The sequence below is a fragment of the Salvelinus fontinalis genome, chromosome 23, assembly GCF_029448725.1.
Source record: "Salvelinus fontinalis isolate EN_2023a chromosome 23, ASM2944872v1, whole genome shotgun sequence".
Taxonomy (NCBI): Eukaryota; Metazoa; Chordata; class Actinopteri; order Salmoniformes; family Salmonidae; genus Salvelinus; species Salvelinus fontinalis.
Window position 1 is genome coordinate 17,308,834 of NC_074687.1, and position 144,179 is coordinate 17,453,012.

A 144,179-nucleotide genomic window follows, 5' to 3' on the forward strand; every position below is an offset into this window, starting at 1 on the left:
GACATGGTCGCCAGGTGTACAGTGTTTCCTCCAACACATTGGTGTGGCTGACTTCCGGGTTAAGCGGGCATTGTGTCAAGAAGCAGTGCGGCTTGGTAGGGTCGTGTTTCGGAGGGCGCATGGCTCTCGACCGTCACCTCTCCCGAGTCCGTACGGGAGTTGCAGCGATGAGACAAGACTGTAACTACCAATTGGATACCACGAAATTGGGGAGAAAAAGTATAATAATAAAACACCTTATTATACTTCAAGACCATCTGATAGGACTAGTCTTCATAAACTCTGTTTTAGTGCAAAGCTATGAGACGATACCCAACTTAATTACTGGCTCCAAATCCTGATACACCTCATCTGTCAGCCCCAAAACTCATAGAGCATATACCTGCATTTAGATGCATCCTTTCCCTGAACTTCGAATAAGGTCCCATTTGGTGATTCTTTGATCTTGTAAATGTCTGAACATTTCATCCCCTGCAATAAAAACAGAAATAATTGAAACCACATTAATAGTTCAAAGTTACATTTGGTTTGCCTCAGACCTTGTACAAACTTTCCCCGGGCTAGGGCCAAGTCCTGCTGCCGCTGGCTAACATAGCTGAGCTTGCTCACTATTTGTTAGATTGCTGACAGACAGGCTACAGATGCTGCTGTGGTACTAGCAAGAGCTGCTAGATTTACAAAGCTAACATAACTGGATTAGAAGCATACCATTAAACTAATAGTATGTGTGCAAATGACCTGTGGGTGGAAAGTTGACTGTACAGTGATTGAGTGTTTGGGTGTTAGTTGACAGTGCCTTTTGACAGCGTGCACATGGAAAGCAGCTGCAGACTGGCTACTGAACAAGCTAATATCCACATACCGGTATGCCTTGTACCGTTAGCTGCACCTGTTTAGTTTATTATAGGACGTGCACAACCTAGCTCATAGCCTTCACAATAAGTAAATATTCACCTGTTGTTACATTACCAAACCAAATGGGTCCCTTTATTAAAAGTGTAGACCTTACAGTGAAATGCTTACTTACAAACCCTTAACCAACAATGCAGTTAAGAAAAAATAAGTGTTAATGTATTTACTAAATAAACTGATGTAAACAAATAAATCAACTTGTAGAAAGAGGAGGAAGGGAAGCGCTGCTAAGGTACACAATAGTAGATTTTGGGAGACAGAAGGTGCTCTTTGATAAAAGTGTAAATTAGTCATCTTTTTGATGAATGAATAAATAAATAAAAATGAAAAAAATAAAATAGAAAACGTAAAATAACTAAAGAGCAACAATAAAATAACAGTAACGAGGCTATATACATGGTGTACCGGTACAGAGTCAATGTACGGGGGCAAAGGTTAGTCGAGGTAATTGAGGTAATATGTTAGTGGTGGAAAAAGTACCAAATTGTCATACTTGAGTAAAAGTATAGATACCTTAATAGAAAGTTACTCACAAAAGTGATTCACCCATTAAAATTCTACTTGAGGAAAAGTATTTCGTTTTAAATATACTTAAGTATCAAAACTAAATGTGATTGCTAAAATATACTTAAGTATCAAAAGTAAAAGTATTAATCGTTTAAAATTCCTTATATTAAGCAAAGCAGACGGGCCCATTTTCTTGTTTAAAAAATGTATGGCTAGCCAGGGGCACACTCCAACACTGACAATATTTACAAAAGATGCATTTGTGTATAGTGAATCAGGTAGCCCAGAGGCAGTGGGGATGACTGAGTGTTATCTTGATTAGTGCGTCAATTGGACAATTTTCCTGTTCTGCTAAACATTCAAAATGTAACGAGTACTTTTGGTGTCAAGAAAAATATATGGAGTAAAGTACAATATTTTCTTTAGGAATATAGTGAAGTATAAGTTGTCAAATATAAATAGTAAAGTACAGACACCCGAAAAAACTAAAGTAGTACTTTACACCACTGAATATGTACATGTAGGTAGAGGTAAAGTGACTATGCATATATAATAAACAGAGAGTAGCAGCAGTGTAAAAATGGGGGGTGGGGTGGAGACAATGCAAATAGTACGGGTAGCCATTTGGTTAGTTGTTCAGGAGCCTTATGGCTTGGGGGTAAAGCTGTTAAGAAGCCTTTTGGACTTAGACTTGGCGCTCCGGTACCGCTTGCCGTGCAGTAGCAGAGAGAACAGTCTATGACTAGGGTGTCTTTGCCAATTTTTAGGGCCTTCCTCTGACACCGCCTAGTATAGAGGTCCTGGATGGTAGGAAGCTTGGCCCCAGGGATGTACTGGGCCGTACGCACTAAGTAGTGCCTTGCGGTCGGAGGCCGAGCAGTTGCCATACCAGGCGGTGATGCAACCAGTCAGGATGCTCTCTGGTGCAGCTGTATAACTTTTTGAGGATCTGAGGACCAATGGCAAATCTTTTCAGTCTCCTGAGGGAGAATAGGCGTTGTCGTGCTCTCTCTAGTGTGTTTGGACCACGACATTTCGCTGATGGAACTTGAAGCTCTCAACCTGCTCCCCTACAGCCCTGTCGATGAGAATGGGGGCGTACTCGGCACTCCTTTTCCTGTAGTCAGCTTGTGTATTAGTGTAAAATAGGTTATGGTAAAATCATACACAACTGAGGTTACGTGTGGGACTGTGCAAGGCCTTTTTTTTCTTCTTTTTTTAGGGGTGGATCAGCTTAATATTGCGGAAAGAATGTTGCTTCCAATGTAATTGTCTGCATAATTTCCAACTGTGCAAGGCCTTTGCCTTTGGTTTCACAGCACTGGGGACCATGAAAGACCCCGTCAGTTAATTCTGAATACAGATACCATGATACAGCATCATTTCAAGGAAAGACATTCATTGGCATTCGATATATTCGTTCATACCAGTGATGATGTCCTTGTAGATGATAATTTTGTCTGTTTGAAGTTTGGAATCCAACACACACGGAGTCCCCCCTACGAAACTGATTCAATTTTATCAGAAAATAGCCTCACGTGTCCTGTGCGGTCTTCTGTGCTGTTTGGTGATGATCTCATTTATATTTGTGCCCTCTGGCGGAGAGAAATATATCTACAGAACAATAAATGCATTTCAATGATTCAAATTGTAGATGCTATGATGTTATAAAATTCCAACTAGTTCATTTTCAAACATTTTGTAACCTTTTGTCTTAATACAACTGAGACTGGAGTCATGTTTGCTTTTCAATTTATTGGTTAAAAAGGAACATTGTACGAGTTTAGCCCAGGTACTGCTTACATCAGAAAGCTGAGTTCATCATTACAGCATTGAAATTGTTGTTCTCTTCACATAGGGAAGAGCAGGAAGCCACTGAATATGTTATGGTTAAGAGAATCATTACAAAGTCCATGGCCTAAGGGAAGATGCATGTAGACCCCATCTCCCTCCTCCAGCTCTAGAGACAATACATTAGACATAAACTCATTATAGCCATTATGTTTAATGGGTTCCACATTACAAATAAGTTGCTGGTCATTATGGTAAAGTTATACACCCACAGGCGCGCAACGTTGGTTTTGGAAGTGGAGGGGACATAATAAAAAAATCTAATAAAAATGCATTTAAAACAAATTGGGGGGTAGATCAGCTTTAATATTGCAGATTGTGGCTTCCATCGATGTAATTGTCTGCATAATTTCCAATCACCCATATATTTTTGTAAATATATATATATATATGCTGGAGGAAACAGGTACAAAAGTATCTATATCCACAGTAAAACGAGTCCTATATCGACATAACCTGAAAGGCCGCTCAGCAAGGAAGAAGCCACTGCTCCAAAACCGCCATAAAAAAGCCAGACTACGGTTTGCAACTGCACATGGGGACAAAGATTACTTTTTGGAGAAATGTCCTCTGGTCTGATGAAACAAAAATAGAACTGTTTGGCCATAATGACCATCGTTATGTTTGGAGGAAAACGGGGGATGCTTGCAAGCCGAAGAACACCATCCCAAACGTGAAGCATGGGGTGGCAGCATCATGTTGTGGGGGTGCTTTGCTGCAGGAGGGACTGGTGCACGTCACAAAATAGATGTCATGAGGATGGAAAATTATGTGGATAAATTGAAGCAACATCTCAAGACATCAGTCAGGAAGTTAAAGCATGGTCGCAAATGGGTCTTCCAAGTGGACAATAACCCCAAGCATACTTCCAAAGTTGTGGCAAAATGGCTTAAGGACAACAAAGTCAAGGTATTGGAGTGGCCATCACAAAGCACTGACATCAATCACATAGAAAATTTGTTGGCAGAACTGAAAAAACGTGTGCAAGCAAGGAGGCCTCCAAACCTGACTCAGTTACACCAGCTCTGTCGGGAGGAATGAGTAAAAATTCACCCAACTTATTGTGGGAAGCTTGTGGAAGGCTACCCGAAACGTTTGACCCAAGTAAAACAATTTAAAGGCAATGCCACCAAATACAATCAATTAGTATGTAAACTTCTGACCCACTGGAAATGTGATAAAAGAAATAAAATCTGAAATAAATCATTCTCTCTACTATTATTCTGACATTTCACATTCTTAAAATAAAGTGGTGATCCTAACTGACCTAATACAGGGAATTTTTACTTAGATTAAATGTCAGGAATTGTGAAAAACTGAGTTTAAATGTATTTTGCTAAGGTGTATGTAAACTTCCGACTTCAACTGTAAGTACTTTACACCACTATTCAACTCTCTCCCCAACACAACTTCATTCCCATCTTTTTTTTTTTTATGTCTCAAGGGAAAGGTTAGGAAAACAAAAGTTAAATTAAAACACACACACACTTACACATTAACACACAGAAACAATACACCCTCCATATAATTCATATCATAGGCCTAAGTGCTGTATAGCTCTTTTTACTTGCACACAATATAGCTGTGTCATCCCGTCCTGCCCCTAGGGGCCCACGGCCCTGAAGCGCCTTAACACTCCCCACTCAGCTTTAGGATCTTATTGAAACATTCATTATTGGGTTCAGGTGTGTTTGGCCAAGGCCAGAGTGACAACAGCACAGTAGATCCTCAGGGCCTAGACTGAGCAGCCCAGCAGCTAGGGATTGCCTGAATCTCCCCTGCCGTGGGCATGTTTTCAATACAGACTCCTTTTGTCGTACAGTATTTCATATAAGGCATCCAGACCTTATGAAAGTTGCACAGTATACCCTTAATCTTAAAACAAAATCTAATGATACTGAACATAACTTGACATTTCTTCCATACATTGTGGGAGGACAATCAACCTTCCAATTAATGGCAATGCATTTATTAGCCACTATAAATGCTAGGTTACACAGTTTCTCCTGATAAGTCTCCAGTATCAACATTTCCAAGCAAACAAAGACAGCAAGAAGGGAGAATCTGTAGACATGCTGAGATAAAATAACATACTCTTTGCCAGAATTCAGCCAGCCTTCACAAGACAACATATGCAAATATGTCCCCTTTTGTGCTTTACACCTCCAGCAGAATACAATTTCTGAGTGCATGATATTCAGTTTCACTGGCATATAGTACATTCTATGGATGGTCTTAAACTGCAGTCATTTATGTCTGAGATTATATGAACATGACGGAGCATTCTAACATATCTGTATCCATTCATCATCATCATCATCATCATCAATAGCGTCTCCCAGGTCTTCCTCACATTTTTGTTCTTACATGTTTTATGTAATCGGGAAAACCTCTATCAACCCTTGATACAGGTTGGAAATCAACTTTGGGGGGTTGTCAGACAGCCTTAAAATAGCATCTGGCTTGTTCAGTGTTTGCTGGACCGAGATAAACTGTTGTATCTGCAAAAATTCACCTCACCTCTGTCACAGACTAGTATTCCCTGGCTGCCTGACCCTGCTGAGACCCCTGTCACAATCTGATCCTCCTAAAATGAGGCATGACAAAGAATGACCTTGGTGTTAATTTATACATGTTATTATCCAACAATAGAATCAATGGTTCAATAATTGAACTGACCTTCATTCCCAGATCCCAGACTGTAGCTTTAAGCTGGTGTTATGTAGCTACTGTAGGTCTACCCATCAATTCAAGATGGAACTTTGATAATTCACTGAATATACTGCAAAATTCACGTGAGCTCCGTAGACTTGTCTTCCCTGGCTGTCTGACCCTGCGCTGTCACCATCTGATCCTGCTAAGACATGAACACTATTTATTTTGAAACGGTCCTCTTTCTGCTTTCTATGCGTTAGCCTACCTATTGTATTACAATCACATATTTTTCGCATTATTCATACACACAGAATTCGCTGCTTCAACTTCAGTAGCCCACCTGTCTTTGTTGGGTGTGAGAGTTCAAGTGCGGTTAGTATGTGTGGTCTCATTGAAATATAGTAGGCTGTCTACATGGGCGAAGAATCACGTGGCAGTTAACTTGAATTTTAAATTAATTTAAATATGATTAGACTGTAGTTTACTACAGTGTCTGTAAATAAATATTGATAATGAAAAGAAGTGTAGGGCGCTCAATTAATGTGAATCGAAGTGCAATCAAAACATGTAATCATAATTGAAAAGGAAAAGGCACAACGCCCACATAGGCTACTATGGTGAGCGAGCGTTGCGCCTTTTCATTTTCAAAGAGTATAGATTACACATTAATTTGTCTCTGTCTGCAAATCATCCTCCTGAAAGGTAGGCTACATCTTATAGGACTATGCAAAACGTAGCAAGGGTCGCTGTCATCATTCTCGCTGCCTCCAGTTCAGTAGCCATACCCGCGATATCAGGTGCGCATGTGGTCTCAATTAAATAGAGTAGGCTATAGCCCATGTGTACATGGGCGGAGAATCACGGGCCAGTTATCTTTCCTAGGAAATGCACTTCCTAAATATGCCTATGTTTAGGCTATAGTTTAGTACATTGCCTAGAAATAGGCCCAAATATTGATCACCCATTTTTCACTCCTAAAAGGTAGACTATAAAAAATAGCTCAAGAGAAAGTGCAAGTCTCTCCAATTCTGCTCTCTTCAAACTACATATAGAATATTGTCTGATACAACCCAGAAATACTATGTAAGGGACATTTGTGAATCTGGTAATACAACGAATTTCTTACATTATGTTTGCGGATTTGATATTGCTTATAGGGCGCAAAATTGCTTGGACTAACGGCTGCAATTGAGCTGCGTTTACATACGCCAAAAAAAAATGCCGTAGGGTTAGGGACCAGTTCTTGCGGTAGCGGGTGGGAGTCGGCGAGTGCGGGTCAGAGCTGCATGAAGAAATCGGTCCCGCGCAGACTTCTACTTGCACCATGACAGTGAAGCCTGTAAAATTTGAGCTGTTTATTACTGTGTCAGTGTGAAAAGTAGGGAATTAGCTAGGGAAATTGACAGATGAATAACGTTATATTGACATACTGACTAATACAACGCACATTGCACTGAAAAAACGTCATATCCATCTTCAATTTTTTGGCCGATGGTTGTATTGAGGTCTAGTTTGATTGAGGCAAAAATAATTGCTTATGTAAGCCAACTTTTGGCCAGCTCTGTCACTAACAGTACATCAACTGGCAAAAGCTTGCCAAGTTCTTTTAGTTATCAAAAGTCGAGAGGTGATAAAACATTAACGTTACATGTAAATAATAGCTCAAACTGCTAATAAACACTCGTTTCGTTTTTTTCTGTTAACTGCTGTTTAACTTAATTTAACTAAAGAGTAGACAGTTTCTATTCCTTTTACAACTTGGTGAAAGAGCACAACTCGTACACTGAACAATGCTCAACTCTCTTGTCAGGTACTGGTGCAGCCAGCCTCCCAGAAGCTTTGGCTTCACACAGCCTGTCAGCCCGCTCTGTGGCGTCCAAATCGTCCTAAATCCAGTCCCATTAACAGTCCAGCCTACCCGACCACTCGGAGGCGTCCACATGGTCCTAAAGCATACCCACACATTTTGTATCACATTCCAATTATAAAACTGGGGGGAACAAAAATGCAATTTCAGAATGTGGAGGGGTCATGTCCACAGTGAAAGTTGCGCCCCTGGCTAGAGGTACTGCAATACCAGGTCGATGAGTGGACGGAGCAAACCCCTATTCCAAAAATCTATGTAATATATGGTTCCCAGATAGGGTGTGGAATCGCAACCGCCCCTTGCGGTTGAAGGCTCTATTTCGAGACGGACTCCGCATACTTTGAAATCTTCCCAAACTTTGCATCGTCTTCAGTCCAGCCCGTCGAAGAACAGGAAATTACCAAACCATAGAAGATGAAAATACACTGCTCAAAAAAATAAAGGGAACACTTAAAGAACACAATGTAACTCCAAGTCAATCACACTTCTGTGAAATCAAACTGTCCACTTAGGAAGCAACACTGATTGACAATAAATTTCACATGCTGTTGTGCAAATGGAATAGACAAAAGGTGGAAATTATAGGCAATTAGCAAGACACCCCCAAAAAAGGAGTGATTCTGCAGGTGGTGACCACAGACCACTTCTCAGTTCCTATGCTTCCTGGCTGATGTCTTGGTCACTTTTGAATGCTGGCGGTGCTCTCACTCTAGTGGTCGCATGAGACGGAGTCTACAACCCACACAAGTGGCTCAAGTAGTGCAGTTCATCCAGGATGGCACATCAATGCGAGCTGTGGCAAAAAGGTTTGCTGTGTCTGTCAGCGTAGTGTCCAGAGCATGGAGGCGCTACCAGGAGACAGGCCAGTACATCAGGAGACGTGGAGGAGGCCGTAGGAGGGCAACAACCCAGCAGCAGGACCGCTACCTCCGCCTTTGTGCAAGGAGGTGCACTGCCAGAGCCCTGCAAAATGACCTCCAGCAGGCCACAAATGTGCATCATTGTCAGTCACTGACAGTCACTCAATTCTCCATGTCAGCTAACAATTTTCTGATTTGTAAATTAGTCAATTGATTTTGTTAGCCGCTCTCACTCAGATATCATTAGCATGGCATAAGTCTTGGGAAAATTTGTAGACTTGCAGGAAATTAGCTTTAGAACTGCATATTTTCTCTCTACCCCATGGCAAAATGAATAGAATTGCATGAAATGTATTATAAAATTGCTAAGCTTCTCTTTGCCCCATGGCAAAATGTGTAGAATTGCAGGGGGGAAAAAATGTATCCGCCGTCAAGAGGGGGGCCACTAAAATGTTTTGACTGCAAGGTGGGAGAGCCGCACAACAAAAAGAAGTCTGCATGCTTCCCAGCTGAATCAGTTCGGAAGAGTTCTTGCATACATTATGATTACATTTTGTGATATTTTTGTTAGTTTTGGACTTCGGTGAGGGATTTTTGGGCCACATGTTTTCTGGAGGCAAGTCCTTGGTTGCGGAAGTCTTGTTGTGGTTAATTTCTTTACTATCAAATGAGGAGAGACAAACTTATCACACAAGTCAGAGTTATACTTAAACTAAATCATTATTCACTTATTAATAAAGGAGCAGGTCAATACAACACACACATCCCCCCCCCCCCCCCCCCATTTTATTTCACCTTTATTTAACCAGGTAGGATAGTTGAAAACAAGTTCTCATTTACAACTGCGACCTGGCCAAGATAAAGCAAAGCAGTGCGACACAAACAACAACACAGAGTTACACATTAAATAAACAAACATACAGTCAATAATACAATATAGAAAGTCTATATACAGTGTGTGCAAATGAGGTAGGATAAGGGGGGTGAGGCAATAAATAGACCGTAGTGGCGAAATTATTACAGTATGGCAAATTAAACACCGGGATGATAGATGTGCAGAAGATGAGTGTGCAAGTAGCGATACTGGGGTGCAAAGGAGCAAAATAAATAACAATATGGTGATGAGGCTTGGGCTGTTTACAGATGTTTACAGATTGGATATGTAGAGGTGCAGTGATCTGTGAACTGCTCTGACAATTGGAGCTTAAAGCTAGTAAGGGAGATATGAGTCTCCAGCTTTAGTGATTTTTGCAGTTCGTTCCAGCCATTGGCAGCAGAGAACTGGAAGGAAAGGTGGCAGAAGGAGGAATTGGCTTTGGGGGTGACCAGTGAAATATACCTGCTGGAGAGCGTGCTGCGGGTGGGTGCTGCTATGGTGACCAGTGAGCTGAGCTGAGATAAGGCGGGGCTTTACCTAGCAACGGCTTATCGATGACCTGGAGCCAGTGGGTTTGGCGACGGATATGAAGCGAGGGCCAGCCAACGAGAGCATACAGGTTGCAGTGGTGGGTAGTATATGGGGCTTTGGTGACAAAACGGATGGCACTGTGATAGACTGCATCCAATTTGCTGAGTAGAGTGTTGGAGGCTATTTTGTAAATGACATCGCCGTAGTCAAGGATCGGTAGGATAGTCATTTTTACAAGGGTATGTTTGTCAGCATGAGTGAAGGATTCTTTGTTGCGAAATAGGAAGCCGATTCTATATTTAATTTTGGATTGGAGATGCTTAATGTGAGTCTGGAAGGAGAGTTTACTGTCTAACCAGACACCTATGTATTTGTAGATGTCCACATATTCTAAGTCAGAACCGTCCAGAGTGGTGATGCTGGACGGGTGGGTAGGTGTGGGCAGCGATCGGTTGAAGAGCATGCATTTAGTGTTGTTTGCATTTAAGAGCAGTTGGAGGCCACGGAAGGAGAGTTGTATGGCATTGAAGCTTGTCTGGAGGTTAGTTAACAGTGTCCAAAGAAGGGCCAGAAGTATACAGAATGGTGTCGTCTGCATAGAGGTGTATCAGATAATCACCAGCAGCAAGAGCGACATCATTGATGTATACAGAGAAAAGAGTCGGCCCGAGGATTGAACCGTGGCACCCCCATAGAGACTGCCAGAGGTCCGGACAACAGGTCCTCCGATTTGACACACTGAACTCTGTCTGAGAAGTAGTTGGTGAACCAGACGAGGCAGTCATTTGAGAAACCAAGGCTGTTGAGTCTGCCGATAAGAATGTGTGATTGACAGAGTCGAAAGCTTTGGCCAGGTCGATGAATACAGCTGCACAGTATTGTATCTTATCGATGGCGGTTATGATATCGTTTTGGACCTTGAGCATGGCTGAGGTGCACCCATGACCAGCTCAGAAACCAGATTGCATAGCGGAGAAGGGACGATGGGATTCGAAATGGTTGGTGATCTGCTTGTTAACTTGGCTTTCGAAGACCTTAGAAAGGCAGGGTATGATAGATATAGGTCTGTAGCAGTTTGGGTCTAGAGTGTCTCCCCCTTTGAAGAGGTGGATGACCGCGGCAGCTTTCCAATCTTTGGGGATCTCAGACGATACGAAAGAGAGGTTGAACAAGCTAGTAATAGGGGTTGCAACAATTTCGGTGGATAATTTTAGGAAGAGAGGGTCCAGACTGTCTAGCCCTGCTGATTTGCAGGTCATCATTCCCAGGTACCTAAAAGAACAGAAGCAATAACTCATGCTCTGGAATGTGGTCTCTTTAAGTTTTATCACCCAAAAGACATCGTAAATCTTCTGTCAGTGTTTAATCTCCCAGAGGCCCACTTTCAGTTCACACAGACACAATAGAGTTATAATAACCCTCTATTATGTTGTATAAAACAACCATTTTATGCAATAAAAGTATTATAACAGTCTACACCCATTCGTTGATGATTGGTCAACAGTAGGGATTCTTCAATAAAGTTTTTGTCATTCAAGGAGAGACGACTCACTTTCATGCACATTTTTTAATTGAGAAATACTGCATCAAACACTTCCTCAAAATGGTCAGAATTAATCTAAGAAAACTCAAGAAATGTGTCATTCATTTGGACATTTTTGCTGTGGAGTTCTTAGTCGCGCAATTGTACATCTAACTAAGATATCAGACAGACAGACATAAGATGTAAAATTACGCGACTAAGAACTGCAAAAATGTCAACATGAATGACTCATTTCTTGAGTTATCTTCGATTAATTGAATATTTTGAGGAAGCTACAGCGACTCAAAATGGACAAATAGTACTATTGCTGCTTCTTTCTCGTTTTTCAAGCAACGGTCTTTTAAAGGGAGTATGCGAGCACTCTTTTGGATCGCTTCGCGCCAGCCGAACTGAAGCATGAGGGCCCCCAAAAGGCTATGACCGGCCCTGCATTCACAAGCAGAAGTTGTCCCATATATTATCAGCACATTATAGGCATTTAAACCAGTGCTACAATAACAAATCACAGACATTCGGCCTATTCCGAAGAGAAAATGAATATACAGTGGTAGTAGTAGGACTAGTTTGCTTTGAAATCCGTAATTCTGAAAGCATTCATCCGATGAAGAAAGACTTTAACCTCCCCATGTCTACCTTTGACTCATTCCTCTCTGCCTCCTTCTTTCCACTCCTCTCCTCTTTTGACCTCACCCTCTCACCTTCCCCCCCTACTCACAAGGCAGGCAATACGCTTGACCTCATCTTTACTAGATGCTGTTCTTCCACTAATCTCATTGCAACTCCCCTCCAAGTCTCCGACCACTACCTTGTATCCTTTTCCCTCTCGCTCTCATCCAACACTTCCCACACTGCCCCTACTCGGATGGTATCGCGCCGTCCCAACCTTCGCTCTCTCTCCCCCGCTACTCTCTCCTCTTCCATCCTATCATCTCTTCCCTCTGCTCAAACCTTCTCCAACCTATCTCCTGATTCTGCCTCCTCAACCCTCCTCTCCTCCCTTTCTGCATCCTTTGACTCTCTATGTCCCCTATCCTCCAGGCCGGCTCGGTCCTCCCCTCCTGCTCCGTGGCTCGACGACTCATTGCGAGCTCACAGAACAGGGCTCCGGGCAGCTGAGCGGAAATGGAGGAAAACTCGCCTCCCTGCGGACCTGGCATCCTTTCACTCCCTCCTCTCTACATTCTCCTCTTCTGTCTCTGCTGCTAAAGCCAATTTCTACCACTCTAAATTCCAAGCATCTGCCTCTAACCCTAGGAAGCTCTTTGCCACCTTCTCCTCCCTCCTGAATCCTCCTCCCCCTCCTCCCCCCTCCTCCCTCTCTGCTGATGACTTCGTCAACCATTTTGAAAAGAAGGTTGACGACATCCGATCCTCGTTTGCTAAGTCAAACGACACCGCTGGTTCTGCTCACACTGCCCTACCCTGTGCTTTGACCTCTTTCTCCCCTCTCTCTCCAGATGAAATCTCGCGTCTTGTGACGGCCGGCCGCCCATCAACTCATCCTTGACCGCTGGCTACGTCCCTTCCGTCTTCAAGAGAGCGAGAGTTGCACCCCTTCTGAAAAAACCTACACTCGATCCCTCCGATGTCAACAACTACAGACCAGTATCCCTTCTTTCTTTTCTCTCCAAAACTCTTGAACGTGCCGTCCTTGGCCAGCTCTCCTGCTATCTCTCTCAGAATGACCTTCTTGATCCAAATCAGTCAGGTTTCAAGACTAGTCATTCAACTGAGACTGCTCTTCTCTGTGTCACGGAGGCGCTCCGCACTGCTAAAGCTAACTCTCTCTCCTCTGCTCTCATCCTTCTAGACCTATCGGCTGCCTTTGATACTGTGAACCATCAGATCCTCCTCTCCACCCTCTCCGAGCTGGGCATCTCCGGCGCGGCCCACGCTTGGATTGCGTCCTACCTGACAGGTCGCTCCTACCAGGTGGCGTGGCGAGAATCTGTCTCCGCACCACGTGCTCTCACCACTGGTGTCCCCCAGGGCTCTGTTCTAGGCCCTCTCCTATTCTCGCTATACACCAAGTCACTTGGCTCTGTCATATCCTCACATGGTCTCTCCTATCATTGCTATGCAGACGACACACAATTAATCTTCTCCTTTCCCCCCTCTGATAACCAGGTAGTGAATCGCATCTCTGCATGGCTGGCAGACATATCAGTGTGGATGACGGATCACCACCTCAAGCTGAACCTCGGCAAGACGGAGCTGCTCTTCCTCCCGGGGAAGGACTGCCCGTTCCATGATCTCGCCATCACGGTTGACAACTCCATTGTGTCCTCCTCCCAGAGTGCTAAGAACCTTGGCGTGATCCTGGACAACACCCTGTCGTTCTCAACTAACATCAAGGCGGTGACCCGTTCCTGTAGGTTCATGCTCTACAACATTCGCAGAGTACGACCCTGCCTCACGCAGGAAGCGGCGCAGGTCCTAATCCAGGCACTTGTCATCTCCCGTCTGGATTACTGCAACTCGCTGTTGGCTGGGCTCCCTGCCTGTGCCATTAAACCCCTACAACTCATCCAGAACGCCGCAGCCCGTCTGGTGTTCAACTTTCCCAAGTTCTCTCACGTCACCCCGCTCCTCCGCTCTCTCCACTGGCTTCCAGTTGAAGCTCGCATCCGCTACAAGACCATGGTGCTTGCCTACGGAGCTGTGAGGGGAACGGCACCTCCGTACCTTCAGGCTCTGATCAGGCCCTACACCCAAACAAGGGCACTGCGTTCATCCACCTCTGGCCTGCTCGCCTCCCTACCTCTGAGGAAGTACAGTTCCCACTCAGCCCAGTCAAAACTGTTCGCTGCTCTGGCACCCCAATGGTGGAACAAACTCCCTCACGACGCCAGGTCAGCGGAGTCAATCACCACCTTCCGGAGACACCTGAAACCCCACCTCTTTAAGGAATACCTAGGATAGGATAAAGTAATCCTTCTAACCCCCCCCCCCCCTTAAAAGAGTTAGATGCACTATTGTAAAGTGGTTGTTCCACTGGATATCATAAGGTGAATGCACCAATTTGTAAGTCGCTCTGGATAAGAGCGTCTGCTAAATGACTTAAATGTAAATGTAAGAAGGAAAGGCAAATGGAGACATTAGATAGCTCATCTCATCTTCGATCATCATGCAGTGACAAACTTCAATAGCATTGTTATTAGACAGCAAAATCAGGGGAGAGCGCGAACGCAGTCCCCAACTACCAGAAATTATGCAATCGAGATTTCCACATTTGAGAAATTCGCAGGGGTCAGCACAGCCCGAGTGCAATGGCTGAGCCTCACCCTGGGTGAACCGCCTTCTTGATCACAGTATCTCCCTTGCCAGGTAAGTATGAGTTGTACACATCGGTGGAGGAGTACTGATTCAAGTGCAAATGTTTTTGGATAATGGTTATCACTTTGGCCCCTGATAATAAGGCATCATATCGACCAAGTTTTAATCACGTTTATGAATACAGTTGTGGAGAGAGCGGTGGAGAAGCGATGCATTTTGTTTTACTTGGTTGTATCACTGTCCGCCTCTTTTCCCATCATGCAACACGGTAGAAATTATCTTTACGTTGACGTTTTAATATCTACACATCTGTCTGATATCACAAAAGTATGCGATGTACTAAAATGCTGAAATCACGTTCGTGCACATATAGCCAAACGAATGACACCATTTCTGGTGTTTCGTAGCATTCCAGGAATTGTAGGTATTTCGTCGTTTTCTGAAGCTTGTGTTCTGCGCTCAGTAAAACATGCTGCAATTACACCATTGACCACTGGGTGGTTTACGAACCCCAGAATATTTTTCATAATTTGAATACTGAGTAATTTAGCTGGCCCAATCTTCTGTTTCGTTGTTGCAATAAAATGTTCACTAGGCCGATATTTTTGTGCAATGTCATTGCAAAGAGCCAACAATTTGATTGCGAGTAGATCAAATATTTTCAAACAAGGGACAATGTCTGATTGTTTTTACTTTCAACACTGTTATATCCCCGGGTAGGGAGTGCACTGCTCCTGGAGGTACTGGATTTGTGAAAATAACAGACAAAACCAATGACTTCTGACAATACATTTCAACAGTTCACCATCTAGCTATCATACAGCACTTTTGTTTTAGCATTAACTGAAACAATAAGAATAAACTCAAAAGGGACACTGCAAACAAAGGATGCCTATTCCCATAATCAGTTTAATATCGAAGTATTACTGTGCATGTAAACATATTTGTAAATAACCTCACAATGTTAAACAAATGCGACCGAGGTAAAGACAGATTCAGGTTGGATATTCAATGGATATTTGTGCTTTCAAACCTCAATAGCTTTCAAACCACTTGAGCCACAGACTCCAAATAAGTGTCATGATTTTGGAAAAATTGCCTTATTAAAAAGTCTTATTTCCACATTTTGGATATTTCCAAAGCTAATAAACATGTGGAAATGTGAGCAGCATTTTGTATTCCTAGTTGAATTAGTTAGGGAGCGTAAAACAAAGTACAAACTTTTTTTACATATGAATTTCAATAGCTCCTTGGTCATGTGACCTACTGACTTCAAACAAGGTTCAGAATGTCCACTCAGTGGGCCTACACGTTGCACACCCTTTAGTTTGTCCATTTTAATCTCACAAGATTTTAAATAATTTTTTCAAACTTTCTAATTTGTGACCTACTGACCTCAAACTACTTTCAGAATGTCCACTGACTGGTGGAGACGGCGCCGTGAGGCGTCCAGTGCGGTGAAACAACCGATCCCGGAGAAGTTGGCGGAAGCCCCGGGGAGAGTTCTCTTTTCTTTGTGAAGGGATAGGCGCCCTGGAATGGGTTTGCCCCAAGAGAGGGGCCCAAGCCCTGGAAAGCGTTGCGGTTCTGGTGGCGTCCGGTGAGCTTTCGCTGGCCCTTGAAAATCTGGGGGAGAGGGTGTAAATCTCGCACCGGGCCATACCCATATACGCAGCAGGTCTCCAAGGTGAACATCCTCTGGCATGTTAGAACAATGTAGGTAAGGGAAGTCGGCAAGTCAGATCGTAACAAGGACTGGGTCGGTCGGGCTGAGGTGTGAAGCGGGGCTTGAGCCGCGGCTGGGGGAGCAGTTGCTCTGTCGGCCTCCTCTTGCCACCGTTGGAAGTTTGTTGAGCAGCCCATCTCGCGGTATATCGTGCATGGTCTCGCAAGGGGCTACGTGCGGGGGTTCGTCGGGGTGGTGTCCGTCAGTGTGCCGAAAGAGGACCGGGGGAGGTTCTCGCTACGGCGCTTGCCGGCCCCGTTCGCGCTGGGTCACCAGTGGGTTGCATCGGCCAGCGCCTAGCAGCTTACTTAGAACTGGTGCGGACCAGGGGAATCCGACTGTTTAATTAAAACAAAGCATTGCGAAGGACCGAGCTGGGTGTTGACGCGATGTGATTTCTGCCCAGTGCTCTGAATGTCAAAGTTAATAAATTCAATGATGCGCTGGTAAACAGAGGGAGTAACTATAACTCTCTTAAGGAGTCCTTAGCCTTAGTAAGGGAGATAATGAGGTAGCCCTATAGCAGGGCTCTTCCAATCCCTCTCTGTATGTCACCTGTTTACAGGTGTCGCTAACGATGCAATCCAAACAGGAGTTACCTCGGTACTAGTCCGCACTCAGAGAGTCCTGCAGATGGTGACAGCTGTTGATCATTAAACGGAAGGCGGCAGTCGGTCCTGGAATATGGGGCTTTCGGTCAAGCATGAAAATGTGAGGGCGGTTCCACCAGACTCAATTATTTGCCGTGGGGCTCTTGTAAATTAATCCTGACCTTGACAGGAAGCCAATCAGAGAATGATGGCTCGAACGCATCCCTGGCTTTGGCTGTGAAGGGGGAGTTGTCCTGGGAGACGGCTGATGAAAGTGTCCTACTGGCATCAGTCTGATCACAGAGCGGCTGTGGTGAAACGTTTAATCACTCGTCCCCCGTATATTTAGCTAACTCTAAACCGCGAAGGTTTGAATCGAATGCTGGCTTCGGCTGGACCCGCTAACAGTGGAGCACTAAATAGAGATGGAATGTGCTTAGCGGTTATGGAGACTGCCAGGTCTCAGGTCCGCCTGGGTGCGGGACTCTACACATTCTATGTGGGAGCTCTTCTTGCCGCCCCTCTCCTGATTGCCACTGCATGTTTGTGGGGAACCTGGTGCTAAAATCACTCGTAGACGACCTGATTCTGGGTCAGGGTTTCGTACGTAGCAGAGCAGCACACTCGCTGCGATCTATTGAAAGTCAGCACTCGGTCCAAGCTTTTGACGGGGACGGAAAGCATCTTCCTCCACCATCCTTCTTTACTTATGGGTTACCAGGTGCACGCAGAAGGGCCAGGGTCCAGAAGCCAGACACAGAATGTGAGAGAGCCCAGGCAGGCGGGTAGAAGGCATAAGACATTGACATGGGGCTCTGGATAGGTAGGGGACTAGGTGGTGGTCGCCCATCTGCCGGGGCCCGTCCTCTGGTGGCACTGTGAGTCAGGTTGGGACTCGCTGTAGAAGTTAAAGGGTCACCAGGTGCACAAGGAGGCCTCCATCAAGGCGAGGGGAACTCAGAGTCTGAGCAGGGGCAGCCGGACTAGGGGTTGGAGTGGGGACTTAGTCTCTGAGTGGAATAAAGCGGGCGGGTCACGAGGTGCACAGAGCCCTTTTCAGGTTACCAGGCGCACAGAGTCTGTTTTGGGTTACCAGGTGCATGTGGTTCCTGACAGCAGGAATATAGACGTCTTAGTGTCCGGGGAGGGGTGCGGGTGCCCCGGTTCACCTGGTGGGCAAGGTTATGGAGATGGCTGAGCCCCGGCCGGGATGCGGTGATGAGTGATGCCCAGTGAGAGGGGTGTTGACTGGGAAGGGAGAGTAGGTGTGGAGGCCTGGAGGTCTGTAGTTCCAGGGAGTAAGCTATACACTCTCAGGCCCAGGGAGAGGGCAGGCAGGTGGGCAGGGAGTGTAGGCCTAGAGGCCTGGAGTCAGAGGTCACCAGGTCAATGGGGGCCTGCCTGGAGGTCAGGAAGGCCTTAGGGAGAAGGCCCAAGTGAATAGGTGTGTGAGTAACACTGTCCGTCAGGGTAACAGAGCAGGCATTTCATGTAAAGTCATGTGAGATGAAAATGGACAAACAAAAGGGTGTGCCATGTATAAGGCTAGTCAGTGGATATTCTGAAAGTAGTTTAAGGGTTGTAGGTCACATGACCAGGGAACTAATTAAATTTAAAAAGTAAAAGAATTCATGTAAAACCACATGAGATGAAAATGAACAAACTAAAGGGTGTGCAATGTGTAGGCCAACTATGTGTACATTCTGAACCTTGGTTGAGTTCAGAATGACCAAGGAGCTATTGAAATTAGAAAGTTTGAAAAAGTCATGTAAAATCTTATGAGATGAAAATGGACAAACTAAAGAGTGTGCTGTATAGAAGGGTAGTCAGTGGACATTCTGAACCTTGGTTGGGGACAGGTCACATGACCAAGAAGCTATTGAAATTCAAAAGTTTGAAAAATGAATGTAAAAACGTGTGAGATGAAAATTGACAAACTAAAGGGTGTGCAATGTGTAGGCCCACTGAGTGTACATTCTGAACCTTGATTGAGATCATTAGGTTACATGACCAAGGAGTTATTGAAATTCAAATGTAAAAAAGTTTGTACTTTGTTTATGCTCCCTAACTAATTAAACTAGGAATACAAAATGCTGCTCACATTTCCACGTTTATTATCTTGGGAAAGCGAATTAATGTCCAAATCGTGAAAATAAGGCCTGTGCAATGTTGTGTGCAATTTTTCCAACATCATGATACTTATTTGCAGTCTGTGGCTCAAGTGGTTTGAAAGCTATTGAGGTTTAAAAGCGCAAATATCCATTGAATATCCCATTTTAAACTGTCTTTACCTTGGTACAACTGCAGGGGTTCAGCCACAAGTTTGGTTTGTTTACAAATCGAATGCATATAGCATGTTCAATCTGTAAACTTTGACAAACAGGCAATACTCACATTTCTGTAGCTATGTTATAACTAAATGCATCGATTTAGTGCATGATTATCAGCTTAATGCCCCCGTTCACATGCTAGTCCAAACTAAGGTCCGCGGTGAGTCTGTGTAAATTATGCGATTTGTGATTTCATGGGGAGCAACAGGCAGGTAGAGTGGGGCAAGGTGAGATTGGGCCAGGCACATCCAGGTGTAAGTAAAAAATACCCGGAAAGCCAACAAATAAAACACAGTAGAAAATATACTGATGAAAATCCTGGTTCTTTCAATCACATTCATGTCTCTACTCAGCCTGTCTTCCTCCCTTTCTATCTGTCTTGATTTGACTTATCACTAGTGAAGTGCCACATTGTATCAAATCAATCAACTGGATCTGTTCCGAAGCTGTCTTTTGCGAACAGGAAACATTTGATCAACTAGCCTATTCCAGGTCCAGAGTTCCCTGCGCCAGTGAGCTCGGTACAGACAGCTGTTTTTGCACAAGGGGGAAAAAAAGGTATTTTATGATGTTTACACTTTGTAAAGGGAAAAAAAAATGACTGAGAAGCTCAGCCTATTAGTGGTGACTAGTGTCCACTGTACGTATACTTCGTATTTTGGAGAATTTAGTTCGTCAAACGGGAACTTTTGACATACTAACTATATCCATACTATGACCAATAAGCATACTATATACTAAATTAACGTCACTAATAGTACGGTTAGTATAAGTATTCGAACACAGCTGAAGACAATCAGAAATAATTTAAAAAATGTTTTATATATATATTGTAATGAAACAGCAGGGAGCAGGGAGCAGGTCTCGAACCCTCGACCTTCTAGCCCGAGGTCCGGCGCGCTATCGACTGTGCCGCAAAAGCATGCTCCAGTGGCAGAGCTACTCGAGGAGGGTTGCCATGTTCCCGGTTTCACTGACATATTGGACTACCTTAAACGATGAGGGTTGGGGCCAATGCTGTTGGTGGCTAACGTAAACTCACGTAAACTCGTACATCGCCTTGGTCCGTACAATTGACCTTATTTTAGGGCCCCAAAAACGTAATACTTCCAGATCAACTGTAATTTCAATACCATTGTAAAGCACAATTTCTCCCCTTTTCAACAGAATTCATGCCGAGACCTTCACGCTGCCCGTTTCTACATAATTCAAGAAGGCAATGAGCTCCTTCTGGTCTTTTTAAACATAGAGGGTGGGGAAGCGAAACTAATGCGTTATAGTGAGAAGGACAGATGTCGTGTGGGAAAATTGCTTTTTTCACTCGATCTGTCCAACTTATCACCTTATCGCCTCTAAAATGTACATAAAACACGATAAAGAGTTTATATAATGTGTCATTACATACCTATTTGAAGGTTTGTGTCGAATTTGAATCGGGTTTTTAGGGCATTGTGAGGGTTGAAAATATGCTTGGCCTATCATGGGGGTGTCTGTGTGTGCTGGAAGTAACATTTTGCAACATATGGTGTTACTAGCGGGAAGGCTGTGGTTAACCTTGAGCGGGAACAGTATGTTAAATGAGGACACATACATAGAAAACAATGTTGCAAGGCGGGAACAGTATGTTGAGCTATTGACACGTGCATAGAAAACAATGAGGTAATCTGCAACGCCGGACAGCTGGAGAGCCTGGGGGCTGGGACCAGCCTGTGCGCCAACGATAGGCTGAGTAAGTCTAAACCACACTCAGCCTCTACTCTGACAGACCAGCTCAGAAGCGGGAACTATTTCTGTCAGAATATATAAGAAGAACTTTGTAAGAATAAGTTAGTTCTCTGTTCTGCCCTGCGAGGTGTTACAGTGAACCTGTATATATGAAAATTGCATTTACCATTTATCGCTTGACTAATAATAAAAAACATAGAAGATTCTCAGTGACTCTGCATCAAGCATCACATTTATCCTGATACCAGATTTGATTGACACAACCCTAACAGGCGGTGATAAAGTGATCTTAAACAGCGGCTTTGAGAATGATGATCGCATGCAATGACGAAAAAAATAACTAGGTATCCCCCCTTACCCCGTCACTGTCCATTTCTTGTTTTTAAACGATGAGAGAAGTGCTACACCTGGTGGAGAGAGATTGTAAGACAGAAATAGTTGCTTTATGCGTGCTGTACGTTACGACATGACACGTCAAGATGTAATGGGGGGTCAGTTTTTTCAACTTTTCTCCAATACTATAGACCCATTACCATGTCGATCAACGCTTGAATAGAAACCTAGTTCACACCCCCGATTTTGAAGTCAACACAGTCGATACAGTCCCATTAGTTTTCTTTGTAGCCCCGTTTGAATGTCGCGGTTACGCACATTTGTACGGAATGGGGTGAGTTTACGTTAGCTGACCATCTTGCTCAATATCCTAGTGGCATGTTAGCTAAAACTCTTAAAATATTAGCCTAGCTAGCTAGCTAAACAATGTAAGTTATCTATATTCAGATTTCATACCAGTATTCACCTAGCCCTAGTAGCTATTTCCAAATCATTGTTTGATATTCATGTTGCTCATTAAAACGCAAGCACAATAGCTTTTTAAATGTTTTCTTTTACAAGTAGCAATCACTTGTACCCCCTCTGCTTACCTCATCAGACCGGCAGTGGGAGGCTCCAGGTGAGCTGTTATGAAAAGGTTATAACCACTCCCTACTGAATAAACTTAATTCCAGATTCTCAGGATTTTAACAAATTTATAAAACATAGACAAACAGTATTTAAATTGTACAGATATACTTTTTTCTGCCAGACAGTCACCCTTTTATGTGCATCCAATCTTCAACTTGGCCCATTTGTAATGTTCAGTAAAAAAGTGAATAAGCTTAATTCCGAAACACCTCTTTAGCTGTTCACTTGTAATACAAATACATTAAATATACAGTACCAGTCAAAAGTAGGTTGGGTGATTGTGGAGGCCAAGGTCATCTGATGCAGCACTGCCATTTCTCTTTGCTTAATTGAGCTGTTCTTGTGGACTTGGTCTTTTACCAAATATGGACTTGGTCTTTTACCAAATAGGGCCATCTTCTGTATAACAACCCTACCTTGTCACACCAAACTGATTGGCTCAAATGCATTACGAAGGAAAGAAATTCCACAAATTAACAAGCCACACCTGTTAATTGAAATGCATTCCAGGTGACTTACCTCAAAGCTGTTTGAGAGAATGCCAGGAGTGGGCAAAGCTGTCAAGGCAACGGGTGGCTACATCAAATAATCTCAAATATTTAGATTTGTTTAACACTTTTGGTTACTACATGATTCCATGTGTTATTTCATAGTTTATCTTCACTATTATTCTAGAATGTAGAAAATAGTAAAAATAAAGAAAAACCCTGGAATGAGTGTCCAAACTTTTGACTGGTAGTGTATATTTGAAATCGGACAGGGTTCAGTTATAAAGCAACTTTATTTTTTAAAGACTGTCTCCAGCATCTTGTATTTATTTATTGACAATAAGAATTGTTAACCCCAATTGTGACCCGACCATAAAATATTATATTTAGTATGTCGCCTCTCCCAAATTGTCAGACTTCATATTCCTACCTTTTAGTTTAAGACAGGTGTAGAGTCTCAATTTGCACATTATGAAATCAATGTATAGCCTACACAGGCAGCAAAAGGAACACAGTACCAAACAAACATTGGTTGGTTTTAAAAATAAAAGGTAGCGATAATCTCAATTAAGACTTAATTACACAAAACAAATTGGGTGAGGGAGCTTATGAAGGAACCAGCGCTGTCAACTCTTATTGGAACACATGCACACAAAAAAGTAGTCCATGTACATTACACACACACACACACACACACACACACACACAGAGTCTGGGGATTCACACAGGGACATGCAGCCCTCAGGATGCAGCAGGGAGAAAGTGCAACTCAGAAGGAGACACTGGCCCGGTCTCAAATTAAAGCCTATTCCCCCCATTGTGCACTACCAGAGCACTTAGTGCACTTTTTTTGAGCTGAGCCCCAAGTGGAGTGCACTATATGGGGAATAGGGTTTCATTTGATATCTGCCTACTATAATTGTGCTCAGTTTGAAATGCTATAACTCCCCAGTCCATGACCAGAGTGAAGGCCCATAGCCATCCAGTCAGTGACTACATGTTCAGCACTACAGTGGAGTTGTCCAGTCAGTGACCAGAGCTCAAGCTCTACAGTTGTCCACATTTGGTGATGACAATCTTCTTGCTGGGTTTGCCAGTCTTGGTGCCCAGCTCTCCCATGCTGCGGACCACATCCATGCCCTCTCTGACGAAGCCAAAGGCCACGTGTTTGAAGTCCAGGTGCTCAGCCTTCTTCAGTGTGATGAAGAACTGGGAGTTGTTGGTGTCTCGGCCTTGGTTGGCCATGGACAGCAGCCCCGGACCCGTGTGGCGCACATCAAAGTTCTCGTCCTCGAACTTGTTCCCGTAGATGGACTTCCCTCCTGTCCCGTCCTGGTTGGTGAGGTCACCACCCTGAGTAGACAGAAATATGTTAGGAAAGACTTATCTGATGTGTCCCTATGAAGATACAGATAAAAGCAAAATTAGATAGAGCTGTGGTTTGCAAACTGTTTTTGTGTTCCAAGAGGCACTGACTGACCTAGTTGGGAAACATGGTATTGAAGGTTATGAAAGCACGTTGGTGGTTCTGAGTATTGTCTGGTTTCAGTTTAACCTGGCCATCACTAGTTAACAGTCATAAACCACACACTCCTATAATTTATCTTCTTAAAATCTGATTTTAAACCCAACAACAACCTTATATTAAGACCAAAAAGCAAATGTGTTTTTTCACGATAGACAATTTAGACTTTGTGGCTGTGTTATTTAATGGAAACTGTCCAACCCCCCACCGGCACTCCCCCCTCACCTGACACATGAAGTCCGGTATGATCCTGTGGAAGACAGAGTTGCGCAGCCCGAAGCCATTCTGTCCTGTACACAGCGCTCTGAAGTTCTCAGCCGTCTTGGGGACAATGTGAGAGAACAGTTCTATGGTGACCATTCCCAGGGGCTCGTCGTCAGCGGAGATGGAGAGGTACACCTGGGGGCAGAGTTTCATATACATTATTTTACAGGCCATAATTTTAGTACAACACCCAACAAATGATTTTAGGTAGAGGGGACAAAAGTCGTAGGCTAGGCGCTCCACCTATACAATAGCAGGCACGGGAAAAACACTGACCTGGGGGTTGGTGTCTCTGGAATGTTCCTGGACCCTGGACATCTGGGGGGAGAGGGCCGAGGCCTCTGATTGGCTCATACGGCTCTGACACTCACAGAAGGTCTTCCTGAAACACTCAGCCAGCTCTGCTGTCTTGAACTTGGCTGCCAACTGCTCCACCTTACCCTCGCCCTCTGGAAAGAACACAGGATCAATACATTTATCAATTCATCAACTATATACAGTGGGCAAAAAAAGTATTTAGTCAGCCACCAATTGTGAAAGTTCTCCCACTTAAAAAGATGAGAGGCCTGTAATTTTCATCATAGGTACACTTCAACTATGACAGACAAAATGAGAAAAAAAATCCAGAAAATCACATTGTAGGATTTTTAATTAATTTATTTGCAAATTATGGTGGAAAATAAGTATTTGGTCAATAACAAAAGTTTCTCAATACTTTGTTATATACCCTTTGTTTGCAATGACAGAGGTCAAACGTTTTCTGTAAGTCTTCACAAGGTTTTCACACACTGTTGCTGGTATTTTGGCCCATTCCTCCATGCAGATCTCCTCTATAGCAGTGATGTTTTGGGGCTGTATATTTACATAGCACTGTGTTTGGCGGAGCTGTGTGTAGACCTACCTGCAAAGTCGGTAGCGGTCCAGACGAGGGCTTGGTTGGAGGTGTTCATGGGTTTGAGCTCCATGCTCTGGCAGATGGTGTGATTGGCACACACCTTTAGCACCTGCTCCCTCCTCATCAGCACCCGGTAGAACCTCTTATCGGGGTGGAAGAGGATCTTGATGTCTCCCACACCTCTCTCCTTCCACTGGCCCAGGTCTCTCTCCCAGCGGTACAGCTTGGTACGCTCCTTAAACAGGATCTCCTCATCCTCCTCCCCTGACTTAGTCTCCACCTGGACAACACAGTTAGGCGCAGGTTAATCAGGAGGGTGTAAGTTTACAGAACTTGTATAGAAATGTATCAAATAGAACAGGCAAGATTCTCTGTCACAGATAGAATGTGGAGTCATGACAGCTCTAGACCAAGCCTCCACCTAAAACACATTTACAGTGAATTATAATGACAATGTGGAGTCTCTGCTTGGCATTCAGCATTAAGGAGATAGATTGGGGGCAAGGCCCTGTAATAGCCTAGCGTCCTGTTGAGGGGGTGTACTTGTACATCAAGCTGCATCACGCTTCAGCAAACAGGTGATAGGCTCCTGTACCTATGAGCTGTTCCAGCTCGCACAAGCCAAGGCTACTTTACTTTATAATGATCACATTCCCAGTAAGGTTAAGTGGAATTAGATTAGTAGCAGTGTATTGATAAGTACCTCTGGTAGGGTGACTATGGGATCAAAGTGAATTTCCACATTATTAGCGTCCTCTTCATGACTCCTCTCCTCCCCTCCTTCAGTTTTGGGTGGGGCTGCAGCTCCAAACAACGTAGCCCCGGCATTCGCCCACGAGAAGTTAGAATCTAACAAGGAAACATTTTAAAAGTTAACTGAAATGCTTGTTTTCACTTAAAACACAGCTCACAGTTGTGTCATGGAAACTTGTAAAACCTTAAAATTAAGCACATATTGAATTTGCTTCATTTAACTGTAGAAGTGCCAACCTTGTTTTCCGAAGGCGAATTCACCCCCGGTGTTCTGTGCCAGATCAGCGAAGGAGATCCCTTCCCCTCCCAGATCACTGAAGCCCAAGGAGCCAAATGAGTTTGGAGCATCTGTAAAGGAGAAATAAAGGATGAGAAGACAGGTTGCTGTACTGGTGTCAGAAGTGAGACTGTGCTGCTGTGAGTACATTGAATGTATTCACAAGAGGGACATGCTCTTCCTGATCAGTGTAGAATGCAAAGGGCTCTGCAATGATAAATATCTCATACCCTGAGTAACGGTTGTAGTAAATGTCGACATGGAGTCCGGCTCCGAGGTCTTCTTGGTAGACAGGTCTATGGGGCTGCTGCTGGTAGATGCAGGAGTAGAGTCTGACTGATCTGGAGCCTGCTTACCACTGCTGGCTGCAGGGTTTGGAGTTTGACAAGAAACACAACTGCTTGCAGACTCCTCATTTCTAACAAGACATGCGTCACACTCCCACTGCCCTGGCTTTTTGACAAACTGTGCACCAAATCCAAATGAGGCAGTCACCAAAGCTGGGGCACTAGCAGCAGGTTTTGCTGAAGGGTTTGAAGTTTGAGCCTGCTCCCCGCTGCTGGAGACCGCAGTCTGAGACTGTGTTGGAGTGGAGTCTGACTGATCTGGAGTCTGCTGGACCTCTGCCTCCTGGATGGTTACCGACTGAGCTAGGAACTCAGCCTCTGCTGCAGAGGACTGAACCTCTGCCTCAGACAGATCTGGAACCTGTACCTGGCTGCTGGGGGACTGGTCTCGGAACTGTTGTTCTGGCACTGTATCGCCGGTGCTGGAGGACACAGCCTCAGATGAAACAGGGTGTGCGCTTCTCTCTGCGTCCTGAAACACAACCAAAACATCAATATTTGCTTGAGAGAACTATAGTAGTTTAAATTTCTTATATCCTAATGCCACATAAGATGTTCATCTACGTGTGCAAACAAATGAATATATTATGGAAGTCTCTTGTGCTTTGCATACCTCTGTCTTGACGTCCTCTGGCTCGTCTTTCTCTGCCTTGCCGCCTACACCACAAAAAGTTGGAGGCAGCTGCAGCGGCTTGGCTTTCTGCTCCTCATCTGGAGTAGACCTCTTCTCCAACACCACCTCAACCTCCGGGTACAGACCCTCAGCACCTATCTCAGCCTGAGCTGCTGAGAGGAGGTTATTGGAGAGGCAACATTTGAGGAGAAATTTCACCAACCTATCAATGGCTATTCATACTGCTCTCTATAGCCACTTTGGCTATGAAACTTACCAGAACTTGCAGCCTTTCTCTCAGGAGGATCCTGGTACAGTTTTCCATTCAGCGCTTTAACTGCAGTCTCAAAGTCCTCATCTGCAACACAAACTAACGTTAGCAACACGGTCAACTACAACGCGTAAACCTTTGCTCATACAAGTAGAAAAGTTTTGCAAGAGAGCGTTGGTGTCATTTCTCACCGTCCGTCTGGTCGTCACTAGTGTTTCCTGGTTCGTTCTGGTAGCAGAAGAAGGTGAGAGGCAGCAGGAGTTCCCTGGCCAAAGCAGCCTGCTCCACAGTCGGCTGCCTCTCGTACACCACCTCCACCTCACTGTCATCATCAGGCTTTGCCTGGGGGGGTGCTATAACACAACACAAAGAGTGAGGCAACTCAGGAGACCCCCTTCCTACAGAACAGATGTTGAAGGCAGTAACAGAAGGATACAACTTTATTTACCTCCAAGGTGAATTTGCATAATATAATCCCAAATTACTGTACAATAAATGGATCTACAGAACATTTTAAGACTTGACTCAACTATGCTGCAAGGTTGTTTGGCTGTAAGGCAGACAGGCTAACATTTAATATCCTAAAAATTGTTCACCTGCAAAAAAGTCACAAAACCATTTCACTAAGGAGGTAGTTGCATGTCTAGGGTTAGTTCCAAACCGAAACACATGCATCTCAAAAATATTGACATCGTGCATTTCACCACACCAAGCAAGCAGTCTCATATCTCTGAGAATGCGTTAACTATTGCAGAAATGAATCTCGAAGGCATCAAACATTAGAACCATGGATCTACAGTATACTGTACACGAGGCCAACAATAGAGGATTCCAGTTACCATTTCCTACTGGTTCTCTAAAACCAATTAGCTTAATATAAACATCCCCATAAAAATCTGTCCGTTTAAGCTAGAGACACTAAAAGTATGTGGACACCCCTTCAAGTTAGTGGATATTGCTATTTCAGCCACACCCATTTGACAGGTGTATAAAAATTGAGCACAAAGCCATGCAATCTTCATAAACAAATATTGGCAGTAGAATGGTCTGTACTGATGAGCTCAGTGACTTTCAACGTGGCACCCGGTCAACTTTAAGTGCTGTTATTGTGAAGTGGAAACATCTAGGATTAACAACGGCTCAGCTGCGAAGTGGTTGGCCACACAAGCATAGTGCCAACAGTAAAGTTTGTGGGAGGAGGAATAATGGTCTAGGGCTATTTTCCATGGTTCCAGTGAAGGATACTCTAATGCTACTGCTTAACATTACATTCTAGACAATTCTGTGCTTCCAACTTTGTGGCAACAGTTTGGGGAAGGCCTTTTCCTGTTTCAGCATGACAATGCCCCCGTGCAAAAAGAGAGGTACATACAGAAATGGTTTGCCGAGATCGGTGTGGAAGAGCTTGACTGGCCTGCACAGAGCCCTGACCTCAACTCATCGAACACCTTTGGGATGAATTGGAACGCCAACTGCGAGCCAGGCCTAATCGTCCAACATCAGTGCCCGACCTCACTAACGCTCGTGGCTGAATGGAAGCAAGTCCCCGCAGCAACATTCCAACATCTAGTGGAAAGCCTTCCCAGAAGAATGGAGGCTGTTGTAGCAGCAAAGTGGGGACCAACTCCATATTAATGCCCATGATTTTGGAAGGAGATGTTCGACGAGCAGATGTCCACATACACTACATGACCAAAAGTATGTTTTCTTTCATTGATGCGTCTCAATCTGCAACCCACTGCATCCACTTATGTTGCAGTTCCGCATCTGCGGTGAAAGGTGACAGAGAGTGGTGTTTGGCCTACAAACTATTGTAGACCAAAGCTGACTCTTATGAATACGATGGTGTTCTCCGTTTTGCTCTACGACCCCCACAAGCATCTTGGGACTCGTCTGAAGTCGGTACAGCCGATCTAACAACTTCTGTCTGTAGCGTCCGGACAGTTTGGGCTACATACTAATATAACCACTCTGTGGAAAGGTGAGACACGAACATGTCGGGTTTTTTTGCTCTAGGATGGCCACAGCCCTTACAAGACTTCTCCGAAGGTCCCCCGGTACCAGTTGAAAAAAATTAATATTAGTATATAGACACTGTTTAGTGACAAAAATAAGGGGTTAAATAGATTTACATTTTTTTACATTTAAAAAAAAAAAGTTTCCTGATCTTTCTTATTTCTCTCAGATATAGGACAGACACATTGTACCATGTAGTAAAGCTGTTATTCTGTGTGTTTGTATGGGGCTAATAGCAGGCCAAATCAAATTTGATAAATTGTTTCATATTTTGATACTTCAAGCGTGCATAAAATTCAAAATAAAATAAAATAATCTTTGGTATGACCTTAATAGATGACCATCCAGTGGTAGAAAAATAAACGCTTGTAACATACAGCAGCACATTCTACCTGGGTTTGAAATCTTGGACATACTGGAAATCTCTGGAACGAACCGGACCAGACAAGGTGTTGCCTTTCACACTGTTGCTACCCATCCTGGACTAAAAATGTGTGTGACGTTGAAGTGTGTGTGTGTGTGTGACAGTACATTCCTGTCAGGAAGCATGGCTGGAATCTCCCCGTGTCTCCTTTCAACAGAGGGAGAAGAACTCTATCATGTCCAATACTCCACTGGCCGCTACCAGGAACTTAGTCCTTTCACCTTTCTATTAGCTAAACAGCTTGTCTAACTTTTATTCGCAGTAAGCCTAACAAGCAAAGTTTGAAATGTGTTCCACCCTCTTGTAGCTTTAGTGACACTTGTCAAGGAGTGCCCTCAAACTCAACTCTGGACCTCAAAGCCAGTTCCACTGCATTTTTTTATTGTCCCCCTCTATAATCAGGGACTGATTTAGACCTGGGACACCAGGTGTATGCAATGAATTACCAGGTAGAAGAAAAAAAAACAGCAGTCTCTGGATCTTGTAAGGTAAGCGTTGAATACCCCTGCTTTAGAGTAACAGTAACTCTTGAGTATCAGATGGCATGCAGCTCGTTAGGTTATTGTACTAAAGGTTTGTATGTTCCACTCGTTGCATGCGGGTTAAGACCGGCTACAAAGCAGGCCCAGCCAGGTGACAACTGTGTAGGTGACGTGTCACAGCACACACACAGTGCAGTGACAGAGTACCTGGGGGCTCAAATTGGGTGGATGAGGTGCTGGTCCAAAAAGCCATTGGGTTATCTTTGAAAAGCCTAAAATCCAATCCTACAAAATAATGGTTGGCAGGTGAGACAGGCTGAAATTGGGGGGGGGGGGGGTTGGATTAAGGTATTAAAGTGTGTCTTCAGTGAGATTCAAGTTGAACATCATTAGATTATCTAAGTGTAATGGATTCTACAATCGTTCTATATTCTGTCCTGTCTCCATCTGCCTTCATGAAGATGTAGCCTGCTATAATTCTTTGAAAATGGAGTGACTGCATTATCCTTAGGGGATTTGATTACTAGGCAAGTGTACAGTACAAGTGTACTGGATTATATAATTGATTACATCTGCTATCATATTTAAACTATATCATTAAATTACAAGGGTGAGGAAGTATATGTAAATTAGTCTAGTGGGAGTGACTGGGTTAAGTTCGGTTCTGCTAACACAGTGTGGGCTGGTGGAAGAAGCAATGAGATGAACCAATGGGACATGACTGGAATCACAACGGGGTCAAATTGTGTGATAACTCCATTGTGGGAGGGGGGGGGGATCACCATTCAAAAACAAGCAGTTCACACTGAACCACAAGATCAACAAAATCAACTAAGAAAGGATAACAATAAAAGGCTTACCCTTTTCAGGGATTTTGAATGCAGGTGAGGGCTGGGAGGTCCAACCGCTGTCTTTAGCCTTGGAGCTTTCTGAAGAACCATCCTCCTTGGACAACGGGAGGCTACTGCCAAATATCTTCTGGAGAGAGTCGGTTCCGAAGAGGAACTTGGGAGGAGACATCACCATCTTAGAGGGGTTGAGAGGGCTGTGTGGTGTGGAAGTGGAGGCCTTGCTGTCAGGGGTGTGGAAAGTCTCAGAAGACAGCTCTGTCCGTTCTCTGGTGGTCTCCTCCAGGATGGCCACAGCAGCCTGTCCACACACTGTCATCCCTGGAGCTGTTGCTACCTCCTGAGGGGTCTCACAGGAGGCTATGGGAGTAACCAGAATCTCATTCTTTTGGGCGGTTTTAGCCTCGTCAAAGACGTCTCTGAAAGAGTTGGCCACATCCTGCAGTTTAAACCTCACTGCTAACTGCTCCACATTTCCCTCAGCTACCTCAGCAAAGTCAATGGCACTCCAGACCCAGGCCTTCTCAGCACCCTTCATGGGCTCCAACTTCATAGAAGACGTGACCCAGTGGTTTGCGCAGATCTTCAGGACTTGGTCCCGCCTCATGAGGAGTCTGACTCGTTTGGTGTCGTAGTTCTGCAGTATCTTAAGGTCTCCAATGCCCCGCTCTTTCCACTGGTTCAGGTCTTTGTCATAGCGGTACAGCTTTGCTCTGTGGCTGAAACACACATTTTCATTCTCCTCTCCAGTGGAGATCTCCACCAGGTCTGGCAGGGGAACCACAGGCTCAAAATACAGGCCGTCCCGCTCCTCCTCCTGGGTCACGTCTTGCTCCTCGTCCACAGACACCCCGCTTTGGTTCAGCTTGGCCGGAGACTTGGTAGGACTGACGACAGGCTGGAAGCTGAAGTTAAAGCCAGCTGTGGATTCTCCAAAGCAGAAGAGGTTCTTCCTGATTGGGCTGCTTGCTAGGGGTGAGGCGTAGACAGATGTGTCAGCACTGTCATCCAGAGCCTCCTCTCTCAGGTCATAGTTGTCCCATTCTAAGGTAGGGCCAGTGCTCTCCGCGTGGGGCTTGATGATCAGACCTGAGGTGTTACTGGCTGTTGTGATGTTAGCTTGGCTGTCGTCCTCCTTGATCTTTGTTTTGTCATCAGTCAGGAAGGATTTAAGGTCTTTCAGACCGGACTTCATCTCCTCTGCCTTCTGGATGAGATGTGCAGTTCTGCCTGTGTCGACAAGCTTGTGAGGAGTCTGCAGTGGGATGTCCAACAGGAGCCTCTGACACTCCTCAAACTTAAGCTTGAACTCCTCAGCCAGCTCTGGGGTTTTAAACTTGGCGGCGAGTTGCTCCAGTTTGGCATCTCCTTCTGAGAAGTCATTAGCAAGCCACATCCAAGCTTTGTCGGAACCAGCCAAGGGCTTCAAGTTCATGGTGGTGGTGATCCAGTGGTTGGCACACACCTTCAGGACCTGCTCTCTCCTCATCAGCACCCTCAGCCTGCCGTTGGTGGCATTCTTCAGGAACTTGAGGACTCCAACACCCCTCTCCTTCCACTGGCTGATGTCTCCGTCAAACCTGAAGAGCTTTACTCTCTGTGAGTAAAGGGCCTGTTCATCCTCCTCTCCTGTGACCAGGTCCACTTTATCAGGCATCTGGACCACAGGTTCAAATTGGATATCGTCATTCTCTTCTGTTTTGTATATGCCCTCTTCATCCTGGTCAGCGGAAGTGTCTGCCCACTGGTTTGACTGAAGGGATGTGAACAGCTGCTCGCCACCATGGGTGAAGTCTCCTTGTGAAATCTTAGCCAAATCTGCAAAACTGAAGTCATTGGGTTTGCCATTCTCATCCTGATCAGTGTTGTCCACTGAAGGCACTGACGCAGATATACCGACACCAGATTCCTTCTCTTTTTCTCTGTGCTGCTCTGCGATATTCTTCAGGAACATGGACGCAGACCCTGAAGCAGCAGTCTGAGTTTCATCTGGTGGGGTTTCCTTTGCCGTTTCTTGAGTGCCAAACTTAAAGCCACCTGCTGGGACGGGCATATTGAAAGAGAAGCCTGCAGCACTGGAGCCACTGCTTTCAGCCTGAGGGGTCTCAAACTTGAAGGATGCAGGGGAACCTTTATCAACTTTGCTTGTGCCAAACTGAAAAGAGCTGTCACTGTTGAAGTTTGCTTTAAACACATTGCCTACGGACTGAGTAGATGTACTTTGACTCCCAAAGCTAAAGCTGAAGGATGAGCTGGAGGGGGTGGCTGTGCTCTTAGCGTTGGGTGTCTGACAGGAGACACATTGACTAGCAGAGCTGTCGTTTCTGACTAGACATGTGTCACAGTCCCACTGTCCCCCCTGTTTGGCAAACATGGCCCCAAGAGAGGGGGTGCTGCTAGCATTGGGTGTCTGGCAGGAAACACACTTAGAAACTGATGCATCATTCCTCACTAGGCAGGTGTCACAGTCCCATTGTCTGTCCCTCTTAGCAAAAAGATCACCAAAGCCTGACACTGTTGGCTTTGGTGGTGGTGCTACCGCAACTGTTGATTTTGCTGAGGGATTTGGAGTTTGACAAGAAACACAACTGTTTGAGGAGGCCTGGTTTCTTACAGCACACGTGTCACAGTCCCACTGCCCTGGCTTTTTGCCAAACTGGGCACCAAATCCAGAACCTAATAGATTAGTTAAGGGCTTTGATGCTGCTGCTCCATCTACAACCGTTTTGGCTGCATGGTTTGGAGTTTGACAAGAAACACAACTGTTTGAGGAGGCCTGGTTTCTTACAGCACACGTGTCACAGTCCCACTGCCCTGGCTTTTTGCCAAACTGGGCACCAAATCCAGAGCCAAATGGCATGGTTGAGGGCTTTGATTCTGCTGCTACTTCTGCGGTTTCTTTCTTCTTACCAAACTGAGCTCCAAAACCAGCAACAGGTATAGAAGTGGAGCCACTGGTTCCAAACGTAAAGGAGGAGGGTATCTGAGCTCCAAAAGCCCCAAATCCCTTTCCAATAGATCCTGTGCTGCTGGTGTCTTTTAACAAGTCAGTTCCAAATCCAAAAGTAAATCCTCTCACTGAAGCTCCCCCACTAGTAAAGCCTTTGGTTTCAGTAGCCAGTTTGCCGTCTTTCTCTGACAGGGAATTAGGGTTGGCAGTCTGACAGGCAACACAGTGCATAATTGTAGCAGCATTTCTTACATAGCACACGTCGCAGTCCTTCTTTGCAAACTGGGCTGCAAAGTTTGTCACCTGAGGAGCAGATGAATTAGGAGAAGTTGCTTTCTTATCTGGCTGATCTTGCCCCTTTTCTGGAGATTTGGGAACTATCTTCTGAGCCTCTTCAAACTTTGTTTTGAAGAGCAATGCCTCGTCTGCCGTTTTATACCGGATGGCCAGTTGCTCAGGCCTTGGTTCCTCATCTGCATAATCAATGGCATTCCAGACCCAGGACTTGTCAGAGCCAGCAATTGGTTTCAGGAGCATATCTGGCGTGATGTAGTGGTTAGCACATATCTTCAGAACCTGCTCCCTCCTCATCAGCAGACGCACTTTCCCTGATGTATTGTGCTTTAGGATTTTGACTATGCCGATGCCCCTCTCTTTCCACTCCTTTGTCTCTGCGTCAAATCTGAACAGCTTGGACCTGTTACAGAACATCTCCTCTTCTTCCTCCTCTCCAGTCTTCACATCTACTTTGTCAGGGAGGGGCACAATGGGCTCAAAGTGAGGCCCATCCTCATCCTCCTCCACATGTGTGCTGTCGTTATCGCTCTCCGGTCCTTTCTCCACCGCTGTGTTCTCCAGCCCAAATACCGGCTTGGTCTGATCAGCGAAACTAAATGGCTGTTCAATTTTTTCAAAAAGGTTTGGTCTGTCCCGACTCTGGGCTGCATCAGTGAAGGAGAAGCCTGCCACGCTTTTAGTGCCAAAGCTAAATATCCCTCCCTGGCTAGGAGGCTCCACCTCTGAGGGGCCCTCCAATTTGGTGGAAATGTCTGATGTTAGAAGCCCCAACAGGTTCTCACTGTTTTTGGCTTTGAAGGTGAAGTCCCCATCGTTGGATTTGAAGTTGGAGTTGAATTTAAAGGCAGCAGATGATGGAGTGGACTGGGCGACGACTCCAGCACCAAAGCCAGGCACCTTAAGAGGCTCAGCAGGGACCTGCTGGCCAAAGGCGATCTTCCCAAAGTCCACAGGCTTCCCCTCAATGCTCTTTGGTGGTTGGACAGATACGACTGAGGGCTTGGTAAAGTAGCCAGGCTCAGGGAGGGGAGGGTTGGTGGTGGGCTGAGAATGGCCGTAGTATTCCTCGCTGTATGGGGAGAGTAGACTGGTTGCTGGTGACTCAAAGTGGAGGGGGGTGCCGAAAACCTGGTCTTGGGGAGGGTAGATGCAGGCTGGTGTTGACTGCAGGGGAGGAGTGTTAGTGGGCTGCTGGTAGGCATACATGTGCTGCTGGGGTGGCAGGCGGTTGACTCCATACACAGGAGCCTGAGACAAAGGGAAAATTAATTAAAACCTAATTCATATTTGCCACCGAAACTACTCTCCCACTTCAAGTATCTAAACCATTCTGAATGCTCAAAGATAAATCAAGGTATAAACACCTACCTTTGTTGGGGTAACATTGGCTGCAGGACGATGGAGATACTGTCCGGAGTTATAAGCAGGGGATTGATTGAAATACATAGATGGGGCCTGTGTGGTGGCAACTGTAAACAAAAAGAGAAAAGGTTATAATCAACGGCCATAAATTAATATCCTAGCAACATTGCTATTTCAGTATTCCTAATAATACAGCCCCAAACTACACAACCCAGTTGTGTACTATGTTCCTACCGGTGAGGGGTGCTACATGGAAGGTCTGTGTTGGGGGGTAGCCCTCCTGCATGCTCTCAGCCCCATACCCATCTCCATACATCCTTTGGTGGGGTGACGCCATGCTGTCTGACGAGTTATGTCTTAGGTCATGGACCTCATTCTGCAACCCAACCACACAACACTTAACACAGAAACCATGCATGGACATCTACAATTTAATTAATAGGCACACTTGACATGGGCAACATCTCCCATATCCTCAAAGACAATGAAGCCAGGGGCTGACCTTAAGGGCCTCCACCTGCTGGCAGAGCATCTGCAGGAGGGACTTCTGGTGCTCTGCCCAATGAGGTGGAGTCTTGGGGAAATCAGGAAACGGAGGAGAAGAAAAATAATGAAAATATTATATGTCAAGGTATTTCTATTATTTAGTTGAGAAAAGACCTGTACAGTAAATCTAAAACTGAAGTACATCAATGTCCATGTTTAAAAACCATAGGAAGAGCATCAGTGTCTCAGTGTACAAAACATTAGGAACACCAGCCCTTTCCATGACACACTGACCTTGTGTAAGCTATGACACCTTATTGATGTCACCTGTTAAATTCACTTCAAATCAGTGTAGATGAAGGGGAGGAGAGAGGTTAAAGAAGGATTTTAAAGCCTTGAGACAATTGAGATGGTGTGTGAATGGGCAAGAACATTTTTAAGTGCCTTTGAACGGGGTATGGTAGTAAGAGCCAGGTGCACCGGTTTGAGTGTGTCCAGAACTGCAACGCTGCTGGGTTTTTCACATTCAACAGTTTCCCTGTTTGTATCAAAAATGGTTCACCACCCAAGGACATCCAGCCAACTTGCGTCTGTGGAAAGCATTGGAGTCAACATGGGCCAGCATCCTTGTGGTACACCTGAAACCTTGTAGAGTCCATGTCCTGACAAATTGAAGATGTTCTAAAGACAAAACGGGGTGCAACTCAATGTTAGGAAGGTATTCCTAATGTTTTGTACACTCAGTGTATGTTTACAAGTCAACATTTATCATACCATATGTCTTTTGGAGGGAGGGACAAAGCTCTTGCTGGGGGAAGGGGTTAACGGGGTGAATTTGATGTGAGAGACTGAGGCAGCAGGCTCAGTAAACTGAGGGCTGAAGTGGACCGGTCTGCCCTCTTCATCCATCGCTTCTCCAATCTCCCCTAGCTGCTGGTTCACATCGTTCAGGAGATCCATAACTTCTTCCATTGAAACGGGCAGCTGGAACAACACACAGTGAATATGATTGAATGTCATGCTTCCAACTCTTAAATCTTCAATTACATGTTTTTGGCAAATAGTCATGTGTATAGATGCCGTATATTGAAATGTGTAACCTTGTCCATGTCGTCAGCATTGGCATTGTAGATCTTGGACAGGTAAGTTCTGAACTTCCCGAGGAACATGACGCACCTGTCCCTTGTCTCCTCCACCCCACTACCAGCCTCCTCAGACAGACGCTGGAAGATCTACACACAGAGATATATCAAAAGGCACAATTCATAACAAATGCATTTTCTATGGTAAGACATTAAAAAAGAAAGAGATACAAATGCTGCCTGCACACAATTAATTTCTTTAGTGGCAGCTGCACTAGAAGGCATGGCACTAAGGCGCAGTGGGAAAAGTGGAGGGGGATTGACTACCAGAGCAAGGTAGAGCAGTGAACCCCTCACTACATACCCTAGCTAGGTGCCAGTTAGATGAAATGTTGTTGATGGTCTCCAGAGTAGTGATAGCCTCCTCTGTCCTCCCCTCGACGTCCAAGAGGGTTGCAAACGCTATCATGGCCTCCTCCTCAAAGCCCTTCACTGATGGGATCTGAGATAAACACGCAAACACAACCTCACTAACCAATGAAAATAGAGCAATGCATACATTAAGCCTGGACTCGTCAACTTTCGCGATTGGCATCAGTGATATGAAAAGTCTACACGTGTCAATGCTTTAACTCAGCAGACTAACAAGTGTTGTGGAAAGCTAGGTTCTAATCCAGTCGGTCAGAGAAGCAGCTGTGTTGGTCACTCACCTGTATGTCTCTAGAGGGGAAGTGTATGAAGAGGGGGTCCAGGGGTTCAGGGATGCTACGTCTTTGCTTGATTTTGTCCAGCAGGGGGAGCACCACCTTCCAGTAGTGGACACTACGCCCTATGTACTCCTTCTGGTCATAGTAGGAGTTCACACCAACCCCCTGGGAACAACACAGCAGGTGTTAAATCTAAATGCAGAATTGGCATTGCTTCAAATCATCCATTATAACTAAGCACTCATCGTTCTGAGTCGCATTCTCAGAAGTAGTTTAAAGCAGACATAATTTACTGTACCAAAGGGAAATTGCTGATGTGTACTATTCTGACTAGACCAAGAGTTATAAATAATGACCATACACTAATTGGAAGTTATAAATACTATTGAGTAAATGGAGGAGGAAATCATTTCAGACAGACGCCTAGCACATCATGTTAACTTATGTAGTGTGTGACAGAAAAAGGCAGGTCTGCCGTCTGGCCGAGGTGTATACCGTTGAACTGAGGTGCTGGGCCCAGTGTATGGGCAGGGCTGGTTGAAGGCCATGTTTCTCTCCAGCTCGAAGGGTGCTTAGTCCATGTTGAACGGTCATCCTCAGTTTGGCTGACATGCCAGGCCTAAAAAAAACAGTATTATACATACTAGGACTACAGACAAAAGCAGAACCATAGTCATGTTAACCACAGAGCCATCAGTCAGCTTGATTTCTCCACCCTGGGCCTTTACATTTTAACACAACTTATATAATATCTGTGATCAATTCAAGTGAGGGAGGAGGGAATGATGCCTGGGTAACCTTTACAGAGCTAGCTTGGGTAGTAAAATGCTTGATTTCAGCCATCTACCATATAAGTATAGCGATGAACCCGTAGTGACTCACGCAGCTTGTTTGTGTATGAGGCTGTAGACGGCGTCCCACCATTCCCTCTGTCTGTCTGTGGAGAGGAGGCGGAGGAGGGGCAGGGGCAGGCAGCGGGGCTCATGGAGTTGCTGTTGACCAGTAGAAGTGATCCTGGCCCTCTCCTGGAGCTGGGTGTGACTGCACCACACCACCCCACACAGGAACACCTAGAGAGGAGGGAATCACCCCATTGTATTGCGTTAGTTCTTAGTGCAGTGGTCACCAACAAGTCGATCGCGTTCGACTTGTCGATCTCCAACGCATTTCTAGTCCATCGCCAAACATTTCTGTAAAAAACCCAACGATTAATCCTTGTGTTACTATTTTTATTTTTTTTAGTCTCGGGCTGTTGGTGGTAGGTGCAGCCAATTCAGCTGCCCTGCGCACCGGGTAGGCAAACTGTTGCCATTTCATGTATCTGGAGGTACAAACTCTGCCTTCCCAGTGGGCCTGGAGAGGAAATCAAGTGCACTATGCCAACGCTGGCCAATCAGATTGCTCAGATGACCGAGTCTGCAGTAACGTAGCAGGCATAATAGAAATCCTCGGCAAAATTGATACTGAGATTTCAAAATGTTTAAAACCATGATTAGAGAGAGACTGTCAACGAATACAGCAGAGCTGCTGGTTTTATGAGTGAGTCCTTGTTTAAGTTCTTACTCAGCACTGTCAACACTTTGTATTCAACCCTTTTATAACCAATAAAACTTGCGTTCTTTTTTCCCACTCAGCGATACAACAAGCAGCGCAGCAGTAATGAATGAGTTGGAAAGTGTATCGCTAAGCTTGCGTTATTATTAGCGGCTTGAGTTTTTTTTTTACATCAAGGAATATTTCACTTTCTCTGTTCATAGGAGTAACAACATGCATTTGTGCATGTGGCAGAAATAATGTGATGCGACTCGAGTTTCGCCATCAGCTGGAAGACGGTGTCCCTTTTTGGTCAGTGTCAGCGGAGGGATGTTGACAGGTGGACCCTCAGTCTGCTGCTCTCTCCCTCCGCTAAGACTTACCAGCAGATGCAGTCACCATCAGCCCAATAAAATAAAAAAGCTAATGATTTAAATGTATGCTCACTCAGCTGTGCCTCACAAGTAATACAACAATGGATCTATTACTGGTGTGATCATATAGCCTACCTCAAATTTTTAAATATGAGTTAAAAAAATGTCCCGAACAACAATGCATTGGCAGGTAAATTCAAGCAAAGCCAATATGCATTGAAAATGTATTGGGCCTACAGCTTACTCCACAAACCTCATTGCTACAGTACTGTTTTTAATTGGTTAATGTTGCATAGGCTTACATTTTCCTATGTTAAAAAAATAAATAAAACCAGAGCGGTAGATCTCGGCATGCATTTTGACTCAGAAAGTGATCTTGACTCAGAAAAGGTTGGTGACCACTGTCTTTAGAGCGTTCAAGGTCTTTGTATGAATGAAAAATTAACCAAAAGAAAACAATCAACAATATCATTCGAAGGACAGTATTAGAAGATTGTTACAAGGCTGTTGAGCCTTATAGAGACAAATACTGTAGAACCACCCCAGCCACACCCACCTCCAGGTCTAGCAGGCAGATGGACTCAGGTGTGTTGGTGTCCAGTTTGGAGGTCTCCAGGATGAGCCTGGGGAACAGCTGTTTGAGCCAGTCCCTCAGAGCAGGCCTCTGGGCCATGAGAGACCACTGGAGACCCAGCCAACACAGCTGCTGGAGGTCCCCTCCTTTGAGCTGGATGGAGCCTGAAGACAGGAGAGGAGCAGGGTTACACAGGGAACTTGTGAGATCAGCTCTTCTCCTGTTGTGTAGACCCACACACATCATACCGTTGTCCCGTTTGATGAGGTCAGATATCGCTGGAGCCTGTGTGTTGATGGAGCGGATGTCGTCGTTGCCGATGAAGGAAGTACCGGCCGGAGCCTGAAGCCCAAACAAAAGCTCAAACAGAGAGCCCTGACCACTACGGTTACCAAATGCCTCCACCACCTCTCTGACAAAGGTATGAGTGTCAGGGTTGAGGTTAAGCAGCATGTGTCCAGCCTGGCTCTGTCTTTCACTGGCCAGCAGCTCCAGATGCTGAGGAGAAGACTGGTCCCCTTTAGTCGCCTTGCTCTTCGGCCCTGGGACCTAAATAGGAAGAATGAAAATAATTTGGATACAACATGAAAGACACTGTCATTTGCTAAATACAAAGCTTCCAGTTTGTGTGCATTACCTGGTAAGCCAGTAAATAGCAGAGAGCAGCCAGGTCAATGACAGCCCTCCACTGCTGTTCTCTTTCCTGAGCCATCTTCAGCAGCAGAGTGCCAGCATGCAGGTACAGATGTCCCCTCATCTCCACATAGACCTCAGACAGATCATCTGTTACACTGCCCGCTGTCTTCTTCAGGCACTGCATCACACAGTCAAAACTACACAGAGCGAGACAGGTGTTAAATAAGGTACCAACACACGCACACACTGCTACTAATCTAGTAGGACTCTACAGAGTGACCAACTCTGTTGGTAGACTAAGCATGGATTAACTATAGCCAAGTACCAACAGTCACGTTTCCCTGCCTAGCCTGGTTCTGACAAACACACCTCCCGAGGGCCTTGATGCTAGGCTGCAGTCCTTTTCCCGACAGGGTCAGTCTCAGCAGGCTGCAGTGGGCCAAAAGTAGCTCTCTCTGCAGATGTCTACTCATCTTCTCATTGGATGAAACACTGGGCTGGGCTAGGAAATCCTGAGAAACACCAAATTAAGCACTTTACCATTGTACATGTAATTCCATAAGTGTATATTGTATTTTGTGAGCATCCTGCTGACCTGTAGAGTGTGTACCACAGTAGAGTACCAGTCCAAACTGGATCTAAGCAGGCCTCTCTTCTCTGTAGCCAGACAGTGTTTGACAGCCTCCTCCAGCCTGCCATCAGAGGAGAACAGCTGAACCAGCTTTATGTTGATATGGGCATCGCCAGGTCTCATAGCCAGCTCTGCCTGCAGCAGGTCAAACAACTGGTTCCGTCCCTGCTGGCCCTGTCGATTCAGTAGCCGCTCCTATAGGGGGTAGAAGGAGAGTTGGTAAGGATTGTTAAAGAGCAGATTTTTTTTAACAGCTGATACTTTTTTTAACAGACGTTTCTAGTCCCCGGGACCAGTCTGCTGCTCAACAACTGTTCCTGAGGGGAGAGAGAGGGCGAGGAGGGCATATGCATCAAACAGCTGCCAACTCAACAGGCAGGTAGTGATCTTATGTCAACCCTGTGTCAGTTTCTAAACAATCCTCCAGTCACAATGCAGGCAGTCTTTAACCTTGACACACTATTTCAGGTTAGCCACACCATTAAAAAAAAAGAAGAAGCCCAAAATTCTATTAATACAGGAAATCAATACTGTGTTATAGTTCTTACCTTGAGGTTGAAGACAGCAGGATTTGCAGGCAACAACTTGGCAGCTTTCTCCACCCAGAACTCTGCTCTGCTGTCTCTCTCTGTCTTACTGACCAGCAGCTCAGCCACCTTCAAAACCAGGTCCCCCTGGGCTGGGTTCAGGTCCACAGACCGCTGGACACACAATTAAAGACTTGAAAGCATCTTTACACTGTCAGATAGTTAGGTTTGCAATTGGCATAGCAGATTTTTTTTAGGGATCAGCTTTAATATTACAGATAGAGTATGAATTCTATCAATGTAATAATTTCCAACCACCCCATTTATTTAGCTGTTTCTTCAAACAAATAAATTATATAAAACTGGATGACTGACAAAGCCTAATGGACAGACTAATAGGATACTATAACATTACTAGGTAAGTGAGCAACTGGCAGGAATATCAGCTTGCCTTGTAACATCCTACGGCCTTGTTGATATCTCCTTCCCTCTCATAAAGCTGGCCCAGGAACTTGTGTGCTTTCGGATCTCTCTCGGCCACCGTCAGATATTCCGAAACATGTCTAAAAGAGGGGACCAGACATTCTGAATACACACACAACAGATGTAGACACCCACTTCAATATGTCAATATGTTCAGGGCATACCTTTTAGCAAGTTCATACTCCTTAGCCTCGAAGTATAATTTAGCAAATAAAAATCCTTTAATTGGTTTCTGTGGAAAGAGAACATATGAAGGCCTAGTTTAAAATAAGGTTAAACTCATATACAGTTACAACAGCTAGTTAGCTAACTCCTTAAGACAGACATGGTTACCTATTGTATTTTAAAGTACACTAAAAACTTAGGTAGCCAACTAACTTAGTTGCCTAATACATACGAAAATCGTACCAGCTTCCTGGAAATTCCACAAGCTAGTTAGCTAGTCGGATCCATTCAAATATAAAATTGCTAACTAGGAATAAAAATAAAAAAGGCGATCATGGCTATCTTCATAGGAAGAGTGACACACAACTAACTAAAGGACATGAGATGTTTCAAAATATAGCCAGCCCTGCTGCCCGCGCGTTTTCCACACACGTTATTCTTCATTGCGATGGATGAACTTGAGAAGTGTCACATTTCCCAGCGTAGTTAGCGAACGTTAGTTAGCTATCCAAAATGAAGGATCTGTTAGCTACGTGTTGTTGTTTCAGATTTAGTCTGTGGCTAGCTAGTTACTTTCAATGCTTGCAGTACTGCTAGTTATCATACCAGGCCATCATGGCCGTTAGCTTAGCTAGCTAATACACGCAGGATGAAGTGAAGCCGGTTGGACTCACCTCTTTGAGTGAAGGAGAGGAACTCTGTACTGAATAAATATAGCGTTCCACTTCGGCCTTACTTCGCCGCATGGCTGTGTAAAGCGTATTTTCTTGTTATTTCAAAACTAGAATTGCACAGAATGACAAAATTCGTCAGGAATCCTATTCTCCACTCTTGCCATGAGAACGTCAAATGGCAGCGGTACTCACGTGGTGCAGATTCCAACCACGAGCTGTGATTGGTCGAGACTTAGCCAATCACATTTGAAAAATGATTGTGTACTAGCCGAAGGCTGGATCGGTATATTGAATACAAATACAATAGCCTATACTTCATTATAGCAAAGATGCAATCTGTTTTAGTTATTGCACAAAATAATCGCGTTAGTAGGCTGTAGGTATCCAGGCTGTATCACAACCGGCCGTGATTGGGAGTCCCATATGGCCATTGTAAATAAGAATGTGTTCTTAACGGACTTGCCTAGTTAAATAAAGGTTAAATAAAATTAATTACTGTAGTATCTCATGTGATGGTCAATATTTGATTTCGCATGCGTTTTCAGACAGACATTCAGATTCCCTGAAATTAAGAAAATACTTTTTTTTAAACATCAAATGCACAAAGAAACATTTAGAAGGATTTTTTATTATTCAGAAGTCAATAAGTTGAATATGATGACATCTAGAAACAAACCAAAATTAAAGTAACATGCATAAGGCGAACACTAATCAAGGCTTTGAATGTAGCATGGCATATTATATTGTAGTACGGCAGAGGAATAACATATGGTTTTAAAATTCCCATTTAGCAGTGGAATGTGAAATTGTATCACTCTATGCAAAACACATTTCTTCCAAATAAAGTTTAACACGGCGCCAAACTAAAACTCAACAAAGTTCATGTTTTCAACAAGGATATGATGCTTTTCTCTCTAACTGGCAGTTCTCTACTTCCTATGAGCATCTAGATAGAAGTCACACTGCCATAAGAGGATAACTGAGCTTATACACCTAGGAAAAACACACATTCACACATCTTACAGTACTCATACATGCACTTTCATCTAAAGTAAAAGGAAAAATTAACATTGCAGTTATAAGCAGATCCTAAATCAATGGAATTGTTTGTATCTGTTATGTTTTTTCCCACCTTTAAAAAAAACAGTGTAATGCATGACATGTAAAGAATGGAGAAAAGTATTTCCAGATATTATTTGATTCCATTACTGTTGATAAAAGTGGGTTATGTTTATTCTGAAAATACTGTCAAAAACGTACAAACATCTGTTATCCAACAGTTTACAAAACACCCTTCAGTGACATAATGTCTTACATTTTTACTGTCTGTGTGATAAAAGCAAAAGGAAATGTGACAATTGTGAAATAATATGAATAGAACAATATAACACCACACTCAATGTTGTGGACACACAAAAAGCTATATATGAGATATGCATACACATAGTACTGAATAAGGTGACACCTTTGAATAATATTTCAATACATCCTGAAAAATGTACACAAACCTCTGGTACGAATATGACTTGTCTCTATATGACCTCAACTGCTGGGATGGAGGCTAATCTCTTGCTCAAGAAGCTGTCTAGCAGATCTGGCTCAAAAAGCACTGTACATACATTAGATACTTTCAAATACTTGGCATGTTCTTGATTTAGCTTACCGGTATGCAGGGTGGCAAGAGTTTGACATTTTGGCATAATTCCAATCATTACGTTTTACCATGCAACTCCTTTAAGACTGTTGGAAAAGCATTCCTCATGAAGCTGGCTGTGAGAATGTCAAGAGTGTGCAAAGCTGCCATTAAGGCAAAGGGTGGCTACTTTGAAGAATCTCAAATATATTTTGATTTGTTTAACACTTTTTTGGTTACTACATAATTCCATGTGTTATTTCAGTGCTGATTACTTTACTATTAATCTACAATGTAGAAAATAGTACAAATAAAGAAAAACCATGGAATGAGTAGGTGTGTCCAAACCTTTGACTGGTACTCTTATATTCAACCCAGTTCTGCTGCACAGTAATGTGATTGAGAGTAGCATCAGTAACATAGCCCAGGTGTCTGTCTGTTTCTACTTGTTTGGCATGACAATGATAAAGTAGTTGGCTAAGGCAGAAACAGACCAGCACACTGGCAGTAACAACCTTATTAATACTCTTTATTCTTATGATGAAATACCAGGACACTGATGCATACTTAAATAAACAAGTTGGGTTTTGAAGTGAAATTTTAAGTTAAAATAACAATTAAATATATGAGATAAGCATCTCAAGGATAAATATGAATATAATATGAATATGTCTTTAGGCAAAGGCACTGATTTGGCGAGGACTCTTCTTTGTGTACTGTCGGTCTCTCTGCTCATGGGTTGTCACTATTTGGCCAAGCATGAAAAGATTGAAGGAAACTGCAAATGTGATTCATCAACAACATAACCTTAACCCTAATCCCTAACCTTACATCAAGAACAAATAGCCCATGTGGTTGCTCAAACATTCTGATGATATCACTTTTGTCCATTCTAGCTGTCTGGGTCAGTCTGTCTGTCTGGGTCAGTCTGTCTGTCTGTCTGTCTGGGTCAGTCTGTCTGTCTGGGTCAGTCTGTCTGTCTGGGTCAGTCTGTCTGTCTGTCTGTCTGGGTCAGTCTGTCTGTCTGTCTGTCTGGGTCAGTCTGTCTGTCTGTCTGGGTCAGTCAGTCTGTCTGTCTGTCTGTCTGGGTCAGTCTGTCTGTCTGTCTGGGTCAGTCTGTCTGTCTGTCTGGGTCAGTCTGTCTGTCTGTCTGGGTCAGTCTGTCTGTCTGTCTGGGTCAGTCTGTCTGTCTGTCTGGGTCAGTCTGTCTGCCTGGGTCAGTCTGTCTGCCTGGGTCAGTCTGTCTGCCTGGGTCAGTCTGTCTGCCTGGGTCAGTCTGTCTGCCTGGGTCAGTCTGTCTGTCTGTCTGCCTGGGTCAGTCTGTCTGTCTGTCTGCCTGGGTCAGTCTGTCTGTCTGTCTGGGTCAGTCTGTCTGTCTGTCTGGGTCAGTCTGTCTGTCTGGGTCAGTCTGTCTGCCTGGGTCAGTCTGTCTGCCTGGGTCAGTCTGTCTGCCTGGGTCAGTCTGTCTGTCTGTCTGCCTGGGTCAGTCTGTCTGTCTGTCAGTCTGTCTGTCTGGGTCAGTCTGTCTGTCTGTCTGGGTCAGTCTGTCTGTCTGGGTCTGTCTGTCTGGGTCGGTCTGTCTGTCTGGGTCTGTCTGTCTGTCTGGGTCGGTCTGTCTGTCTGGGTCGGTCTGTCTGTCTGTCTGTCTGGGTCGGTCTGTCTGTCTGTCTGTCTGGGTCGGTCTGTCTGTCTGTCTGGGTCGGTCTGTCTGTCTGGGTCGGTCTGGGTCTGTCTGTCTGGGTCTGTCTGGTTCTGTCTGTCTGTCTGGGTCTGTCTGTCTGGGTCTGTCTGTCTGGGTCTGTCTGTCTGGGTCTGTCTGTCTGGGTCTGTCTGTCTGTCTGGGTCTGTCTGTCTGGGTCTGTCTGTCTGTCTGGGTCTGTCTGTCTGGGTCTGTCTGTCTGGGTCTGTCTGTCTGGGTCTGTCTGTCTGTCTGGGTCTGCCTGTCTGGGTCTGTCTGTCTGGGTCTGTCTGTCTGGGTCTGTCTGTCTGGGTCTGTCTGTCTGTCTGTCTGGGTCTGTCTGTCTGTCTGTCTGGGTCTGTCTGTCTGTCTGGGTCTGTCTGTCTGTCTGGGTCTGTCTGTCTGTCTGTCTGTCTGGGTCTGCCTGTCTGGGTCTGTCTGTCTGGGTCTGTCTGTCTGGGTCTGTCTGTCTGGGTCTGTCTGTCTGGGTCTGTCTGGGTCTGTCTGTCTGGGTCTGTCTGGGTCTGTCTGGGTCTGTCTGTCTGTCTGGGACTGTCTGTCTGTCTGGGTCTGTCTGTCTGTCTGGGTCTGTCTGTCTGTCTGGGTCTGTCTCGGTCTACTTCCGGGCCACTGTCTCCGCCAGCTTCTTCAGCCTCTTCTTAAGTTCCAGAGGAAACTTCTCGTAACACTTCTTACACACCGGCTTCATGTCAAACTCCACAAACTTGTTCCTGTAAGGGAGAGACAAAGATACTGTATGAGCAGGGTTCTGACTTTCATTGACCTATATCAAGAGGTGAAGGTGAAATAAAGAGTCCTACACTCTAGCACTACTTTCTCTCCTGCTCCCTCTCTTCCACTTCTACACCCTCATGTTCTTTCCCCCTCTCCCTCTTGCTCCTGGAAAGATGTCCTTTGAGCATATTCAACTCTACAGTGTTTAGGCTTTAGCAGGGAGAGAACATGTGAAACACATTGGCGTCTGAAAAAAATCAGACAGCAAGTCAAACATCCAGTACACAGAGACAGGAAAGGATTAGTGTTTTAACCATAAACCAGGAACTGGTGAACAAAGCCTTATCTTTACACTGATCTGAAGAAATACACACTACCGTACTGTACATGCCTCTAGCCTCGACCAGCTGATCAGAGAGAACTTCTGGTCGGATTATTACAGCATTACGTTAAACCAAGAGTGTGTCTGGCCGTATAGAATAACCATTTCCTGCAGAGTTTCTAAATATGGTCAACATTGCACGGGAAACCGGAACTGACGCAAAGAACAGCTTAGGCGATTTTACCAACCTGTACCGGTAATTATTTATGATCTGTAGCTAATCTCTACGTCTGTTGATTGTTCTTACTCTAAAAATGATAAATTACAGTGATGGTGAAAGTGATGTAATCAAAAATGCGATTCAAAGTTATTGTTTAACACATATTCGATCTCTGTGTCTAAAACCTTCAACTGACTTGTCAGAATGGACGAATGAAAAACAGATAGGAAACATGAAACCATAAAAAGTAAAATCACAACATGAAAAAGAGAATGAAAGGAGACGAAAACTAACCAATGAATGGAAAGTGGAAGTGAGGAGAAAGGAAGGACAGGGGTTTACAGACACATGGGCATTTTCTTCTTCTTTTCTTTTTCTTGTTTGGCAAGACGGCGCTTCATGTCGTCTGGCAGGCGCTCGTAGCAGTGTTTACACACAGGCTTCAGATCCACCTCTACAAACTTATCCCTGGTAGGACCAGGAGGGAGGAGGAGAGGAGGAGGAGGAAGGACATGGACAGACAAACAGGGACAAGTGAAACAAAGGGACAGAGAGAATATAGGAATACACAGGTAGGTGGAAAAGCTATAGGTACAGTGTAACAGGTATAGTAGAGACAGATGAGAGACAGAAAAGGACAGTGCTAATGCTTCAGAAACCCTACAGTCTAAAAATTGTCTTACATGGTTTTAGACTGTGTGGTGTTGGGTTCTAGTTTGAAATACTTGCTATACTAGAAGTTAATGGTTACATGTATGAGGAATGTATATGGTGGGGTCAATGGAGGCTGGATAAGAGCCATGGGCCTGGAACGTTACTAAGTAAGGGAAAAGGCAATCACATGGTTGCGCTCACTAATAAGGGTAGCTGTGGATTAGCTGGTGGGCCGAGGTCAGGTCATATGAAGGGAGAAGGAACAGTTTATTACCCACATCCCTTAACTTCCTGCCTAGCAACAAAGATGTAGTGTTCAGAGAAAAGCAGGGGACTCCGCCTAAAGGAGAGTATATATACTTGCTGGTGCTGGTGGAAACATGTATTTGTCTTATGCAGCTGTGTGACCCAGTGGATGAATGAACTTGGTTTGAGATTTACTATGTTATTTAGAATCTAACAGTGGGATCACAGGATGTTTTTGCTGTGTTAACACAGTCAGCCTGACTTACTTTAGGGTGAGCTTGGTGTTGCAGGTGGAGCAGGCGAAGCAGTTGACACACCATGCCTTGTTCAGGGCTGACACCACTGGAACACACAACACAAACACGCACTTCATAACAAGTAATGCATACACCCACATGACATACAATATTTTTAATATGACAATATTAAGATTATGAAATATAATATCCTACCATCACCCTCAATGACACGGTTGCAGTGGTAGCAGACATCTCCAAAGAGCTGTAGAAGAGGAGGGGAGGAGTCAAAGGCCTCACAAATCACTTGTTTACAAATGACAATTTCTTTACTGTGTTTTCAATAGAACCATGCAATTTACTTAAATGTCTACAGTATTTTGATGCATCAGTACCAATAATATAGAGATAAATACTGTACATTTATACATCTACCACTAGATGGCCCCATAGAACTAAACAAGACTGGAGGTCTCATTCACATTACATACAGCAAGATGCAATCATTCTCCTCAGGCTCATATTCATGTTCAATGATTTGTTCAAAGATAAATAGAATACAGTGCCTGGATTGGATAAAGTTACTGAGTAGAGATGTGATTGTGTGACTTCTCTTTCCTTGGGCTGTGTGCAGCCTTCCCCTACATTACCTGGTTGTAGTGAGTCTCACAGTAGGCCAGTCCTTTGCGTTCGTAGTGGCGATGGCCCAGGAAGGGTTTCTCACACTTAGCACACACAAAATGCTGCAAACACACACAACATGGCCCAACACAACAGGTTAGTACAGACAGACCAGCACAGGTCAGCTCAATCCAGTTCCGTCTAGCACAGTTCAGACCTATTAAGAGTCAGACCAGACCAGTCTAGTCTGAGATTAGTGGGTTCAGAGGGCAGCAGCAGGGCAGGAGCACCCCCATGTGAAGCACTCACCCCTACAGACAGACAGGAGCCTTGTGTGTGAGGGGGGTTCCACCAGGGTGCAGAATGGAGCACAGACAGAGCACGACAGGGTGCAGCCAGAACAGGTCTCCTAACTAACCCCTCACCATGTTAAAGTGTTTTTCACAGTAGGTGTGGTCCCCACGCTCATAATACGGGTGGCCGTGAAACGGACGTTCACACAGAGCACACACATGGTGCTGCAGGAGGGAGGGAGGAGAGAGGAGCGATAGCAAGTAGGAGAAAAGTAGAGAGGAAAGAAGGCAGCAGAGATATGAAGAGGAGTGGCAGAGGGAAAGAAAGAGGAAGGATGTCCTCCATTCTGAGATAGTCCAAACATGACCACAGAGATGATATGAGAGCAGGGTAGAAATACCACAGAGGAGGCTAGAATAACATTCATTCCACATACAAACTCCCTTGAATACATTTCTACTTTGATGTTCTGAGGAATTATAGTTATTCAGAGACAATGAAAGAAAGCAGGGAATACCGAAGAATATAAAGTATTCTGCTTTGTAATAATCACGTGATGGCTACAAAATACTATAATCATATACAATACATTTTTATCTAAATGTTCTGTTCCATAACATTGCAACCTTCAGAACAGTAGTGATGTGCAGTTTGTGAACGATTCGTTCTTTAACTCTTTTTACTGACTCAAAAGCCATGATTCGTTTTTCAGAGTAACTTGTTCATTTGCCATTGGTTTGACCTTCTGGCCGCAATGACTCCTACAGCAGGATTGATACAGACAACTCCGGTCCTGCGGCTCCAGAGATGTGCTCCAAACTACAACTGTCTATCATGTGCGCGCAGGAAAATAGATAATGTTGCAGGCAGCATAAAGAAGAAGGCAGGTGTAGAACTGATAATTGATCGCATTGTGCACAAATTAATGCAATACATTGATTATTGAGTGTTTTGATGAACACAGCTTTGTAAACATGCACAGCCTTCCAAACTCAAGAATGAATCGTTCCGAGGGGCTGCTGCAGTACGGGAATGATATTGTGCCCATCTCCCTCGCGCACTCAAGTAATTGCCTTCCGCCAAGTGTTGTTCACAATATTGTCCGGTTGCGGCTTGTAGAATCATGATTCTCATTTGAGTTTTTCAGGTCATTGTTCGCCGGTAAGGGGGCCTGCGTGGTCTGAGCATTACTGAATCCAATTAATGAAATTAGTCGAAAGATTTGTTCTTATAACAAGTTGAAAAGATGAGTCAGTATAAAGAGCCGAACTTCCCATCACTACTGAATTGGTCCATATTGTAGGAGTGATGTCATCATACCTCGACGTGCCACTGCTTGCCCATGGCATTGACCACGCGGCCCTCGATGGGTCTCCTGCAAGCGCCACAGATGGGAACACCCATCTTGTCATGGCAGGGCAGGCAGTACAGCTCTCCTTTCAGCTCCCTGGCATCAGCAGTCAGCTCCTTACTATAGGTGAGAGGGGCCATTACATCATCACTAACTACATCACTCTTTTCCATCGTTTTAGAGAACAAAGATATTGTTTTAGCTAGTTCCGTTTTGAATACTGACAGTGATCAATCAATTAATGTTAGTGACCTGAGACAGCAGGTTACCCAGGTAGAATAGCTCAAATTAAGAATAAAAGCAAGTGATACAATCTAAAACCAGTAGATATTGCAGCCCCTGAGTAACGGAGTAGTGAAGAATTGTAACAGTGGAATGCTGCTGACCACACCTCTCTTCTCAATTTGTGATATTCAATGTGTTAGTATGAGTCATCACTGAGTCAGCTCCTTGCCTAATCTGGTGTTCCCTGGTGTGTGTTTGTGCATGCGTGTCTGTGTGTGATGCTGACTATGCTTGTTTTGTTTAGCATCCTGCCAACAGTGTGCCCCTGTGTCTTGGTGAGTCCTACTTTACTAGGGGATAGTAAGTGCACTGTATTCAAAACACAAACCCAGTGGCAGTGATGCATAGGGGAATGAGTCGCCTACACTGACTTCCTGACTGAATACTCATTATCACAACCTCTGCCTCAAGCATGGGACAGGCTGACAGCTGTAGGTTTGTTTAAGAACAGACAGTCTTACAGGAAAGGTTTGGTTAGATTGGAGGTGCCTCTCAACTGCCATCTAAAAGAGCTACTCAGATAATCATTCTTCTATCGTCACTCACTCCCTCTCTGCTCTCCCTCCCTCTGCTCTCTTCCTCCCTACCTGCTCCTCCTCCCTCTCGTCTCTCCTTTGGCTGACTTTACAAGGGTAAACACTAGCGAACCCAACCCGGAGGAGTCCCACACTGCTACAGAGAACAAACCATGTCTATAACAGCTCGAGTTTCTACCACTGACAGGCTACAGTACGTGTATAGGTTGCATAGACGTTAGTGTAGAAGTTGTGTTTATACTAGGTTGTGTAGCAGTTGAGTAAAGATATGTTAGTGGTTATATAGACCACTAGGTTTGTGTAGTGAGTGTGTTAAGTTTCTGTGGTGATTTAGCTTGTATGCAGGTTGTATAAATATTGTGTTTTGGTTGTGTAGTGGTTGTATATAAAGTTTGCGGAGTTGTTTCAAGTGGTGTAAAGTACTTAAGTAAAAATACTTTAAAGTACTAAAGTCGTTTTTTTGGGGTACCTGTACTTTACAATATATATTTTTGACAACTATTACTTTACTACATTCCTAAATAAAATAATGTGCTTTTTACTTCATACATTTTTGCTGACACCCAAAAGTACTCGTTACATTTTGAATGCTTAGCATGACAGGAAAATGGTCCAATTCACGCACTTATCAAGAGAACATCTCTAAATGGATGCCGGAGTGTTGGAGTGTGCCGTTGGCTATCCGTAAATTAAAAAAGAAAAAATAATTGTGCTGTTTGGTTTGATTAATAAAAGGAATTTGAAATAATTTATAAGTATATTTGAGCTATTTCATTTACTTTTGATACTTAAGTAGATTTAAAACCAAATAATTGTAGACTTTTACTCAAGTAGTATTTTACTGGGTGACTTTCACTTTTACTTGAGTAATTTTCTACGAAGGTATCTTTACTTTTACTCAAGTATGACAATTGGGTAATGTTTTCACTACTGGTTGTTTCTATATTGTTTGCATGTGTACCCGCAGTTGTTGCAGTTGAAGTGATCGGGGTGGTAGGGGTCGTTCTTGAACAGCAGCGGCTGCTCCTCGATGATAGCGTGGCACTTCTGACAGATGTACTTCCCCAGACCACGGGCCTTCTCACGGTTATGACACGGGCGACACAGGTGTCTGAGGGAGAGAGATACATGTTAATAAAGAATGAGATCAGCCTGACCGAGGCTGAAATTATGTTGCTACATTCAGTGGCGTGTATTCGTTGATGTCAAGGGAAGCCAGGCTTCCTCAAAATGTACCAAGAAAGAAAATAAGTTTTTTTGTTGTCTGTGTTTCAAAATTATCCTTCAATTGGCAAGAGACAATGTATCTGACCAGAGAAGGCATCTGAGCGAGCGAAACAGCGCCCATCTGTTTCTGTATGTGTAGGCCATCTATCTGATGCTGTCTGGTCCAAAAGAGCATGACATTGTTGCCACCCAAAGCACTGAATGCAAGGGAAGCCAGCGAGCATTTCAAATCCAATCCAATTGTATGTCACGTGCACCAAATACAACCTTACCGTGAAATGCTTACTCACAAGCCCTTAACCAACAATGCAGTTCAAGAAAAAGAGTTAAGAAAATATTCACATATTCAAAAAGAAAAGCAACACAATAACGACGCTATATACAGGGTGTAACGGTACCGAGTCAATGTGCCGGGTACAGGTTATTCAAGGTAATTTGTAAAGTGACTATGCATAGATAATAAACAGCGAGCAGCAGCAGTGTAAAAACCCAGTTTGGATTTGGCTTCACTCCAGTCACATTGCATCGAAGGCATACGTCACTGACAGAAACTTGTTGTGCATCTTGTTGTGTTGTTGTCCTCCGGTGGCTAGCTAGCTAAAATTGGCCCTTTCCCGAATTAGCCATGGACGAAGATATGGATTTAGACTTGTGGCTTTACTTAATTCTCTGTACTAGCCAATGATTATAACATCAATTCTGATCCAACCATAAATTCAAACATTGTGCCCCTGGCCTAAGAAGATGGAAGTTCAATATGTAGCTAGATGTAGAAGGCTAATGTTAACTAGCTAACTGGCGAGCGCTCGCCAGCCTAACTTATTTTCATGGGAAACCGTTTTAGCTAGCTAACTAGCCACCGGAGCACAACAACACAACGAGATGCACAACTAGTTTCTGTCAGTGACGTATGCCTTCGATGCGATGTGACTGGAGTTTAGCAAAATCCAAACTGCCGTTTTACACTGCTGCTACTCGCTGTTTATTATCTATGCATAGTCACTTTACAAATTACCTCGACTAACCTGTTCTCAGGCACATTGACTCCATACCGGTACCCCCTGTTTATAGCTTCGTTATTGATATGTAATTTCTTTTTTTACTTATAATATTTCTTTTTTTACTTTAGTTTATTTAGTAAATATTTTCTTAACTATTTCTTGAACTGCATTGTTGGTTAATGGCTTTTAAGGAAGCATTTCACGTTGTATTTGGCGCATGTGACAAATACAATTTGATTTGAAATGCTCGCTGGCTTCCTTTGCATTCAATGCTTTAGCCAGGTAGCCTAGGAAAACAAAAAAAATAACCGTGTACTGTATGACAGAGTGATAAACCGTTTCTTCAACATGAAAGAAAGGAGGATGGCATTTGCCATTTCTCTACAAGTAAGGTGAGTCAACATGTTTTTTCTACTTGCACGAATGCGCACACACACACACAGAATTCAGAACCATGGTCTGCAGCATCATATTTAGCTTACGTTGATTGGGCTAAATCTTTTTTTGTATATTTTAGTTGTCATGGTATTAGACTAAGCATAGGTGATTATAAGATGTTAAAAAGGTGCTGGAATAGTGAAGGCAGCTCCAGTTCTTTTTGCGACTTGCGGTAACTCTGTGGTTCTAAATCAATAGTCGTTTAGTGGTCTGAAAATGTCAGAAACATTAACTTAATTGACCATGCTGTAGGTCATGTAACTGTTTGTTACATACAATATCCTTTGTGGACTTCACTGGACAGAGGTTGCTTTCCAGTTTTGTGATAAAACAAAGGTATGGTTGAATTCATTTTCCCATTGTGTCTTCTTATCGTCTCGGCCTTAGACCTATATATCACAGTCACAAGGCATATGAACTAACAGGTTATAGAGCAAACAACACAATTGTCACAACACACAGGTTTTAATATGGCTTTTTCTTCTGGCATCCCCAGTGATTATACCCACGCACCACTACTGGCTACATTAAAACTATTGTGGGGTGTAAACAGTGTGTGGGATTTCTCCTTGCTTTCTAAAAGCTATGAAGTGGAAAGGTTGCTGTCCCCTGGTGTTAGATCAGTAATGGCTGATCAATGATCCAGCCCAAGTCTCTGGACTGACCTGCCGGCGTTCTTGACGAAGCCCACGTCAGCCAGTACGGCCTGGCAGAGGTCACAGCAGAAACAGTCAGGGTGCCAACTGTTGTTCATCGCCTTAATCACACGACCAATGATAAACTCCCCTGGGAGGAGGAGGAAGAGAAGAAGGAAGTCAGGGACAACACACTGGCAAGACTACAACATCCCCCGTGCACTCACATATCCACCTGTTAATGTTAGGGCTGGGACAATACCAGTATCGCAATAAACGTTAGTATGGTGGAAAGGAACATTTCTTTTGGAAAACAGCCCTAATGTTGGAAACAAACATCATTTTTACCCAAGCTAAAGCACACACACCATTTTACATACAGCAGGCTTTTAAAATGACCAAAACCTTTGGTCTGCTTTGTGTTGTCATTTTTGCCAAGTAAAAAAATATTGCGATACTGGTACCGTCCCGGCCCTAGTTAATTTAGAGAGAAAAAACTATTGGCGGTAGAAGTCTACACAGTTGTGTCTAGAGCTCAAGGTGAAGGAAGCAGGGTTAAAAGGAGACCAAACATGACCTTCATACAACACAAACATGTGTGTAATGTAATATATATACATATATACATACACACACATACACGTTCAAAAAGTCTAGGCAGAGTTCCTTCTAGGCAGAGTTCCTCTGTCCAGTGTCTGTGTTCTTTTGCCCATCTTAATCTTTTATTTTTATTGGCCAGTCTGACATATGGCTTTTTCTTTGCAACTCTGCCTAGAAGGCCAGCATCCCGGAGTCGCCTCTTCACTGTTGACGCTGAGACTGGTGTTGCGGGTACTATTTAATGAGGCTGCCAGTTGAGGACTTGTGAGGTGTCTGTTTCTCAAACTTGACACTCTAATGTACTTGTCCTCTTGCTCAGTTGTGCACCGGTGCCTCAACTAGTCTAAAGGCCAGTTTTATTGCTTCTTTAAATCAGGACAACAGTTTTCTGCTGTGCTAACATAATTGCAAAAGGGTTTTCTAATGGTCAATTAACATTTTAAAATGAGAAACTTGGATTAGCTAACACAACGTGCCATTGGAACACAGGAGTGATGGTTGCTGATAATGGACCTCTGTACGCCCATGTAGATATTCCATAAAAAAATCTGCCTTTTCCAGCTACAATAGTCATTTACAACATTAACAATGTCAACACTGTATTTCCGATCAATTTGATGTGATTTAAAAGGACAAAAAATGTGCTTTTCTTTCAAAAACAAGGACATTTCTAAGTGACCTCAAACTTTTGAACGGTAGTATATATATTATTTTGTTTCATTCACACCTGCACTGTTGGAGCTTAAGAATTTCACTGTACACTGCAACTACATCTGCAACCCTGTGCATGTGACTACATAAAACTCTAATCTAATGCTGCTGTGTAGGTGCAGCTCCAGTACTCACCACATTGGTGGCAGCAGGGAGCAAACAACATCTGGAAGTCGTGCTCGCAGTACTTCCTGCCCTCAAACTGCAGGGAAAAAAGTTAGTTTCAATATAGTTTAGGTGTAGTCTGGATGGGCTGCCGGGAAGGCAACCGTTGTCTTACAGCCAGAAAATACATGATCATCTTATTTTAGTAGTCACAGTCTATGTGTTTCTGGATCAATCAATACAGAACATAAGCATCAGAACCAGTCATTGATTAGAACATACGGTAGTCATAGATATACCTGTGCCTCTACAGATCTGTCTGTGGCTTTGATCTCCCTTTCAGGGAAGAGCTCTGTGATCCCTAGGGTCAGCTGGATGTGTCTGGCCTCCTGTCTATTCTGCTGGCCACTCACCAGCCAGACAATCCTCTAATGGGCCAGTAATGCATTGGGCGGAGTGCTGTGAGTTTGGGAGTCGATCCAGCTAATACACTATACCTAATATTGAATTTGTGACAGGAGGGAGGCTAATGCAATAATTGTCTCTAAGACAAGGGGCTTAGGGTTTATTTCAGGCTGGACAATGTATAGGATGAGATGGGTGAGAGGGAGAGGTAGAGCAGAAGAGAGGGGCTGATGGTGAGAGGGCATAGACAGTATGATGGTGAGAGGGAGAGAGGGTATGATGGTGAGAGGGAGAGAAGAGAGAGAGGGTATGATGGTGAGAGGGAGAGAAGAGAGAGAGGGTATGATGGTGAGAGGGAGAGAAGAGAGAGAGGGTATGATGGTGAGAGGGAGAGAAGAGAGAGAGGGTATGATGGTGAGAGGGAGAGGGTATGATGGTGAGAGGGAGAGAAGGTATGATGGTGAGAGGGAGAGAGGGTATGATGGTGAGAGGGAGAGAAGGGAAAGAGGGTATGATGGTGACAGGGGTAACGTAAGAGAATGTCACCTCATAGAAGAGACCTTCGGGGAACTGCTGGAAGCACTGAGCACATACGAAGCACCCCTCATGGTACAGCTCCCCGTTGCTGTTGACGATCTTCTCTGCCGGGGCAAAGCCACTCTTACAGCGCTCACACATCGCATTGGCCAGGGCATTGGCCATGTTGCTGAGAAAGGTGAGAAAGGGGGCGAGAGTTATCTTGAAATATCCCTTTTCTCTTTTCTAAAAAAAGGAAAGAACAGGTAATTGAGTAACGTCACAATGTAGAACCCTCTTGGCACGGTTTTGTCAGCAGCCACACCACGGCTGATGCACATCCATCACCCATCGTACAGAAAGAATAGTTTCTCTCTGACACAACACACCCAGCTGGAGGCTGTATTCAGGGTTTGGATATCAGGGTGGGGGGAAATGAGTGAGCTGAGATCACACACATTCCTTCACACACACATATGGATTCTCAGGTCAGTTCCCACAGTAACCTCTGGTGTTTGTTGGTCCGTCTCTGCACACCATCGCTTCAGGCAGAGAAGGAAAAGCAGAACAATCTAGATGCTGTGTTTTGAGAAACAGGGAGAAGCGCCCTCCCATCTGTCCGGAATTAACACATACTGTATCAACAGAGATGCACGCTGTACAGTCACAGCACTGAGTGAGTGAGTGAGTGAGTGTGTAGCCCAATCAGAGCCAATATTGCACAAACCCTGCCAAGGAACACCAGGTTCAAAAACTGTTTAAATTGGAACTTGCAGCCATAGTGAAGGGTATGTGAGAGACTCTGTGTACAGTATGTGTCTGCAGGGAGGAGAGAGGAGAGAATTAGTTCAAATAAGGGCATCTCTGTCCATCTCAGAGCTACAGGCCAGCCTGTTACTCCTGGTCCCACACAAACTCAAGCCCACGTTCATGTCACTAGACTTAATGGGTAACAGAGGGGTTTTTCAATGACAGCCAGGGAGTTGTCTTTCCAAACAGCCTGTTGTTATTAGTCAGACTTAACGAAATGAAAGGAGAGAGTGGCAGGAGGTGGAGGAGGAAGGGAGGGAGGGTTGCTTTGTTTAAAAGGTCAGAATTCCAATGTGTGTCCAGGAGAAACACACGCTTATGCTCACACACGAACGCAAACTCACACACTACATGACCAAAACTATGTGGACACCTGCTCATCGGACGTCTCATTTCAAAATCACGTGCATTAATATGGAGTTGCCCCCCCCCCCCCCCCCCCCCCCCCCCCGCTATAACAACCTCCACTCTTCAAGGAAGGCTTCCCACTGCAGTTGAATTCGGAAGTTTACATACACTTAGGTTGGAGTCATTAAAACACGTTTTCAACCACTCCACAAATTTCTTGGACATCTACTTTGTGCATGACACAAGTAATTTTTCCAACTATTGTTTACAGACAGATTATTTCACTTATAATTCACTGTATCACAATTCCAGTGGGTCAGAAGTACACTAAGTTGACAGTGCTTGGAAAATTCCAGAAAATTATGCCATGGCTTTAGAAGCTTCTGATAGGCTAATTGACATAATTTGAGTCAATTGGAGGTGTACCTGTGGATGTATTTCAAGGCCTACCTTCAAACTCAGTGGCTCTTTGCTTGACATCATGGGAAAATCTAAAGAAATCAGCCAAGACCTAAAAAAAATAAAATAATGTAGACCTCCACAAGTCTGGTTCATCCTTGGGAGCAATTTACAAACGCCTGAAGGTACCACGTGCATCTGTACAAACAATAGTACGCAAGTATAAACACCATGGGACCACGCAGCCGTCATACCGCTCAGGAAGGAGACGCGTTCTGTCTCCTAGAGATGAAAGTGCTTTGGTGTGAAAAGTGCAAATCAATCCCAGAACAAAAGTAAAGGACCTTGTGAAGATGCTGAAGGAAACAGGTACAAAAGTATCTATATTCACAGTAAAATGAGTCCTATTTCGACAACCTGAAAGGCCGCTCAGCAAGGAAGAAGCCCCTGCTCCAAAACCGCCATAAAAAAGCCAGACTACGGTTTGCAACTGCACATGGGGACATGGTGAAGCATGATTCATTACTCCAGAGAACACGTTTCCACTGCTCCAGAGTTCAATGGCGGCTAGCTTTACAACACTCCAGCCGACACTTGGCATTGCGCATGGTGATCTTAGGCTTGTGTGCGGCTTCTCGGGCCATGGAAACCCATTTCATGAAGCTCCCAGCAAACAGTTATTGTGCTAGTTCCAGAGGCAGTTTGGAACTCGGTAGTGAGTGTTGCAACCGAGGCCAGACTATTTATACGCGTTAAGCGATTTAGCACTTGGCGGTCCCGTTCTGTGAGCTTTGTGTGGCCTACTTCGCAGCTAGCAGTGAGCTTTCCTCTTCACAATAACAGCACTTACAGTTGACCGGGGCAGCTTTACCAGAGCAGACATTTCGGAAAGGTTGCCACGTTGTTAGAAAGGTTAGGAACTTTGAAAGTCACTGAGCTCTTCAATACACCGGTCAACAACGGGTGTGGCTGAAATAGCAGAATCCACTCATTTTAAAGGATGTCCACGTACTTTTGTATGTGGATATAAATTCAACATGTAAAGTGGTGATCACGTTTCTTGAGCTGAAAAAAAGATCCCAGAAATGCCTCTACCATAAGCCGACTCCAGAGAATTTGGCAGTACGTTCAACCGGCCTCACAACCGCAGACCACCTGTAACCATGCCAGCCCAGGACTTCCACCTCCGGCTTCTTCACCTTGTGGGATCGTCTGAGACCAGCCAACCGGGTCAGCATCTGCACAAACTGTCAGAAACTGTCTCAGGGAAGCGCATCTGCGTGCTTGTTGTCCTCACCAGGGTCTTGACGTGACTGCAGTTCGTGTCTTAATCGACTTCAGTGGGCAAATACTTACCGTCGATGGCCACTGGCACGCTGGAGAAGTGTGCTCTTCATGGATGAATCCTGGTTTCAACAGTACCGGGCAGATGACAGACAGCATGTAGGACGTTGTGTGGGCGAGTGGTTTGCTGATGTCAACGTTGTGAACAGAGTGCCCCATGGTGGCGGTGGGGTTATAGTATGGGCAGGCATAAACTACGGACAACAAACACAATTGCATTTTATTGATGGCAATTTGAATGCACAGATATACCGTGACGAGATCCCGAGGACCATTGTCGTGCCATTCATCTGCCGCCATCACCTCATGTTTCAGCATGATAATGCACAGCCCTATGTCGCAAGGATCTGTACACAATTCCTGGAAGCTGAAAATGCCCCAGTTCTTCCATGGCCTGCATACTCACCAGACATGTCACACATTGAGCATGTTTGGGATGCTCTGGATCAACGTGTACGACAACGTGTTCCGGTTCACGCCAATATCCAGCAACTTCACACATCCATCGAAGAGAAGGGGGCCTGATCAACTCTATGCAAAGGAGATATGTCACACTGCATGAGGCAAATGGTGGTCACAACAGAAACTGACTGGTTTTCTGATCCACGCCGCTACATTTGTTATAAGGTATCTGTGACCAACAGATGCATATCTGTATTTCCAATCATGTGAAATCCATAGATTAGGGCCTAATGAATTTCAATTGACTGATTTCCTTATATGAGCTGTAACTATGAAATTGTTGCATTTATATTTTTGTTCAGTGTATATGGCACTGCCCTCGTCTCAGAGAGACACCTGACGACCTTTCTCTCAATCTTCTGTCCCTCTCGTGTCTTTCTTCCTCCAGCTCTCATCATATAGTAACTGTATATCCTACAGCAGGATCAACACTACAGTAACTCACTACATTCCAGAGCACACAGAACGTATTGTCACAAGATGTGGAATCAATGCAGAGGATCAGTCAAGCTATTCTACAGCTCTCATCACACTGTCTGATGTAATGTATGTACGTATGGGGGCCATATTGTCAGGACCCTGATGTGACATCAGACAGAAGGAAGGATAGACGCCCTGTTCTGGCCCTGCTGGAAGGAAGTGACAAAAGCCTCAAGCATTTCCCCCATAGACAGAACGACTATTAAGTCAGTGCTGAACTACTTGGTAAATACTTCATGATACTAACTTAGTGAGTTTGTGTCACAGGGAGAGAGAGAGGGAGTCAGAGCGGTATCATGATGTTTCACTGGGTTTTGATCTTATGACCCCCCGTTGTCTCTAGTGCTCATGTTTATAAAATGACCAGGTTGTCATCACACATCAGAGGGTGACAAGTCAGAGCTTCTGTTTTATTAACCATACTGGAGTTTTAATGGCTATTCTGTCCCAATGGTTGAAAGATACTGTATGGTCTGTGCTGGAGTATCTAAGGATCGGACTTAGCCTCCCCATATAAGTCAAAGCTTCAAACTGAAACCCTCACTTCCTTATAGACTTCCTAATGATTAGCATTCCAGACATATTCGCTGACAACGTTTCACATTTGAAATGTGAAACATTTTCACTGATAATATACTTTTAATGCTGACAACATTACCCCCAATGGCCAACATTATCTGAGTAACCCTCATTCTCACTATTCACAGAGGCACAACATAAAAAAGCTCACATATATTTAGCCTGCCCTCATCCCCTAGATCTCTTCCTTTCACACACACAGACGAATGCACACACACACTGACACATAGTTATCATGCCTGCTGGCATATTTCACTTTGCATAACAAACTCCCCCAACATTAAAATAGCACAGGGTCTCTGAGCCACTGTCTACTACCTCACCATGGTACCATGACCTGGAGCATGAAACCAGCCAACTGTGTGTTCATGTCAAATAACACTTTAGAGAATTAAGATCATCAACTGTTCCTTAGACTGCTATAATACCAGAATTATTCACATCCTAATACCAGAATTGTTCCTTATCAAACTGTTCCTAATACCAGAATTATTCTCATTCCTAACATTTCCAATACGCTTTTACAAGCAAAGGTCAACGACAGTTAATTGTGATAACCTTAAACCATAAATCAACTGAGTGGGTTTAATCCCAAAATAATGTATACTAGTCAGATGTTATCACTGAATCACTTAGGTGATTTCAGAGATCCACTATATCATGTTACACACACCTCCTCCCCAGTGTGTAACATGTATCCTGGCTCCAGGACTTACAAGCGTGCGTAGAAGTCACAGAACTCCTTGTAGACTTTGACATCGCTTCGTCTCCTCTGAGACTTGGAGACAGGCAGCTCTGCCTCCCCACTGTTGGCATGACGATGACCGTTAACAGTGTGGGGTTCAGGGTCAGGGGCCGCCCCATTCTCCGGGATGGTGGGTGGCAGCGGCCGACTCTGGACCTGAACCTCCATAGGACACGACTCGGTAGTCCAAATACTAGTCAGTACACGCTCCCAGTCCAAGACACCCTGCCCCAGGCCTATTCTTCAAATACAGGCTCTTTCCCAAACACTCCTAGAACAATCCAATCCAAAGGGCAGGATTACTAATCCAGAGAGATGGTCTGAGCAGCACAGACTGAGAAGGAGACTGACTGACCTGACTTCACACAGATCCCTGATCTACCTCCCTCTTTTTCTCTCCCTTGCTCACACTCTCTCATTCCCTTTCACCCTCCCTCAACTCTCTCACACACCCTGTCTCTAGACGCTCTCTCTCTTGCCCTACCTCTCTGTGTCACCCTTCCTCTCTCCGTTAAGGGGTGTATCTTTCAAACTAAGAGCCCACCCAGCCAGTGGACTAGAGCAGGCAGATGTGACTGGACACACACCCACACACAGTGAAGGGGAGGCTTCACGGGGTGCCTGTCAGCTCTATCTAAAAGGGGGCAGAGTATGAGTTGATGTATGAATGCATATTATTAAGTGTTTATCCTTTATTCCACTGGTCAGTAGCTAAATTGGTATCATAATCCATATTTCATCAACATACAGTTATATGCATACTTTCATCATTACACCCTGATCTGTTCTTCTTAAATAAGAATGAATGGGAGTTATGTTATTATCTTGTGTATTCATTTGTTCTCCTCTGTTCCCTCTCTTTTCTCCCTGGATTTCTGATCACAGGTGATGAGCTGAACCTGTGACCGAGGGGAAGATAGATAGATAGATTGATTATATATATATAATTGGGTGCTATGGGGTGGGGCTTCAGGTCTCCTGGGTTCACATAGTACTTATTGCCACCAGTACAATGTGTGTTATTTTCAGCCTGAGGGCCATGGATTTGTAATAAATGTCCCTCAACGTTCGCATGAGACAACGTGGTCCTGCAATTCCTTTCATTGACACGGTTCACGCAATGGCCGGTCGTAACACACACATTCTCTCTGTACATTGTCACCTATAGAGATACATTGTGATTTCACAGTTCCAGGAGAGATACAGATGGTTTGGCTCACCACATGGATCCGAGTCAGAAACGCTACAGGCTGAGTTCAGCAACTCAGTGTTTTGCTCAAGGGAGATTAAGGAATGAAAAATGAGCTCTGCCATATGAAAACATTATGAACAGATAAGTAATCTCTGCCATTTCTAATCTAGTGAATAAACACGTAGAAAAATGTAAAGTATTATCATTATTATTGTTATTACTATCTGCTCTATGCCATCAGAGTGATTAATAGTTGTTTATGTGGCTAAATTCATCACATCTTACAGCTCTGACTGCCCCTCCTTAAATGAATGACACTCCTACACCACCAAATGGTCAGGAGAAGAAATCTACTGGAGACACTATTCATCCTCTGTAAGAAAAACTATTTGTCCAGCTGAAAACCTCTTCAATTACTTTAAAACCAAGGCAGTGTCCCAGCTCCAAATCTCAATGCTGTGTGTAGTAAGCCTGTGTCGCTCTAGCATGGAGCACTGTGGACATGTGTGTCTCCACAGAGTGTCAGACCATAAACCAGGAGGGCAGGGGCATTCCTCTCTGCTATTCCAATCTCCTGCGTGTTTCCATTATTCTACAAATAGATGCCCGGGAAAGTCTCATCTCCAAACCAGGTTCTGGCAGCCGACGCAAGCCCCAGTGTATGTGGGGGGCCAGCTTTACCCTCCTTCCTGTCCCTGGTGAGAGCGGCTGGTGTGGGACTTACTGCTAGCAGGTTCAGACTCATACACAACATGGGTCCTTCTATTCTCACCACTGATCTAGATAAAGAGTGGATTAAAATGGTCATAGGAAACAGACTGGGAACTACTGGTGTTGACTGACAGGACAATGGGACAGAGGGCAGGACCAAAACAGGAAACACTAAGCTGCCACCCTGATTACAGCATACGGATTATACTGAGGAGAGGAGTAGAGAGGAGTGTTTCCATGTGGTCATGTCTCTGTCGTTCAGGCCCTAGCCTATTCCTGACTACACAGTTTACATTCCACAACAACAGGTGAAGCGTCTCGCTCGCTGACTTTTTCTGAGAGAGGGAGACAGAAAAATGGCGAGAGGAAAATGAGAGAGAAAGAAAAGGGACAGAGAGAGAAAGCATCCAACGGGCCAAATCACTGCATTTCCCATGAAGCCCATATGAGCAACATGGAGGAGCCGGGAGCCCAAATGGAGGTTTATTATTAGAGAGAGAGAGGTTGCTATGAGTTGCACGGGGGTGCATGGGGGTTGTGATCGTAGATTCTGCCAGATCCACTCTACTAAAGCTGTTCACAGGCTGTAGATCCTGTCAGAACTGGAGCTTAGATTTACATGATATCTCGCCCTGTGTATATCAGTGTGTGTGTGCGCCAGTGGAGGCTGCTGAGAGGAAGAAGGCTCATTATGTCTGGAACAGAGTGAATGGAATGGCATCAAACACATGGAAACCATTGATACCCTTCCACTAATTCCGTTCCAGTCATAACCACAAGCACGTCCTCCCCAATTAAAACTTCTTAAGGCTAGGGGGCACTATTTTCACATCCGGATGAAAAGTGTGCCCAAACTAAACTGCCTGCTACTCAGGCCCAGAAGCTAGGATATGCATATTATTAGTAGATTTGGATAGAAAACACTCTGAGGTTTCTAAAACTGTTTGAATGATGTCTGTGAGTATAACATAACTTATTTGGCAGGCAAAACCCCGAGGACAAACCATCCAGGATTTGTTTTTCACTCTCTTTTCAATGGGTTTTCAATGGGAATCTAGATTTCTAAGGCACATGCTTGCAGTTCCTATCGCTTCCACTGGATGTCAGTCTTTAGAAATTGGTTGATGTTTTTCCTTTGAGAAATGAAGAAGTACGGCAGTTCAGAACGAGGGTCGAGTGAAGTGTATTGTTTGTTAGAGGCGCGTGACCTGAAAGCACGCTTCACTTTGTTTTTATCCGCTATTGAACGCAGTTTATTCCGTCTTAAATTTGATCAATTATTTACGTTAAAAAATACCTAAAGTTTTATTAGGAAAGTTGATTGAAATGTCTGGATCAAGTTTACAGGTAACTTATTAGATACTTTGTAGTCATGTTGCGCGAGTTGGAACCGGTGTATTTTCAGAATCAAACACGCCAAATAAATGGACATTTTGGGGATATAACGACAGAATTAATCGAACAAAAGGACCATTTATGAGGTTTAATGGACATATTGGAGTGCCAACAGAAGAAGATCTTCAAAGGTAAGGCATAAATTATATGTTATTTCTGACTTTTGTGTTGTACCTGGCGGGTTGAATTATGATTTTCATGTGTATGTTTGATGGGGTGCTGTCCTCAGATAATAGCATGGTTTGCTTTCGCCGTAAAGCCTTTTTGAAATAGGACACAGTGGCTGGATTAACAAGAAGTTAATCTTTAAAACGGTGTATAACACATGTATGATTTATTATTATGAGTATTTCTGTTTTTGAATTAGGCGCCCTGCTATTTTACTGGGTGTTGTCAAATCAATCCGCGCGCGAAGGGATCACTAAGAAGTTAAGGTGCCACCAACCTCCTGTGGTATGCGCGTGCAGGGCCTGTAGTACAGCCTGTTCTGAGGCAATAGGGGAGAGTAAACAAATACAGTATCTGACTGACACACATTCAGACTGGGAGAGTGTGTGTGAGTGTTAATGTTTAAGTGAGCCAAGATGTGTGCGAATGTATAAATGTCTGTGTGTTCACTTGATATCAGTGTATGTGTGTGTGGCCTCACCAGTAGCCTTTAATTAAGTAGGCCACCCAGAGGGGCTAGGGCCTAAAAATGTCCTCAGCAACTGTCACCAGCAGACAGGGTGGCTCTGGAGTGCATTCTCTGCATTGGGACATGGCTTTGCAGGACTCTAAAGAGATGCCATGGTAACAGAATGATGATGAGACTCCAATTCTTCACTTTAAAAGGTATTCCAAACAAAAACCAATGATTGTAAAGTTGTAAAAAACATACAACTCTATGCACCAGGACTACTTTCAAAAATGTCCACTGAAAATTTTACAAAACAAATATGCTTGAAGAACAGTGTCTAACCGTCTAACAAACCAACTAAATGTCCTGAATCCTAACCTGAGATCCATGCACATTACTTGAGTATCTGAGAGAAACCCTGCCACCTGGGGGTCTGCAGTACAGAGAGAAACCCTGCCACCTGGGGGTCTGCAGTACAGAGAGAAACCCTGCCACCTGGGGGTCTGCAGTACAGAGAGAAACCCTGCCACCTGGGGGTCTGCAGTACAGAGAGAAACCCTGCCACCTGGGGGTCTGCAGTACAGAGAGAAACCCTGCCACCCGGGAGTCTGCAGTACAGAGAGAAACCCTGCCACCTGGGGGTCTGCAGTACAGAGAGAAACCCTGCCACCTGCGGGTCTGCAGTACAGAGAGAAACCCTGCCACCTGGGGGTCTCCAGTACAGAGAGGTGACAAGAAACATAACATGATGCAGGGGTTTAGACTGCACTGTGAGAAAATGCATCTTGTTGTTGTGATGATGAGAAAAGCAGCTTTAGATGTGTTTAACATCAATACATAGACAATACAATAATACAACCATCTGATAATGCCAAAGGAAGACTTTGCTGTGACTGAATAGGGACAGTCTGATCTTAAAGCCAATATAAACATTTCTCCTCTGGGCTATATAAACTAACCCAGGCTGTGGCTACATGATGAATAACAGTTTAGACAGAGGCTTAGTTAGGTATTTGAAGGGGAAAGTATTTCAAACAGTCTCTCTGTGGTTAGTTTGTCAAGTTCTAGAGTAAATACTCTGATTGCCAACACAACACAGGATCACACACAGCACTGGTAGGATGAATAAAGGACCTACATTATTTTACAGATGTGTTGTCAGACAGGCATGGTATTACGAAGTCACACCGAATAGCAGTATAAATCACTATGGTGATGGTATTTCCTGCTGGTGAGAAATTGGTGCAACAGCACAGCTGCAAGGTCTCATTGCTCAACCAGAATACGCCACACCTGGGTCAGGGCCAGAGACAGGGTTATGCCATACCGTCAAACACACTCCCTGGCAACACCAGGCCAGGCCATCCCAAACTACCCCAGCCACAGATCTCCCAAGGCCCCCTATAAACTCAAAATCTTTCCCCAATTGGCCCAGGCCACTTAACAAACCCTGGCTCCCAAGGAATCCTCTAAGAATCTTCCAGGCTAATTATTTCTTAAACCAAAGTTATTGTCTAGTTGTGATAGCCATACTGTAACACAACTGTAACTGTGTACTTTGCCCTCCCTGCCAGAGGCGAACGTTGAGTTTGACAGGTATGTTTCCTAGACAAAACTGAGGCGGTTATGTCTCAGCGAGGGCTCCGTACACAGATGAGACTGGAGCTACAGGCTAATAAGGCTGCTAGCACTAAGGAAAATGATAACGAAACAAACCCCTCTCTTCCCCTGGCTGTGTCAACAGTAGCCATGGTAGGGGAGAGTGGGGTAAGTTGAGCAATATTTTTTTAAATTCAGCTTCACTTCATCAAGAGAAATATAGTATTCTTTCTAACAAAGATATCTACATATATTTCAGGATGTTGTGTATCCATGGAAATAAATCAGAATTCATGTAAACATTTCAGTTCTAAAAACATAGCTTGTCCAAAAAGAAGTGGTCTCTGGCACAACTTACCCCGGGTATGGGGTAAGTTAAGCCACCTACATATTTCTGTATTGAATTACAGTTTGAAGTTGGAAGTTTACATACACTTAGAGTCATTAAAACTTGTTTTTCAACCACTCCACAGATTTCTTGTTAATTTGGCAAGTCTGTTAGGACATCTACTTTGTTCATGACACAAGTCATTTTTCCAACAATTGTTTACAGACAGATTATTTCACTGTATCACAATCCCAGTGGGTCAGAAGTTTACATACACTAAATTGACTGTTCCTTTAAACAGCTTGGAAAATTCCAGAAAATGTCATGTCTTCACAAGCTTCTGATAGGCTAATTGACATCATTTGAGTCAGTTGGAGGTGTACCTGTGGATGTATTTCACGGCCTACCTTCAAACTCAGTGCCTCTTTGCTTGACATCATGGGATAATCAAAAGAAATCAGCCAAGACCTCCACAAGTCTGGTTCATCCTTGGGAGCAATTTCCAAACACCTGAAAGTACCACGTTCATTTGTACAAACAATAGTACGCAAGTCTAAACACCATGGGACCACACAGCCATCATACCGCTCAGGAAGGAGACGCGTTCTGTCTCCTAGAGATAAACGCGCTTTGGTGCAAAAGTGCAAATTAATCCCAGAACAACAGTAAAGGACCTTGTGAAGATGCTGCAGGAAACAGGTACAAAAGTATCTATATCCACAGTAAAACGAGTCCTATATCAACATAACCTGAAAGGCCGCTCAGCAAGGAAGAAGCCACTGCTCCAAAACCGCCATAAAAAAGCCAGACTACGGTTTGCAACTGCACATGGGGACAAAGATCGTACTTTTTGGAGAAATGTCCTCTGGTCTGACGAAACCAAAATAGGACTGTTTGGCCATAATGACCACCGTTATGTTTGGAGGAAAAAAGGGGAGGCTTGCAAGCCGAAGAACACCATCCCAACTGTGAAGCACGGGGGTGGCAGCATCATGTTGTGGGGGTGCTTTGCTGCAGGAGAGTCTGGTGCACTTCACAAAATAGATGGCATCATGAGGAAAGGAAAATTAGGTGGATATATTGAAGCAAAATCTCAAAGACATCAGTCAGGAAGTTAAAGCTTGGTCGCAAATGGGTCTTCCAAATGAACAATGACCCCAAGCATACTTCCAAAGTTGTGGCAGAATGGCTTAAGGACAACAAAGTCAAGTTATTGGAGTGGCCATCACAAAGCCCTGACCTCAATCCTATAGAACATTTGTCAGCAGAACTGAAAAAGCTTGTGCGAGCAAGGAGGCCTACACACCTGACTCAGTTACACCAGCTCTGTCAGGAGTAATGGGCCACAATTCACCCAACTTATTGTGGGACGCTTGAACTTGAAACATTTTACCCAAGTTAAACAATTTAAAGGCAATGCCACCAAAAACAAATTGATTGTATGTAAACTTCTGACCCACTGGGAATGTGATGAAAGAAATAAAAGCTGAAATAAATCATTCTCTCATTTCACATTTTTAAATAAAGTGGTGATCCTAACTGACCTAAGACAGGGACTTTTTACTAGATTTAAATGTCAGGAATTGTGAAAAACTGAGTTTAAATGTATTTGGCTAAGGTGTATGTAAACTTCAACTGTAAATATTACCACTAACTTTTTTTCTATCTTTATTTCCCAAACACAATTCAACATAATCGCTTTTTTGTCTTTTAATAATTTTAAGCAACACAGGCTTAATGCCTAACAAAGACTTTGTACTTTTTGAAACACTTTTAACATAGGCCAGGCCGTTGTTACCTCATCTCAGCGATAATTCCTAGCATTACACCTGTGAAGAAAACACTTACATTTGCTCAACTTGCCATAAGCTCAACTTAGTCCGTGAAATGACCTCTTTATAAATATTTGGTCAAATTATTAATTTGGTGGATGGTTTCCTAGAAACGAGTGCGGCTCAACTTACCCCACTCTCCCCTAATGGAGAAATGTAAAGGCTGTATTGGCATTACATGCTACACAACAAGGGGAAAGCCTGTAGCTGTGCACCTCAAACCAACGGCACAGAAAAGTGGAAGAAAGTAGAATGTAGGTGATCTTTTTAGACATGTTAGTTATTTTTGTGCAAAGTGTACTGTATCTCACACATTAACCTCCGTGTTTTGCTTTCGCTCCCAAGGTCCATAAAACCTTAGCCCTGCCCCTCTGCCCTACTGGCATAATTTCAGATTTCCATTTCCTGCTGAGGGCTGAGCGAAAGGAGGAGGGTTTGGGAGGATGTGTGGCAGCCTGGGATGTGAACCGTGTGTTTGTGGGTTATATGTGAAGGACACATAGCAGGAACACACCACTACAACCAATGATGTCACAGCAGAGAGACCAGGTGACCTCATGTTCTGTTACTAGCTCAGTTCTGCTGATAAAGCACTTCAGTGCATCATGTTTAGCAGTGAAGGCTGGTGTGTGTGTTTGTGATATGACACATGTCTGACCCTTGGGAGAGATGCAGACCTCTAATTACAGCAGGATCAGGGGCAAAGAAAGGGGGAGGGTGGGTAGAGAGACAGAAGGAGAGGGAAAAAAGTGTTATTGTCACACACCGGATAGGTGCAGTGAAATTAGTATTTTTACAGGGTCAGCCATAGTAGTATGGTGCCGCTGGACCAAATTAGGGTTAAGTGCCTTGCTCAAGGGCAGATCGACAGATTTTTCACATTGTCGGCGCAAGTATTTGAACCAGCGACCTTTTGGTTACTGGCCCAACACTAACCTCTAGGCTACCTGCCGCTCTATGGGAAGGTAGAAACCTGGAGAGAAAGAGAGCAGGAAGAGATTGAGAGAGAATGGGGATGTTCTATTCCAAAATTGCGACCTTGTTTTAAAAACAGCCTCTCTTTTTCCCTTTCAACATGCCTCCCCATGCCTATGGGTTGGTATTGTTGGAACAGTGAGGATAGGGGTATATTCATTAGTCTGATTCCATTGCAAAACGTTTTATCTGTTGAAAAATGGTTTGCAATGGTGTTACGTTCCCCAGTTTCTGTGTTCTGTTTTGTATTTGAGTGTGTGTTTCAGGAGATGGCTTCCGGAAGTACTCCCCAACCAGCTGATTGGTCAACCCCAGGCTAATTGGTGATTGGAGCTGACCCCGCCCCCTCGTCAAGAAGCAGCTGACTCTAATCACCATTGCCACCTGAAGATAAAAGCCAGTGTTCGAGAGAGATCGAGAGAGAGATCGAGAGAGAGAGAGATCGAGAGAGAGAGAGATCGAGAGAGAGAGAGAGAGATCGAGAGAGAGAGAGATCGAGAGAGAGAGAGAGAGATCGAGAGATCGAGAGATCGAGAGATCGAGAGATCGAGAGAGAGAGAGATCGAGAGAGAGAGAGATCGAGAGAGAGAGAGATCGAGAGAGAGAGAGATCGAGAGAGAGATCGAGAGATCGAGAGAGAGATCGAGAGATCGAGAGAGAGATCGAGAGATCGAGAGATCGAGAGATCGAGAGATCGAGAGATCGAGAGATCGAGAGAGAGATCGAGAGATCGAGAGATCGAGAGAGAGATCGAGAGATCGAGAGAGAGATCGAGAGAGAGATCGAGAGAGAGATCGAGAGATCGAGAGAGAGATCGAGAGAGATCGAGAGAGATCGAGAGAGATCGAGAGAGATCGAGAGAGATCGAGAGAGATCGAGAGAGAGAGAGAGAGAGAGAGAGAGAGAGAGAGAGAGAGAGAGAGAGAGAGAGAGGGAGAGAGGGAGAGAGAGAGAGAGAGAGAGAGAGAGAGAGAGAGAGAGAGAGAGAGAGGGAGAGAGAGAGAGAGGGAGAGAGAGAGAGAGAGAGAGGGAGAGAGAGAGAGAGATTTGGAGTAAACGATTTCCGCTGAAAAATGTGTTGCTGTTCTAAACCCCCCTCAGACAGGATCCGCACACAACCCATAACCAAAATGTACATACACGTTGTCTAAACAGACTGTTGCCATGGTTACTCCATGAATATCAGTCTGAAATAAATTGCTGTAACAAAGACGCAATAGTCTCTATATGCCAGTATATGGAGAGTGGCCCCTTCACAGGCCTGGGATCTGGTGGTAGGAAGTGAAGATTTTGGGATAACCACAGGATAGTGTTGTTTACCCAACTTTTTACAGCGCCGGTAAGTTTTGTTGCTTGTTTTTTTTCTTCTTCATCTCCTGATGCATTTCACATGATTAACAATATGTAAACAATAGCCGAATGTGATCAAAAGTTGTCGACCAAAGCGTGTTCCCTCGCAATCAGTCGAAAGTGCTTGTGAAATTTGCCAGCTGATTGCGTGGGACAGCCTTTGGACTGTGCTTCGGTTAAACTCGGCCATTGTTGACTTATTGTCCAAGTCGCATGCGAATTACCTCAGCATTGTAAATACAAACCGACATACAGACCAGCGTACTGAAAGTTAGGTGAAAAACACTACTCTGTGGATATTTTGTCTGTGTACCTCGTACATATGGACAAAATCAGCAGACAACAGGTAAAGTAAGTTAATTTGAAGTTTATTCAACAGTCTGACTAGCGATGGGACTGTTCATAAAAAGTGAGCCTACATGTTAGAGACAAGAGAGGAGTCTTCCACTCTCGGATATCTTTGAGGCTAACATACACAGGCTTCACCTCAGTCACTCACAGGCCACACAGACCAGGTTCTCTGCCTCTACAACACAAAGGACACCAACAGATGGTGACTCATCAAGTATTAACCTTAACCATCCCCCACTACAGTACACTTTGCTGACATGTTGCCTGTTTGCTCTGCAGTCTGGTCAAATAGAGAGAAATCAGAGCGAGAGAGAGGAGTCTCACCTGAGGCTGTTACTAGCTATGCTTTCATAGCTGTCAGGTCTCTCCTGTCTGCGTCTGTACAGGTCTGAGTTAGACAACTCCTTCAGCCGCAGAGAGTTCATCCCTCCTTCCCTCCCTCCCTCCCTCCCTCCGTCCGTCCGTCCACCGGGACACGGATACAAACTCAGTCAGTAATCCTCCTCGTGTGTGTGATCAGTAAGTTCCAAAGCTCGACAGGCCGACAACCAGCACTGACCCCCACCAGTCTCCTCTCCAAGCCCAGAACAGCAGCTCACACCTGGGAAGCCCTTGGCAGAACAGTCCACACGCTCTCCTGGAACAGCCGGCTACTACATTCCACACTCCCTCTATCTCTGACAAACACACACCTTCAGGCACACATCTAGAGGAATGACCTATCAGGGGTGTGGCTCTGATCCAACACACCTATCAGCTCCTCACTCCACCCAAATTCTCAGCCTTAAGACAGGTGCGTATTCATTACGCCGATTCCGTTGCAAAACGTTTCTAAACGGAACAAAACGGGGACGGACCTAACTGAACTTGTCCAATAGAAACTCTAATTTTCGTGAGAGATCCCTTCCACTGATTAACCCAACATGACGGTTAGTTGATGTTGATTTGTTGTTGATAAGTTGTCTACAGTGCAGCCTCTATCTTCCTGTAGTCTCTCTCTCTGTCTCAGTCTGCCTAAGAGAGAGGTCTCTGTGATAGAAGAGGGCAGTGTGTTTCCTGCCCATTGTTCAGTTAAGTGATAAAAGCGTAAACAGTCAGTGGCCCCTTCACAGACCTGGGATCTGTAGTAAATACTAATAAATATCAGCAAAGGTGAACTAAACTGACAATATAGATGTATTCCTAAGGACTATTACGTAATAGAACTTCTCATCCTCTCAATTTCCTCAGGATACCAAACAGCGCCATTGGAGCCCCAAGTAATGAACCAATCCAACCTGTGTGTGTACTGTGTATTCAGTTTCCTATGTATTCACACCCTCCTTAGCACATTTGTAAAACTGTACACTGAACTCTTCAGACAGGGCAAACACACACACACACAGGGCCAGAGCCTTGCCCGAAGAGTTCAGAGTTTACATGGTCAATATGGTGTGACAAAGTGATGGCTGCTCTGACACCACAATAACACCTTTTCCTCTTCCTGTTTGGGACTTTAGTGTGTGTGTCCATTCATGTTACTGCAGCCAATATCAAAGTCCCTAACCCCACCCATATCAGACCAGTGTCAATCTCTACACCAACATGAGAACAACCCAATCAAACACTTGCATTAGGGTAAGAGAGCCATACACGACCTGTAACATCACAGCAAATAAAGAGTTGTCACAAACAAATAAACACACAGACAGAGAGAGGAGCAAAGAGAGTTCTACACAGAGGACCAGAGACACAGGCAGGTCCTGGTGTAGCAGACTACTAGAAAGGCTAAAACATTTGACGGTATGGGTCTCCAGCAACTAAACAATGACCCACACAGGGACAACACAACTGTCCAAAATGAATATTGAAATGCCATAGAGTGGTATACTTGCCTTTTACTCAGTGTTGATGTGATTTGTGAGTCTGCCTTCAGCACATTATGACTAAATGCCTTAATTTGATATTGTTCCTCTTGCTCAGAGAATGTTATTGGCTAATACAATGAGAGAGGTAAGTGTGTGAGTGTGTGCATGTGTGCGTGTAAAGAGAGAGATAGAACTATCTTTAGGGCATGGGTGTCTAGAGACAACACACCCAGCAGACACACACACACAGAACATTCATTTACAAGAAATTCACACATGAACGCAACTATTACATTTATATGACAAACTAGCTGCAACTATAAAATATCTAACCTGTGGGGGGAAGACGTGATGGTGGTGATTGCTGTAATTTGATCAGAATAATAAAAGCGAGTAGGCTAATGCCCAAAATAACATTCACAGTTAGTGAGAGTCTCTTTAGTATCCTGAGAGGCCTGAGGCTATAAGGATATCAGCTGAGTACGAAAATTAAGCATGTTCAGCAGGAATGTGATGACTGGCTGAAAGACACACACTACACACACACACCTCCCCTTAGGGTCCTCTTAATGCTGCCTTTGTAGCCACTACATTCCAGTCCTAGTTTAGAGGGTAGAGCTGGGGTGTAGGCCGCCAGCCACTTTCTAACTGACTGACTGCAACACTGACACATTTGAGTACTGTGATCAACTGTCCGTGAGATTTACTTGGTTGATATAATTCATTCTTTCTATGGAACAACACGTGATTTCTGCATAGATTTCCCAAGACAAACAAGAGTGGTATCAGCCAGAGGAAAGCCAAGTAAATTTATGTCCAAATCCACCAAAACATGAAGATACTGCCACTTTCTGGATATCACAGGTACTGCAGTCTTATAGACCAATGCTGCCCTCAGATTTCCAGCCATCTGGTTGGAAATATTTTTTGACATTTCTTTCAAAGAGACATTGAATTAACATAACTAAGATGAAGAGTGGGCTACTGAGCTACAAACTCACTAATACTTTATTCAACAATTAAGATCTGAAGATCTGATACTGCAGATTGTGTAGGTTGCATGTAGAAGAAACAGAAAAATATAACAAAATATGAATGTCTTACCAAAGTATTTTGTTAGGCTGCTGTGAGGTTGCTGCTGTTGTTGTTGTCACTGCTGTGTCCCTACTGTGTCTTATTTTACTGTGTCTGTTGCTATCTCTGCCTCTGCTCACCCACATCACTTCCTATTTGGCTGCCTGTGGTTGGCGTGATGATGGAGCGTGTGTGTTTGTGTGTGTACATGCATGTGTGTGTGGCTGAGTGTTGGTGGCTGACTGACTCATAGGGTGCAGTCTGTTCAGTGATTGAGGACAGGGATAAGGGTGGAGAGAGCTGGCTGTATGTATCACTGCAGCCATAGTCAGGGCTAGAGTAGGGTCAGGGTCAGGGCTAGGGAGGGAGTGGGTTGTGTGCATTACAAAATATTGTCTTTGTTTATTGTGTGTGTCACAGGAAGATACCAGGAATAGGTTTGTGTTGGATCACTCACAATACCACACTGAGACCACACAGACATTTGGGAAGCAGAGCCACTGCTCCTCTCAACTCATTTCACCAATGCTGTTGTCTACTGTGACCACCGGAGGGCGATATACACATGAACCCACACAGACTGAATAGGAGACTGAAATGTGGGAGTTAGCCAAGTAAGTGCAAATGTAACGGTTTGGTAAACCATCATTAATGTGATGAGTAACCTTGCCTGAGACCTAAATAGTTACATTAGCTCCAGAAATATTTCATACAATTGTCTCAATGTCATGCTAGAAACTTGTGACTAATAATGTTATATGCCATTCCAATGCAAGACAGAGACTGGGAACCTGCCTGGTAAGCCTTGATTGTGTAAACAGACATGATTCAGTCTAAATCCAGAATCGGATAAGACTTGCCATACTACTATGGCACTAGTTTATTCAGGCTCTGGTCAGAAATTCTACTATATTAAAAAGGTCAAAACTGCTAATAAATTGGGCAGGGAAAGTACAAATATGAACAATTCCAGGAAAAAAACAAGGTATACCAAATGTGTAAATGTACAAATATGTGTGACAGCTAGAGAAGCTATCTGACTGACAGTAGCTCTGATGTCCAATGTTCCCACAGAGCTCATTCCTAGTCAGGATGGAGCACTGAAAGACAGAGAGACTCAGGAGACTAGAGAGACATCCGCTCTCCACATCATGACCTCTCCTCTCTCCCCCCCCCCCCCCCTCCCTCCCTCCCCAACAGCAGCTCAGGACAGGAAGTTATATACGGAGTGTGAGTGTGAATGTTTGTTTGTGGGGACAGACAGTGCAGGGGAGACAAAATGCATCACAGTCTGTTGTACGTATGTTGGGTGAATGTGGCCCGGTGAATGAGTACAGGATAAAACGTTGTCCTTCCTGATAGGAGCGGAGATCCCGGATCTAAATAAAGTAACACACACACACACGGGGGTGGGGTGGTAATTAACAAGCCAGGAAGTGGGTCTGTTGAAACGAATGTGTCTCATGGGGCAGAATGGAAGTACAGTAACCACTAACAACTGGATGGTGGGAGATAGTGAATATGATGATGCTGAGACAAACCTGGACAGTATGGATATGCAGCTCCTGCCCTGTACTGTATGTAAGTATACTATGGACTTAGGTCTGGACCTTTATGGCTGCATTTACATTTTCCCACTAATTGTTCTTTTGACCAATCACATCAGCTCTTTTCACATCAGATCTGATTGACAAAAAAAACTATTAGTGAAAAAAGATCAGAATTGGGCTGCCTGTGTAAACACAGCCTAAACACTGTTGTCCTAATGACCACAACAAGGTGTCAAATGGTCCCAGGCCTAGGCTACTTCAGTCTAGTCTCATATACTAGACGTAAGATAGTAAATGTAAATCCGGGACACTCAAATTAGTATGATATGTTACATTTGGTATGGTTACATAAAACAGGTTACTTATGGCAAAAATGAAAGTATGGTGGTTGGTCTGGGTGGGCGTATAACGTGAACGTCTAGCAACCCAAAGGTTGCGTGTTCGAATGTCATCACTGTAAAATTTTGCTAATTAGCAACTACTTAATTTTTTTTGCTACTTTGCATGTTAGCTAAGCCTTCAACCTAACGACTAACCTTAACCCCTACCCTAGCTAACATTAGCCTCCTAGCTGAAGTTCGTGACAACAAATTGGAATTCGTAACATATCCTACGTTTAGCAAATTCCCTAAAATATTGTTCGAATTGCAATTAACATATTGTATGAATTGCAATTCGTAACATATCATACAAAATGAATGATGGACATCCACAAATTGTTGCAATTCGTAACATATCATCCGAAGTTTGCAACAAGTAGGTCTACAACTGTAAAGTACAACTGTACAATCTAATTCAGGCTTTAAATGTCAGCAACTGTACAATCTAATTCAGGCTTTAAATGTCAGCAAAGTAGCCCCCCTGCAGAGCAGCAAATAAAATACGTTTGTTCATATATCTCATTGTGAATAGGCCTAACCAGATTGATCATGATTACTCCATGTTGTTCAGTAGGCTATCCTATAAACTCTATAAACGAAAGTAGGCCGCGTTGTGATTGTTACATTACTTCACCAGTGGCCACACCCTACACTGCATCAATTGATGTGCGCGACTCGCAGACAGCGCTGATCCAGGTCATTGAATGCAACAGGCTGCATTTTCGTTTGTCAAGAGTTAACAGGCGTCGAATAATACTCTACAAACTCTTTATAGAAGCAGATTTGGTTCATCATACAGTTATTTTCTGTCCAGTGCTCACCCGTTGCCGTTGGTCATTTCTTCTACCACCCCCAACATCTTCTGTACTGCAGGAGTTTCGTCTCCACCAGCCTTTCCCCTCCCCAGATGTTTGCGTCTCGATGGGATGTATTTTAGATAGACTAATGTTAACAAGAGACACTTTCTTTCTAATGGCGAATGAGCCTCGCCTGTTTCTCTATCAGTGTACAGTCTGGCTACTGCGCTAAAATGTAATTTAACAGGACTAGACCCGCCCTCTCGAGAACTTCACATTTTAGTCAAGTCATCCATGTTGGGACCACAGTAGGCTAGCCTTTACTGTAAATACCGACGAGACAGATGCATATCAGGGGGTTAATATCCTACCTAGAAATACATTTACTGGAAACCGTCAACCCTCATGCACTAACTGTTCTTATTTCATTGCGCTGTTTAGGTCCATTTCCAAAGTATTTTCCCGCTAAACAAAGCGCGATGAAATCTTCCCGAGCAGCACCGGTTTTCCACAGAAGCACCTTCAGTAAAACAATACATTATATTTGGCAAACTATTTCACAGGAATTTGAGCTCTAAAGTTATCATTCCTGTGTGCCATTGGGGGCTCAGTTGGGCGCTCCTCGAAAGTGTAGCCTATTGTATGTTTTAATAAGCGTTCGATCAAATTAAGAAAACATGAAATTCAACCATAAAATAGACACTAATGTAGCCTATAACTTTGAAATACATAGCCTACTAATGCTCATTGTGCTTACGTCATGTAATTGGGAATATATTTCCTTAAAAGGAAGTATTTCCCGAATGAGAAAAACATCTGGAAGGTCTTTCTCTAGGCTACCCCTTAGAAATACAAAGGATACATAATGAGTATGTGTTATAATGGACACTTTCACCCCAGATCACTTTTTTTAATGAACTAAAATCTTTAACACAGTAAATATTTATTTTATTTGACGTGTGTATTCACAGTTAAATAATACGGATTGTGGTTAGGCTCCTTATTGCAGGTCTCCTCTTCATAAAATGGTAGGTCTAAAACGTAAGTTTATATTTGGACTTATTTGTCCTTTTGTAAAACACTTCTTACCCAGAATACTACAAGACATCAACTTCAAACAAACTGTGAGGACTGGAAACCCTCACCAGTGTACTACAAAAATCAGTAACCATTTTTAATCTTAGGCTATAGCCTAATACATCTCTTAAAATAAAATGTTCCATCATTAACGCAATACTTTCCCTAACGATTCATTAAAAGTACATTCAGTTATTCCCATGTATTACTGGTCCCCCCAATCTTCCCTCATTCATTAATAAGAAGCAGAAGCAGCTGCCTTAGGAATGATACAGAACAATGATATTAGCATATAACCCTGGGTAAGAGATGTGCCAGTTCAGATTTGCCCCCTTATTCCCAATGTATGGGAAATAGGGTGCAATTTCAGATATAAAGCACTCCCATATGACTACAGAGCAAAGCAGAGACTGGTGTTTTACCCAACCACTGATATCCAGAACCATTTCTGCATGTTTGGTTAAGTTGGAAAAGACGCAGCCCCACATTGTAAAAACATGGTAATTACACAGTAAATACATAGTAATTACTATATACACAGAGTACAAAACACTGGGAAAACCTGCTCTTTCCATGACAGACTGACCAGGTGAAACTAGGTGAAAGCTATGATCTCTTATTGATGTCACTTGTTAAATCCACTTCAATCAGTATAGATGAAGGGGAGGAGACAGGTTAAAGATGGATTTTTAAGCCTTGAGACATGGATTGTGTATGTGTGCCATTCAGAGGGTGAATGGGTAAGACAAAATATTTAAGAGCTTTTGAACGGGTTATTGTAGTAGGTGCCAGGCGCACCGGTTTGAGTGTGTCAAGAACTGCAACGCTGCTGTTATTTTTCACACTCAAGTTTGCCATGTGTATCAAGAATGGTCCACTACCCAAAGGACATCCAGCCAACTTGACACAACTGTGTGAAGCATTGGAGTCAACATGGACCAGCATCCCTTGTAGAGTCCATGCCCCTACGAATTGAGGCTGTTCTAAGGGTAAACAATGGTGCAACTCAATATTAGGAAGGTGTTCTTAATGTTTTGTACACTCAGTGTATATTTACATATATTTAAGTTGTTCCCAATTAGATTATGTACCTACATATTACCAGAGAATCCTTTGGTATGTAATATTGATACATCAAAATAAATGAAATAGGTGTGAATTTGAACATGTGAATATTGTCAATTCATCACATATGTATTTATCATTTAGCAGACACTCATATCCAGAGCGATTTACAAGAGCAATTCGAATTAAGTGCCTTGCTCAAGGGCTCATCAACAGATTTTTCACCTAGTCGGCTCGGGGATTCGAACCACCAACCTTTTGGTTACTGGCACAACACTCTTAAAGCAAATTTATGCTTGATCCAAAGGCTCCCTATGTAGGGTGTGACGCAATTGCGGAACCTCCGGAGGCATGAAAAGGCCAAACTGAGCTCCGTGCCACATTTCCGTGCGCCTTCCAAATGTATTAACAATGTGGAGGGCTCCGTATAGCTCCGCATTGACATGATTGGTTGACGGTAGGTGGGGGCGGGAGGTCCTGTATAAACACAAACTCACTTAATTGACAACTTCCTTCACAACAGCTCTGCGAAGCGCAATAAGTATGAATAGCTGACTTCTGCAGAGGCCATATCACCATAAATGCTGCAGGGCAAATGTAGATGTCAGATTGACCATACAGTGCCTTTTAACTGCTAGGCTACCTGCTGCCCTGTATCAGACCTATAATGAGTGAGCAATGAAAACAGATGGTCAAATCTGTAACAAGTCATAGTTCACTTCATGAATTGTTGTAAAACTTAAGTGTTGCTTGGAATTGATTGTTACAAGCAACAAAATCTATCGTATAAAAATAATCCCAGTAATGACTGAGGTATTGGTGAATTAACCCACCATAAATGGTTCAGTAACGTACCATCAGCTAAAAAAAAGAGTACTGGCTTACATTGCTGACTACTGGCTTTTTTTCAAGTAGATGGATGATCATCAATATATTAAGACTTTTTAATTACTCAGTTGATCAGACATATGGACCAGATGAAAGTGAAGGCAGATAGAAAGAGGACATTGGTTGATGTGTGTGTGTTCATCTGATGCCTGACCAACTGTGTAGGTAGGAGGTCCATCCTGAGCCTCTAGCTCCTCCCACCTCCTCCTCACCTGCAGCAGAAAGAGAACGGGTTAGAAATGCAGGGAAGACACTGCAGTATCAACACAGTACTTAGTATACAGTTGAAGTCGGAAGTTTACATACACCTTAGCCAAATACATTTGAACTCAGTTTTTCACAATTCCTGACATTTAATCCTAGTAAAAATGCCCTGTCTTAGGTCAGTTAGGATCACCACTTTATTTTAAGAATGTGAAACAATAATAATAATAGCAGAGAATGATTTATTTCAGCTTTTATTTCTTTCATGACATTCCCAGTGGGTTAGAAGTTTACATACACTCAATTAGTATTTGGTAGCATTGCCTTCAAATTGTTTTACTTGGGTCAAACGTTTCGGGTAGCCTTCCACAAGCTTCCCACAATAAGTTGGGTGAATTTTAGCCCATTCCTCCTGACAGAGCTGGTGTAACTGAGTCAGGTTTGTAGGCCTCCTTGCTCGCACACGCCTTTTCAGTTCTGCCCACAAATATTCTATAGGATTGAGGTCAGGGCTTTGAGATGGCCACTCCAATACCTTGACTTTGTTGTCCTTAATCCATTTGCCACAACTTTGGAAGTATGCTTGGGGTCATTGTCCATTTGGAAGACCCATTTGCAACCAAGCTTTAACTTCCTAACTGATGTCTTCAGATGTTGCTTCAATATATCCACCTAATTTTCTTTCATCCTCCTACCTCATGGTGGATTTTGGATGGATTTTGTGAAGTGCACCAGTCCCTCCTGCAGCAAAGCACCCCCACAACATGATGCTGCCACCCCCGTGCTTCACGGTTGGGATGGTGTTCTTCGGCTTGCAAGCCTCCCCCTTTTCCCTCCAAACATAATGGTCATTATGGCCAAACAATTCTATTTTTGTTTCATCAGACCACAGGACATTTCTCCAAAAATTATGATCTTTGTCCCCATGTGCAGTTGCAAACCGTAGTCTGGCTTTTTTATGGCGGTTTTGGAGCAGTGGCTTCTTCCTTGCTGAGCGGCCTTTCAGGTTATGTCGATATAGGACTCGTTTTACAGTGGATAGATACTTTTGTACCTGTTTCCTCCAGCATCTTCAGAAGGTCCTTTGCTGTTGTTCTGGGATTGATTTGCACTTTGTGCACCAAAGTACGTTAATTTCTAGGAGACAGAACGCGTCTGCTTCCTGAGCGGTATGGCGGCTGCGTGGTCTCATGGTGTTTATACTTGCGTACTATTGTTTGTACAGATGAACGTGGTACCTTCAGGCGTTTGCTCCCAAAGATGAACCAGACTTGTCTACAATTTTTTGGGGAGGTCTTGGCTGATTTCTTTTGATTTTCCCATGATCTCAAGCAAAGAGGCATTGAGTTTGAAGGTAGGCCTTTAAATACATCCACAGGTACACCTCCAATTGACTCAAATTATGTCAATTAGCCTATCAGAAGCTTCTAAAGCCATGACATCATTTTCTGGAATTTTCCACGCTGTTTAAAGGCACAGTCAACTTAGCGTATGTAAACTTCTAACCCACTGGAATTGTAATACAATGAATAAGTGAAATAATCTGTCTGTAAATCATTTGTTGGAAAAATGACTTGTGTCATGCACAAAGTAGATGTCCTAACCGACTTGCCAAAACTATAGTTTGTTAACAAGAAATGTGTGGAGTGGTTGAAAAACAAGTTTTAATGACTCCAACCTAAGTGTATGTAAACTTCCGATTTCAACTATACATTCCAGTGTTTACCTACATAGAATGTTGACGATATCTCTGCAATTTCACTGACCTTACTACTCACACTGAGAAATCAATGGGCATGTGTGTGTGTGTGTGTATATATATGTGTGTTTGTTTGTTTACAGTGTGTGTACCCACCCATTGCGATAGCAGCCAGTTTATTCTTCTCCTCAGGGCTGAGTTGTAACATGGTGTGTATGACGGGGAGTAGAGCCTGTCTCTCGCTGCCTGACTGCAGGAAGATGAACTGTAAAAGGACATTCTTCAGATACTCCAGGTTGGCCACACTCTTCTCTCTCTCATGGTTACGTTCCAGACGACGCACTTCAGACTTCAACAGCTAGAGAAGAACGAACAGGTACACAAAAAAACAAGTATGAATGTGTGAGCACTGTATATGTAAGCAGTGGCGACCCGTCATTCAGGGCATGTGGGGCTCTGAGCCCCACATTTTTAGCAACAATGTTTTGCATGTTATTTTGGCATTAATATGTGTCACATATCAGTTTCCAAACAATGTAAAAAAAAATATATATTTATCTTTGAGTTAATAAAGCCGCATACAAACATGGTCTCTTTTTTGTTTTGAGTAAAGCAGCTCCAAATACAGGTGCTTCAGCCTAGCTCAGTGCTTTCTGTGGCAGTGGTGCAAGCCAGCAGAAAATACGGATTGAGCCGTATTTGAGCAGTGATTGGCTCAGTGTTCTGTCACTCAAGTAGAACTAGAAAATTGGGTGCTGTCATAGAGTTACATTAGAAGTGTCCATCCGAGAAGGATCAAGGTCATTGGCCACAAATAAAATGACGTCAAATCACATTATATCTACAGTAGCGTTGATTGCCCTGATCATGTCAACATCATACTTTCAAAATCTTAGCTAGCAAGCTAGACAAGCAGTCATCATCATGAATCAAGTCGACAATCTACTGGCAAATCCTTTTTAATCCTTGTCATATGAAGAGAAATAATGAAGAGAAATTTTAGATAAAATGTATCAGTGCTCATCGGCCATTGGACATAAAATTACACAACAAGTTGGAAATCGCAAACTCAACAATGGTTTGGAAGGAATCAGTGAGGCTAACTGCAAGCATTGCAAATCAACCATTAGCCTGCTATTCAGTGGAGTGGCTGTGTGGTCCAAAGTATAAGATTAAGGGTATTTTTGGCCATGCTGTCAATGAAGCATGATGTGCCGCGCTCAAAGCAACTGTTAACACAGAACTGCAAAATCTGAGTTCAAGACAACTGGGAACTCGGGAAAAATGAGCTACGACTGGGAAAATACGTTTTGAACTTTCATCCAACTCGGAATTGTACATTCGGAACGTGGGCCTCTTTCTAGAGCTACGACCTGAAGATCATGGACGTCATCATGATTCCCCCCCCCCCCCCCCCCCCCCCAGTTGTCTAGAAAGCACCATAAATCCAGAGAATGCCTGAATTTGATGACAAGTTTGATGACAAAATTTGCCTACGAAGGCCCGCCGCGCCACCTTCCTGTTCAAGTGAGCACAACAAGGTGAGTCCAAAAAAGTATTGTATGCTGCTGCATAAATGATATGTATACTCTAGCTAAGAAAGTAATACTAAGTGTATGTTGTGTAGTTAGATGTTAGTAGCCCATGTGCCTCACCCTAATAATTTGGTCTATTTTCCCCCCTCTTCATTTCACCTACTGTTCTGACTTGGTGGTGGACATGTAGCCTATAACATGTTTTAGAGAAATGTAATCATCTAATATTTTAAGAGCTTTCATTGTCTGCTTATATGCCCCCTTTATGTTGCCGTACATTTCAAAAGTGGTGAACAAATAGTTATATTGACTACGTCCATCCTAGCTCACTTATTAATGTCTTAATCCAAATGATGGATTCCTTTTTATCCGCTTGTCGTCCCCTTATGCCATAGTTTGTACATCTCAATTGTCAGCAGAAACCACATTTGTTTCAGCAAGTCAGCCATTTCAGCAATGTTTTTTTTAAAGCAGTAAATGAGCTGAATGAACTGTTTCGCTGACCGACAAGGCTCCGCTGATAGCCAGGTAGAGCAGTGGTAAGATGTTGGGACTGCTGTTGGGACAGCTTTATGTAGGCCCAAACAGTTTGTGTGCACCGTTTGTCACCGTTATAGTGCAATTCATGTATTGTTTAGTGTTGTGTAGTGGCTTTGCTTGCATGCATCCCACATTATTTATCTTTTGTCCCACCAAGATTTACATGTTAAAATGGCCACTGTCTGTAAGTGGGAGATAGTCTGAAAGAGAGCATATCTGTTTCATCAGTACTGTGTGTGTGTACGTACATTGACCTGTTCCATCAGAACAGCGTTGGTAGCCTCGGTCTCATGCAGTAGACTGTTCATATGTTCCATACTGCGTGTAGCTGTGGTCAACTTCTGATTCAACTCCTCTTTAGTCGGCTCCACCTGCCACACAAACGGCTCTGCAACCAATCACACAAACAAAATGGTCCTTTAGCAGACAGTTGTATTCGAAGACACAGTTCACAGTATGTAAAAAAAAAAGTATCCCTTGTGGGAATCAATCCAACAACTCCGTAGCCTTTGGAGACATGCATGTACACACATGTACCCTGTTTGGGGTCTGGGGAGGTGAGTAGTTGCTCCAGTGAGGGTAGGTATGTGGATGACAGGGACTCTGTCTCGGAGGTCTCCATGCCCTCCCCCTCCTCTCTAGCCATGGACTGGAGATCACCGAGGCCCAGCCCCCCCATTCCCCCCTGGTCCACGGGCCGGCGGTCCACCGCTGACTTACGACTGGTCTGGACTGGAGCTGGACCTGGAGGGAGACAACACATATCATACAGTCATGCTGGGCAGAGAGCAACAATGTCATTCCCGATTTCACAAGTGTGAAATCCAGAAGCGTAGAAGACCGGGGGATACATTTATAAACAGACAAACTTTTTTTTTAAACAGTGCTGAAAAAGAGCAGATTTCACAGGTAGGTGTGTTTGAGTGTGTGAGAGAGCGACAGAGGCAGAGAAATGGCAGGTGCCGGTGGGCAGACGGTGTCTGATTGATGGATAGAGCATGAGAAACCTGTGGGTACAACCACCTGCAGCCTACCTTGCCCTTCACACCCTAGAGAACACACACACAGCTTTGTCTTACTATACTTGTTAGGACTTTTTGGGGACCAACAATTGATGCCCAGTAAAAATCCTATTTTCCCTAAACCTAAAATAGCCTTTTTACAAGTCAGGACTGGCAAAATGTCCTCACTTCTTTTAATTTTAGTTGGTTTACTTTTCTGGTGAGGACTTCTGGTACTCACAAGTATAGTAAAATGTGTCCACACACACACAGTCTCTGGAACCTTTTGACTATAATTTGCACTGAGATTCAATCAAATCTAGAACATTTTACAGTTCAGATGAAGGAAGGGAGACAAGGAGAGGAAGCTTTTTATGACTATAGGAAGGGATCCAGCCCTGCTGTCTCCAGAAGTACTGCTTTGCCCAACTCTGTGTGTTAGGGTGGCACTAATGACCAGGTTCTCCAGATGCCAGTGTGCTAGTGCCACCAAGAGGGGCGGGCAGAGCAGAGCTGGTTAAGGCTGGATGGGCTCTCTGTACCCTTCACACTAACTAACACCTGGCTAGGCTGCTGAGATGAAGTGTGTCCCATCTTTACACAGCTGCACTACAACACTGGACGAGTAAGATAAAAAGACAGCGACCGAGGGAGGGAGGGGGAGAGAGCGAGACAAAAAGAGTGTGTGTGTTTACTCCTAGTGGCTCCAGAGAGCAGGTGTATGGGAGATGATATATTATCGCTATCAGCTCTGCTCTCTCATACTCAACTCACAACTAGGGCTGTTACAGTGACAGTATTAGCGCCACACCGGTGGTCACGAATCATAACGGCAGTCAAATTCTACGTGACCGTTTAGTCATGGTAATTACACTTCTCCAAGCACTGATGCTTCTGATGGTCATTAGAAGCCTACCAAACTTGCTAACTGCCTGGTAATAGGCACTGTAAATGTATTTTAAAATCTAAACACTTCATGAGAGCTCATGAGCTCATATTGCGCAACATTTCTATAGGCTATGCATTTGCTTGATAAAAAACTTTTTGATGGCCTCTATTAAAAAGAGGAGCATCCCATCAGCTTACGATATTTATTTCCCAATATTAAGCACAATGCTTCACTTTACAACAGGAGTATAGCCCACCTGGCTGGCATGAAAATGAACCACGGTTAAAGCGTCCTCCAGTTGCTATTTAAGTGCACAGATGACATTTTATTTTTTATTAAAAAAAAGAAAAAAAGAACGGTTCATTCTAAATCAAAACAAATTCCACACATATATTATTTAGTATATGTAAAGACAACATTAACTGAAGAATAGTCTGATGGGTGACAATATGATTGAATTATGTATTATCACTTGTGAATGATGCCCAGCTTGTGCAGTAGGGCAAAAAACAGCGCATGCCTTTTTTTGGCGACTTTTTCAAATCATAGTCGCACACCTCATGTAGCCTAGCCCATAGACCTACAGTATATGTTCTGATCAGGTTTGTATCACAACTAAAGTGGCCTTCTTAAAATTAAGGATATTAATCTGATTTATAATGGTGTAGAGCTTAACTGGCATACATAGGCTGCAGGTGAGTTTCAAACACACACCTTTATAATAACCATTATACAATACATAGCCTAACACATATTACACATGGCAGAAAAACATAAAACTAAACTGATTTAAGATGTCTTTGATACATAATTGGTCTAGCCTTTGAGTGTGGACTGTATAATTTTGCATATTGGATGGACTGGTTACTTTATGCTACGCTCCAAAATGTCTACGCATGACTCTGGGAGAGAACATATAACCCTAGGGGTTGCTGTTGATTCATTGTGCAGGGCGGCCTACAATTAGTCAATTTGTTTTTGAAAAGCCGAGTAATAGGGATTTATTTGATATTTTCATAACTAATTGGGTAACACATTATCTTTAGCTATACAGAATATCTCACCACCATGCGTTTCCTTCTCCTCCTCTCCTTTATTCCTTTCTCCAACATGCAGAGGGGCTGTCAACTGTTTAGTGAAGTGTGTTTAGTTGCGAAAACATGTTACTATCGATGTTCCTGAACAGATTTCACTTGGTTTCCCAAAGTTAGCCCATTGCGTACAGAGTTTGTGTGGAATAGCAGTGAGAGCATACTCCTAAAACAGTGGTTCATGTGTGAAGTGAAGTAAGTGTCGTTGTATTTATTTCTCAGCTGCTCATATTAAGCACATGAGCAGCTATAAAACCCAAGTAGCCTACAAAACAGACGGCGGGAAAGCGTGCTGCCTCCATTCTCTATTCCAGTGCATACAGATTACATGTATTTTTTCTCGGCCCCTGTTCCTGACCATTGAATAATGTGCCATTCTAAATCAAAACAAATTTGACATAATTGTAAAGATAATATTACATTGAGAATAGTCTGATGGGTAAAAATCACTTGAGAGAACAGCTGTGCAGTCTGAGGAAAGGAACAGAGTCGGAAGTTTTTTTTCTTCTACTTTCTCAAATCATCAATAGCATATAGTCGCACCATGCAGCCCATATGTTTGGATTTCTAAGACATTCTAAGGTTTGTATCATTAACAACTAAAGTTGCCAAATAACTCTAAATCTAGCGTATAGGACCTGTTTCAAGTGATCACTTTTAATCTCAATATAGCCACGTCATATGAGCAAGTTCAATTATACTCTTCTTACTATAAAATCATAATATAAAATAATGGCACGGGACTTATAAAGCATGTCTTGTCAGCTTAATGTACAATCCTACAGCCTATGGCATGGAGGCCTCTGGCATGAAGGCCTCCCGGGTGGCGCAGTGGTCTAGGGCACTGCATCGCAGTGCTAGCTGCGCCACCAGAGTCTCTGGGTTCGCGCCCAGGCTGGGCTGGGTTCGCGCCCAGGCTCTGTCGCAGCCGGCCGCAACCTGGAGGTCCGTGGGGCGACGCACAATTGGCATAGCATCGTCCGGGTTAGGGAGGGTTTGGCCGGTAGGGATATCCTTGTCTCAGTATGTAAAAAAAAATAATTATGTAATAAAATGTAATAAAATGTATGCACACTGTAAGTCGCTCTGGATAAGAGCTTCTGCTAAATGACTAAAATGTAAATGTAAAATGGAGCATAGCCAGATAACATACAGTAGGCCAACTCATATTCTGTTGTTTTGAAATACATTTTCTTCATATCATGTTTCTTTAGACCTGACTAAAATAAATAATGGATTAATTGTGATGGTGTATATTAAATGGATTTGTTCCAAAGGCGCACCTCAGCAGCTTGTATGTATGGAGGTCTGGAGTGCCAAACGTGTTTATGTTAATTAACGGTCAATTACCTTGAGACCGGCAGTCTTCTGCATGACTGCCACAGCCCTACTCACAACCACCGCTCTACCTTTCCCCTGGCCTCCATCCATCTCCCACTCTCCCTCTTTAACCCAACACTCACCCCCCTCCTCTCCTTTCCAAAACCCCACTCTCCTCTTTCCGTCTCTCAACCCAATCCTGTTCTCTCTCTACTCTCCTCTCCCTCCCGTCTTACTGGTCTGTTTCTGCAGTGTAAACAGTTGGTTCTCCAGCCTGGTCATCTGGTTCTGCAGGGTCTCTACTGTAGTTCTGTGTTCATCCTGAAGGTGGCGGATCTGCTCCCTGAACCCTGAGCGCTGGGCCACGGCCTGCGAGGTTAGCTGACCCACCGTCTGAGCATGCTCTGTCCGCAGTGACATAATCTCAGCCTGGAGAGACATGAGTCTGGGGGGGAAGGGGAGGGAGGGAGTATGAAATAAAGGAGAGAGGGGGAAACAGATTAAGGCTGTTACTATGGACTTGAATGTTAACAGACTGAGATAAAACCTATTAGCTCTGAGAGGTAATACAAGTATTCAGGCACACATAAGCCCGTACCTCTCTCTGAGTTCGGCCTCTTTAGCGACGGTCTCCTGCAGTATCTTGTTGTGTCGTTCCAGCAGTGTGTCATGTTCCATCTGGAGCTGTTGTAGTTCCGCAGTGCTCGCCGCCAGACTCTGCTGACTGTCCTGCAGCTTGGCTTTATACTGGTCCACCATGGACTCCATCTGCTCTCTGTCACACACACATTATCATCATATGACACACACACACACACACACACACACACACACACACACACACACACACACACACACACACACACACACACACACACACACACACACACACACACACACACACACAGTATCTGTAGATATACCTCTCCTGTTTAGTGGCGTCTCCAGCGCTCTGTGCTGAGGTTTTGTTCTTCTGTTGTTTGAGGACGTTGTGAACTCTGACCTTATAGCTGTCAAACTCAGCAGTGACAGATGACAGCTCAGCCTTTGAAATAACATTCACATCACACAATAATTAATGCTTCACTTAATTAAAAGCCAAACAAACTGTTTGTAAGCACACATATTAGAAGCACATATTAGGCGGTAGCGGTTTTCATATTACATCTCTATTTTCACCCTGAACCGCATGTGGTTGTGTTTCTGCAGGCCAGCAGTAAATTAATATGATGGTGTATTGTGTGCCAGTGTATCAGTATTGTAATGAATAGTACAGTGTTAGTGTGTATGTCCCTGAGGTAGGAAACCCAGCAGCACTTCCTCTAACGTGGAGCCAGACCGTACCATTCATCATCACCCACTAGACCCCAGGGGGACACCCCCATAATAAAATGTTTGGTTTCAACAATTTAGCAAAGCTGCACACTAACACTTAACTGATGAGATATCCATAGCGATATTTCTACTGCCTGAGCTGAGAGAGGGGATGGAGAGAGAGAGGTTCAGACAGAGGAGAAAGGAGAGGAGAGGGAATGCGAAGGAGAGAGAGAAGGAGAGAGAGAAGGAGAGAGAAGGAGAGAGAAGGAGAGAGAGAAAGGTTCAGACAGGTTGGGAGAGGAGAGAGAGAAGGTGAGGGAGAATCAGAGAGAGAGATGGGGTTTAGGGTACAGGAACGGAAAAGAGAGATAAAGAGAAGGCAGAGAGAGAAAATAAGATGAGAGAGGGAGGAGAGAACTGGATGATGTGTGTGCGTGTACCTACCTTGGCAGTGTTAGCCTCCTGCTGTAGTGTGGTCAGTCTCTGTTGCAGGGAGCTGCTTGTTCTCTGCTGTTGTTCAGTCAGTGTCCTCAGCTGCTCATGCAGTCTGTGGCGCTCCGCAGTCAGGTCACAGCACTGGATCTATACAAGAACACAAGAGCCACTGATAACTGATAGAACATTTAGGGACAGATAACATTGTGACACAGTATGTACTCATCCATTACCCCTTTCAGACAGAGGGCGTTACATTGAAAGTACAGTCATGTTGCAGGCTCAGATGTCTATTTGTATTTATTATAGATCCCCATTAGATGCTGCCAAGGCAGCAGCTACTCTTCCTGGGGTCCAGTAAAATTAAGGCAATTATACAATTTTAAAAACATTACAATAGATTTCACAACAGATTTCACAACACATTAAGTGTGTCTGAATGGGTTCAGGGGCTGTCATCTTACCTTGTTGTTCTCTAGTTGCTGTTGATGTGCCTCCAGCTCTCCCTTCAGAGAGGCCAGCGTCATCATCTGAATGGCTTCCTGCACACATACACACACACACTTATTAATACACTACTTACCTACACAGACACTACACATTCAAGGAAACCCCAACTCTAATGTATTACAGAACACGGCAAACACTCATTTGACTAAAGTAGTGATGTAGGAAGAGGTCCACTGGGACCCTCTCTGTACTCCAGGTAATCAGGTCCCTCGGGTCTGACCTGTCTCTTGGCATCAGCCAGGTCTTTCTTGGTTTTCACCAGCAGCTGTTTCATCTTGGAGCTCTTATCCTCCCCCTGGTCCAGCTGGGACTTCAGAACCTCTGGGAGAACACACAGAAACAGGTTAGAAGAATGGATAACAGTAGAAAGGCCATTGTTATAATGAATGAAACACATTATAGAGACGTATAAACTTTTGATTTGCAGTAAACTTAGATTGTTAGAGGTTCCTTGAGTGGCGCAGCGGCCTAAGGCACTGCATCACAGTGCTAGAGGAGTCACTACAGACCCGGGTTCGATCCCAGGCTGTATCACAACTGGCCGTGATCGGGAGTCCCATAGGGCGGCGCACAATTGGCCCACCGTCATCTGGGTTAGGGGAGGGTTTGGCTGGCATTGTAAATAATAATTTGTTCTTAACTGACTTGCCTAGTTAAATAAAAAGGTACAACATTTTAAAAAGATTTAGTGCTTTCGTTAGTGGGTTGGCTGTAAGGAAAGTATGTCAGAGGGGCAAATAGTAGGGATCAGTATTTGTGGTTACCGATCTCCTGGTTGAGTGCCTCTTCTTCCTGTGTGTGTGTGTGTATCTGTGTTTTCAGCTCCTCCACACACACGTCCTTCTCTGACAGTTTGGTGTTGAGTTCTTTGACCAGGCGTTCATAGTCTGCCATCTCCATGTCCAACAACGAGCTCTGCTGGGCCTCCTGGAAGAATAAAACACACACATTCACAACGGAAACACACTGTCTGCATCGTAACATATAAACAGACTGAATCCCATTTCTACACATATCTTAGTATGAGTAACGGAAAAGCAGCTTCCAGTGCTTGAGGGTAAAATGTTACTTTGACATCCTGCTAGATTCTGAGTGTTGTTTTTTAGGACTAGAGGCAACACGACACACATCACGACACACAACTCCCAGTGAAGGTTAAAAGTAAGGGCTTTACCACCTCTGTATTTAAGTGGCCTTGCCATGTTTGTGCATGTGTATGCATGCATGTGTGGTATTGTGTACCTTGCGTAGCTGCTCTAGCTCCTGTGTTGTCTGCTGAGACTGCTGCTTCTGTCTGCGGAGCTGAACTGTCAACTCCTCTACCTCCTTCTGCAACAACGACAGCTCCTGGAGACACAAAACACGATTATACTTGTGAGGAATTTTTGGGGACCAACAACTGATTCCAAATTCCAAATCCTATTTTCCCTAACCTTAAACATAACCCTTAAGTCTAAAATAGCCTGTTTAGAAGCGATGACTGGAAAAAATGTCCTCACTTCTCTGAATTTTTGTTACTTTACAATTCTTGTGAGGACTTCTAGTACTCAGAAGAATAGTAAAACGTGTACACACATTTAGGTAATTTAGCAGACGCTCTTATCCAGAGCGACTTACAATCAGTGCATTGAACAAAAATAGTTCTCTCTCACACACACTTTTGTCTTTTTTTCCTTCAGTAGTCTCTCAGCCTGCAGGTCTCTGTTCAGGGTGTCTGTCTGTCTGTGTAGTTCTGCTGTCTGTCCTTCCATCTGTCTCACCGTGCTCCTCAGAGTCTCCAACTCGGTCATCAGGTCCTCTCTCTCCGACCACAGCTGTTCATGCTGGACACAGAACACACACAATCAAACTTAACTCATGAGTTCTTGGCAAACACCAGTCCTCTTGGCCATATAAATAGCCAGGGATACAGAATACACTTCAACAATAACATCACATCAGGTAAACATATCTAACATAAAGACATCCAGGGATGTCTCAGACACTGTTATGAGTTTCTCTGTCTGTATTTCCAGTCTGTATTGTCCCAGGGGAGCTTTCAGCTCACACAGCCAAGACCAGCATCTGTCTCAGTAGACTGACAACGCCACAACAGCAGATGGAACCAGCCACTGGTTAATTTACACACACTCCGTTACTTCACAAGAAACAGACAATTAGGAAGAGAAAAATGTAATCATAAGAAGAGGAGGAATGAAAATAATGAATTAATGGACAGTTTGTATTTGGACTGAGGGGGAAATAGTCAGTTTGGTTGAGCATGCTGGATGACATCTGAGCATGGTTTGTGTGTGAGACTGTAGTGAGTGTGTGTGTGTTACCTGTTGTACTGCAGTGTTGAGTCGTTTGGTCAGCTCTGAGATTTGTTTCTCAGCTCCCTCCACCGTCTCTCTCTCCTTATCCAGCTGCTCTGTCTGCCTGTCGTAGTCCAGCTGCAAGTTCTGGAACACACACACTTAGTATTAAACACATTCACTATTGAATAGGCGTTGTGCAGTTTAATTAAGCAATAAGGCACGAGGTGGTGTGGGATGTTTTTTTGCACGACGCAACACGGAGTGCCTAGATACAGCCCTTAGCCGTGGTATATTGGCCATCTACCACAAACCCCCGAGGTGCCTTATTGCTATTATAAACTGGTTAACAACGTAATTAGAACATTAAAAATAAATGTTTTCTCTATATATAGGGTCTGATATACCACGGCATGCAGCCAAATCAGCATTCAGGGCTCGAACCACCCAGTCTATAATGCAGATTAACACCAGCGCATATATCAAGCTGCCTGTTCTACAGTGACAGGATATTCAAACTTTATTTGTCACATGCGCCGAACACAACGAGTGCAGACTACCGTGAAATGCTTACTTACAAGCCTTTAACCAACAGTGCAGTTCAAGAAGAGTTAAGAAGATATTTACCAGGTAGACTAAAGTAAAAAGTAATAATAAAGAGTAACACAATAAGAATAACGAGGCTATATACAAGGGGCACCGGTACCGAGTCAGTGTGCGGGGGTACAGGCTAGTTGAGGTAATGTGTACATGTAGGTGGGGGTGAAGTGACTATGCATAGATAATAAACAGCGAGTAGCAGCAGTGTACAAAAGGGAGGGAGGGGGGGGGCGTCAATGCAAATTGTCCAGTGGCAATTGTATTAACTGTTCAGCAGTCTTATGGCTTGAGGGTAGAAGCTGTTGAGGAGCCTTTTGGTCCTAGACTTGGCGCTCCGGTACCGCTTGCCGTGCGGTAGCAGAGAAAACAGTCTATAACTTGGACGACTGGAGTTTCCGACAATTTTATGGGCTTTACTCTGACACCGCCTAGTATATAGGTCCTGGGATGTCAGGAAGTTCGGCCCCAGTGATGTACTGGGCTGTTCGTACTACCCTCTGTAGCACCTTACGGTCAGATGCCGAGCAGTTGCCATACTAGGCGGTGATGCAACTGGTAAGGATGCTCTCAATGGTGCAGCTGTAGAACCTTTTGAGGATCTGGGGACCCATGCCAAATCTCTTCGGTCTCCTAAGGGGGAAAAAGTTTTGTTGTGCCCTCTTCGACTGTTTTGGTATGTTTGGACCATAATAGTTCATTGGTGATGTGGACACCAAGGAACTTGAAACTCTCGACCCGCTCAACTACAGCCCTGTCGATGTTAATGGGGGCCTGTTCAGCCCGCCTTTTCCTGTAGTCCACGATCAACTCCTTTGTCTTGCGCACATTGAGGGAGAGGTTGTTATCTTGGCACCACACTGCCAGTTCTCTGACCTCCTCCTATAGGCCGTCTCATCGTTGTCAGTGATCAGGCCTACTGTTGATCAGGCCTACGACACTGTTGTGTCGTCAGCAAACTTAATGATGGTGTTGGAGTCATGTTTGGCCACAAAGTCGTGGGTGAACAGGGAGTACAGGAGGGGACTAAGTACACACCCCTGAGGGACCCCAGTGTTAAGGATCAGCGTGACAGACGTGTTGTTGCCTACTCTTACCACGTGGGGGGCGGCCCGTCAGGAAGTCCAGGATCTAGTTGCAGAGGGAGGTGTTTAGTCCCAGAGTCCTTAACTTAGTGATGAGCTTCGTGGGCACTATGATGTTGAACGCTGAGCTGTAGTCAATGAACAGCATTCTCACGTAGGTGTTCCTTTTTTCCAGGTGAGAAAGGGCAGTGTGGAGTGAGATTGAGATTGCGTCATCTGTGGATCTGTTGGGACGGTATGCGAATTGGAGTGGGTCTAGGGTATCAGGGAGGATGCTGTTGATGTGAGAAATGACCAGCCTTTCAAAACACTTCATGGCTACCGACGTGAGTGCCACAGGGCGGTAATCATTTAGGCAGGTTACCTTCGTTTTTTGGGGCACAGGGGCTATGGTGGTCTGCTTGAAACATGTAGGCATTACAGACTCGGTCAGGGAGAGGTTGAAGATGTCAGTGAAGACACTTGAAGTGAAGACACTAGTTGGTCCGCGCATGCTTTGAGTACACGTCCTGGTAATCCGTCTGGCCCAGCGGCTTTGTGAATGTTGACCTGTTTAAAGGTTTTTGTTCACATTGGCTACCGAGAGCGTTATCACACAGTCATCCAGAACAGCTGGTGCTCTCATGCATGCTTCAGTGTTGCTTGCCTCGAAGCGAGCATAAAAGGCATTTAGCTCATCTGGTAGGCTCGCGTCACTGGACAGCTCGAGTCTGGGTTTCCCTTTGTAGTCCGTAATAGTATTCAAGCCCTGCCACATCCGATGAGCGTCAGAGCCGGTGTAGTAGGATTCAATATTGATCCTGTATTGACACTTTGCTTGTTTAATGGTTCATCTGAGGGCATAGCGGGATTTCTTATAAGCGTCCGGATTAGTCTCCCGCTCCTTGAAAGCGTCGGTTCTAGCCTTTAGCTCGATGCGGATGTTGTCTGTAAGCCATGGCTTCTGGTTGGGATATGTACGTACAGTCACTGTGAGGACGACGTCGTCAATGGACTTATTGATGAAGCCAATGACTGAGGTGGTATACTCCTCAATGCCATTGGATGAAACCCGGAACATATTCCAGTCTGTGCTAGCAAAACAGTCCTGTAGTGTAGCATCCGCGTCATCTGACCACTTCCGTATTGAGCGAGTCGCTGGTACTTCCTGCTATAGTTTTAGCTTGTGAGCAGGAGGATATAATTATGGTTAGATTTGCCAAATGGAGGGCGGGGGAGAGCTTTGTATGCATCGCTGTGTGTGGAGTAAAGGTGGTCCAGGATTTTTTCTTCTCTGGTTGCACATGTGACATGCTGGTAAAAATGTGGTAAAACCGATTTAAGTTGGCCCGCATTAAAGTCCCCGGCCACTAGGAGCGCCGCTTCTGAGTGAGCAGTTTCTTCTTTGCTTATGGCCTTATAGAGATGGTTGAGAGCGGTCTTAGTGCCAGCTTCGTGGTAGTAAATAGACGGCTACGAATAATATAGATGAGATCTCTCTTGGTAGATAGTGTGGTCTACAGCTTATCATAAGGTACTCTACATCAGGCGAGCAATACCTCGAGAATTCTTTAATATTAGACATCGCGCACCAGCTGTTATTGACAAATACACACACACCTCCACCCCTCGTCTTACCAGAGGTAGCGTCTCTGTTCTGCCGGTGCATGGAAAATCACGCTAGCTCTATATTGTCCGTATCGTCGTTCAGCCACATCTCGGTGAAACACAAGATGTTACAGTTTTTGTCCCGTTGGTAGGATAATCTTAATCGTAGGTAATCAATTTTATTTTCCAATGATTGCACGTTAGCAAGAAGAACGGATGGCAGTGGGAGTTTACTCGCTCGCCTACGGATTCTCAGAAGGCTACCCGATCTGCGGCCCCTTTTCCTGCGTCTTTTCTTGACGCAAAAGGCAGGGATCTGGGCCCGATCCAGTGAAAGCAGGATATCCTTCTCGTCGGACTCATTAAACGAAAAAGTTTCTTCCAGTCCGCGGTAAGTAATCGCTGTTCTGATGTCCAGAAGTTATTTTCGGTCATCCATTCAGGTCTAGAACAAAACTCCCATTAAACACAGCAGAGTGATTTGATCTCTAATGGCTTCCAGAGCCAATTCATAAAGACAACCGTCTGATCCCATTTAATGTGGCTGTTGTGCATTATACTAACTGAAACAGAAAGTTCTCTGCTGAATAGACACACTTAGTAGCTATGGCCAGAAAGCTAGAGCATTGGGGGAAAAGCCACTGTTATTTTCCGCATCATCTCTTTAAGTGTTTTTTGCAATAAAACAGATTTGTACCACCGGTTAAATAAGCAATTCACTATTGATTTCTGTGTTGTTCATTCTGTATAAATAAGGAAGGGATGTAGTGAGGGGTCAGGGCTAGGGGTCAGGGGTGAGTAGTACCTTGTATCCCTCTGCTCCATGGATGATGTCTTTCATTGAGCTGGTCACTCTCTCTCGCTCAGCCTTCAACACCTCCACTTCCTCCTTCAGAGACACAGCCTCTTTCCTGCTGGTGTCCAGCTCCTTCCTGGCTTTCACAGCCACCGCCTTGATCTTATTCATCCTCTCATCCTTCCCTTTGCTTTCCTTCTCCAGCAGGGCTGAGATGGAAGGATGAGACATCATCACACACAGATCATTGGAGGAATCAGTATCCCTCAATGATTGGCACTTTGTATCTGTCATTCTTAAATGAGCTTAATAAACATCTAGGAAGATCATCTCAAAACAAACAATAATTACATGTGTTGTATTGCTCATCTGTCATAGTATTATTACACAGAGTTTCCTGTTCTACATTGGACAGTAGTAATTAGGAACGTACCGATTTTCTCAGTGAACTCATTGGCTGTGTTCTCCTCTGAGACAGGAGAGGGGGCTGTAGACTGGTGGGGGGAAAGAGGGAGGGAGGGAGGGAGAGAGGGAGGGGGAAAGTCAATCTGTAGAACTAATGAAAAATACCACAGCAGTCACTTTGACACACCATGGCTTGGGAAAAAAGCGGTGGGCAAAAAAGCAATCCCTTTATGTCCTTTAGATGGTGTGTAGATGTTTTGAAGGAAAGACGCCAGAAGAAGTACTTACCTGTAAGCCAGCCATCTCTCTTCTCAGCTGAGATATCACTGTGTCCTTCTCTGTTAGCTGCTGTTGTAGCTCTCTCCTCTCCTTCTCCGCCTGTTCTTCCTCCTCCTCTCTCTCTGTCTCTCTTCCCTCCTTTTCCTCCCTCTCTCTGTCTGACAGTGTCTCTGTAGCCTGGCTGACCTGTGTCAGTAGTTCTTGGTTCTCTGTTCTCATCTTCTCATTGGCCAGTTTCATCTCCCTCAGGTCTTTCTGTAGAGCTTCAGTATCTCCCACCACCTCCCCCAGATTACTCTTCAGCAGGCTCCTCTCCTTCTCCAGCTCCTGTATACGAGCCTGCAGCTCCTCCAACTCTTCCCCTGGGCTCCCCTGCACATTCTCAGACCTCTCCCTCTGCACCTCCTCTAGATTACTCTTCAGCAGGCTCCTCTCCTTCTCTAACTCCTCTATACGAGCCTGTAGCTCAGCCACCTCCCTTCTTTGGCCTTGACTCTCCTCTACCTCCCTCTCTCTTTCCTCCCACAGCCTCATCACCTCCATCTCTCTGTCCTGCAGTGCTGACAGTGTTCTGTCTCTTGCTGTGCTCACCACATTGACTGTCTCCTCTAACTCCTGAACAGCACTCTCCTTCATCTGTAGCTGAGAGAGGATCTCCCCGTTCTGCTTGCTCAGATCCTCCACTGAAGCCCTTAGCTCTACAGCTAACACTGTCTGCACCTCAAGAGATGCCTTTAGCTCAGAGGCTAACACTGTCTGCGCCTCTACTGAGTCCTTTAGCTTGAGGGCTAACGCAGTCTTCTCCTCCATAGACATCTGCAGCTGCTTCTTCAGCCCCTCGGCTGCCTGTGCCTGCTCCAGGAAGCTCTCCAGCCTCTTCTCCAGGCCCTGGACCTTTTCCAACAGGCTGTCTCTGTCTTCATCCAACCCTTTCACCCTCTCCACCAGACCATCTCGCTCCTCAGTAAGCCCTCTGACGCTCTCCTGTAGCTCCTGGACTGCAGAAGCCGCCTGTTCCTTCATAGCTTCATACTGTCTGGTGAAGTCCCCGGTCCTCTGACCTAGCTCAGTCTCCAGGCCTCTCAGGATGTCTCTGGTGTGTTCGTACTCAGCCACCGCCTGGCTCCTGTCTAGGGACTCACACTGGGACCTCAGCTCCTGAGCCTGACCCTGCTTTTCTTGCAGGGTCAGGCTCTGGTGGGCTGCACCAGGGACAGGGCTGGACAGGCTCTGTCTGGGGCTGGAGGGGCTAGCAGGGCTGGCAGGTAGGCCGTCCACTGAATCTCTCTGAGGGCCGCTCTGCTGGAGCTGAGTGAAAGCTTGAGCCTCCTGAAGGTCACGGTTAGGGGTCGCAACCTCCCGGGTCATCAGCAACTCTTCGATTTTAAACTGTAGTTCCTCTTTCTCTGTCTGAAACTCCTCCCTCACCCTCTCAAGCTCCGCCTCCAGTTCAGTCTTCACATTGCCAAGGAAGGTCAGCTCGTCTTGCAGCATGGTATTCTGGGATTGCTGGTCCTCCAGGGCGGATCGTAGCTGTCCGCTCTCTGTCTCTCCATCACTGGTATTAATCTGACTTACACCAGACAGCACCAACATCCTGGCCAACCCTGAGCTGCGGCCGCTAGGCTCCTCCTCTTCTTCCTGCACATCCTGCAGGAAGCTGTCATAACAAGAGGAAGAAGATTGGATTAATAAAGCACTTATTCTAGCTGCTCAAAGCGTTTTACTGTACATTGTATGACTTAGCTCGTCCATCACCAATGTGTAGCACTAGGCCCCACCTGTCTTTGAGAGCCAGCTGCTCACTGAGCTCCTCTTGGAGGAGTAGCAGTCTCTCTCTCTCCATCTCAAAGTCCTCTTCCAGAGCTCTCAGCTCCTCTTCATGTTGCACACTATGCTGAGCCAACTCCTCTCTCAGGTTCTCTACTTCCTGCTGGGCCTGAAAGGAAAGGAAAATAAACACATACACTTTATTGCAACATTTAAAGCAGGTGGTCTTCATCAACTGTCAGTTTACAACACTGTAACGGTTTTTCTTTTGTGACATTTTTCATACACTACCTTTGAACTAACCTCTGTCAGCGCCCTCTGGTGGTCTTCTTGCATCGCTGAAGCCACCTGGGCGCTTCGCTCCAAGGCTGCAGCTAGCTCCGTCTGCAGACTCAGGATCTGTGACTCCAGGCTGCGGCTAATGGCTTCTACACTCTCGTTTGAGTGTTCCCTTTCTCTCTGCTTTTCTTGCTCTCTTTCGCTCTCTTTCTCTCTGTCATTCTCTTCTTTCTTCCTCAGAAGCCTCTGGAAGAATTCGACTTCTTCTTTGTGTTTGGCTTGGGATGAGTCTAGGCTCTTCTCCAAGGCTGCAATTTTCTTCTGGTGGTCTTCCTTGGTCTGGTCCAACTCTCCCAGCAGGGTGGCCAGTTTCCCTACTGCATCCTGGTCATATTCAACAGAAAACATCAAGTTAGAACTGCACTGGAACAAAAGGCTAAACACCCTGTAGTTATCAAGGGCCAGGGTAGGTGACTACTGGTCTGGCCTACACAGACAGATGACATGGTCTACTATAGTTCACCTGTTCCCGCTGCTTGACCTTCTCATTCTCCTTCCGCAGTAACACTGCACTCTGCTGGGTCTCAGCCTTTTCCAGCAGCAAGGCACTCATTCTCTCGGTCAGCTCCTAGTAGAACAGAATGGAAAACACATTACTGACAAACACTCATGAATAAAATAGAAATGAACAGAACACCTTTACACTTCCAAAGCACTTCAGCAGCATGAGATTATACATTTTCTCATGTAAGATTTTAAGACCACAAACCTGTATGATGGAGTCACCTGAATTGCCTTTTGGCTGAGATTTTAGGTTATCGACCTCCTTTTCCAAATCTGAAAAAGAAATATTGAGAAACAGAAAGGACAACAATTATTAAAAAAGGAAATCCAACCAGCTGCTGTATTAATATTATCAACGATAACAACATTGAATGGTAAACCGTGGAGAGATGTCAGCATTCGCACAAAACTGAAAGCGCAAACCACCGCATTTACCCATGGTATGGTGACCGGAAAAATGGTTGAATGCTAACAATGTATTTATTCCCTCCATAAGGCAATCAAACAGGCAAAACGTCAGTACAGAGAGAAAGTAGAGTCGCAATTCAACGGCTCAGACACAAGACATATGTGGCAGGGTCTACAATCACGGACTACAAAGGGAAAACCAGCCATGTTGTGGACACCAACGTCTTGCTGCCAGACAAGCTAAACACCTTCTTCGCCTGTTTTGAGAACAACACAGTGCCACCGACGCGACACGCCCCCAAGGACTGTGGGGGCTCTCGTACTCCGTGGCCGATGTGAGTAAGAAATTTAAGCATGTTAACACTAGCAAGGCTGCCGGCCCAGACGGCATCCCTAGCCACATCCTGAGAGCATGTGCAGACCAGCTGGCTGGAGACTTTTACAACTGTCCCCACTTGTTTCAGGATGTCCACCACTGTTCCTGTACCCAAGAAAGCAAAGGTTACTGAACTAAATGACTATCGCCCCGTAGCACTTGTCATCATCACCCCCCCCAACCCCTCTATTTACGCTGCTGCTACTCTTTATCATATATGCATAGTCACTTTAACTATACATTCATGTACATACTACCTCAATTGGGCCGACCAACCAGTGCTCCCGCACATTGGCTAACCGGGCTATCTGCATTGTGTCCCACCCACCACCCCCTCTTTTACGCTACTGCTACTCTCTGTTCATCATATATGCATAGTCACTTTAACCATATCTACATGTACATACTACCTCAATCAGCCTGACTAACCGGTGTCTGTATGTAGCCTCGCTACTTTTATAGCCTCGCTACTGTATATAGCCTGTCTTTTTACTGTTGTTTTATTTCTTTACCTACCTATTGTTCACTTAATACCCTTTTTGCACTATTGGTTAGAGTCTGTAAGTAAGCATTTCACTTTAGCTCACGTGACAAATAAACTTTGATTTGAAGTGCTTTGAAAGGCTAGTTAAGGATCATATCCCCTCCACCTTACCTGACACCCAAGATCCACTTCAATTTGCTTACCGCCCCAATAGATCCACAGACGATGTAATCGCCATCGTACTGCCCTATCGCATCTAGACATGAAGAATACCTACGTCAGAATGCTGCTCATTGACTATAGTTCCGCCTTCAACACCATAGTTCCCTCCAAGCTCATCATTAAGCTCGGGGGCCCTGGGTCTGAACCCCGCCCTGTGCAACTGGGTCCTGGACTTCCTGACGGGCCACCCCCAGGTGGTGAAGGTAGGAAACAATACCTCCACTTCGCTGATCCTCAACACAAGGGCCCCACAAGGGTGAGTGCTCAGCCCCCTCCTGTACTCCATGTTCACCCATGACTGCATGGCCAAGCACATCTCCAACTCAATCATCAAGTTTGCGGACGACAATACAGTGGTAGGCTTGATTACCAACAACGACGAGACGGCCTACAGGGAGGAGGTGAGGGCCCTCGGAGTGTGGTTTCAGGAAAATAACCTCACACTCAACGTCAACAAAACAAAGGAGATGATTGTGGACTTCAGGAAACAGCAGAGGGAGCACCCCCCTATCCACATCGACGGGACAGTAGTGGAGAAGGTGGAAAGTTTTAAGTTCCTCGGTGTACACATCACGGACAAACTGAATTGGTCCACCCACACAGACAGCGTTGTGAAGAAGGCGCAGCAGCGCCTCTTCAACCTCAGGAGGCTGAAGAAATTTGGCTTGTCACCAAAAGCACTCACAAACTTCTACAGATGCACAATCGAGAGCATCCTGTCGGGCTGTATCACCACCTGGTATGGCAACTGCTCCGCCCACAACCGTAAGGCTCTCCAGAGGGTAGTGAGGTCTGCACAACGCATCACCGGGGGCAAACTACCTGCCCTCCAGGACACCTACACCACCCGATGTCACAGGAAGGCCATAAAGATCATCAAGGACAACAACCATCCGAGCCACTGCCTGTTCACCCCGCTATCATCCAGAAGGCGAGGTCAGTACAGGTGCATCAAAGCAGGGACCGAGAGACTGAAAAACAGCTTCTATCTCAAGGCCATTAGACTGTAAAACAGCCACCACTAACATTTAGTGGCCGCTGCCAACATACTGACTCAACTCCAGCCACTTTAATAATGGGAATTGATGGAAATTATGTAAAAATGTATCACTAGCCACTTTAAACAATGCAACTTAATATAATGTTTACATACCCTACATTACTCATCTCATATGTATATGTATATACTGTACTCTATATCATCTACTGCATCTTGCCATCTTTATGTAATACATGTATCACTAGCCACTTTACACTATGCCACTTTATGTTTATATACCCTACATTACTCATCTCATATGTATAGACTGTACTCTATACCATCTACTGCATCTTGCCTATGCCGTTCTGTACCAGCACTCATTCATATATCTTTATGTACATATTCTTTATCCTTTACACTTGTGTGTATAAGGTAGTAGTTGTGGAAATGTTAGGTTAGATTACTTGTTGGTTATTACTGCATTGTCGGAACTAGAAGCACAAGCATTTCGCTACACTCGCATTAACATCTGCTAACCATGTGTATGTGACAAATACAATTTTATTTGAAGGCGAAGTCAGTATAGGTGCATCAAAGCTCAGACAGAGAGACTGAAAAATATCTATCTCAAGGCTATCAGACTGTTAAATAACCATCACTAGCCAGCTACCACCCGGTTACTCAACCCTGCACCTTGGAGGCTGCTGCCCTATATACAGTACCAGTCAAAAGTTTGGACACACCTACTCATTCAAGGGCTTTTCTTTATTTTTTACTATTTTCTACATTGTAGAATAATAGTGAAGACATCCAAACTATGAAATAACACATATGGAATAATGTAGTAACCAAAAAAAAGTGTTAAACAAATCAAATGTATTTAGAATTTCATATTCTTCAAAGTAGCCACCCTTTGCCTTGACAGCTTTGCACACGCTTGTCATTCTCTCAACCAGCTTCACCTGGAATGCTTTTCCAACAGTCTTGAAGGAGTTCCCACATATGCTGAGCACTTGTTGGCTGCTTTTCCTTCACTCTGCGGTCCAACTCATCACAAACCATCTCAATTGGGTTGAGGTTGGATGAGTGTGGAGGCCAAGTCATCTGATGCAGCACTCCATCACTCTCCTTCTTGGTCAAATAGCCCTTAGACAGCCTGGACGTGTGTTTTGGGTCATTGTCCTATTGAAAAACAAATGATAGTCCCACTAAGCCCAAAACAGATGGGATGGCGTATCGCTGCAGAATGCTGTGGTAGCCATGCTGGTTAAGTGTGCCTAGAATTCTAAATAAATCACAGTGTCACCAGCAAAGCACCCCCACACCATCACACCTCCTTCTCCATGTTTCACGGTGGGAACCACACATCAGGAGATCATCCGTTCACCTACTCTGCATCTCACAAAGACACGGCGGTTAGAACCAAAAATCTCACATTTGGACTCGTAAGAACAAAGGGCAGATTTCCACCAGTCTAATGTCCAATGCTCGTGATTTCTTGGACCATGCAAGTCTCTTCTTATCATTGGTGTCCTTTAGAATTGGTTTCTTTGCAGCAATTCGACCATGAAGGCCTGATTCACGCAGTCTCCTCTGAACAGTTGTTGTTTAGATATATCTGTCACGTAAACTCTGTGAAGCATTTATTTGGGCTGCAATCTGAGGTGCAGTTAACTCTAATGAACTTATCCTCTGCAGCACAGGAAACTCTGGGTCTTCCTTTCCTGTGGCGGTCCTCACGAGAGCCAGTTTCATCATAGCGCTTGATGGATTTTGCGACTGCACTTTAAGAAACTTTCAAAGTTCTTGACATTTTCCGTATTGACTGACCTTTATGTCTTAAAGTAATGATGGACTGTTGTTTCTCTTTGCTTATTTGAGCTATTCTTGCCATAATATGGACATGTTTTTTTTTTTAACCAAATATCTTCTGTATACCACCCTTACCTTGTCACAGAGTGTGCAAAGCTGTCATCAAGGCAAAGGGTGGCTACTTTGAAGAACCTCAAATATAAAACATTTTTTGATTCATTTAACACCTTTTGGTTACTACATGATTCCATGTGTTATTTCATAGTTTCGATGTCTTCACTATTATTCTACAATTTAGAAAATAGTACAAATAAAGAAAAACCCTTGAATGAGTAGGTGTGTCCAAACTTTTGACTGGTGCTGTACATAGATATGGAATCCCCGGCCACTTTAATAATGGAACAGTAGTCACTTTAATAATGTTTACATACTGCTTAACTCATCTTATATGTACAGTTGAAGTTGGAAGTTTACATACATTTAGGTTGGAGTCATTAAAACTCGTTTTTCAACCAATCCACAAATTTTTTGTTAACAAACTATAGTTTTGGCAAGTCGGTTAGGACATCTACTTTGTGCATGACACAAGTAATTTTTCCAACAATTGTTTACAGACAGATTATTTCACTTCTAATTCACTGTATCGCAATTCCAGTGGGTCAGAAGTTTACATACACTAAGTTGACTGTGCCTTTAAACAACTTTGAAAATTCCAGAAAATGATATCATGGCTTTAGAAGCTTCTGATAGGCTAATTGACATCATTTGAGTCAGTTGGAGGTGTACCTGTGGATGTATTTCAAGGCCTAACTTCAAACTCAGTGCGTCTTTGCGTGACATCATGGTATAAACAAAAGAAATCAGCCAAGAAAAAAAGTCTGGTTCATCATTGGGAGCAATTTCCAAACACCTGAAGGTACCATGCTCATCTGTACAAACAATAGTATGCAAGTATAAACACCATGGGACCACGCAACCATCATACTGCTCAGGAAGGAGACGCGTTCTGTCTCCTAGAGATGAACGTGCTTTGGTGCGAAAAGTGCAAATCAATCCCAAAACAACAGCAAAGGACCTTCTAAAGATGCTGGAGGAAACAGGTACAAAAGTATCTACATCCACAGTAAAACGAGTCCTATATCGACATAACCTGAAAGGCCACTCAGCAATGAAGAAGCCACTGCTCCAAAACCGCCATAAAAAAAGCCATACTACGGCTTGCAACTGCACATGGGAACAAAGATCATACTTTTTGAAGAAATGTCCTCTGGTCTGATGAAACAAAAATAGAACCGTTTGGCCATAATGACCATTGTTATGTTTGGAGGAAAAAGGGGGAGGCTTGCAAGCCAAAGACCTCCATCCCAACCGTGAAGCACGGGGGTGGCAGCATCATGTTGTGGGGGTGCTTTGCTGCAGGAGGGACTAGTGCACGTCACAAAATAGATGGCATCATGAAAAAGCAAAATTATGCGGATATATTGAAGCAACATCTCAAGACATCAGTCAGGAAGTTAAAGCTTGGTCGCAAATTGGTCTTCCAAATGGACAATGACCCCAAGCATACTCCAAAGTTGTGGCAAAATGGCTTAAGGACAACAAAGTCAAGGTATTGGAGTGGCCATCACAAAGCCCTGACCTCAATTCTATAGAACATTTGTGGGCAGAACTGAAAAAGCGTGTGCGAGCAAGGAGGCCTACAAACCTGACTCAGTTACACCAGCTCTGTTAGGAGGAATGCGCCAAAATTCACCCAACTTATTGTGGGAAGCTTGTGGAAGGCTACCCGAAACATTTGACCCAAGTTAAACAATTTAAAGGCAATGCTACCAAATACTAATTGAGTGTATGCAAACTTCTGACCCACTGGGAATGTGATGAAAGAAATAAAATCTGAAATAAATCATTCTCTCTACTATTATTCTGACATTTCACATTCTGAAAATGAAGTGGTGATCCTAACTGACCTAAGACAGGGAATCTTTTACTAGGATTAAATGTCTGGAATTGTGAAAAACTGAGTTTAAATGTATTTGGCTAAGGTGTATGTAAACTTCCGACAACTGTATATACTGTACTCTATTCTACTGTATTTTAGTCAACACTCCGACATTGCTCGTCCTAATATTTATACATTTCTTTATTCCATTCTTTTACTTTTAGATTTGTGTATAGTCGTGAATTGTTAGATTCTACTGCACTGTTGGAGCTAGGAACACAAGCATTTTGCTACACCCGTAATAACATCTGCTAAATATGTCTATGTGACCAATAAAATGTGATTTGATTTAAACAATGTATGACAGATGCATCATGTACCTGCACATTTGGACTTCATCTTCTGTATGGCAGCCATCTGCTTCTTGGCAAACTTGATGAGGTCATCTTTGGACAATGTATCCAACTTCAAAGAGGTACCAGTAAGACAAAGAGGTACCAGTAAGACAAAGAGGTACCAGTAAGACAAACAGGTACCAGTAAGACAAAGAGGTACCAGTAAGACAAAGAGGTACCAGTAAGACAAAGAGGTACCAGTAAGACAAAGAGGTACCAGTAAGACAAAGAGGTACCAGTAAGACAAAGAGGTAACAGTAAGACAAAGAGGTACCAGTAAGACAAAGAGTTAACAGTAAGACATAGAAAGCATTATGTGCTGCACCTTTGACTTAGCGGCGGCACCTGGAGGAGGTGAGGCCACAGACTCTGGGCTGGTGTCCTGCTGTCGTAGAGAAAAAAATTGTACATAAAACAGGATACAGGTATGACACATACACACACCATACAACTGCCAACTAACTGAATGATCTACATATCACATTTGATCATACATTACTAGCTACTCATTATTATTATCTAGATCAGTCAGTTATAATTGAACTACAATGCATCACGGATTTGACACTGCTCTTGAACGACTTCCTTGTCGTTGGACCAAACTTACCTCCATCTTGATCGACGCAATTTAAGTACCCAATCGTTAACGAAATCGGTAGTCTGTGTAACTGAATATCTGATATGTGTTCTTATATTGCACGGTTACTGTACGATTTGAAAACGAAAGGATTTCAATATTTTGATGCTCTCCAATGCTTAGCTTCAGTTCATTTCCGCTTCAACCAACGTCCGTACGTACATACGTCACAACGAACGTAGTTCTAATCTTCTTCCTCTATGGTAAATTTGGCGATCACACAATTTAATGTGCATCCCGCCACCTACTATGCAGGATGGAAACAGGATTCCCCAAAAAACGAAATAAACTACCAAAAGAAGACCCCAAAAATCGAGAAATAAAATAAGCTAAATCAAACTACTTTTCTGTAAAAACATGTTACAGATCTGATCCCTACACAGGCTCAAGGGGAACCTGGGAGGGAGGGTCTTCCGGGCCAGGACCCTTTGCATGTCTTCAGATGTAAAATACTTAAAAGTTTTCTGCCGCAGCCAGAGCTAGTGCTGTACAGTTTTTAAAAGTGGCATTTCTCCATTCACCAAGCGGGTCAGACACCGGGCACCACCACACCAGGAATTTTCTTCAGGTATTCAACCTGAACATCTGTCGTCACCCCTGAGATGACTCCTTTGATGGGTGCTCTACTCCAAAGTTCAAAACAGAAAACTACTGTTGTCTGGATTCTTTTGAGGCTCACTGCGATCTTCCTCTCTTCTTCAGAAATACAATTAATCAAAATAAGACCATTACTTGTCGCTCGACAGACTCCACTTTTCCAAGCTCATACTTTACCATTTTTAACACCTCAAATGGGTTTCCCACATATGCATCCTTTCTCAACAAATGCATCCACTCCAATTTCAGACAATGTCCTTTTTGTTCCAGTTTTCGATACTACTGTTGTCCATTCAGAACATTAGTCTTCACCAAATTCACCAAATAGTAAAAAGTGCAGAATTTAGTTAGTTTCAAAGTAACATTAGTTAATTATACCCTGTAATAGCCATTTCCAGGTGAACAAAATAGAAGAGCAGTCGCAGATAAAGTCAATCATAAATCAATCAGATTAATTAGAAGTTGCAACAGGGAGACACCTCCAGCAATAACTTCTAGCACAGAAGCAGAGAAAATGTCTAACAGGCCCCTTGGAGACAGGCCCGTTATATCCTAATCAGACAGCACAAAGTATACTGTAATCACCAGCCAAAAAGCTGTAGGAAGTCAAAACAAAAGGCAGTGACTTTGTCAGCTGCTACAGAATCAAACAGCGTTACACAGAATACAATAATAATCAGTGTGTCCTGGGTTTTTCTGCATCCAGTTTGGCATAAATAACTAGTATAAACAGATATGAGTTTAATTCATACCATATAGCATATGGTCTAGTGACCATCAAATCGAGTGTTAAAAACAGAACACTGGAAATCATGTAAATTACAGAAAGGGAAAATATATAACATGCTAAACATATACTGTACATCCTAAATATTCCCATTAAATACAGTACACCAACAACTTAACTTTATTAACTTTAAGTCTTTAGTGCACTTCAATCAGTGAAGGTGTGTGATTGTTTGGGATGCGAGAAACTATTGATGTTCTGTACACGGGACTAGGTAACGCAAATTAATTGAAAAAAAGGCCTGGGCCTGCCCCTGTTTTTTCTCAGGCTAAACAGAATTGGTACATGTTTCACATAAATGACTATGTTACTGTAGCTATTAAATCATTTCTTGTCTGTCTGTCACACATGCTATTCAGCAGGCTCCAGGAGTGAAGTCACTCAATCCAGTCACTACGTATTACCACCGGGTAGCCCATACAGGAAAAGGTCAGTGTTGTCTGTTCACAGAGTAAAGCTATACTTTATTTTATTTGAATTGTTTTAATATAACATTAATTTAACTAGGCAAGTCAGTTAAGAACACATTCTTAGTTACAATGACGGCCTACCAAAAGGCCTCCTGTGGGGGCCGGGGCTGGGATACATTTTTTTAAATATAGGACAAAATCAAGACAAGAGAGACACCACAACAATACATAAAGAGAGACCTAAGACAACAACATGGAATGGCAGCAACACATGACAACACAGCATGGTAGCAACACAACATGACAACAACACGGTAGCAACAAAACATGGCAGTAGCACACCATGGTAGCAGCACAAAACATGGCGCTAACATTATTGGGAACAATCAACAGCACAAAGGGCAAAAAGGTAGAGACAACAATACATTCTGCGAAGCAGCCACAACTGTCAGTAAGAGTGTCCATGATTGAGTCTTTGAATAAAGAGATGGAGATAGCCTGGTTCCTCTCTAGGTTTCTTCCTAGGTTTTGGCCTTTCTAGGGAGTTTTTCCTAGCCACCGTGCTTCTACACCTGCATTGCTTGCTGTTTGGGGTTTTAGGCTGGGTTTCTGTACAGCACTTCGAGATATTAGCTGATGTACGAAGGGCTATATAAAATAAACTTGATTTGATTTGATTGAGATAAAACTGTCCAGTTTGAGTGTTTGTTGCAGATCGTTCCAGTCGCTAGCTGCAGCAAACTGAAAAGAGGAGCGACCTAGGGATGTGTGTGCATTGGGGACCTTTAACAGAATGTGACTGGCAGAACGGGTGTTGTATGTGGAGGATGAGGGCTGCAGTAGGCATCTCAGATAGGGGGGAGTGAGGCCTAAGAGGGTTTTACAAAGAATCATCAACCAGTGGGTCTTGCGACAAGTATACAGAGATGACCAGTTTACAGAGGAGAATAGAGTGCAGTGATGTGTCCTATAAGGAGCATTGGTGGCAAATCTGATGGCCGAATGGTAAAGAACATCTAGCCGCTCGAGAGCACCCTTACCTGCCAATCTATACATTTATGTCTCCGTAATCTAGCATGGGTAGGATGGTAATCTGAATCAGGGTTAGTTTGACAGCTGGGGTGAAAGAGAAGCGATTACGATAGAGGAAACCAAGTCTAGATTTAACCTTAGCCTGCAGCTTTGATATGTGCTGAGAGAAGGACAGTGTACCGTCTAGCCATACTCCCAAGTACTTGTATGAGGTGACTACCTCAAGCTCTAAACCCTCAGCGGTAGTAATCACACCTGTGCGGAGAGGGGCATTCTTCTTACCAAACCACATTACCTTTGTTTTGAAGCAGTTCAGAACATGGTTAAGGGCAGAAAAAGTTTGTTGGACACTAAGAAAGCTTTGTTGTAGATCGTTAAACACAAAATCTGGGGAGGGGCCATCTGAGTATAAGACTGTATCATCTGCATATAAATGGATGAGAGAGCTTCCTACTGCCTGAGCTATGTTGTTGATGTAAATTGAGAAGAACGTGGGGCCTAGGATTGAGCTTTGGGGTACTCCCTTGGTGACAGGCAGTGGCTGAGACAGCAGATGTTCTGACTTTATACACTGCACTCTTTGAGAGAGAGATAGTTAGCAAACCAGGCCAAAGACCCCTCAGAGACACCAATACTCCTTAGCCGGCCCAAAAGAATAAAATGGTCTACCGTATCAAAACTTTGGCCAAGTCAATTAAAATAGCATCACAACTTTGCTTAGAATCAAGGGCAATGGTGACATCATTTAGGACCTTCAAGGTTGCAGTGACACTGTAACGTCCTGACCAGAGTTCGCATGTGTTTTGCTTGTTTAGTGTTGGTCAGGACGTGAGCTGGGTGAGAATTCTATGTTGTGTGTCTAGTTTGTCTGTTTCTATGTTGGGTTAAATGTGTTGCCTGATATGGTTCTCAATTAGAGGCAGGTGTTTGACATTTCCTCTGATTGAGAACCATATTAAGGTAGGCTGTTCTCACTGTTTGTTTGTGGGTGATTGTTCCTGTGTCAGTGTTGGTGCTACATGGGACTGTGACGGTTAGTGTGTTTTTTCAGTTTGTATAGTGTTTTGTTTAATTAAATTTATTATGTCTAATTATCACGCTGCACATTGGTCCTCTGATCCTTCTCGCCTCTCCTCGTCCGAGGAGGAGGAAGAGCTAGACTGCCGTTACAGACACATTCATGATCTCTGCAGAAACCAGATTGCATACCGGAGCGAATACTATAGACATGAAGACAGCCAGTCAGTTGACTATTGACATGTTTTTCCAACACTTTTGATAAACAGGACAAACGAGAAATTGGCCTATAACAGTTAGGATCAACTTGATCTCCCTCTTTAAATAAAGGATGAACCGTGGCTGCCTTCCAAGCAATGGGAACCTCCCCAAAGAGGAGATACAGGTTAAAAAAGGTCAGAGATAGGCTTGGCGATTATAGGGGCAGCAACTTTAAAGAAGAAAGGATTTAAGTTTAAGGAGCTCCTTTAGCACCTCGGACTCAATGACTGCCTGCAGTGAGAAACTTTGTAGCGGGGCAGGGAAAAAAGAGGGAGGAGCATCGGATCTAGTTGCGTTAGAGGGGGTGGGAGATGAGGAAATGTTGGATGGGCAAGGAGGTGTAACAGTATAACTTTAAACCGTCCCCTCGCCCCGACGCGGGCGCGAACCAGGGACCTTCTGCACACATCAACAACTGACACCCACGAAGCATCGTTACCCATTGCTCCACAAAAGCCGCGGCCCTTGCAGAGCAAGGGGCAACCCTACTTAATGTCTCAGAGCAAGTGACGTAACTGATTGAAATGCTACTAGTGCGCACCCGCTAACTAGCTAGCCATTTCACATCCGTTACAGAGGCATGGCTGAGTCAAATAGGAATCCTGACTTAATGAAGTGGTGATTAAAAAGCTCAGCCATGTGCTTCTTGTCAGTAACAACCACATCATCAACTTTAAGGGACATGGAGGAGGGTTTATTCTCCAGGTCTTTAACCGTTTTCCAGAACTTCTTGGAGTTAGACCCACAGAGAGAGAACTGCTCGTTAAAGTAACTAACTTTAGCCTTCCGGATAGCCTGAGTACACTTATTTCTCATTTGCCTGAACGAGAGCCAGTCAGCCTGAGAATGCGTGTGCTGAGCCTTTCGCCAAATGGAATACTTGAGGTGGAGTAACTCTGCAAGATCACGGTCGAACCAGGTGCTGAACCTGTTTTTAAATCTTATTTTCTTTTTGGGGGCGTGTTTGTTAATACCACTGAAAATATCAAAAAAGTAGGTTTAAGCGTCTTCGACAGAGGGGATCAAGCTGATTCTATACCATTTTATACAATGACTGGAATGAACTACAAAAATCTCTGAAACTGGAAACACTTATCTCCCTCACTAGCTTTAAGCACCAGCTGTCAGAGCAGCTCACAGATTACTGCACCTGTACATAGCCCGTCTATAATTTAGCCCAAACAACTACCTCTCCCCCTACTGTATTTATTTTGCTCTTTTGCAAACCATTATTTCTATCTCTACTTTGCACATTCTTCCACTGCAAATCTACGATTCCAGTGTTCTACTTGCTATATTGTATTTACTTCGCCACCATGGCCTTTTTTTGCCTTTACCTCCCTTATCTCACCTCATTTGCTCACATTATATATAGACTCATTTTTCTACTATATTATTGACTGTATGTTTGTTTTACTCCATGTGTAACTCTGTGTTGTTGTATGTGTCGAACTGCTTTGCTTTGTCTTGGCCAGGTCGCAATTGTAAATGAGAACTTGTTCTCAACTAGCCTACCTGGTTAAATAAAGGTGAAATAAAAAATAAAAATGTGGTGAGGTGACCTGCTGCTAAACTGTTAGAAATACAAGTTAAGAATTACAGTGAAATACTAGGTATGTGTGTGTGTTTTCTATGCTCCCTGTAGTCTAAACTGTAAGGGAAAATAAAATAACTCACATGATGTGTTCCAAATTGCATATGTGTTCTACCTAGAAAGTATAGCGAGTACGGAAGTCAACTGTCATTTTTCAAGTGAGATTCCAAACCGAAGAACGCGAAACGGCAAGTACGTACTAGGTGTGCCGGAAGTTCTATAAGCGTACTTGGGAGGTCTGGACAACAAAGCACGCATGAGAGTATACATTTTTGTTCCAGTCACCGGGAAGGCTATCCCATAGAAGCTTTTGAGGACCTTTTGAGGATCTCAGGACCCATGCCAAATCTTTTTAGTTTCCTGAGGGGGAATAGGCTTTGTCGTTCCCTCTTCACGACTGTCTTGGTGTGTTTGGACCATTCTAGTTTGTTGTTGATGTGGACACCGAGGAACTTGAAGCTCTCAACCTGCTCCACTACAGCCCCATCAATGAGAATGGGGGGGGGGGGGGGTGCTCGGTCCGCCATTTCCTGTAGTCCACAATCATCTCCTTAGTCTTGGTTACGTTGAGGGATAGGCTGTTAGTCTGGCACCACACGGCCAGGTCTCTGACCTCCTCCCTATAGGCTGTCTCGTTGTTGTCGGTGATCAGGCCTACCACTGTTGTGTCGTCTGCAAACTTAATTATGGTGTTGGAGTCGTGCCTGGCCATGCAGTCATGAGCGAACAGGGAGTACAGGAGGGGACTGAGCAAGCACCCCTGTGGAGCTCCAGTGTTGAGGATCAGCGTGGCAGATTTGTCGCTACCTACACTAACCACCTGGGGGCGGCCCGTCAGGATGTCCAGGATTCAGTTGCAGAGAGAGGTGTTTAGTCCCAGGATCCTTAGCTTAGTGATGAGCTTTGAGGGTACTATGGCGTTGAACGCTGAGCTATAGTCTATGAATAGCATTCTCATATAAATGTTCCTTTTGTCCACGTGGGAAAAGTCAGTGTGGATCTGTTTGGGTGGTATGCAAATTGGAGTGGGTTTAGGGTTTCTGGGATAATGGTGTTGATGTGAGCCATTACCAACCTTTCAAAAAACTTCATGGCTACGGACGTGAGTGCTACGGGTCTGTAGTCATTTAGGCAGGTTGCCTTTGGGTTCTTGGGCACAGGCGCTATGGTGGTCTGTTTGAAACATGTTGGCATTACAGACTCAATCAGGGACATGTTAAAAATGTCATGGAAGACACCTGCCAGTTGGTCAGCACATGCCCGGAGCACACGTCCTGGTAATCCGTCTGGCCCCGCAGCCTTGTGTATGTTAACCTGTCTAAAGGTCTTAATCACGTCGGCAACGGGAGCGTGATCACATAGTCGTCCGGAACAGCTGATGCTCTCCTGCATGCCTCAGTGTTGCTTGCCTCGAAGCGAGCATAGAAGTGATTTAGCTTGTCTGGTAGGCTCGTGTCACTGGGCAGCTCGCGGCTGTGCTTCCCTTTGTAGTCTGTAATAGTTTGCAAGCCCTGCCACATAAGACGAGCGTCAGAGCCGGTGTAGTATAATTCAATCTTAGCTCTGTATTGACGCTTTGCCTGTTTCATGGTTCGTCGCAGGGTTTCTTGTAAGCTTAGAGTCCCGCACCTTGAAAGCGGCAGCACTACCCTTTAGCTCAGTGCGAATGTTGCCTGTAATCCATGGCTTCTGGTTGGGGTATGTACGTACAGTCACTGTGGGGACGACGTCCTTGACGCACTTATTGATAAAGCCAGTGACTGATATGGTGTACTCCTCAATGCCATCAGAAGAATCCCGGAACATGTTCTAGTCTGTGATAGCAAAACAGTCCTGTAGTTTAGCATTTGCTTCATCTGACCACTTTTTTATAGACCGAGTCAATGGTGCTTCCTGCTTTAAGTAAGCAGGAATCAGGAGGATAGAGTTGTGGTCGGATTTACCAAATGGAGCGCGAGGGAGAGCTTTGTACGCGTCTCTGTGTGTGGAGTACAGGTGTTCTAGAGTTTTTTCCTTCTGGTTGCACATTTAACATGTTGATAGAAATTTGGTAGAACTGATTTAAGTTTCCCTGCATTAAAGTCTCCGGCCACTAGGAGCGCCGCCTTTGGGTAAGTGGTTTCCTGTTTTCTTATTTCCTTATACAGCTGACTGAGTGCGGTCTTAGTGCCAGCATCTATCTGTGGTGGTAAATAAACAGCCACGAAAAGTATAGCTGAACTCTCTAGGCAAGTAGTGTGGCCTGCAATTTATCACAATATACTCTACTTCAGGCGAGCAGAATCTAGAGACTTCCTTAGATTTTGTGTACCAGCTGTTGTTTACAAATATGCACAGACCGCCCCCCTCGTCTTAACGGAGTGTGTCGTTCTATCTTGCCGGTACAGCGTATATCCCGCTAGCTGAATATCCATGTCGTCATTCAGCCATGATTCCGTGAAACATAGGATATTACAGTTTTTGATGTCCCGTTGGTAGGATATTCGTGATCGTACCGTGTCTAATTTATTGTTCAATGATTGCACGTTGGCGAGTAGTATTGACGGTAACGGCAGCTTTCCCAGTCGCCTTCTCCATGTCCTGACCAGTTATCCGGCTCTTTGTCCTCTATACCTGCGTCGCTTCCTCTTGCAAATAACGGGGATGTCGGCCCTGTGGGGTGTTTGGAGAATGTCTTGTGCGTTATCCTTGTTGTAGAAAAAATCTTTGTCTAATCAGAGGTGTGTGATCGCTGTCCTGATATCCAAAAGCTATTTTTGCCGTAAGATACAGTGGCAGAAACATGATGTACAAAATAAGTTACAAATAACGAGAAACCCCCCCCCACATAATAGCACAATTGGTTGGGCGCCTTTTTAACTAGTTATATTGACTGTTTAGGGATGACAAACGAAATACTAATCGTAAAATCAGAAATGTCATTTGTGTCGACCCGGACAGTTTTTAAATCCTGAATTGGTGAACTTGCTAAGGAGAAATGGGATAGATGGCAACTGATAAGTAGGACAAAATAGTTGCGGCCGACTGGTTTGGACGTAAGACATTTAAACAAAATCTGATTAAAACATAGGAAATGCAGCTAGCAGTTCTGTTCAATCTCGGCTTGTTAGCCAACCAAGTTATTTGTGCATTCTTACATGATCAGCAAATACATGCATGCAGTGTCTGTTTATGTAACGTTAGCTACCTTTCTTCTTGTCTCTTTCCCCTCCCTCGTGTTTCACCATTGCATACAATAAAATTATTTTAAATTAAAGATCAAATAAAAGTAAATCGGAGACAATTTCATCAAGCATATGAATATACAAAACTGTTTACAAAACCATTGCACATTAACAAAGCTATTTGTGGTTCTCAGTAACTTGAACCATCACTGAAATTTGATTTGAACAGTGAGGTTCATTTCTCCTCCCTTGTTTCTGCTCTATTTGCCTCAGGTTGAAACCCATATCATCCAGACAGATGTAAAGAACTTGGGAACCTACCATCCACCAGGAAAATCCCCCTATCCCAGGAATTTATTCAGCAGTATGCAATGTCAATATGTTAGAAGTAGATCCACACGTTATTCTCTGTCATGCAGAATTGTCAGCTCATTTCAACATATGAAGCTCATTCTAAAATAAAGATGTGGGTGATTTCTGCCCCAGAGTACTGCACTGTGTGCAAGTTTGTATTCCTGCCCAGCAAACAACATGTTCAACTATTCATCGTCTACAATTTAGATCACACTTAGTTGAATGAGGTGTACTGAACAAGCTTCTGAATGTTGATCACCCTGATGTCCCTCACTTGGGGATGTTAAAATGTTTTCTATTCTACTGAGCCATTTACTTTGTGTTCGTATTATCTTTTATTTCTTGTTTGTTTGTCTTGTTTTATTTCTTGTTTGTTTGCATTGTGTAGAAGGAACCTGCAAGAAAGCATGTCGTTTGACATACGACTAATAAAACGTTTGTACAATGGACTGTGTTTTAAGGATTCATGCACAGATATAGGAAAACCAATAAAAGGGTTTATATTTATTAAACATGACCAGTGTTGATGCCTCCCTACTATTCTGGTTTTGAGGCCTGGGCATCTGGGGGCTGCAGTTCATCTGTCTAATCCCCTTTAGGGAGAGAGAAAGGCATTCATAATATTACAATGGTGTATTCATTTAACTTAATATACATTCCTTTTTGATATGCATGCATATAATTAAAGTGGTCCTTTACAAAACAAACACTGGCATATTATATCTAATGCATTTAGCTTAAATTAGGATGAAGTAGTCTAGGCCTTCTAATCTAGTTTAATTGCATCATATCGCATATGTTTCAGCTATCAATGCATAAGGTGAATATAAAACCAAGCTATCGTGAATATCAGTGTCATTTAATAATATGCATAGGTGTTATAGTTGTATGAATTTATCACAATGCAAACCAGCTCATTGGAGGGGAAAAACACCAGTAGTCCTAATACAATGAAAAATTATTTTACAGTGAAACACCAATAATCTGTCTTTTTATCATTCTTAATCAATAAGCAAAAAAATAGCTTACTTCTATTTTATTTATTTTTTTTACATTTGCTTCAGCCTCTGTACAATGCATGAAAGCTTAACGGTAACTCACCCCATTCCGTACAAATGTGCGCAACTGCGACATTCAAACGAGGTTGCAAAGAAAACTAATGGGACTGTATCGACTGTGTTGACTTCAAAATCTGGGGTGTGAATTAGGTTTCTATTCAAGCGTTGATCGACATGGTAATGGCTCTATAGTATTGGAAAAAACTGACCCTCCGTTACATCTTGACGTGTCATGCCGTGACGTACAGCACGCATAAAGCTACTATTTCTGTCTTACAATCTCTCTCCACCAGGTGTAGCACTTCTCTCATCATTTAAAAACAAGAAATGGACAGTGACGGGGGTAAGGGGGGATACCTAGTCATATTTTGCGTCGTCACTGCAAGCGATCACGACTCTCAAAAAAATGTTTACTTCTGAAGATCACTTTAGCACCGTCCTAAAAACCCGATTCAAATTCAACACAAACCTTCAAATAGGTATGTAATCACACATTATATAAACTCTTCATAGTGTTTTATTTACATTTTAGAGGCGATAAGGTGATAAGTTGGACAGATCGAGTGAAAAAAAAGCAATTTTCCCACACATCATCTCTCCTTCTCACGATCACCCATTAGTTTCGCTTCCCCACCCGCCATTTTTAAAAATCATGCAGAAACGGGCAGCGTTTAGGTCATGTAATTTATTTTGTTGGAAAGAGGAGAAGGTATGTTTTACAATGGTATTGACATTACAGTTAATCTGGAAGTATTACGTTTTTGGGGCGCTAAAATAAGGTAAATTGTACGGACCACGGCGATGTACAAAAGTGAGTGAGTTTACGTTACCTGTCAAACTTCCACAACGATGTAGCAGCAGACCAAGCAATTTGTGAGGACCCCACGTAAAATTATTCTGGTCGGTCTCAGCTTAATTCACCAACAGCTACTGATAAAATCGATTCTGTTGCTTGTTATTCGTGTTAAAATATTTCCATTCTGGGATAGTCGTTCACTGAGTTGCCAGCACTAGTTGCTAACACTGCTACAATGTAAACAGACGTAGCTAGCTAGCATAAAAGATAGCTTTTTTGACACCGGCTGCGTGATGATGCAGTTTCTTATTTAAGTTAGAAGTCACGTATGTTTCAAATTTAGTGGATTGTAAGCGCTCTGCGTTCTCCTATACTAGATGATATGCTCTCTCATGTGTTCTTGAAAGATCACCTTTGAAAGAACGGAAAAACGCAAGTATACAATTTGGACCACAACCAATGATTTAAACCCCCCTCTTTACTATTTAAATGCAATCACTTCCTTATTTAAAATGTCATGATCGGTCATGTGACTTGGTTACTGTTGTTAAGTGCTAGCCATGACGCCATTAGCCTAGTCATTAAAAACATAACCATCCATAAAAAAAGTATAGCCTGACAACAGTACTAAAGAGACATAGGGATATCAAAACGAATGTCACTTTCCATGGCAGCAAAAGTTAAATGTTTATTTTTTGGTCAAAGCTAGCTATCTAGCAGGCAGTTGTAGAGAACATAGATAAGCTATTCTGCAAACATACAAAAATAACTATGCAACCCCCTAAGATGTTTATATTGACATTTGTAGTTTTAGTATGTTTCTCTGACTCCTTACCTGTAATTTAAAACAAATATTAGCAGTACTAGCTAGCTAAACTGCCTGGCAGCCATTTCCTCAACTGCCAACTGTTGCTATGGTGACCAAGATGTCACAAGACCATTACTCTTCTTGTTGTAGATTGTAAAAAAGAGTTTAAAATAAATTTTCTTTTTCATCAATAACTAGCTAGCTATATACAAAATGATGTGCACACACCTCCACACAGACTTTATCTCTTCCAGCAGTTTGACTATCTGATATGAACCTAGGAATATCAAAATCCTGCCGTATTCGTGCTAGTATTGGTCCTAAAGGAATTGCCATATACTGCAGGAATATCAAAATCCTGCAGGTTTTGGCCCGTCATGTTTGTGCAGGATTTTCAACATTTGGTCCTGCAGGATTCGACCTGGAATATACTTGGTCCTGCAGGAATTGACATATCCTGTAGGAATATCAAAATCCTGCAGGTTTTGGCCCGTCATGTTTGTGCAGGATTTTCAACATTTCTGCAGGACAAGTCATGCTCCTGCAGGAACATCAGGGACTTTTCCTGCAGGATTTTGTCAATCCTACAGGATTCTCGAAGGACACCTGCACAATTCATTCACAAAAGTTTTAATTCCTGCAGGATTCCTGTAGGACTTTGTAGTAAGGAGGAGACAGCATATGCTTAATGGATTACACTGCTACTTAACTTCATATTCTCTCAGGTAATCACAATTACATAATAGTGGCTTTAATGTTGTCTCCCTACCAGCCTTGTTGGCCCGAAGGTTATCTTAAGAGCGGGTGAGTTGGCGATGATGGGACTGGGGGTTGGCATCCTCTCTCACATCAAAACATAACTGCAGACGAGAGACAGGTGGAGAGAGAGAGCATGATTAAGCTTTGTGTTTTTTTTGTTATTCTAACACTGTCAGTCATCGTAATCTTCAGGAGGTGAAATGCAAAACTGACCTTGGATCATTAACTCTGGGACTACTACATCTCTATCTGTATTTCAATGTACAGTGCATTCGGAAAGTATTCTGACATCTTCCTTTTTTTCAGCCTTATTCTAAAATGTATTAAATTAATTGTTTTCCTCATCAATCTACACACAAAGTGAAAACAGGTTTTTTTATGTTTGCAAATGATAAAATATAAAAAACAGACACCTTATTTACATAAGCTTTCAGACCTTTTGCTATGAGACAAGAAATTGATCTCAGGTGCATCCTTGATTGGAGTCCACCTGTGGTAAATTCAATTGATTGGACATGATTTGGAAGGGCAGAAACCTATCTATATGAGGTCCCACAGTTTACAGTGCATGTCAGAGCAATGTGTTATATTCTCCTACATTAATTTCACATTTCCACGAACTTTCCTTTCAAATGGTATCAAGAAAGTACATATCCTTGCTTCAAGTCCTGAGCTACAGGAAGTTAGATTTGGGTATGTCATTTTAGGAGAGAAAAAAAGGGGGCGGGTCCTAAAGCGATTTTAACAGAGGAGGAGCAATCTCTAGACTAGAGGGTGAGGTACAGGTGTCCATTAATGCAGTAAGAGACAGCCTATACCTGCATCTCAGACCAAACTGCAGCATATTGCAGAGGAGCAACAGAGAGATCTCATCTGCCGACAGATAGTACAGCAGTGCAAAAAGGGATGTCCCAGGCAGGAGGAACTGCCTGAGCTACTGAAGCCCTATTGAGTGGACCGAAAGGACTTCCACTACAACCGGAAATGCTAGACAGAGTGCATGAGGAACACATGGGGATAACAAAATGCAGATTGAGGGCTCCGCAGTCGGTGTGGTGGCTTGGTCTGAGTACTCAGATTGCCAAGCTGGTTGCCCAGTGTGAGGCGTGTGCAAAATGTCAACCTTGTCATCCTGAACCAATGATGGTAATAAAGCTGCCAAAACGGCCATGGCAAAAGGTAAGGGCAGATATGTTCTATTGGAAAAATGACACATCTGCTAGTGGTACATTGAAATAGCAAAGACGTCCATAACCACACCAGCTGGTGTTATCAGTTAAGTAAGAAGGCGCCGACATATATGGCAGCTCTGTTTCTAGCTCCTAAGCAACTTTGCAGTATTTTGTTTTTTTGTGTGTTATTTCTTACATTATTAGCCCAGAATTTTATTAGCCCAGAATATTAGCCCAGAGTACTGTTCCCATCCATTCAGCTATCTGCAGAGGTGTGGACTCGAGTCACATGACTTGGACTCGAGTCAGACTCGAGTCACAAATATGATGACTTGCAACTCGACTTTGACTTTAACACCAATGACTCGTGACTTGACTTGGACTTGAGCCTTATGACTCGACCTGACTTTATAACCCTCCCCAAGCCCAAATATAAAAAATTATGCTATTAAAAAAAGTGTGCAGCGCATCAACTCTTCATTTAACAGATTACAGTTTGAATCAGAGTTCTGCGTGGCAGTGCAGAGGAGCGTTGGCAGGTGAATTCAGATGGAGCCCTTGGAAAAATGATACTCAAAATTATTATTTTCGGATATAAAGACGATGCTGTATCAACAAAAAACGGACTGCAACTTGCAAAACATGCGGGAAGAAAATTACAGATGGAGGCGCAACAATTTCCAACTTTGTTCGATATTTGAAGCTGCACAAAGAACGGTAAGTCGTGGCCAATATAGCCGACAGCTATATATTTTATTACTTCCGGCGCCTCCATCTGATGGCCGCCTCGCTTCGCGTTCCTAGGAAAATATGCAGTATTTTATTTTTTTATGTGTTATTCCTTACATTGGTACCCCAGGTAATCTTAGGTTTCATTACATACAGTCGGGAGGAACTACTGAATATAAGAGCAACGTCAACTCACCATCGTTACAACCAGGAATATGACTTTCCCGAAGCTGATCCAGTGTTTTGCCTTCCACCCAATACAATGGATCTGATCCCAGCCGGCGACCCTAAGCGACGCCGAAAAAGGGGCAAACGAAGCGGTCTCCTGGTCAGGCTTCGGAGACGGGCACATCGCGCTCCACTCCCTAGCATACTACTCGCCAATGTCCAGTCTCTTGACAATAGGGTTGATGAAATCCGAGCACGGGTAACATTCCAGAGAGACATCAGGGATTGTAACGTTCTCTGCTTCACGGAAACATGGCTCACTCAAGAGACGCTAACGGAGTCGGTGCAGCCAGCTGGTTTCTTCACGCATCGTGCGGACAGAAACAAACATCTTTCTGGTAAGAAGAGGGGCGGGGGTGTATGCCTTATGATTAACGAGACGTGGTGTGATCATAACAACTTGCACGAACTCAAGTTATTCTGTTCACCTGATCTAGAATTCCTCACAATCAAATGTCTGCCGCATTATCTACCAAGGGAATTCTCTTCGATTATAATCACAGCCGTATATATCCCCCCCCAAGCAGACACATCGATGGCCCTGAACGAACTTTATCTGACTCTTTGTAAACTGGAAACCACACACCCTGAGGCTGCATTCATCGTAGCTGGGGATTTTAACAAGGCTAATCTGAAAACAAAACTCCCTAAATTCTATCAGCATATCGATTGTGCTACCAGGGCTGGTAAAACCTTGGATCATTGTTATACTAACTTCCGTGACGCATATAAGGCCCTCCCCCGCCCTCCTTTCGGAAAAGCTGACCACGACTCCATTTTGTTGCTTCCAGCCTACAAACAGAAACTAAAACAACAAGCTCCCTCGCTCAGGTCTGTTCAACACTGGTCCGACCAATCTGATTCCACGCTTCAAGACTGCTTCGCTCACGTGGATTGGGATATGTTCCGCATTGCGTCCAACAACAATATTGACGAATACGCTGATTCGGTGAGCGAGTTCATTAGAAAGTGCATTGATGATGTCGTACCCACAGCAACGACTAAAACATTCCCAAACCAGAAACCGTGGATTGATGGCAGCATTCGCGTGAAACTGAAAGCTCGAACCACTGCTTTTAACCAGGGCAAGGTGACCGGAAACATGACCGAATACAAACAGTGTAGCTATTCTCTCCGCAAGGCAATCAAACAAGCTAAGTCCCAGTATAGAGACAAAGTAGAGTCGCAATTCAACAGCTCAGACACAAGAGGTATGTGGCAGGGTCTACAGTCAATCACGGATTACAAAAAGAAAACCAGCCCCGTTGCGGACCAGGATGTCTTGCTCCCAGACAGGCTAAATAACTTTTTTGCTCGCGTTGAGGACAATACAGTGCCACTGACACGGCCCGCTACCAAAACCTGCGGGCTCTCCTTCACTGCAGCCGAGGTGAGTAAAACATTTAAACGTGTTAACCCTCGCAAGGCTGCAGGCCCAGACGGCATTCCCAGCCGCATCCTCAGAGCATGCGCAGACCAGCTGGCTGGTGTGTTTACGGACATATTCAATCAATCCTTATCCCAGTCTGCTGTTCCCACATGCTTCAAGAGGGCCACCATTGTTCCTGTTCCCAAGAAAGCTAAGGTAACTGAGCTAAACGACTACCGCCCCGTAGCACTCACTTCCGTCATCATGAAGTGCTTTGAGAGACTAGTCAAGGACCATATCACCTCCTCAAAAAACTACACTGGACTTTATGCAATCTAGAAACCACATATCCTGTGGCCGCATTTATTGTAGATGGGGATTTTAACAAAGCAAATTTCAGGAAACCGCTATCGAAGTTCTACCAACACACTGACTGTAGTACTCGCACTGGTAGAACATTGGACCACTGCTACTCAACTTTTCTAAATGCATACAAGGCCCACCCTCCCTTCAGCAAATCTGATCACGACTCTGTGCTAAGGTCTATTAAACTCTGGTCTGGCCAGTCGCAATCCAAGCTTCAAGATTGTTTTGATCACGCGGACTGGGATATGTTCCTCTGAGAATAACATTGATGAATACACGGATACGGTGACTGAGTTCATCAGGAAGTGTATAGGAGATGTTGTACCCACTGTAACTATTAAAACCTACCCAAACCAGAAATCGTGGATAGATGGCAGCATTAGCACAAAACTGAAAGTGCAAACCATTGGGAATATGGCCAAATACAAACAGTATAGTTATTCCCTCTGTAAGGCAATCAAACTGATTGACAATCAAACTGATTTTCTACAGACAATCACGGACTACAAAGGGAAAACCAGCCACGTCGTGAATACTGATGTCTTGCTTCCGGACAAGCTAAACACTGTTGCGGCCCCCTACCAAGGAGTATGGGCTCTCTTTCGTCTTGGCCGACGTGAGTAACACATTTAACCCTTGTGTTGTCTTAAGGGTCAACAATGACCCGCCACTATGTTAAACAGCAGAGAAAACACTCTAAATTATATTTCTGAACTTGAAATTTGATGACTTTTCCTAGAGTGACCACAACATTAGAAAAGTGAAACATAGCCTTTGTTCATATTTCCACAAAAGCTGTACACCACCAGGGTACAAAGATTGTCTTCGAGTCATTTCCTTACCGCCCCAATAGATCCACAAACAATGCAATTGCCATTGCACTGCACACGGCCCTATCCCATCTGGACAAGAGGAATACATATGTAAGAATTCTGTTAATTGACTACAGCTCAGCATTCAACAACATTGTACCCTCCAAGCTCAACATTAAGCTTGGGGCCCTGGGTCTGAACCCCACCCTGGGCAACTGGGTCCTGGACTTCCTGACGGGCCATCCCCAGGTGGTGAAGGTAAGAAACTACACCTCCACTTCGATGATCCTCAACACAGGGGCCCCACAGGGGCGCGTTCTCAGTCCTCTCCTGTACTCCCTGTTCACCCATGACTGCATGACCATGTACGCCTCCAACTCAATCATCACGTTTGCAGACGACACAACAATAGTAGGCCTGATTACCAACAATGACGAGACAGCCTAGAGGGAGGAGGTGAGAGCCCTGGGAAAGTGATGCCAGAAAAATAACCTCTCACTCAACAAAACAAAGGAGCTGATCGTGGACTTCAGGAAACAGCAGAGGGAGCACGCCCCTATCCACATCAACGGGACCTCAGTGGAGAAGGTAAAGAGCTTCAAGTTCCTCAGCGTACACATCACTGACGATCTGAAATGGTTCACCCACACAGACAGTGTGGTGAAGAAGGCGCGATAGCGCCTCTTCAACCTCAGTAGGCTGAAGAAATTTGGTTTGGCCCCTAAAATCCTCACAAACCTTTACAGATGCACAATTGAGAACATCAGTATCGCCGCCTGGTATGGCAACTGAAACTCCCACAAATGCAGGGCTCTCCAGAGGGTGGTACGGTCTGCCCAACGCATCACTGGGGGCAAACTACATACCCTCCAGGACACCTACAGCACCTGATGTCACAGGAAGGCCAAAAAGATCATCAAGGACCGCAACCACCCGAGCCATGGCCTGTTCACCCAGCTGTCACCCAGAAGGCGAGGTTAGTACAGGTGCATCAAAGCTGGGACCGAGAGACTGAAAAAAAGCTTCTATCTCAAGGCCATCAGACTGTTAAATAGCCATCACTAGCCGGCTTCCACACGGTTACGCAACCCTGCACCTTAGAGGCTGCTGCCCTATATACATATCACTGGCCACTTTAATAATGGAACACTAGTCACTTTAATAATGTTTAAATAATGTTTACATACTGCTTTACTCATCTCATACGTATATACTGTATTCTATTCTACTGTATTTTAGTCAATGCCACTCCAACATTGCTCGATCTAATATTTATATGTTTCTTAATCCCATTCTTTAACTTTTATATTTATGTGTATTGTTGTCAATTGTTAGATACTACTGCACAGTTGGAGCTAGGAACACAAGCATTTTGATACACCCGCAATAACATCTGTTAAATATGTGTATGTGACCAATAAAATCAGATTCTTTCCAGGCAAGTGGTCGATGAGGGCCTGGTTACAGATAACGCTACCCAGTTCTCTGCTAGCTCCTTTTCTGCTTTTGCCACAGAATATGACTTCTACTCCCTCCTCCCTCCTTCCCTCCTCTCTCCATACCTCCTCCCTCTCTCCTCCCTCTCTTCCTACCATGCACAGAGCAACGGTGAGGAAGAGAGAGATGTGGAAACAGTCAAGGGACTTCTGAAAAGAAAAGGATCCATACAGGGCTCTGTTAGCTTACAAAGTCACACCGCAGCATCATGGGCCAACACCTGCCGAGCTTCTGATGGGCTGGAGGCTGTGCCTGTCTCGCCGACTCAGTTTTAACCCCAATGGCCTAACAGGAAGGCCTTCGCTGAGAGGGACAAATGGCTGAAACAAACACAAACTGGAGACTTTATTTGCAGACACCGTGCTACTGAGAGGCCAGAGCTGACAGAAGATCAACGTGTGTGGAGCACAAACTCAAAGACACCAGCAACAGTGCTGAGAAAAGCGGATGCCTATGTGGTGGACACAGGTTCAGAAGAGGCATGGAGGAACAAAAAACACCTCAGAGGTCTTCCAGATCTAACAGCCACACAGGCTGAGGTGGCCACAGACAACGCACAGAAAGAGGGGGAAGGAGAGAGAATGCTCACAGAGCCACAAGCTCGCCCAAAAATGGATGTGAATCCACCAGAGGGCCTGAAAGACTATGTTACGTGAGGTAGATAGATGGGCTGTTTACAGATGGGCTATGTACAGGTGCAGTGATCTGTGAGCTGCTCTGACAGCTGGTGCTTAAAGCTAGTGAGGGAGATATGAGTCTCCAGCTTCAGTGATTTTTGCAGTTCGTTCCAGTCATTGGCAGCTGAGAACTGGAAGGAAAGGGGGTGACCAGTGAGATATATCTGCTGGAACACATGCTACGAGTGGGTGCTGCTATGGTGACCAGTGAGCTGAGATAAGGCGGGGCTTTACCTAGCAGAGACTTGTAGATAACCTGTAGCCAGTGGGTTTGGCGACGAGTATGAAGCGAGGGCCAACCAACGAGAGCGTACAGGTCGCAGTGGTGGGTAGTGTATGGGGCTTTGGTGACAAAACGGATGGCACTGTGATAGACTGCATCCAATTTGTTGAGTAGAGTGTTGGGAGGCTATTTTATAGATGACATCGCCAAAGTTGAGGATCGGTAGGATGGTCAGTTTTACGAGGGTATGTTTGGCAGCATGAGCGAAGGATGCTTTGTTGCGATATAGGAAGCCGATTCTAGATTTAATTTTGGATTGGAGATGCTTAATGTGAGTCTGGAAGGAGAGTTTACAGTCAAACCAGACACCTAGGTATTTGTAGTTGTCCACGTATTCTAAGTCAGAGCCGTCCAGAGTAGTGATGCTGGATGGGCGGGCAGGTGCAGGCAGTGATCGATTGGATAGCATGCATTTAGTTTTTCTTGCATTTAAGAGCAGTTGGAGGCCACGGAAGGAGAGCTGTATGGCATTGAAGCTCGTCTGGAGGTTAGTTAATTAACACATTGTCCAAAGAGGGGCCAGAAGTATACAGAATGGTGTCGTCTGCGTAGAGGTGGATCAGAGAATCACCAGCAGCAAGAGCGACATCATTGATGTATACAGAGAAGAGAGTCGGCCCGAGAATTAAACCCTGTGGCTCCCCATAGAGACTGCCAGAGGTCCGGACAACAGGCCCTCTGATTTGACACACTGAACTCTATCAGAGAAGTAGTTGGTAAACCAGGCGAGGCAGTAATTTGAGAAACCAAGGCTGTCGAGTCTGCCAATAAGTATGTGGTGATTGACAGAATCGAAAGCCTTGGCCAGGTCAATGAATACGGCTGCACAGTAATGTTTCTTATCGATGGTGGTTATGATGTCGTTTAGGACCTTGAACGTGGCTGAGGTGCACCCATGACCAGCTCTGAAACCAGATTGCATAGCGGAGAAGGTACGGTGGGATTTGAAATGGTTGATAATCTGTTTGTTAACTTGGCTTTCAAAGACCTTAGAAAGACAGGGATGCAGTTGGATGTTCCTTGTGGGTATTTAATCAAATTTCAAATCAAATTTATTTATATAGCCCTTCGTTTATCAGCTGATATCTCAAAGTGCTGTACAGAAACCCAGCCTAAAACCCCAAACAGCAAGCAATGCCGGTGTAAAAGCACGGTGGCTAGGAAAAACTCCCTAGAAAGGCCAAAACCTAGGAAGAAACCTAGAGAGCAACCAGGCTATGAGGGGTGGCCAGTCCTCTTCTGGCTGTGCCGGGTGGAGATTATAACAGAACATGGCCAAGATGTTCAAATGTTCATAAATGACCAGCATGGTGAAATAATAATAATCACAGTGGTTGTAGAGGGTGCAGCAAGTCAGCACCTCAGGAGTAAATGTCAGTTGGCTTTTCATAGCCGATCATTAAGAGTATCTCTACCGCTCCTGCGGTCTCTAGAGAGTTGAAAACAGCAGGTCTGGGACAGGTAGCACATCCAGTGAACAGGTCAGGGTTCCATAGCCGCAGGCAGAACAGTTGAAACTGGAGTAGCAGCACGGCCAGGTGGACTGGGGACAGCAAGGAGTCATCATGCCAGGTAGTCCTGAGGCATGGTCCTAGGGCTCAGGTCCTCCGGGAGAGAGAAAGAAAGAGAGAAAGAGAGAATTAGAGAGAGCATACTTAAATTCACACAGGACACCGGATAAGACAGGAGAGGTACTCCAGATATAACAAACTGACCCTAGCCCCCTGACACATAAACTACTGCAGCATAAATACTAGAGGCTGAGACAGGAGGGGTCAGGAGACACTGTGGCCCCATCCGATGATACCCCCGGACAGGGCCAAACAGGAAGGATATAACCCCACCCACTTTGCCAAAGCACAGCCCCCACACCACTAGAGGGATATCTTCAACCACCAACTTACCATCCCGAGACAAGGCCGAGTATAGCCCACAAAGATCTCCGCCACGGCACAACCCAAGGGGGGGCGCCAACTCAGACAGGAAGATCACGTCAATGACTCAACCCACTCAAGTGACGCACCCCTCCTAGGGACGGCATGAAAGAGCACTCCAGAGCCTTTCCGTTCACCTTCACACTCGTGGGCCAAACTACACTCAATCATATGACCCACTGAAGAAATGAGTCTTCAGTAAAGACTTAAAAGTTGAGACAGAGTCTGCGTCTCTCACATGGGTAGGCAGACCATTCCATAAAAATGGAGATCTATAGGAGAAAGCCCTGCCTCCAGCTGTTTGCTTAGAAATTCTAGGGACAATTAGGAGGCCTGCGTCTTGTGACCGTAGCACACGTGTAGGTATGTACGGCAGGACCAAATCGGAAAGATAGGTAGGAGCAAGCCCATGTAATGCTTTGTAGGTTAGCAGTAAAACCTTGATATCAGCCCTTGCCTTAACAGGAAGCCAGTGTAGGGAGGCTAGCACTGGAGTAATATGATCAAATTTTGGGGTTCTAGTCAGGATTCTAGCAGCTGTATTTAGCACTAACTGAAGTTTATTTAGTGCTTTATCCGGGTAGCCGGAAAGTAGAGCATTGTAGTAGTCTGACCCAGAAGTAACAAAGGCATGGATTAATTTTTCTGCATCATTTTTAGCTATCTTTAAAATAAAAGAAAAATGTTAAGTTTGCTGAAAAAAATACGAAATGCCCTTAAGTTGCAGACTTTTGCAAATCCAATCAGTTTTCCACGTTGACGTCATCACATTGATTATTTTGGTTGAAATTGCGTAGCTGGACAAATCTGGGCTAAATTCAGTAGATTGGCAGGCTGGCTCTGCTTGTGTATTCCCGTTGCGTGGGCAGCTTTCTTTATCTGTTGAATATGGAGGCTGTCTGTTTTGACATGGAGCCGAAGGAGCACTGACAGAACCTCCTTAGTGAGCCGCTCTCAGCTTGACACGACTGGGCTGCATAGTCTCTCTCTGTGTGTGTGTTCATTCTGCTCTGGTCGGTGGGTCAAGGGGTGGTGTCTGCGTGTGTGTGTGCGCGCGTATGGACTTGGACTCCACAGTCAAAACACACACACACCGGCTCTCAACTATAAAAGCCCATGGCTGCCTTTCCCCTACTCACCCTGTCCGCCTGTGTCACACAGGCATCCATCACAGCCCCCTCTCTCCCCCATCCCGCTCCAACCTCCCTCCCACCCCTCTCCACCATCTCCAAGGAACTCATAATGTTTTGGTGCCATTTTTCTCTGTCCACTCAGTCAGGCTGTGGCGGCTGTAATAGAAGTGACAGTTGGTGTCTTTAGAGTGTAATGAAGAGCCCTGCCTGTAGTGCCTGGGTCTATCAGCCGTAGCAGCAGACACTCTACTCTACGTGCTTCTCTCTGCTCCTCACTCAGCAGTAGTGGCAGCGTTGAAGTTGTTTCAGCTAAGATTGAGATGCACTTTAGTCTCCTCAAACAGCTATGTGTCTAACATCATGGTAGGCTACACTTCCTCTCTAAGTGAAGAGGCTCAGGCAGATGGAGGAATAGAAGCAGCCCTTCTACAGTACACTGCTGTGAGTCGTAAAGCAGTATGTTTTATACTGTTAAGAGTTGAGACAGTACCATACTGGTAGTGTATTTTAATGCTTCAGTAAATATACTCTCCTACCTTTCCTCTCCTTCTCTCTCTCTCTTGCTCTCTCTCTCTCTCTCTCTCTTGCTCTCTCTCTCTCTCTCTCTTGCTCTCTCTCTCTCTCTCTTGCTCTCTCTCTCTCTCTCTCTCTTGCTCTCTCTCTCTCTTGCTCTCTCTCTCTCTCTCTCTCTCTCTCTTGCTCTCTCTCTCTCTCTCTCTCTCTCTCTCTCTCTCTCTCTCTCTCTCTCTCTCTCTCTCTCAATTTCAATTTCAATTTTCAATTTACAGGCTTTATTGGCACGGCATATGTTTACATTGCCAAAGCAAGTGAAATCGATAATAAACAATAAAACAAATTTGACAGTAAACATAACACTCACAAAAGTTCCAAAAGAATAAAGATATTTCAAATGTCATATTATGTGCAAATTGTTAAAGTATAAAAGGGAAAATAAATCAACATAAATATGGGTTGTATTTACAATGGTGTTTCTTCTTCACTGGTTGCCCTTTTATTGTGGCAACAGGTCACACATCTTGCTGCTGTGATGCACACTGTGGTATTTCACCAAATAGATATGGGAGGTTATCAAAATGCGGTTTGTTTTCAAATTCTTTGTGGCTTTGTGTAATCTGAGGGAAATATGTGTATCTAATATAGTCATACATTTGGCAGGAGGTTAGGAAGTGCAGCTCAGTTTCCACCTCATTTTGTGGGCAGTGTGCACATAGCCTGTCTTCTCTTGAGAGCCAGGTCTGCCTTCGGTGGCCTTTCTCAATAGCAGGGCTATGCTCACTGAGTCTGTACATAGAAAGATTTCCTTAATTTTGGGTCAGTCACAGCGATCAGGTATTCTGCTACTGTGTACTCTCTGTTTAGGGCCAAATAGCATTCTAGTTTTCTCAGTTTTTTAAAATTCTTTCCAATGTGTCAAGTAATTATCTTTTTTTCTCATGATTTGGTTGGGTCTAATTGTGTTGCTGTCCTGGGGCTCTGTGGGGTCTGTTTGTGTTTGTGAACAGAACCCCAGGACCAGCTTGCTTAGGGGACTCTTCTTCAGGTTCATCTTTCTGTAGGTGATGGCTTTGTTATGAAAGGTTAGAGTATCGCTTACTTTTAGGTGGTTGTAGAATTTAACACCTAATTCTGCTCTGCATGCATTATTTGGGGTTTTACGTTGTACACAGATTATATTTTTGTAGAATTCTCAATTATTGGTTGGTGAGCGGATCCCAGACCTCACAACCATAAAGGGCAATGGGTTCTATAACTGATTCAAGTATTTTTTGCCAGATCCTAATTGTTATGTTGAATTTTATGTTCCTTTTGATGGCATAGAAGGCCCTTCTCTCAGATCGTTCATAGCTTTGTGGAAGTTACCTGTGGCGCTGATGTTTGGGCCAAGGTATGTATCGTTTTTTGATTGCTTTAGGGCAATGTTGTCTCAATAGAATTTGTAGTTGTGGTCCTGGCAACTGGACCTTTTTTGGAACACCATTACTTTGGTCTTACTGAGATTTACTGTCAGGGCCCAGGTCTGGCAGAATCTGTGCAGGAGATCTAGGTGCTGCTTTGACTTCAGATTCTAGTAGGGTGAGGCTGGATGCTGCAGGCCATTCTAGTGCCCTCGCCAATTAGTTGATATACTGTATATGTTGAAGAGGCTGGGGCTGAAGCTGCATCCCTGTCTCACCCTACGGCCCTGTGGAAAGAAATGTGTGTGTTTTTTTTTGCCAATTTTAACAGCACACTTGTTGTTTGTGTACATGGATTTTATAATGTTGTATGTTTTTCCCCCAGCACCACTTTCCATCAATTTGCATAGCAGACCCTCATGCCAAATTGAGTCAAAACTTTTTTCTTTTTTTTAATCAACAAAGCATGAGAAGACTTTGCCTTTGTTTATTTTTTAATTTTTTTTTGTCAATTAGGGTGTGCAGGGTGAATACGTGATCTGTCCTACGGTAATTTGGTAAAAAGCCAATTTGACATTTGCTCACTACATTGTTTTCATTGAGGAAATGTACGAGTCTGTTGTTAATGATTATGCAGAGGATTTTCCCAAGGTTGTTGTTGACGCATATCCCACGGTAGTTATTGGGGTCAAATTTGTCTCTACTTTTGTGAATTTGGGTGATCCGTCCTCTGTTCCAAATATGGGTTCTATAACTGATTCAAGTATTTTTAGCCAGATCCTAGTTGGTATGTCAAATTTGATGTTCCTTTTGATGGCATCGAAGGCCCTTGCCTTGTCTCTCAGATCATTCACAGCTTTGTGTAAGTTCTCGCTCGCCCGCTCTCTCCTGGGTTCTCTGATCAATTGTCAGTTTGTCTCAGCAGAGCCATGACCCTGTCCTCTCTGTACCCCATCTGGCCTGCCCACTGCCCCTAGCCCTTTCTGACCCCCCAGAGCAGTCAGACCCATGCAGGACTTTAGTAATTATGGATGGGCTGGTGCTTGACACCCCCCCCCCCCCCCTCCATCTCCCTCCTTCCAACCTCTCCCCCTGAGAGGGTACAGCAGACCCCACACGGTGTGATTGGAACAACTCTTCTTAGCAGGGGGCTTAATCACAAACACACACAATCCACTGATTGTAGTGTTAATCAGTCAGCGTGTACTAACCTGGACAGCCAGGGGTCTTTTCTTAGGTTGGTATTCTTGACATTGAATATAATTTCTTATGACGAGCCATGAGATATTAGTCTAATTGACATTTGTTTCATTGTTAAATCGGTTAATTGTAATTGAGTTGCTGTTGACTACAATAAGGTCGACCACGATTATACCAGCAGGCCGATGTTTAATTTACACGTTGAAATGTAACATTATCTTACTGAGAATGGTAGTCAATTAGACTTAAATCTAAAGACTCACTTGTGTTGGTACAGCAACATTAGACTACATCGCTCACCCCGTTACCCAGTATGGCTACATTGTTCACCCCATTACCCAGTATGGCTACATCGTTCACCCCATTACCCAGTATGGCTACATCATCACCCCGTTACCCAGTATGGCTACATCGTTCACCCCGTTACCCAGTAGGGCTACATCGTTCACCCCGTTACCCAGTATGGCTACATTATCACCCCGTTACCCAGTATGGCTACATCGTTCACCCCGTTACCCAGTATGGCTACATCATCACCCCGTTACCCAGTATGGCTACATCGTTCACCCCGTTACCCAGTAGGGCTACATCGTTCACCCCGTTACCCAGTATGGCTACATTATCACCCCGTTACCCAGTATGGCTACATCGTTCACCCCGTTACCCAGTATGGCTACATCGTTCACCCCGTTACCCAGTATGGCTACATCGTTCACCCCGTTACCCAGTATGGCTACATCGTCACCCCGTTACCCAGTAGGGCTACATCGCTCACCCCGTTACCCAATATGGCTACATTATCACCCCGTTACCCAATATGGCTACATCGTTCACCCCATTACCCAGTATGGCTACATCGTTCACCCCATTAGCCAGTATGGCTACATCATCACCCCGTTACCCAGTATGGCTACATCGTTCACCCCGTTACCCAGTATGGCTACATTATCACCCCGTTACCCAGTATGGCTACATTATCACCCCATTACCCAGTATGGCTACATTATCACCCCATTATCCAGTATGGCTACATCGTTCACCCCATTAACCAGTATGGATACATTGTTCACTCCATTACCCAGTATGGCTACATCGTTCACCCCATTGCCCAGTATGGCTACATCGTCACCCCATTACCCAGTATGGCTACATCGTCACCCCGTTACCCAGTATGGCTACATCATCACCCCGTTACCCAGTATGGCTACATCGTTCACCCCGTTACCCAGTATGGCTACATTATCACCCCATTACACAGTATGGCTACATCGTTCACCCCGTTACCCAGTATGGCTACATCGTCACCCCATTACCCAGTATGGCTACATCGTTCACTCTATTACCCAGTATGGCTACATCGTTCACCCTGTTACCCAGTATGGCTACATCGTTCACCCCATTGCCCAGTATGGCTACATCGTCACCCCATTACCCAGTATGGCTACATCGTTCACCCCGTTACCCAGTATGGCTACATTATCACCCCATTACACAGTATGGCTACATCGTTCACCCCGTTACCCAGTATGGCTACATCGTCACCCCATTACCCAGTATGGCTACATCGTTCACTCTATTACCCAGTATGGCTACATCGTTCACCCTGTTACCCAGTATGGCTACATCGTTCACCCCATTGCCCAGTATGGCTACATCGTCACCCCATTACCCAGTATGGCTACATCGTTCACTCCATTACCCAGTATGGCTACATCTTTCACCCCGTTACCCAGTATGGCTACATCGTTCACCCTGTTACCCAGTATGGCTACATCGTTCACCCCATTGCCCAGTATGGCTACATCGTCACCCCATTACCCAGTATGGCTACATCGTTCACTCCATTACCCAGTATGGCTACATCTTTCACCCCGTTACCCAGTATGGCTACATCGTTCACCCCATTGCCCAGTATGGCTAAATCGTTCACTCTATTACCCAGTATGGCTACATCGTCACCCCATTGCCCAGTATGGCTACATCGTCACCCCATTACCCAGTATGGCTACATCGTTCACTCTATTACCCAGTATGGCTACATCGTTCACTCTATTACCCAGTATGGCTACATCGTTCACCCCGTTACCCAGTATGGCTACATTATCACCCCATTACACAGTATGGCTACATCGTTCACCCCGTTACCCAGTATGGCTACATCGTCACCCCATTACCCAGTATGGCTACATCGTTTACTCTATTACCCAGTATGGCTACATCGTTCACCCTGTTACCCAGTATGGATACATCGTTCACCCCATTGCCCAGTATGGCTACATCGTCACCCTATTACCCAGTATGGCTACATCGTTCACTCTATTACCCAGTATGGCTACATCGTTCACTCTATTACCCAGTATGGCTACATCGTTCACCCCATTGCCCAGTATGGCTACATCGTTCACCCTGTTACCCAGTATGGCTACATCGTTCACCCCATTAACCAGTATGGCTACATCGTCACCCCATTACCCAGTATGGCTACATCGTTCACCCCGTTACCCAGTATGGCTACATCGTCACCCCATTACCAAGTATGGCTACATCATCACCCCGTTACCCAGTATGGATACATTGTTCACTCCATTACCCAGTATGGCTACATTGTTCACTGCATTATCCAGTATGGCTACATTGTTCACTCCATTACCCAGTATGGCTACATCGTTCACCCTGTTACCCAGTATGGCTACATCGTTCACCCCATTGCCCAGTATGGCTACATCGTTCACCCTGTTACCCAGTATGGCTACATCGTTCACCCCGTTACCCAGTATGGCTACATCGTCACCCCATTACCCAGTATGGCTACATCGTTCACTCTATTACCCAGTATGGCTACATCGTTCACCCTGTTACCCAGTATGGCTACATCGTTCACCCCGTTACCCAGTATGGCTACATCGTCACCCCATTACCCAGTATGGCTACATCGTTCACTCTATTACCCAGTATGGCTACATCGTTCACCCCGTTACCCAGTATGGCTACATCGTCACCCCATTACCCAGTATGGCTACATCGTTCACTCTATTACCCAGTATGGCTACATCGTTCACCCTGTTACCCAGTATGGCTACATCGTTCACCCCATTGCCCAGTATGGCTACATCGTCACCCCATTGCCCAGTATGGCTACATCGTTCACCCCATTATCCAGTATGGCTACATCGTCACCCCATTGCCCAGTATGGCTACATCGTTCACCCCGTTACCCAGTATGGCTACATCGTCACCCCATTACCCAGTATGGCTATATTGTTCACTGCATTATCCAGTATGGCTACATCGTTCACTCCATTACCCAGTATGGCTACATTGTTCACCCCGTTACCCAGTATGGCTACATTATCACCCCATTACCCAGTATGGCTACATCGTTCACCCCGTTACCCAGTATGGTTACATCGTTCACCCCATTACCCAGTATGGCTACATCGTTCACTCTATTACCCAGTATGGCTACATCGTTCACCCCATTAACCAGTATGGCTACATCGTTAACCCATTACCCAGTATGGCTACATTGTTCACTCCATTACCCAGTATGGCTACATCGTTCACCCCATTACCCAGTATGGCTACATCGTTCACTCTATTACCCAGTATGGCTACATCGTTCACCCCATTAACCAGTATGGCTACATCGTTAACCCATTACCCAGTATGGCTACATTGTTCACTCCATTACCCATTATGGCTACATCATCACCCCATTACCCAGTGTGGCTACATCATCACCCCATTACCCAGTATGGCTACATCGTCAACCCATTACCCAGTATGGCTACATCGTCACCCCATTACCCAGTATGGCTACATCGTCACCCCATTACCCAGTATGGCTACATCATCACCCCATTGCCCAGTATGGCTACATCGTTCACCCTGTTACCCAGTATGGCTACATCGTCACCCCATTGCCCAGTATGGCTACATCGTTCACCCTGTTACCCAGTATGGCTACATTGTTCACTGCATTATCCAGTATGGCTACATTGTTCACTCCATTACCCAGTATGGCTACATTGTTCACCCCATTACCCAGTATGGCTACATTGTTCACCCCATTACCCAGTATGGCTACATTGTTCACTCCATTACCCAGTATGGCTACACTGAACTTTCCTTGAGAACTCACTATGCTTTTCTTTCTGAAGCCTTCTGTATTTATTCCCAGCTTGACATTTTTCTTCCTGCGCCTGGCAGGACCATTAATAACCAATAGGCTATGTCGTGACATTTTAATGTATTTCTCGGGAATTGAACCACTCAGATGGTTAATGTCCCACAATAACCACTCTGAGAGTATGTTACTGTAATGAATGATCACAATATCCCTTCCTGGAGTCTACTGATGGTCTTCTGCTGGAATATCTAATCTTTGCTCTGCTAATAGATCCTGATTCTAAAGATCCATTCAGTTGGTCTTAATTAATAATAAGCAATGCAGCAGCGAGAGGACATAGGAGAGGGAGAGAAATGAAGAGAAAGAGCTCTCTCTCTCTTTTTCTCTATGTGAAACAAAGGTGTTAGAAGTTACCACAGAAGAGGCTTTCCACCGGGCAGTAGTTTGGCAACTAGCTGCATCTCAGATCCAATGCAATATTTGAGGTTTGTATAGGTCCTCAGGACTTCCGGAGATTATTTTAACACTGGCCACTAGGGGACAGGGGTGAGCACTATTACCATCGTGTAGGCTCACGTCTTGCTAAGGTGTTTTGGATGGGGATGACGGATGGGTGTAAACAGCGACCTCCGGCTCCAAGGATCATGGGTTCAATCCCAGTGCTAGGCACTGTTCATTTAAAAAAAATGTATTACCTTTACTTTAACCATTCGGAATTAATGCCTAAACCTAACCGCCCAGTTGTTTTAGTTTTAACCCTATCCCAAACCTTAAACCTGAACAAATCAGAATTAATGCCTAAACCTAACCGTCCAGTTCTTTTAGTTTTAACCCTATCCCAAACCTTAAACCTGAACAAATCAGAATTAATGCCAAAACCTAAACTTCCAGTTGTTTTAGTTTTAACCCTATCCCAAACCTTAAACCTGAACAAATCAGAATTAATGTCTAAACCTAAACTTCCAGTTGTTTTAGTTTTAACCCTATCCCAAACCTTAAACCTTAACAAATCAGAATTAATGCCTAAACCTAACCGTCCAGTTGTTTTAGTTTTAACCCTATCCCAAACCTTAAACCTGAACAAACCAGAATTAATGCCTAAACCTAAACTTCCAGTTGTTTTAGTTTTAACCCTATCCCAAACCTTAAACCTGAACAAATCAGAATTAATGCCTAAACCTAACCTTCCAGTTGTTTTAGTTTTAACCCTATCCCAAACCTTAAACCTTAACAAATCAGAATTAATGCCTAAACCTAACCTTCCAGTTGTTTTAGTTTTAACCCTATCCCAAACCTTAAACCTGAACAAATCAGAATTAATGCCTAAACCTAACCTTCCAGTTGTTTTAGTTTTAACCCTATCCCAAACCTTAAACCTGAACAAATCAGAATTAATGCCTAAACCTAACCTTCCAGTTGTTTTAGTTTTAACCCTATCCCAAACCTTAATGGCTGCAGCCCGGCGTCGTTACACTTATGACAACAGCCACTTCAAGTGCAGGGCGCGAAATTCAAAATATATATTTTTATAAATATTTAACTTTCACACATTAACAAGTCCAATACAGCATATGAAAGGTACACATCTTGTGAATCCAGCCAACATGTCCGATTTTTGGAATGTTTTACAGGGAAGACACAATATGTAAATCTATTAGCTAACCACGTTAGCAAAAGACACCACTTTTTTTACTCCAACAGTTTTTTACTCCATCAGTAGCTATCACAAATTCGACCAAATAAAGATATAAATAGCCACTAACCAAGAAACAACTTCATCAGATGACAGTCTGATAACATATTTATTGTATAGCATATGTTTTGTTAGAAAAATGTGCATATTTCAGGTATAAATCATAGTTTACATTGCAGCTACAAACAGAAATTGCACCGAAAGCAGCCATAATAATTACAGGCACCAACATCAAATACCTAATTACTCATCATAAAACATTTCTGAAAAATACATAGTGTACAGCAAATGAAAGACAGGCATCTTGTGATTCCAGCCAATATTTCCGATTTATTAAGTGTTTTACAGCGGGAAAGAAATGTAGCGTTATATTAGCTTAGCACAATAGCCAGAAACACTTGGGCGCCGACGACTACGACAGATATATGAAATAGCATCATAAATGTTTCTTACTTTTGCTGATCTTCCATCAGAATGTTGGACAAGGTGTCCTTTGTCCAGAACAGTCGTTGTTTGGATTTAGAACGGCAACTTTCCCTCTTCATTTAGCAAGCGCGCTAGCCTAGTGGCACAAAGCTCTCCATGTCAACAAACGGAAGAGAACGGAACATGGCAAAACTCCCGAAAAAATGTCCATAATCTGATGAAACTATATTGAAAAAACATACTTTACGATGATATGGTGACATGTATCAAATAAAATCAAAGCCGGAGATAATAGTCGCCTATAACGGCAGCTAAACAAAAGGCAATCCCACTGTCCACCTCGCGCTCTTCAGAGTACCGAAAATGGGGGACACGTCATTCCAAGATGATGTGTTCCATCTCAGACCAAGATAATCACCTCATTTCTTCTCTCACAGCCTCTTGACACCCAGGGGAAGGTGTATGACGTGCATGTATACTAATAGGTCTCGTGCCCATTTATAGGCAGGAAGAAGAACAGAGCATCGATTTCAGACTTTCCACTTCCTGGTCAGGAAATGTGCTGCAGAATGAGTTCTGTTTCACTCAGAGAAATAATTCAAACGGTTTTAGAAACTAGATAGTGTTTCTATCCAATAGTAATAATAATATGCATATTGTACGAGCAAGAATTGAGTACGAGGCCGTTTGAAATGGGCACCTTTTATCTGGCTACTCAATACTGCCCCTTGCAGCCCAAACAGGTTAAACCTGAACAAATAAGAATTAATGTCTAAACCTAACCTTCCAGTTGTTTTAGTTTTAACCCTATCCCAAACCTTAAACCTGAACAAATCAGAATTAATGCCTAAACCTAACCTTCCAGTTGTTTTAGTTTTAACCCTATCCCAAACCTTAAACCTGAACAAATCAGAATTAATGTCTAAACCTAACCATCAAAAATCCCCACTGTTGCATTCACCTATTTGGGAGAAGGAAGGTAGCAGCTATATCAACTCTAGGCTGTCTGTGTGAATGCAAACATGTGACATTGGAGGCTGGTGGGAGGACCTATAGGAGGACAGGCTCATTGTAATGATTGCAATGGAATCAATGGAACGGAGTGAAAAGTCGTTTCTATATGTTTGATGTGTTTGATACCTTTCCATTCATTCCATTCCAGCTATTACAATGAGCCCGTCCTCCTATAGCTCCTCCCACCAGCCTCCACTGACATGTGAATAGCTAAAGCCAGACATAACTGTGACGTGTGGACTGCAGGACACCTCTGTAAACAAATTAGGGCAGTACTGGAGTGTTACTCACACACATGCACACACATACTCTCTCTCGCGCTCTCTCGCTCTCTCTCTCACATGCACACACACACAGGGCATCCTGTGGCTAGCTTTTTCCTTACTTCCTTCACTCGCATCCTCTCTTCCCCCTCACATTCCCCCATCAGCTCCATTCTTCTCCATTCTCCTTTTCCTGATTGTAAAAAACACTGTCTGGTTTCTTCTTACCATCTCCTTCTTCTTCCTCCTACCTTCCTCTTATTTTCTCCGCCATCCACCATTCTTCCCTCTACCTTCATCCACCATTCTCCCCTCTTCATTCATCCACATTCTCCCCTCTTCATTCATCCACATTCTCCCTTCTACCGTCATCCACCATTCTCCCCTCTACCTTCATCCACCATTCTCCCCTCTTCATTCATCCACATTCTCCCTTCTACCGTCATCCACCATTCTCCCCTCTACCTTCATCCACCATTCTCCCCTCGTCATTCATCCACATTCTCCCCTCTTCATTCATCCACATTCTCCCTTCTACCGTCATCCACCATTCTCCCCTCTACCTTCATCCACCATTCTCCCCTCTTTCTTCATTCTCTATTCTTTCCATTTACAGACAGAACCCTCTTATAGCCTCTAGTGACACAGCTGTCCAGTGCACAGTGTGATGGAGGCATGAGTCACCGTATCTATTGTGAGTCTCAGT

The 144,179-nt window shown here is 44.1% G+C and overlaps 3 protein-coding genes and 1 non-coding gene across 13 annotated transcripts; all 4 read right to left on the bottom strand.

Moving 5' to 3' along the window:
- Positions 1-14,774: 14,774 nt before the first annotated feature.
- On the bottom strand, positions 14,775-14,938 carry LOC129821615 (U1 spliceosomal RNA). Its single transcript, XR_008754376.1, has one exon. It is a non-coding gene; the product is annotated as a U1 spliceosomal RNA (small nuclear RNA).
- A 7,326-nt stretch (positions 14,939-22,264) lies between these two features.
- Positions 22,265-44,094, bottom strand: LOC129820945 (E3 SUMO-protein ligase RanBP2-like). 3 transcript variants are annotated; one of them, XM_055878089.1, is made up of 30 exons: positions 43,898-44,094; positions 43,223-43,290; positions 43,027-43,138; positions 42,597-42,749; positions 42,013-42,243; positions 41,787-41,929; positions 41,419-41,614; positions 41,030-41,330; positions 40,764-40,945; positions 39,183-39,370; positions 38,796-38,919; positions 38,304-38,465; positions 37,958-38,095; positions 37,612-37,743; positions 37,286-37,495; positions 36,528-36,599; positions 36,260-36,401; positions 36,032-36,132; positions 31,429-35,911; positions 30,776-30,853; positions 27,838-27,999; positions 27,653-27,733; positions 27,376-27,548; positions 26,646-27,234; positions 26,376-26,486; positions 26,089-26,234; positions 25,392-25,665; positions 24,767-24,939; positions 24,452-24,625; positions 22,265-24,054 (listed from the first exon to the last, which is right to left on the bottom strand). In XM_055878089.1, exons 1-30 carry the CDS (start codon positions 43,967-43,969, stop codon positions 23,749-23,751), a joined length of 9,477 nt encoding a protein of 3,158 aa, XP_055734064.1. In that variant the 5' UTR covers positions 43,970-44,094; the 3' UTR covers positions 22,265-23,748. The 3 variants fall into 3 exon arrangements, with proteins under 3 accessions (XP_055734064.1, XP_055734063.1, XP_055734062.1); XM_055878088.1 differs by lacking the exon at positions 30,776-30,853 and having other exon boundaries at positions 27,376-27,545; XM_055878087.1 differs by lacking the exon at positions 30,776-30,853.
- A 411-nt stretch (positions 44,095-44,505) lies between these two features.
- On the bottom strand, positions 44,506-79,958 carry LOC129820947 (LIM and senescent cell antigen-like-containing domain protein 1). 5 transcript variants are annotated; one of them, XM_055878099.1, is made up of 12 exons: positions 74,190-74,266; positions 63,485-72,548; positions 58,377-58,536; positions 57,456-57,522; positions 56,040-56,160; positions 53,670-53,819; positions 51,857-52,007; positions 50,272-50,364; positions 49,838-49,886; positions 49,652-49,727; positions 48,834-48,953; positions 44,506-47,939 (listed from the first exon to the last, which is right to left on the bottom strand). In XM_055878099.1, exons 2-12 carry the CDS (start codon positions 63,679-63,681, stop codon positions 47,825-47,827), a joined length of 1,299 nt encoding a protein of 432 aa, XP_055734074.1. In that variant the 5' UTR covers positions 63,682-72,548; positions 74,190-74,266; the 3' UTR covers positions 44,506-47,824. The 5 variants fall into 5 exon arrangements, with proteins under 5 accessions (XP_055734074.1, XP_055734070.1, XP_055734073.1 ...); XM_055878095.1 differs by lacking the exon at positions 48,834-48,953 and having other exon boundaries at positions 74,190-74,259; XM_055878098.1 differs by lacking the exons at positions 63,485-72,548; positions 74,190-74,266 and adding an exon at positions 79,538-79,958 and having other exon boundaries at positions 47,853-47,939; positions 48,780-48,953.
- A 481-nt stretch (positions 79,959-80,439) lies between these two features.
- Positions 80,440-110,154, bottom strand: LOC129820946 (GRIP and coiled-coil domain-containing protein 2). 4 transcript variants are annotated; one of them, XM_055878092.1, is made up of 24 exons: positions 109,966-110,154; positions 109,684-109,740; positions 109,344-109,428; positions 102,946-103,013; positions 102,700-102,804; positions 102,189-102,560; positions 101,909-102,066; positions 100,137-101,787; positions 99,877-99,937; positions 99,453-99,652; positions 95,406-95,525; positions 94,743-94,907; positions 94,327-94,431; positions 93,849-94,011; positions 93,305-93,405; positions 93,039-93,116; positions 92,584-92,721; positions 91,746-91,867; positions 91,421-91,597; positions 91,059-91,267; positions 87,059-87,265; positions 86,770-86,909; positions 84,603-84,804; positions 80,440-82,755 (listed from the first exon to the last, which is right to left on the bottom strand). In XM_055878092.1, the coding sequence occupies exons 1-24, from the start codon at positions 109,969-109,971 to the stop codon at positions 82,682-82,684; spliced, it is 4,764 nt and encodes a 1,587-aa protein (XP_055734067.1). In that variant the 5' UTR covers positions 109,972-110,154; the 3' UTR covers positions 80,440-82,681. The 4 variants fall into 4 exon arrangements, with proteins under 4 accessions (XP_055734067.1, XP_055734068.1, XP_055734065.1 ...); XM_055878093.1 differs by having other exon boundaries at positions 102,201-102,560; positions 109,684-109,743; XM_055878090.1 differs by having other exon boundaries at positions 109,684-109,743.
- Between the last annotated feature and the right edge of the window lie 34,025 nt (positions 110,155-144,179).

Bases quoted from the DNA above. Each gene is read 5' to 3' on its own strand.
- LOC129820945 (XM_055878089.1), bottom strand. From the start codon at position 43,969: ATGCGGCGAAGTAAGGCCGAAGTGGAACGCTATATTTATTCAGTACAG. The intron at 37,496-37,611 runs GTTACACATTTC...GTGTTGTTCCAG, and splicing joins ATGCTGACGACATGGACAAG to CTGCCCGTTTCAATGGAAGA. The intron at 25,666-26,088 runs GTACTTATCAAT...TGTGTTGTCCAG, and splicing joins CCATAGTCACCCTACCAGAG to GTGGAGACTAAGTCAGGGGA.
- LOC129820947 (XM_055878099.1), bottom strand. From the start codon at position 63,681: ATGGAGGTTCAGGTCCAGAGTCGGCCGCTGCCACCCACCATCCCGGAG. The intron at 58,537-63,484 runs GTAAGTCCTGGA...CACCTTTCTCAG, and splicing joins TGTGACTTCTACGCACGCTT to CAACATGGCCAATGCCCTGG. The intron at 50,365-51,856 runs GTATGATGACAT...GTGTGTTTGCAG, and splicing joins GCAAGCAGTGGCACGTCGAG to CATTTTGTGTGTGCTAAGTG.
- LOC129820946 (XM_055878090.1), bottom strand. The intron at 99,653-99,876 runs GTACGTTCCTAA...CTTCCATCTCAG, and splicing joins TGAGTTCACTGAGAAAATCG to CCCTGCTGGAGAAGGAAAGC. The intron at 94,432-94,742 runs GTGTGTGTGAGA...TTGTGTCTCCAG, and splicing joins TGAAGGAAAAAAAGACAAAA to GAGCTGTCGTTGTTGCAGAA.